Source organism: Lonchura striata, chromosome 3 (assembly GCF_046129695.1).
Source record: "Lonchura striata isolate bLonStr1 chromosome 3, bLonStr1.mat, whole genome shotgun sequence".
In the NCBI taxonomy this organism is placed as follows: Eukaryota; Metazoa; Chordata; class Aves; order Passeriformes; family Estrildidae; genus Lonchura; species Lonchura striata.
This window is the reverse complement of record NC_134605.1, coordinates 30,191,875-30,336,053: the sequence shown is the minus strand read 5'-3', so window position 1 is coordinate 30,336,053 and position 144,179 is coordinate 30,191,875. Positions and strand designations below refer to the sequence as shown.

The window sequence follows — 144,179 nt, the reverse complement described above, 5'->3', positions numbered from 1 at the left end:
AACAACTAGTATCTTGGGACATAATCCCTGGTTAATGCCAATACTACTTCCTCTGATCAATGGTTGAGCAAACTGTCTCATGACAAAGGCACCCGAATCTAGAGCTGCTGGCAAGCAGAGAAATTACTATCTGCAATTGCACCATGTGAATGGGGATTTTTCCATTTCAAACCCTTACCCTCATGTTGTATTTATAGCAGGGCAAGGCTCCCATGTATTCTGCCTGGTGTGGAATGTGCTTTCTGATAGTGTGGCAGGTGAGTGACCACCTCACATCACTGCTGCTGAAGGTTGTGGGTGAAATGTGTTCAGCAAACTCCAGCAATATGATAAGCCATTGGTCTTCACATCTGCTCACCACCAAGAGGAGGAGGGAGGTGCAGCACTCAAGGAATTGGAAAAGGACTCAGAGGATTCACTTTCCCTGGAAGGAACCTTCTCCTCCTGCTTGCAGTCATATCCCTTTTCCCCAAGGATGCTGCCACAGCCAGTGGTTGCAAAATATGACCTCCAGAACCTCTTTGTGATGGTATTGTTACCTGGATTCTGCCACGGTGGGGTTGGAGTGACTGTGTGCCCTGGCATGACCAGAAGTCCTTTAGATTAATTTTGCTTTCCTGCCAAAAGTAGCACAAAACTGCCCCAAAGATGAAAGATCAGCTCTCTGTCCCTTCGCAGCTGCCTCCAAATGAAGATGAAGACCTGTCTGTCCCCCAGCTCAGGCAACTCACTGAGAGAGATCAGTCATTTCGTGGGAGATCAGGTGTCAACCCATGCAGACCCAAGCTGAGTTACAGGGTGTTTGACAGCCCAGGACACCACAAGCTACCTCCAGGACATGAGAGACAGAGACCTGCTCTCCTTTGCAGCACAGTTGCCCCTTCATAAGCTACAAGCACCAGGGTGTGGGGCTGTAGGCAAGGCAGGGTGAGAACAGGCTGGAGAAGACACCAATAGGCTGAGGGTGAGGACCAGCATGCCTGGAAAACTGATGCCCTGTGCTCCCAGGCATGTCTGCTGAAATGTGGCATGGACAGACCAGTCCAGCTAAGGAGCAAAATGGCACTGTAGGTGCACAGACGTGTAACACCCTTCACTAGTATATGGCAACTCACATCTGCCTGCAGGGCAGAGGGGCAGGGGCAGCCAGGGCACCTTCTGAGCAGGAGGTGGGCAGCAGCATGATGGAGTGTCACAGAGCAGTGGGCATGCAAGGGCAGTACATGGGGATTAGTGAGAGAGTGGGGCATTTTCCAGAATTCATATTCAGTGTGCTTAGCTTAATCCACTGTTTTGCTCCATTCCCTTTCGAACACCATATCCCACCAGATATGATGAATTTTCAAAGCCCTTTTTGGGGGGAGTTCTCTGTTTGTTTTGTGGGGTTTTTTTTCCAAAATACTGCAGAGCCAATGTAACACAGCCCAGCCTTGCATACGTGCTGCACCATTCTGGAAGATGGAAAACAAAAGCTAAAAGGGGATGGTTAACCTTTTCTAATTGTCACAGCACAGGACTAGTTGCCGGGAGGAACTTGAGTGCTAATCCTACTTTACTCACCATGTGACCTTTGGGTAAGTTATCTAATTAACTTGTCCTTCGGTCTGCCAAGCCTGCAAAGAGCAGGTGCTCCAGTGAAACACAGCATTGCTGAGCCAACAAGTGGCCTTAGGAAATAACCAATGAATAAAACCTGCACTTTTTTAAAGGCAGTATTAATACAGAGAATTAAAACATCCTGCCGTAAGTTTAAGCTTGCCCTTTAATCTTTTAGTGGGGTACAGGATCGAGCCCAGACTATTTGGTTGAACAGGTCATTCTGGATGGCATTTGGTATTTGTGCAGGAGTGACATAGAGTGATCTGATCAAATTATAACTGAGTCAGTTCTGTTCTGCTGGAATTAATTTCCTTCTAGTTGAGGTACATGGATCCTGATTTTCCCTGACCACCCTGTGCTGCGCTGCTGCTGTTAGAAGTGATTTCCAAATATCACTCTGGCTGCCCTATAGGAGGATTTGGGATTATCCCTCTTTTGCCTTGCATTTGAAGGGCGTTTTCAGGTTGAATTTAAAACACTCAATGCAAAAAGATATAGTTATCCCTTGATTACAAGCTTTTTCCCATTCAGATTCTCCCTCCTTCCTACATGTCTTTTTTATTGAATCACTTTAGCCATAGCTGAATCGCCTTTTTTTTTGAAAGTATTCAATATTAGGTACATAAACACAGTTGGATTCTTCATGCTAATGTGGAATGAAAAGATACTAACAACCATCCCCAGAGATCATCCTCTCTCTGGTGAAAGATCTTTAATACTGCATTGGAAAAAGCACTTTATAGAACTATTCATTCCCTCTTTAGCATTTGATGTCAAAGAAAATGTCATTGCACCTCTGCTATGGATTACAGGCACATCATATATTATTATCTGGCACTCAGGAGGCAAGCCTGCCTCCTGGGGTAGGTATGGCTTGTTTTCCAGGTTTGATCTCTCATTTAAAGAGGAAGTTATCAGGGAGATTTTTTCGCAAAGAGCCAACTTCTCTTTCAAGAAGTTTGGTCTTCACAGTGTTTTGCTACGATGGTCCAATAGAGGGTTTATTTAAAACTTCCCATTTTATAATATGTTGTGGACTGGACAGATGAAATGAAACCTTGGTTTGTATTAATGGATTCTACAACCAGGTTTACAGATCAGGTTTTGATCCCTTTTTATTCAAAAGTGCCTGTAGCCATGAATGGTCTAATTGAAACTGGAGGCACTTGCTGAAGACTAAGGAACAATTCAATGGGATTAAGGCAATGTTGCATCTGGGCTGTTGTGATTAAATTTTGCAAATATTAACTGAAAAAATCTTGGCTCAAGTCCTAGCCAATGTGTACTTGAGCAATGCTCCAGAAAAGAGTGAAGCTGAGCCTTGCCTGAGGTGTAGCAGTGTTGCCGTTTTAACACGTCCTTTCATTGTCTTCACTTGACAGAATCGGAGGATTTTGGCTCAAAAAGGGCAAGCTCCTTGAGGGACATTAAGGTTAGAGTTTGAAAAGAGCAATTTCCAGGGGAAAAGTTTGCAACATGACAATGAAACCAGACAGAAACCCTGCTGCCTTGAAAAATAACTCTGGGAGTGAGAGTCTTTCCCACAAGCCCTACAAGCTCCTTGGGGCACGTCCACAGCATGCAATGAAACGTGCTGCAAGGATCCCAGTGTTGACCACTGAGCTAAAGGCAGGACCAGGAGCAGAACAACTGTCAGTGTCTTGTCTGCTCACAGGGCAATATGCCATGGATTCAGGAGAGGGATGGCCTTCCTTCAGGTGTTGTGCTGTACTCAGTTTACAAATGAATCTGGGGTTTGCTCTAGAATTTTGGCAAAGGCAGTATAGGCCCCACTAACATATTCCCTTCACCAAGAGAGTAAGCTTTGGGACATGAAAAGGAAGAATTTCCTATTCTGGGACAACAGGACAATATCACTTGTGCCTGAATACATTGCTAACAGACTGTTTTGTTCTTCGCATGCTCTTCAGAGGAACTCATAAATCTCTCCAGAAACTGAAGCAAAAACAAATTTAATTGTGTACTTACTACAAAGAGTATGAGGCAGTGAGTCCATTATGGCATTTCTAGTGGTGGGGTTTTTTGTGTTGGGTTTTTTTTTCCTTTCCTTTCTACCACTGCTCATTAGGTTCCAGGATGAATCTGAGATGCTGATATCCATCTATGGATCTGCTGTTTCTCTGTGAGACTGCCAGTCTGACTCAGAGCCAGGATTTGCATAGCTGCTACTAGAATGACTAGGTCATTCACAGTCAGGATCTCCCAACTTTGAAACTACTCCCTTCTGTCCTTTGGCTTGAAGTAACCTGTTGAACCATTCTACATCCACTTGTGAGCACTAAGCTTCATGAATAATGTTGACCAACTGGAGAGAGTCCAGCAGGCAGGAATAAGAGTGATCAGAGGGCTAGAAAACATGAGCTATGAGGAAAAACTGAGAGTTGGGTTTGTTTAATCTGGGGAATTGAAGACAGGTAGATGTACTAACACCCTTCAAGTATGTGAAAAACTACTGCAAGGAGAAAGGATAAGCTGATCATTGTGTCAGCTGGGAACAGAAGAGGAAATAACAGGCTTAAAGTGAAAAAAGGAAATTTAGGTTAAAAGCAATTTTACATTTGTGAGACTTGTTCACCACTGGGGTGGTTTGCTATCTGCAAGTGCTCTTTTGGGAAGGCTTTAGCAGCAGCTGAGATAACTATCTCATCACCTTCAGCACAGATGATCCTATCTGGAGGCTGTGGAAGGGAAAGATAATTAAAAGTTTCTTCCAGCTTGGTTTTGTGTGATTTCTGCTATGGATGCAAAAAGTCATGAGGATGATTCTTAGTCATCTGGTAGGTGTTCGGTGACCAGGTCGCCATATGGATTTACAGACTGTTGTCTGATGGGAGAAAAGATTCATTTTCCATCCTAAAATTGTCCAGAAGAAAATCCCCAAAACCCCACAGGGGCTTCTCTTCAAGGGAGTTACAGATGCAAACAACCATTAAGGCCTCAACTGATGAAAAAATAAGTAAGTCTCCCTGCTGGACCAGCTGCCCTTGACATTATCCTAAACCATTTCTCCATTGATGACCAGTATGGTGGTCTTGCAGTGAGGAACACCTTGTTGCCAGAGCAAACAGAACCAGACAGATACTCAAACAGCCAAGAGTTGCTGAGTTTTTTTAATGTAACTCAATAAAAGGAATAAAAGCAAAAGCAAAACCTGACACACACAACAAGCAGAACACAACAATCCCTCCTTCTCCGGTTTCACAGGGAAGCAAGTTCCAACACTATAAAGTCAAAGATTAAATAAAAAGAAAAATCCAAGGGCACCCTGCCATGCATACATGAGACCTGGGTAAAACAGCATTGAGCACACCCTCACAGACTTAAACACCATGAGGTGTGCAGGGGCTTAGGATCTGACAAAGAACTTGCCTTTTCAGCAGATTCATTTGGCCTGCATTTTTAGCCCTTCCTTTTCTGTAATTCTGTCCATTTTTGATGAGGGAACATTATACAACCAGCATTTGTGCAGAGTGCTCAATCATGAGCCAGCACAGGAGGAGGGGAGGCTTGAATGGCAGTGGTAGCTTAGGGCTCTCCAGGCTGTGGCTGCCCATGATGCTACTCCTGAAGAGGCTGGAGCTCATCTTTGCTGCTATGAGCCAGGGATTGCTGGGCAGAATTCTTCCATGCAGCTAAACCAGCATGATTATCATTGGCTAGTTTAGAAATAAAAGGCATCTCAGACATACTCATGGAGAGCAACTCTCCCTTGTTTGTGAGTTCAGTTCCTTTCTGTTGCACTTCTGTGTCCTTTTGTCCTCTTTTTTGACTCTTCTGGAATTTAGATTTGAGATGCACACACCAGCCAAGGGCCAGCGAGCTCCTTCGACCTTCCACTTCATCTACAACAAACCCATTTCTAAATTGGAATAATAATAGATGCTGATGAGGTGCAATATTTGACATTCATCTGAGAGGGCAACTGCATGCAATTTCTAATTTCACCAAAAACTAGAAATGGGTGGATATTTTTCTCTTTAATCTCTGCAGTTTTGAAGATCAGCAATTCAGTTGAATTTCCATAGGTTTCAAAAGTGCTTATTTTTCCATGGATTTTCTGGTTGCTCAGAGTCTTAAATTCATCTTTGTCTTCTTGAAAAAATAGGAATTCTTAACTTCCATTTAAAATTTTTCTTTCAAGAAAAAATGTCTTTTTTAATGTTGCCTTTGAAAAATTGATCATGCTAATCAAGGGAAATGGCAATTGAAAAATCTAGAATAAATGCTGGAGATGAAGACTACGGGAAAAATGGAAATGCTTTCAAAAATACTTGCAGAGGAATATCCATGTGTTTCTCTAAGTCTTTTCTAGCTCCTTTTAAATGGTTAGCAAGTTTAATATAAATTACATACAACCTTGGTTCTATCATTGAACATAAAAGGTAACTGTTCTCCAAGGAGAAAGTTTTGATTGCAGATGGAAGGGGGGGGTGGGGGGGTGGGGCGGGGCATTTTGGTTTATATAGTGAACTTCTTGAAAATTAGGAAATAATTTAAAAATTATGTGCATCAGTTCTTTTATCCCCCACCTTTGCACAGCTGAAAACATACAGACCTGGTATAATAACATTTCCAGTGTGGCAACTCTTGGAGAATTTTTTCTACTTCTACCCCTATCCTCAGGCACCTGGAAGGCTTTCTGTGCTTGGAAGAGATGTGCCCAGGGCACTCAGTAGCTCAGTACTTGGGATGTGCCTGTGGCTTCTGCACATATCTGCTGGCATGCACTGAGGGAGGAGAAAGTTGCCCTTCTGACTAGTTTAGTGCTGGTACCAAGTCAGGGCTGGGATAACAATGCCATCAGATGCTTTAGAAATATTTAGCAGGACAGAGAGGTTTGTGTCCTGGACAGTGGGATTGCAACCTCCATGTGCTGTCCAATGAAATAAGTAAAATAATTTTGCTGATCACGCTCAGTATTTAGGTTGTTTGCTATTTTGTATCTGGAGGGGTCTTTGACAGGGTGCCAAAGCATTCCATTATTTTTTATATTTGGAAGTATATTTCTTCCCATGAGACCCAGACACCTTCTTCCTGTGTGCTCATTTACAAATACAACAAATGTGACTACGAGTCACACTGTGTGTGCCCAAGTTGTCTCTGGGAGCATGGATCACCTGGATCCCAGATGGCCAGGAGCCATGCACATGCAGCAGGGCCAGGGCTGGAGCAGGGTACATCTGGTGCAGTTGGGTGCAGGCTCTGTATGAATGCCTGGTTGTTCTTTCCATTGTTGCTTAGGGCAAAGGTTATTGAGTTCAGCTTTACCCCCTGCGCCATGTATGCAGGATGTACTACTAATGCTTTAAAATGCTGCTGAATTAAAGGTTTTTTATGTATAGAGGGTATTAAGCTTTTGTACAGCACTGTGGTTTGTGTATTTACTTTGGGTTCTGAACACCCAGCCCAAGTTACTGGAGCAAGTAATCTCCCAGTGCATGTTGTCACACGTACCACAAACTGCTGCGACCCAGGCAGCTGCCTCATGAATCCGGCTCAGGGTTTTAGCCTCATGGCACTGCTTCAGATGCCAGTCAGAGGGACCTCCTCTTCTCTTATGCAACGGTGTTTGGGTAAGGATCTTTGTCTGGAAAAATCCTGCAGGGGAATCCCAAGCCAGATATTTCCTCGACTGCCACTCGTGCCAGCAGCTCACCTAGTACAGCAGATCTTGCTGAGACTAAACAACAACTTTAAGGTTGTTGAGGAATTCTGCCTGAATGAATGTAGCTAAATCTGCACTCCTCAAGCAGGAAAAACTCTTCACCCAGTACAATTGTGGTGGATTGTAGCACTTAATGCACTGTGAAGTGAGCTGTGGGCCTGGTACAAGAACAAAGCATTCTGGCTGCTCTCATATCCCACTGAGACCAGTCAACGTGGAATACCCCTCTATGAAGCCCTTTATTTTAGGTAAATGGCAGGGCTGCAGTCCTCCAGGACATCAAATTTTCTTGTGCCTCTTACAGAGGTCAAGAGAAATGAGGCCAACACAGGTAGTAATAGCTAAGATACCCAAAATGGAAGGAAACATGATTAAACTGATTAAATGAGTCACGCCTGCATAATCCTGTGTTGCAGAGGTAGGCATAAAATCCCACCCCTACCACTCTGGGCTGCAGACAGCAGTGTCTTTTAAAAGGCTTTTTATTGTAGCTACCAAGATGCTGGTATCTGTGTTATTTCCTGGAGAAAGGGTGTAATTTTTGCTTCACTAAAGCATGACAAAGCAAGAACGGCCAGTGTTTGGCCTGTGCTCAAGTGTCAGGGTGTCTTATAACTGTGATACACAGCGTCTGTATTTTTGTGTAAGTCCTGAAGTGGAGGAATTATGAGGAAACCAGAAGGAATTAGGCCAATAGGCATATCCTTTATTTGTGAATATTTCCACAAGCATGACTTAAGTCATTAAAGTAGCTGCAGCTCCTTTTGGAGTAGCCACAGAAGGACAGGATAAGTGCACTTTTAAAAACTATAAACTGACTTAAAGTGGGTTTGACAGTGCTGCTGTAGGATCTGTGGACAAATTAATGAGGCTACAAGAACTTGGTGTGTCATGACATCCTCAGACTATTCAGGTAGAAGTGGAAACTGACCTCATCTAAAATCAAGTATTTCAAGGGCCACCAAGGTAGATTTGGTGGTTTCACAAACAGGACACCAACTGGGATTGTTTGGTCTCTGGTTTTGAGGTCTGGGTGTGTGACATGGGACAAGCCCCATCACTCTCATGTGCTCACTTTTCCCTTTTTATCTTTTCTCTTCCTTACACTCACCAAATATTCAGGCCATGCACAGGCCATTACTAAGTGTTATTACAAGAGTTCATGTGCCCTCTGATAACTCTAACTATGAAGTTACCAGTTTCGTTTCCAAATATTGTTAAATCTTTATAATACATAGAGCTGTTTGTTTCCACTGACTCTTATTAAGCAATAAAAATAATGGAAACCCTTTGTGTTCTCCTCCTGTGAAGACAAATGGGCAACCAATTCCCACAGTCACCTTTCCATCTGACAGAGGGACAAGCACATCTCCCCAGGGCTGGTCGAGGGATTTAATTTTCCTAAAGCTATGATGATGAACATGAAGGCTCATCATCAGCATGAAGGTGTTCATCATCAGCTTTTATGTCACTTTTCCAAATGTGACATAATCAGAGAAGAGTGCGTTTTTGGGAGAAAGAGGGTTTTAAAGAGGAGGCTACTAGCACAGCTAACAGACCATTTACTAATATTTGCTGGCTATTCCAAGGAAGATGGCCAAGGAAAGCTGGGCTGACATCTTGGATGGCTTCTCTCAGACCAGGCCTTTGCTTCAGAGAGGAAACTGGAGACCCATCAGTTCCATCTCTCTCTGCCTAGCCAGTGCATGTGTGTGCCATGAGCAAAACAAGCCTAGGTGTGATCCCTCAAGTATAAATTGCCATCCTAGAACACCTCTGAGGATTCCAACCAGCTACCTCAGGTATGTCTACCCATGGTGTGCTTGCTTTTCCCAGCTGCAGCCTGCATAGCTGGAGAGTTAACACAGATGGGGAATCCAGTTCCATTGCTCCCAAGTGTCCAACGAATGACCCAGCCATCTGCAGGAATCATTACCATCCTCCATGAGAGGGGACAAGGTCAAACCAATTGAATGTTGTCTAAAGAGGATCTTGGGGAGGGAATGTTTTCATTACAACAGTTCATCTTTCTTTTCACAGTTCATCAAAAGCAGGCCTTCTGCATACACATGCAAGACAAGTAGGACTGAGGGGTGATGACAGACACTGTAGGCCCACAGTGATTGGGATGACCCTCCACCCACACAGTTGATCAAAGGCAAGTAAAACAATCAGCCAGCCATCAGCAAAAATGTAATATTATACTCCCCAAACACCTCATTTAATTAAGTCTTCATGATCAAAATCTCCATACCAGATCTTTTAAATTAAACACTCTTAGACCTTACACTAAGATAGCAGAAAAAGACTTCCGGAGGGAAAACATCTGTAAAAAAAAAATATTCCTAAAATAGTGTCTCTTCCCTCTAGCCCTCTGGAAGGTACACTTTTGTCTGGTTTGCCCTGGCAGCACTCAGAAAGGTGGGGGTGCCTCATGCCCAGCATTTGATCCTGCTGATACTGCTGCAGACAAAGAGCAGGAAACAACAAAGCTGCCTTTTATGATGTCATTTTTTTGTTGTGGTGATGACCAGGGCGTGATAAACCCTATATCTGTGAACCTGCTGCTGGCCTTACAAGTCTGAGCCAAAGCTAACTGGAAAATGTCAGGCCTGGGCAGGTGCAGTGCCCAGGGGAGGTGCAGTGCAAAAGGGGAGGAGAGATGGAAAGGTACAGGTATACACCAGGAATACATCGATGTGGAGGATGCCTGCACTGTTCAGCCTGGTCCCCAGAGAGTAAACATTTCTGAGCCAATCTCTAGTCAAAAACAAGATGGGATGAGAACGGCAGATGTCCTGGAGGTAGAGTTGGAATTTATAGTAAGGAATATGTAAAATGTTGGAGCAGATACAAGGGAGGAGCACAAAATTGATCAAGGTGTTCAAGCAACTGTCCTGGATAGCTGAGAGAGTTGTGGTTATTCAACCTGCAGAGAACAGAAGGCTCCAGGAAGACTTTAATGTTGCCTTTCACTATTTAGAGGAAAATTATAAGACTTTTTGATAGTAAGAACGGTGACAGTTTTAAAATGAAAGATGGTAAATTCACAGAATCATCAAGCTTGTAAGAGACCTTCAAGATCACGTAGTCCAACCATCAATCCAGCACCACCATTATCACCTATAAACCATATCTCCAGACACCTCTTGAACACCTCCTCTACACCACCTCCCTGAGCAACTCATTCCAATGCCTAATTGCTCTTTCAGTGAAAAAATGTTTTCTAATTTCTAATCTGAACCACCCCAGCACAAGTTAAAGCCATTTCTCCTTGTGCTTCCACCTGAGATATGGCAGAAGAGAACAACCCCCACCTCACTGCAACCTCTCAGGAAATTGTAGAGAGTGAAAAGGTCTGCCCGAGCCTTCTCTTTTCTTTATGATGAGGATGATGACACTGAAACCAATTTCCCAGAGAAGTTGTGGAAGCCACATCACTGGAAGTGCTCATGGTCAAGCTGAACAGGGCTTCGAGCAAGCTGATCTAGTGCAAAGTGTCCTTGCCCATGGTAAAGGGATTAGATGATCTTTAAGGTCTTTTCCAATCCAAACCATTTTATGATTCTTTGATCTGCAGATGTCTCAGTTCCCTCAAACACCCAGCTTTGTATGAAATACACCCTGCTTAGGAACCTTCTTTCTCCACTTAGCAGAGGAATCTGCAAAACTAGCTCAAACTAGATGGATAAATGAGCAGAGATGTGCCTCATCCTTTAGCTTTGCAGTAATTATTGTAAAGACATCGGACATTGTAATGATGACAAATGGGCATTCTTTTAATTCCTACATGAAAAAGGTTGGGTGTTTTTTTTTTCCTCTTCGTTTTCATCATTGGATTAAGCAATTGTACCACACCTGAAAGGAATGACTCAGCCCTGCATCATGTATTCCCACCTCATCACATGTGCTTCTTGGTTATCAAGTCATTTAGCAGTCAGGTCAGGGATTTAGATGAGGAAACTCTTCCCTTTTTTTGCTGATTTCTGCTGGGTGGAGTATTTATCTGGCTCAGCCTGATGTGCTCCATTTCCCAGATGCATGAGCCCTACAGCTGGCACAATGGAAGGGATGGGAAATGATGGACAGGGCAAAACAATTCTACACATTTTGGCAAAATCCAGATTTGGATGGGTTCAGGGTGGTCATGAAACCACACCTAACTCTCACATGGTCTTGTAACCCAGGGGTGAGAGATTCTCCATCTTGTTACTGGTTTCCAGAGTCATCTGAGCCCTGCTATTCTTTTCCACTTCTTTATAGAAAGACAAGACAACGAAGCCTGGTAAACATGAGTTCATCAAGCACCTGAAATTAAACCTGTCAAGGTGTTGTGTGGCATTAGGCAGCCAACTTCTGCACTTGCAGTAAACACAGTTGCATTTGCCAGCACTAAACAGGGAAGAAGCATGGAAAGCAGCAAGTGTGGTTACCCTGGAAATTGTGAGACAAAGGAGAACCAGGATTCCTGGAGTAACAGCTGGTGTAAAGAAGACTTTTTGGACAGACTAAGGATGCTGTCCCTTGGAGAGGAGAGGAGAGGAGAGGAGAGGAGAGGAGAGGAGAGGAGAGGAGAGGAGAGGAGAGGAGAGGAGAGGAGAGGAGAGGAGAGGAGAGGAGAGGAGAGGAGAGGAGAGGAGAGGAGAGGAGAGGAGAGGAGAGGAGAGGAGAGGAGAGGAGAGGAGAGGAGAGGAGAGGAGAGGAGAGGAGAGGAGAGGAGAGGAGAGGAGAGGAGAGGAGAGGAGAGGAGAGGAGAGGAGGGGAGGGGAGGGGAGGGGAGGGGAGGGGAGGGGAGGGGAGGGGAGGGGAGGGGAGGGGAGGGGAGGGGAGGGGAGGGGAGGGGAGGGGAGGGGAGGGGAGGGGAGGGGAGGGGAGGGGAGGGGAGGGGAGGGGAGGGGAGGGGAGGGGAGGGGAGGGGAGGGGAGGGGAGGGGAGGGGAGGGGAGGGGAGGGGAGGGGAGGGGAGGGGAGGGGAGGGGAGGGGAGGGGAGAGGAGAGGAGAGGAGAGGAGAGGAGAGGAGAGGAGAGGAGAGGAGAGGAGAGGAGAGGAGAGGAGAGGAGAGGAGAGGAGAGGAGAGGAGAGGAGAGGAGAGGAGAGGAGAGGAGAGGAGAGGAGAGGAGAGGAGAGGAGAGGAGAGGAGAGGAGAGGAGAGGAGAGGAGAGGAGAGGAGAGGAGAGGAGAGGAGAGGAGAGGAGAGGAGAGGAGAGGAGAGGAGAGGAGAGGAGAGGAGAGGAGAGGAGAGGAGAGGAGAGGAGAGGAGAGGAGAGGAGAGGAGAGGAGAGGAGAAAATTAGCTATTCATGAGGCCTGAATAGCCTGTGTTTATCTTTTATTTTGTTAAAACACATGAATTGGTTAAATTTTCCAGGGTTGAGTTCCAAATACTTCACAGTATTTTTGGTAAAGGTAATAGTAGTCTAAAGGCCTGAGTAGCTAAAATTAAACCACCTTTATCTGCTCTACACCGCTATCCACTTTTTTATACCTCTATCTACTTCAATAAACCACCAGGTGACTTAACTGCTTTGACAGGTTTATACAATTAGGTTACTCCTAAAACTGGTTCCTTTAGACACTGTGAAGCACTATTTTTCTCTGTTTGTTTGTTTGCTTTCCATCTTTCCCTAATTGCTATACTACACAGATATGTTTCCTCGGGCAGTATGCATGGCAACATAGACCCTTGCAACCAGATCAGCTGTACCTGGAGCTTTTGTCATGTGTGTATTACCATGGCAGAGCCACAGAAGGCAGAATTGTTTATAGCTGGAATGGGACTCATGGGGCAGAGTAAAACCTGAGGTTGAAACTACTGGTGATCCATTGACTAAATTCTTGATGGTGTCAGTGGAAGAGCTTTCTTTCATGACAATTTGGCAAGGAGCCATTGCCATGTGGTTGAAGCTGGATTAGGTGACTACCCTAGCTGTGTTTCCTGCCTCCACACTGACAACCTAATGTCAGCCCAGAGCAAAGGGATGTGGGCAGGAAGAACTGAAATTAAAAGAAATGAGCCCTCTCAACCTTATCATTAAGTCTTCCTCTGGGGCTTGGGTTTCAAGAAGACTCTCTGAGAGTATTTTGAGTAAGATCAGAGAAACTCTGGACTGCACAAGCAAAAGTAACACAATGAAAGCCTAAAGGCAGGCAGCAGCATGGAGAACACAAATTATTCTTCAGCAGCCTCTGTAGTGGTGAAGCCTTTCCAGTGAATAACTCACTGCTAAGGGAATGTGATGTTCTATAGTTCTATAGGACCAGGTAACAGTGAACTGGGGTCTCTCCCTTGTCAAGCAGCCACAGAGCTAAAGGGTATCCAAGTTAGCTTTTCTGTTTTACCTCTTGTTAGAGCAGTTCAAGTTTTGCTAATATAGCAAGGGCCTACTTTTCTGGCTCACTGGTTAGAACATGCTGGGATGGGAAGGGGAGTCACCTGACATATAAGCTCTGATCCAGGGAGGAGCTCATTAATTTTACAAAACTGAGCCCTATCAGCAGAAGTCCTAGAGAGCCACTCACCACTGGGGTGCATGTTTGGGGGTGCGAGCCCATATCTGGAAGGTGGCCAAGATGTCAGCTTAAGATGGCACTCACTCATCACCATACTGTACTTCCAGTTGACTTAAAGATTTCCAGTGACCGGACTAAATTTTAGAAGTGTTTCAGCAAGAAAACAAAGAAGCAAAACAAGATATTTGTTTCTATCCAAACCAAAACATTTGGGGATGGTTTTTCCTTCTTTTCATTTGGCTTGTGAACAAGTAACTTCTGCATTATTAATAGAAATTAACTAAGCCTTCTGTGGTAATAAGTCATTCCCCTCTCCCCTTTGGTTTCAGGGATTCAGGGATTCAGGTCACCAAAGACTCTGACCTCATAGTTCACAGAAACCAAAAGGTCATGTTCTCCAGAACAACTGCCGAGTACTCTGCCTCAGGACTGACTTTGTTTTATCCAAGGAGTTTGTTTGGGCTGTCTCCCACTTTCTGAAAAGTCCTATTCATAGATGCTAGGTATCTGCAACCACTTTTTGGCACAAAAAAAAAGATGGATGAGTCACGATTCTGGTAAAGGGGGTGATGTCTCCTCTCCACGGACAGGGATAAATGAGGACACTGGCAACAAGGAGTTTGTCCAGATACTTGCCTTCTCCTGAATGTTGAGGCGCAGCCTCCAACTAGTTCATATATTTCTATTTGTTCACTCTTCTGTCATCCATCTTGTCTCATGACAGATGAGAATGAAAAGACCTAAACTCTGCCAAGTCCTCAACAAAGGCATTAATATAATTCACCTTCCAGAGCTCTGCTCCAACTGCTCCACACTTTTTCTTTTGTTAGATACTTGTATAAATAATAATATCTACAGTTAGTCTAGCTAAGATTGCAGCAGAAAAAGAAGTTAACCCTCCTGCTTCAGGGCACAAACCAATTCAAATTCTGACAGGTTTGCCAGGCCTGAGGGTAGGAGTTCATACAACCTTCTCCACACTTCCTTCATGTACAGCTGATTCCACCTCTCCCCTGTTCATCCTGCGTTTTTTGTCAGTCATCTCTTGCTACAACTTGAAGTGAAAATTGTTGGTTTCCCTTCCCCATCACTGCTGTTCCTTTCTCCTTGTCCTTAGCCATCCCCACTTTCCTTGGTGCCTTTTCCTACTCCCTTTCTCCCTCTCTCCAAGCACAGAGTTCAGAGACCAGGCAAGGCATAGGCATGGAGATGGGCCTGATGGAGTTGAGTCCACACACACCTGAAGAGGCATTTCCACCTGGATGTACATGCTGCCTGCAGGAAGGAGGTGGGGGTCTCCTTACGCACCTTGGACTTATCTTCCTGCATCCCAAGAGGGACAAGAATGGCACTGGGGTTCTCCCCAGATCCCTGCTCCCACCAATAAGAGCTCTTTGGCTGCTTGCGCCTGCCTGCAGTTCCATGCTGAGGTGTGGCCCATGGCACTGATATGTTGGAGAATGGTTGCAGTAGAGGGGCCATGGATCAATGGAACAATTAAAAAGGAGCTGCAGGCAGAGGGAAGACAAGTACAATCAGTATGATTGATAAGCAAGCTTAATTTATTCAAAAATCCTGTCAGTGTATATAGGGTTTGCTACAAGCCAAGTCAGCAACAGCTCTCATTGGTCAATTTACAAAGGTCTTTGTTCTGTTTAGCCTACGTGCATTTACAGCTATAGCCAGGTTTCTTAAGCCAAATTTCTCATCCCTAGTCACGTCGTCATGGTACATCCCATCTTCTCTGGGCACATCTTGTCATACAGACTATTCTCGTACAAGCATATCTCCAAGGATATGCTCATCCTTATTATCTCATTCCGACCTTGTACTGTTTCCCAGGCCTAGACAGACCTTGTACAGTTTCCCAGGCCTAGACACAGAGCCTATTTCCTAAGCTCTGTTCCCAGGCCAGACACAGCCTGATTCTGATTCTGGGATCTTAGACAGAGGTATCAATTAATAACTGTTCCATTGATCCATGACCCCTCTCCTGCAACCATTCTCCAACACTGATACCTCATTTCCTCATTATCAGCTGCCTCCTTCCTGCCTACTGAGGCTGGATTATGAAAGGTGGCCCAATTTGCTTCAAAACATGGAGTTACAGAGAGATGAAGATCTCTGAAGCATGCTCACCTGTTTTTCATTGATGCATGGCAAGATGAGCAGAGGAAATATTCCTTAAACCTTCCTTCATATCAATCACACAACCCCGCCTCCTGTGCCTATAGGGTGCTGGATAAATATGAGAGCTACTGCCTAGTGTACTGGCCAGAAAAGTCTCATTTTTTACACATTCTCCCTGAACTGCTGCCTTTTATTTATATTTGGGCTGCAATTCTCCTGGAGCTGGGACCATCCTTCTACTCTGTTTTTATAGCATCAAACAAAAGGATCTTACTGGGTTGGGTTAGTAGGGTCCACAGTCATTGCTCAAGTTCAAGTTCAATTGCATGGCTTCACTGGCTGGTTAAATTAGATTATATGAGTAAAGTAGGGCTGGAAGAAGAGTAAGAGAACAGCCCATCACCTAGTCCTCCAAGCTGGGACACTTTTCCTGTCCCTTCTCCCTGTTGCTATAGAAAGCATAATGTTACCTGCCGTGAGAGTTTTGCTAGAGGAAGTTTACACGGCCAGATTATGCTGGTACATGTGCCATGCAGCAGGACTAAGGGCAGATGTCTTCTTAGGACTTGTTCCCATTTTGAGTGTACGAGACACAATGACAAATACTGAGCAAAGGAAATAGACTTATCCAATGCATTTCAATGTAGACAACAGACTTCAAGCCAGAGAGTTTGGTGCCTCTGACCACATAGTCTCCTAACCTACTCTCATCTTGCCCTCTCCTATTTTTGCTTCCCTCATATCTTGCCCTTATCATAAGCAGGAAAATATATTAAAGCAGGAGATGGACTCCTTCCAAATCTTGTCCTTGTTTGTTTAGATTCTGTGTTTTTACTTCTCCTCTCTCCCATTGAGATCATTTACACAGAAAATAGCTAGAGAAATGTAGTAGGTCCTAATGGAAGCCTAGTACTAACCGTGGTTCACCATGCACATAGTTGTAGGCCTAGGAGAGTGTGATCACATAGTCTTGAAGTGAGGAGTTTATAATGGTCTGATCCAAACCCCTGTAATATAAATGGCATCCTTTTCATTGGCTTCAAGGGTCTTGGGTACTGCTGTAAATAGGCCAGCAAGATACTGTACATGGATATGACAAGTATTTATAGGCGTTATGATAGATAAGATGTGTACTCACTGTCTAAATCTAGCCACTGTGTCATCTGAGGAAAGACAAATCAGAACTGATGCTTAGCAGGAGAGATATCAGTGACAATGAGGGATCATTGACTGATGTGTCACCTGCTTCCCCAAAACAGAAACACCTGAGATCCTTCACCATCTACAGCAAGTGCCCTTTGTGACTGATAGTTTTTTTTCTAAAGGAGAATTTTGTCAAATATAGCTAGGTAATAGCCTTCAGATTTATGACATTTTTCTGCAGGAAATGCTCCTAGAGCATCTTGTGGTGATCCAAGCCCTCTGAGAGATTTGTAGTCTTACATCTTCCTTTGACTGGGTCTCTCTAACTGTGGCCAATGACCCCACAGTCATTGAAAACTCATGCTTGGTGATGGCGCAAGTTAATGTGGATGACCTTGGTACACAGGATTATGTGTACAATACAGACTTGATTGCTATCATCAATACACAAGGTTACCAGCCCTGACAACATCAGAGTTGAGTTACCTGTGTGAAACAACTTATTCATATTCATACCTGTAAGCAAGCTCCTCACTGGCGTTCATAAACATACTTCTCCCTCTGAGCAGAACACAGTGTGCTGATGTTATCATGCAAATCAGGTATCTTCGGATAAAGATGTCCTAGCTTCTGATGTTGGTGGAGTGACTCACTTCTCATTATAGAGGGATCACCAGCAGATATTTTACAAATCTTCATGTCAAAGTTCAGGTGTGAGGAGGTTTTCCATACTCTTACTCTTATGGTGGTGCCTAATCAAGAACAGCCCTATAGGTTTTGGCACTGCATGAGTACACAAAGAGAAATAGACAATTGCTGATTCCAAGAGTTTACAGATTAAAAAAAAAAAAAAAAAAAAAAAAAAAAAAAAAAGGCTTGAATTGATTGAAATGCTAAGGGTTTTAGCACAAAAACCTCAGAATTTATACAGACAGTACTCATGAGTGAAGAGACCTTCAGTAAAGTCATAAATGGATCATTAATCTCTGTCATGAGGAAGGAGAGAATAGGAGCAAAAAAGAGGAGAGGTTCTACAATTCTTAATAGCAGATATTGTTTTTACTTCCTCAAAAATGCCACTGGTAGACATTCACTTTGGATATGATCAGAACAGATTTTAAAGGCCTCTTTCCACACACAAAAAATTCTAGAGCCTTATTTAGCAAGATCCTATGCAGTAGCAAGAAGAGAAGTCAATCTGGCTTGTTTGAGGCTTAGCACTGATCCCAGGATATAGGAATGACATGGACATTACACTAGGCTTTGAGGAAATGCACATGCAATTCCTCAGCCTCTGGCACAAAAACAAGAAATATTCATGGAGTGTAGAAGAGTATCTCCTTTCTTTGAATTGCCAGATGGAATCTGTGAGGCTTGCACAGTGCTTGAATGGATCTTCCATCATACCTACATGGCTGGCAGACCGACAGTGCTGATTGTGCATGATCCCAGATAGCAAGTTCTAGGCACTAATATCCAGGGGTTTGCGTCACTGTGGTTCCTCTGTCATGCTGAGTTCTGCAATCCCATTTCTGCAAAGCATCTCTTTCATTTCAGGAATCTGCTCACATCCATTAGTGTTCATGGAAATACTGGGGGCCATACTTATTGTTAATCTCCAGTAAGACTCATATGCAAGTCCTCTGCTGAACAGAAACTTCTGTCCCTGGACAACAAAGAGAGCCATGCTGAAGACTGTAGGAAGGAGGCATGTAGAGAAGTCAGCTGTCTCACACTGGCAGCAGCACTTGCACACATGAATTTGGGGTTCTTTTATCGTAAAGAATTCAGTAAATCACTGCTGTCTGCATGCACACTGTTACAGAGTGGTAGGATAGATCTGTTTGTTAATTTTATTCTTGATCCATTGAGGCTTTCTAGTCATTCTGTGATTGCATTTTTCTGTTAACTTATTTATATAAACTTCCTCTAATGCAAGAATAAGTATCTTTTGTGCTGTAACCCTAAGATCCTCTGAAAGGAATTCTGCATGGACTACAAATGATCTCAGATATTGTGACCCTGTAGCAACCACTCAACTACAGTTGTCTGAAGAGCTCCCAAATTTTGAGAACACCACATGAATTGCAACCACAACTGTTTCTGCAAGTTTGGTTTGGAAAAGTCTATACTAAATCTTTTACTTAAAAGGTTTTTAAGTTTTGTTGTTTTGTTGTTGTTTGTTTGGTTTGGTTTTTTTCTTAGAAACCTGAAGAAAAAATTACTTTGGTTGCAAAGAAAAGTTTTCCAGTGTTGGGCCACAATTTTCAGGACACAGTCCCTAAAAGATGTAATTGCATTTGTGTTTCAACAACTGAAAAAAAAAAATTACTTGACATAATCCCTCAAAGTCTAACATGGATTTCTTCTGGAAATGTTAGTTCTGTCCACAAAAATGTGCCACTTTTGGTATCTTCTATTGTTGATGTCATTAAAATAAAATCCTGGACTAAATTTAGTCACTTTTTTTTTTAATGATCCTTCCTCTGTCTGCATTTTCTCTTTTCTAAATGTATGCATCTAGTTAAGTTCTGAATTCCGTTGCAGTGACAGACCACGTTGCAGAAGTGTGCTCTTCCCCACAAGCAGGGCAGGGAATCTCTTCTTATCCTGTCACTCTGTGCAGAAGAAGATACTGTATCTCTCATTTCTTCCAGCTATTCACATTCCAAAATCTTCTGTAATGACCACTGATTGAAAATGTTCATTACAGAGGAGAGTGTTTTCCTGGTGAGTTCCCATATGTCTTCTTCACAGTAAGACCAAGAGCATTATTCTATTTGGGTAGCTTATTACAAAAATATCATATCTCTCCAGTGCCTCTGTTTTAGGTACTGACTTAATGCCAAGCTGGTAAAACGGCAGCATATGATGTATACCTCCCAGACACATAATATTGGTGACATGGATTTGTGGGTTTTTGTACTTTTTTTATTGGTTAATTTTCTTTTGGCCAATTAGAAACTGTCCACTAAACTGAGCATATTTGAAATGCTAAGTCAATATGGATATTCCATCAGTGTCATTCCCTAGAAAGTTATAAGAATTTCAGGTTGTGGTGGCCTGAGGTCTGGGCACTTCCAAATCATAAAAGCATAAACAGGTCAGGCAAGTTCTGAGCTTCTGGAGCTGTTTCACAGTCTGTGTCTCACACCTTCCTTGATTGTAGATAAATTCTTCTGTCTTATCTGCTTTCTAGAAACTTTCCCTGACATGAAGAGCCACTGATTTATGGTGCATTAGCCCATGCAGCATATGTTTCTCTAACTCCAAAGAAAGCCTGGCTCTGCAATGCTTGGAAATGGTTTTTTAAAGCCCAAGGCAGTGTTACACACATCAGAATGTGCTCTCTGCGGGTGAAATTCAGCTCTCTGTTGTGACATACCACAATGCTGAGGTAGTTGCTAAGTTCTGGTCAAATGCCAGAATGGATTTCATCCTGTAGCCTTTATTGATAAATTAGAGAGCAGACCAGAAGTCATCTACCTTGGCATTGATTTGGTATTGGGACTAAATCTACATCAGCTATGACTGCTCCAAATTACTCTGTCAATTACCAGGCTCTGAATGCTCTGCCAGGGGATTAATCACCACCAACAAAGAATTAACTACATGTCAAAGTTATAAAAGGAGGGCTTTTAAGAAGCCATCTCTTTATCCGTCTTTGTGAAAACAAAGCAATCCGCAATGAGAGATGTACAAATAATCAGAATACCCAAGGGGGAGGAGCAGAGGTGCAGAACAAGCTTCCAGCAAGACAACCTGCTAAAAAGGTTACTTTAAAAGCTTTTTGATGATGGAGCTTATTGTATTTATGAAAGATGTGACAGGACACACTTGCCTGTAATAGCAAGGGATTGGAATTGTCAACTTGGTACAGCCCTTCTGGACCTTTTCTTATCATGTGCTGTCTTAGGCATTGCAATTAAACTCAGTACAACAGCTGTAAGCAGGGAGAACTGCAGAAGTACAGTCAAGTGAAACTTTTATCAATGAAATAATAAAAGCAGCCAGTGTAGTGTGAAGAAAGCAGGTAGCAGGATAGGGAATGGCTGCACAATAAGAGAGGGGAAGCCAGCAGGCCAGTTTCTGGACACAGACCAGTATCTTGTGATGCATTGTGTTGCGAAGTCAAACATTTCATTAAGCTTATGAGTTGTACCTCAGGAAAAGGAAAATATCATTTTGAGTTCAAATGTCTGTCATCACAGCTAGGTTTGCAATGCCTTTCTAAGAGCTGAAATAATAGCTGGAAAGCCTCATCTGTGTACAAAATCAAGTAAAAGATAAAAAGACAGATTTGTGTCCACTAGAAGATAGTGAAATTTATCAACCCAACAAAACCACTTTATTTCTTCAGAAATCCTCTAAAATCACCCTCTCTAACTCCCTCTCTAACTCTGTGTTATTTCCAGACTGCTCACTACTTCCTCTCATCTTTATAATACACGAATGACCCTCCTATCTGTCAGACTTGGCTTTGCTGAAGTTTATATTCTGCTAAATAAATATTACGTTGTGCAACTCTTAGCAGTAAGAAAATATCAGCCCATCTGGGTTTTTTCCCACTCTTCAGGAAAGACTGCACATCCAATTCCTAAAGGATGGGGGCAGGCAGTAAATCCCATCCATGCTGAAAGTCATGTTCTGTTATTTCCTCTTTTTATTCTTGATTATAGCTGTTCACACACTTGCCTTTTGCTATTTTCCCACATTGAGCATTGCCCAGACCTTAGAAACATCACAGCCAGGGTTGAAAACACTATTCTGGAGTCTGACTGATGGCAAATTCGTGGGGATGGATCCTGATAACTGATGACTATCTTGTCATTACACTGAGGACAACATGAGCTACCTTTCCTTCAGTCTTTTTCCACCATCCCCTCCTGTGGTCCCAGTGCAAATGAAGTTGACAGATGGGCTGGGCTCTGGCTGCCTCCTGATCTGTGAGCATCACCTGCTGCTGTGTCCATGTCACTCAAACAGGAAGCAATGGCCTCTCACCCTAGTAACACCTCGTCTCTGTAGCATAGGCATCCAAATGCAAGTGTGCCTAGAATAGCATGAAATTATCTCCTGCGGCACTCACCATTGGCAGATCTTTTACATCAGTTAGGAGGAAGAGCTGAGGGCAGGATGGGCACAGGTAGATGGACAGTTCCAGCTAGGACCCAGGCTAGGGGCAAGCCCACCCACCTCCCACCAGTGGCAGGGGTAATGCAGAGCAGAACTTTAAAATGTCGCTTTTAATAGTCACTTGGATATCTTGCTGATTCCAGTGTGTTTGGTCTTTGGCAGACCACAGGCATCTAATAGTTCTTGAGACCTTCTATGGCAACAGAAAGAGCCAAGTAATTCCCTTCTCCCTGGTAAAATAACAGCCAGCATTTGGGTAATGCAAACATTGTTTCCTTCATGTGCCTAGAAGCATGAGAGTAAGTGAGGCCAGATAAACTACAAGTGACCTGGCCAGTGGGAATGAAATGCCAAGGAAAAGAGACAAACCCAGAGTAGACAACAAGGTCTGAAGAGACGATGCTGTCTTTCATTTAATGAGGTGCATCTCTGGCTTGTATGATCAACAGCCATGGACAAAGCAGAGGAATTCTCCTGCACAGGGCTCAGAGAACAAAGTCTCCTCCTCAAGAACCTAAGATGAAAGGCAGATCTTGCATGTAGAGGTGTCCATCAAGCTGACTTGATTTCTGACCAGTCTGGAGAGACGACTTTTTGTTCTCTCTGATTTGTCCTCTGTGTTAACATTTGCTTTAGATTCTTGTCAAAACAAGACCAGTCTCTTGAAATGTATCACACACTCTGTCCTGTTTAGTTCTGTAATGTTTTGTTTGGCTGCTGGCAACTTGTTCATCAGAAGAAATAATACGTCCATGGTCCATGCCCTAAGAAATCTCCTCCTGTTACAGCAAAAATATAACAAAGCCCACCCTGTTCATCAGGTTTTAGTAGAAATAAAATAGTCAACCACATTAGCCTTCTGACAAAATATTGTCAGAAACACACTTGGGTGAAGTTGTGCAGAAAGTTCCTGGGATCAGCTTATTGGGAAACAAGTGAAGGAAAAGATTGCTGTATTATGAAAAATTGTCCACATGGTCCAATGCCAGAACTACAGCTAAAAGTAGTGGATGCTTGAAGGACAAGTGCAAAACCCTTCCTAATTCACCTAAATTCCATGCCAGTAGGGATATCTTACTCTGCCCCTTTCATGGCTGATTATGTCATGCCCTGAAGCTGGGCACTGACAGTGCTTGTGATTTTGTCCTGGCCAGCCTGGGCTTTGAAGACATGTGTGTGGCTGGTGTGCTGCAAGTGCAGATGCCCATTATTCATGTTTTATTAAGACATGGTCCATTCCCTTTACCTAACAGCAAAGGTAAATTTAATCCCATGTCTATCACATGTTAATCCAAACTGTTTGTCTCAATATAATCCTGCAGCATAGAACCCTCTGAAAGTACTACATGCATTGCCAGAAAAAGTATTTCCTTTTGTACTTTCAAGTCTATCTTCTTAAAATAAAGGAAGAGTCGTGGTCTTGTTTTATTGGAAAGTGAAGTAGCAGTGCTGGTTGGAGTCACCTGCATTGCTACTTACTCCTGCTTCCCCTCCTCACACTCCCACCTGAGTATAATTCCCTGGCAATATTTTCTCCTTATATCAAAGCTCTTTTTCCCTTCTCATCTTCTGTATTTTTGTAACTCTCTGAGTAGACATATTCCATTGCCACCACTCAGTTCCCTCTTAGGTGCAAGGTGATTTGTGACACACACATACCCAAGCCTTTCATACCGGCAGTCATCCAAAGTCCCTGTGCTGACTTAGCTGCTGCCTTGTTTCCCATCACGAACTGCCTGTTTGTCCTTCCATCACCTGCTGCAGCTGATTCTAACTTCACTTGGGAGCTCTCTGAGGACAGAGCCTACCCTTTAACAAGTATGTGTTCCACACTCAGCCCATGGAGCACATCATGAATCCCACACCACAGGCTGAGTGGATTCCCTTGCCCATATAACACAGGCAAAGGCAGCTTTTCAATAGGCAGCATGTGCTCTTCACATAAGTAAGACCATTGGAAATACAATAGGATCAGGAAGAAGCTTGCTGAATGAAGTTGTGTTTCAGTTAATATCAATGAGGCTGGCACCAATGCAAATAACATTTTCTCATTAGCTTCTAAGCACTTCCAACTGTGTCTCATTCTATTTTTCTGATCAGTGTTTTACAGCCAACAATCGCTCTGTTTCGAAAGAGGGTTTGAAATTGTTCCTTCACAGATATATGGAACTAATTCTGCAAGTGTGTGATCATGAATAGACCTGAACAATTACCACTTTTGCAGAGAATAATACATACTCTGTAAATGTGGTTTTAGTTGTCCTGAAACTGTTCACACATTATTAATACCGCTTTTCATGAATGATGCTAGCTGGGAAAGAAAAGAGAAAAGAAAGGAATTAACTTCACAAACAGGAAAGAGAGGGAGCTCTTCAAATTGTATCTCTATGTTTAGTCTTAAGAGTTGTAGAATAGTCAAGTTAAACTCCCACACAGCAAGGGAAGATGCAACCCTGCCTCTCAGCTGCCTGGAGCGTGACTGTGGGTAGCAGGACACAGACTGTCATGTCCAGACCCTCCTAGGGTGCGAGTAGCTCTCAGCCTCCAGTCTCCTGTTGGCTTTTCCTGACATAAAGCTCACAGTTCCTCCCAAAAGGAGGGGAATCTATGCATCTCATCTTGTGGAACAGTACTCCAGTCCAGCAGGATGAATAAGGCAGTCTTCTGCCCCAATCAGTATTTAAACAAGAATGTCTTCAACAGGAAAAGTGGAGAGTTAAAAAAGATAAGACAGCCCAGAACCCTTTGGAGACTGCTACTCTTGTGCAAGGAGGTGTCAGAGCCCCACTCTCAGGGCTGCTGCTTTACTCCAGTCAGGGACTTCAGCCTGAACTAGCCTTGCACTAGAGATGGGGAATTTCTTATGGCTCCCTCTATAACAGATAAAAGGCTGAAATGGCAATAATTTTTCCTTCCTTATGAGCTTGCATAACCCACCCCCTCTTTGCCTTTTGTTTGCATGTGTCCATAGCAAAGTGTTTCATTTTGGATTACATGGAACATTTTGTGTCAACTGAAGACAATAAGACTGATCCCCTTCCTCTGCCTATGAGTTAAACCCCCAAAAATTTACATTTGTTTTTTTCTCTAGATCTAAATTATTTTCCAATCAAGCTGCCAAGCTCAAAATCACTTCATCATGCAGCTCCAGAGATGAAATAAATGCATTGTCTCCCATACCCACCTGATTTCCAATGAGAAACAGGACAAGAGAACCCAACATTACAGCCTGGCCTAGTAGGAAAGGTTGTTGTTGATGTCCACATAATAGGCATGAAGAAGAATTTCAGCTATGTTGGAGCAAACAATGTATTGCATTTTGGAGCAAGATTTTGCTGCAGAATCCAAGGACCCTGACTGAATTCATAGTCAATACAGCTGGGAAGATGGAGATGATTTGGAACTAGATTGAAAAATGAGGATTTACAAAAGGAGCAGCATCTCCTTCGCTTTGATCCACTCAGCTGCAATAGAAGATCCCAATGCCACCTCCACTTCTTCTTTCACAGCAAAGTAAGACCCCAAAGAGTCACTTCTAAGTGTAATTCACCAAGCTCGCTCCCCAGTTCTTTTGAGCAGTCATGCAACAGACATTGCATCCCTCTATGAAGCTGCTGGACTATGCTATTGCGAGGTTTTTATTATACCTTATGACTAGTAGATGCAATCTTTGCCCTGAAAAGTAAAAATGGCTTTTGGTTGCAAAGTTATACTTTACAGAGGAGAAGGACTATACAATCAACAGACTGAAGTGGCTTAAGAGATAAGTAAAACTCCAAACCAAAGGGCAGGTACAGTTACTTTCTGTGTGCTAATCAACACCCCCAATGTGGGACATCAAAACAGAGCAAACCAAGCACAGAATTCAACACGTCCCTGTACTCAAGGCTGTGTGACAGGGACAGCATAGAAATGTCCTGATTATGTTTCACAAGCTGGCAAATCTTAGACCAACCCTCGGAGAAAGACTTGCCCTGAAGGCAGGAAGACACGGTGGGACATGCTGTTTTGTGTGACTTCAAAGAGAATCTGTGATAGCCCTGCTTTCTTGTGGCACACTCTCATGTCAAATCTCCAGTGACGATGATAAAAGTGTTTAGAGTGGCACGCTCTTGTTTTGATAGACTTTCCATGGGTGAACCAAAAGCTGATGGCAGAAGGTACTGGAAAGTAAGGATGAGTGTGAATACACTTCCTTGACAGTATTGGTCAAGCTCTGACCCTGCCACTGAATAGGAGATCTTGGAAATAAGCTTGTTCCATTGACATGGCTCAGAGGGATTATCTCCTCCTTGACCTTACAACCCTATGGCTGATGAGCTTACCAGGTGCTTTTATCTAGCCCCAGCTGACACTGCCAAGGGGTTTTGTCAGCTGAGCAGAATACCATCGGATGGATTCTCCATGCCCATTCTGTTTTATAAACGACTTGGACAATGAGGCTTTCACACCAAGCAATGGGGCTTTCAGACTGAGAGTCATGGCAGGAGGACTGAATGAACCCACACTCATGGTCCAATCTGGTGTCCAACAGGAGCATGGATCTCAGCAGCTGAAAGGAGAGCTGAACCTCTGAACAAATGCTTATAGTATGCATTTGTGCCTACTATAACTCCATATGAGGGGTCTAAACACAAGCAAATAAACCAGCCATTCAGGTTGAAATGCAGTGCTCATGAACAGAAATGTGGCTGCAGTCAATCTACCTCTCACCCAGCCATCACCAGTGCTTCCAAAGCAAAGGCTGGACGGTCAGAGCTGCTGAAAAATTACCACTGGCCGCTGAAGGTTTGGAGTGCACAGCACTGAAAGTGCATTTTCCTGCATCCATGCAGTCAGCAGAAGCTATGCCTAGGCCAAAGAAGAGGTTGACATGAAGACATGCTATCTAGTTTCTTGGACTCCTGTGTAGTTTAGGCAAACCATTGTCTTAACCTCACATACATGAATAGTAACAGTAAATAACAATGATATAACCCTTGCCAAACCACAGGCAATCTGCTGCTTTATAATTAATCACAGCAGCAGATACATTCTCTCTCCCATGTAACATTCACAGTGGAGCAAAGAAATATATTCCCTGGCTGGAGTGGGTTTAGACCATAATTCAAGATACATATAGAGCCTGTCTGGCAGTGACACATGCCTCTATGTATTGCATATGTATTGCCAGTGTTTCCCTTTGAATGCCACAGGCACAATTCAATCCTAATGAGCTAGTTCAGTATTTTAAGTAACACTTCAGCCATAGAGACACCTCCTAAATTGAAGTGAATCCTGATGAAAGTGGAGTTTTAACACAGAGGGGGTTGCAGGATTATTGCTTTCATTACAGAAAGTTTAGTGCTGGCAGTCCATTGTGCTGAACAGGGAGCCCTGGAGCCTTAAGTCCTCTTCATCTCCCAGAGTGCTACAACACGAGCATTTGCTTCCACTACAGCGACCTGTCAAGTTGCCTCAGCCTTGGCTCAGCAGGGTCACTTCCAGGAACAAGGAGATAATTCAGCCATTGTGACCCTGTCCAGCTCTCCCCTTCTTTGATAAGCCTCCTAACAAAGGTACCAATTAGTGACAAGTGTGATGGGGAATTTTGCAAGGCAGGCACCTGGGAGCTGAGCTGAGACAAAGTGCTGGTGGCCATCAGCAGTGCATTGAGAGATGCTTACCCTTGGCACTCAAAGGCACAGGATTTAGGGATAACCTCACTACTGCAGGAGATGTAGGGTGTGCTCAAACTGTAGGAATTTTTCCTCCAGGCTGGTATTGAGCTCCTTCTCTCTTGCTGTGTCTAAGACAGTTTTTTTCAGATAAAAATCAGGCTCATAGCACTTTTCTGTCACAAAGGGCCCCATAGAATATTTATGGCCTCTTTCAGGAAAGAATAAGATGGTAGCTCTTACATCCTCACCACATGTCCCTCCCATCTTTCTAAATGTCCTCTGTACTGTTTTATTTGGATAATGCGGCATTCAGAACATGCTTTTCCATTATTATATGCTGCTGTCCAGCTGTTCAGTGTCAGGATTTGCTTCAGGCTTCTTTTCTCTCCAGTTGTGTGTCTTTCTTTGCACATTTGATTCACTGATGTGCAGCATATGCTCCAGGGCAGTTCTCTTTCATGGGCAAGCACCGGACTAATAGATGATCTCAGGAATGATCAGATCAATTCATTAACCTTCTGAATAAAGTTCTCTATTGATACAGCCCCTCTTATCAGGGAAGCCTTGGGTATTATTTATTCCACAAAATGGAAACAGTGCTCTCCCCCTCTCCCACCCTGCCAAGGTTATGGCCTTACGTCAGCCTGTGCTGTGGTGACCTTGAGGGTACTAACCCTTTGGAAGCGCTGGGCTTTTTCCCTGTCGGTGCGTGCATGGGCACGGCTCCCACACTGCGTGGTGATCTGCACGTCTCACTGCACTTTGCATACACAGGGCTCTTAACATATATTTGCATGAGGGTTATTGGCCTTCTCTTGCTGTAGCACCAGCAAGATGTTTGGCACCAGAGCAGCCTCATTGCAATGATTATCAGTATGTGGGTTTGCAAGCCAAAAGCTGAAAAGGCTTGGATTTGTCAATAAGGGAGAGCTGGAAATAGGATGACCAAAGAGGTTATGGAGCTTCTGGCCATCGTGGTAGTAGTTTAAGAAACAAGCAAGCATGGCCCTGAATGACCTTCTCGCACTGACCCTGCTGTCAGCAGGTGGGTTGGACTAGGCATCTCCAGAGGTGCCTGCCACACTGTAGATGTGGGATTCAGTGACCTTGCTGAGTGTGTTTTCAAGTGAGAAAAATTAGAGGGAGCAGGACAAAGGGAATTTAGGGAATTAGAAAGGAAAAAGCAGCCTTAATGCAGAAGTGAATCCTCACTGTTTCCCCATGAAAACACATCCCTGGGAAAGAGGAGACTACAGCATGAAGCCAAAAAGCCCAGCATGATGTTCTTGTGAGGCCTGGAGACATGAGCATTTGCAAGCTAGCCCTGTCTACCTCTCCTCTTAAATCCATCAGTTTAATAGCTCACAAAAGGCTACCGATTTCTTGTTGTTCTTATTGCAATTACTTAGATTAGCACGGAATCATCTTTTTCAGCTGCAATATGTGAGAGACACACAAGGTTTTGTTCTGTGCCTATTTGTTCTTCTATTTATTCAATCCACAGAACCCATTAGCTAGATCATCATTCACTGTGATCTTTCTTCTTACCCCTACTCTAATAATCTCCTAATGTAATTTTTAACATTTTGGTTACAGTTACCGATTGTCAGGCTCCTGGGAAGCTCTTGGCACTTCTCAACTAGAAAAAGTAAGTACGTCCCAGCTTCCTCTGTATCCTTTTGAATAAACTAAACAGTTTGTATCACAACAGCAAAACACTCTCTTCCTTGCAAGTTTGCCTCCCCACACTGTGGTTGTTGAGGGAAGGGGGATGGAAGGCTGTTCTCATTGCTCCTCTTTTGGGGTAAAAATTATGAGGATTTTTTCCCTTGCCATAATTTCAGCATGAAAAAGAAAGGCATTTTTATGGTGCAAAAGGTAACATTTCTGCTAACATTAGCCAGCTTCTACCTTCTGCATTTTCATGGACATTTCCTCAAGAAATTAAATTTCCCATTTGCTTTGCTATGGAAAGCTACTGGTAGCAGCTGTCAAAGAAATTGCAAGTACCCACAAATATTGTCATTTTCAAAGGCAAATATTTGCAGAGCATGAAGTCAAATCGTGGAGTTAAGCCATCCCTTTGGAAGAGTTCCTCTTGGCTAAGGCACTTCTGCTAGTGCCACTACTCACACCTTTTCTGTATATGTCATACCTATTTTTCCCTCCTTCACATTATTGTTACTGTAGTCACTGCAGCTCCAGAACAAGTGCAGGGCCCTACCTGTCCATTCTACTAGTATGGATAAACTCACTTTTTTTCAACTCTTATTCTTCTGTTCACTCCCTCTTGGATTTTCACCTAGAGTATGTTTGGGGACATGTTTTATTTCCTCTTTGAGTGTTTGTTTTTTTTTTTTTTTTTTAAATAACAAGTTATAATCCACTCACCCTCAAACCAGAAGTGGTATTTGCCTTCAGCTTTCAGTATTCATCAGTTGAAATTTGAGCTACAGCAGCCTTCTCCCCTGTACACAGCCCCATCACACACACATGTTTAAATAAAACAAGGGATGCAAGCACCTGATTTAAACACCTACAAATGGAAAAGTTGTGGAATGTTGACAGTATGCCTTTTCAAGCTGAATGCCCAAACAGCAGGTGTAGGGTTTGCCAGCGTACTTCAGGTCAGCACGCTGCCGTACCAGAATCTGTCTAAATCCCTGGTACCTCAGCCCACATGAACACAAATCAGTAGTCCCATGTAAACTCAGTCTCTAAGGCAAGTCAGCAAAATTAGCAGGAATTTTCTCAGTTGCTTTAAGAGCTCTACAGTCTACACAGTGATGGATTCCAGCAGCTGATGGATAGAGACTCACCAAAGGTCTATCATAAGTCCCCACAAGTGTCTCTAACTTGAAATTTATGCTCATGGCATGAGAAAACAAAGATCTGTCATGTATTGAGGCTTGTATGAATGCAGGAGGAAGAGGGATTTGGGAAGGTGTGAGGAGAGCCTTCTGTGTCAGAGCCCTGTAGGACAGCTGTATAGTGTCCCCTCTGAGAAGCTGCAAAACTCCTTCATGATTTTCTCTGCTTGCTCCTGGGCAACCATCAGCTCCCTGCCATGACAGCAGAATACAGGCTGTGTGCCTTGGGTCTGAAGGGTGATTTTTTAAAATCCAGCCACTCTAGTCGCACATTTTTACTGTGGTACTGTATAAGTACACAGTCTCTGGGCGGGAATGTGTCCAGGAACAAACAGGTGGAAGCCCTCAGTGTTTCTAAGAAGATAAGCAGCAGTTATCATTACATGAGGGACACTCCCCTTGGTGTTGTCACAGTAAGGATAACATATGAGTGTAAACACCATAGGCTAAACATCTCTTCATGGAATCAAAGGGCTGTGCATTATCTGGTGAAGAACAGCTGAGAAATTCATCTGGGTTGGCAAAGAATGGCATTTAAATTATGAGCTTCAGCCTTAATCATCCCTTTTGGATGGGCATCTGGAGTCTTTAAAGATGGTACTGGAATCCAAAACCATAAGAAAGATAAAACTGTGCCTGAGGAGAGAGCAATTTCTGGCTGCTGCAGTGCTTGTGAACTCCAATCCACAACACAGGTGGGGAGCACCAAACTGGTGGAGTACCTGGAGGTGATGGAGTCAATGGCGTCAAAGGATTTAATTACTATACACAGATGAAGGTGCTTTTTGTAGGAGATGGATTGCCAGAAGTGGGGTTGGAAAAAGATCAACTTCTTACAACCTGAAGTGTATTTGAAATACAGTGTCACCAGCTGGCCTGAAATAACCATATCCCATGGCAGTCTCCATGGGAGGAGCATCAAGGGGCTACAAGGGAGTAGTGCGAGGATGGTCTCTGTTTATTACATAACACTGATGGGAGGCCACACCATTGGGACAGTCCTGTTGAGGTCTGAGCTGAAGCTGGGACCAGTGGTGACTGCCAAGCTGCCCAGTTTACAGACACCAAAGGAGATGTCACCACCTTTAACCCTTTCACCAGTATCATGAGGAGCAATCCCATCTTTGTAGAAACTATAGCAACTCTGGACACTCTGAGAAAAACTGTTCCACTTCTTCATTAGAAATACATTTACCTTTCCTCCTGCTAGTGTGGCAAAGAGACACCTTTGTCCTAGGACTTATGGGTAAAACCTAGTAAACAACAACATTTTAATAAGAGTAAGAGAAAACACTTTTGGCAATGCAGGGGCATTTGCTGTAGCAGGATTTACTATTAGCTTAGTAAGATTAAAAGGGATCAGACATGTTATGTGAAGAAAAAAAAAAAACCTTTAAAGTTATTTAATGCTTTAGCCCTCCTGCCTCAGGTATAAGCCTGCTGGAGTCTTCAAAGATGTCTTTCCATTATTCCTGTCACTCATCCTACAAACTGCAGTGTCATCCCCATGTGGGCAGGGAGGAACAGCACTAGTGATGCATCTGGAACAGCAGCTGCCAGCCAACATCTGAGGAGACTATGGGCTCCCTCCTGGCTAGTCACTCCTGTGATTCCCAAGAGCACCAGAGTTTCAGAGGATCCCAAATAAGCCCGTGCAGGGAGACATCGTTCCTCCTCCCCTCCACAAGCTGGCTGCAGGCACGTCCGCCCTGCTGCGATACGCACATTTCAGATTATCTGACCTTCTGCAGTCTGGTTGTTTTGGCTGTGCAGCCTTGGTTTATATTTGGTCTGGGCTGGCTTTTGTTTTGCAGATCAGGTGGGAGGGTTTAACATTGTGTTTCTGGGGATTTGGGGATTTCTTCTTGCTCCTTCTCCCTCTCTCTTATTTCTCAATGATTTCTCCGGCTGGGTCAGGTTGATCTGTGTGGGATCCTGGCAGTGCACCAGAGTGTAGCATAAGCAGTGCTTGTAACATTGATTGCATTGTATACTCAGTCACTGGGCTGCTTGGGAGCCAGGAAACCTTTTACAAAACAGCAGATTTTTCCCCACTGAGCACACTTACAGCAAGTGAAATGAATAAAAGCCAAGCACAGGCAAACCTCCAGGTATCTCTTGGGCAGAAAATGTACCAGGATAAATCTTGTCACATTGCAGCCTTCTCACACTTGTGGGAGATCAATGCCAATTCTATTAGGCAATACTGCTTCTTTCTAGGGGTTATTTTGCTTTAGCTGAATTTTGTAGACATGAATCTATCCTCAGTCATAGACAGAGGTCAAAGTCATCTTTGCAAAGTCTGCTCGGTCCTGATTTTCCCTCCACTTTCTAACAACTCTGTCTTGTTAGTTTATGGCCTCTTCTAGACCTCTAGGTCACTGCTTCTACCAGCAGTGCCCAGTGATCCAGCAGATCAGTGGAGGCAACTGGACAACCCCATAAAGATTGCTTGGTTCCTCTTGAATACATCCCAGGGTTAACCCCAGGAGCAGGCTTCATAGGGCAGCCTCTGAGCTGAGAAATTCTTCTCCTTGTGATGCTTCTGTGAATTGCTGTGTGTCATTGCCTGCTCCCTTTCTTCACTGGGAAGGCTAGAGTGAGCACTCTGCACTTGCAGATCCTCTGGGAGATTCTCCAAAGCATCCATGAGGTATCCAAGGCAGCAATACAGTGTCTGCAAAGACATGAAGACCAAGGTCAGAGGAAAAGTGGGCCTGTACCTAGCAGAATAAAATTACCCAGGTTAACCTGGTGCTGGTGCCCAAGGAGAAACAGAGTAACGGGGGGGTAGCATGTCAAGGCTGCCTTTCCCAAAGGTTAGACAAATGCAGGACGGACCTTGGCAGGCACTGCACACACCCAAAAGTCAGTTTCTAATTTGAGACATTTTCTAATGCCCACTGTACTCTGGGGAATGCAGGCTGGCAGAAGGCATGAGCTGAATGTGGAGTCCTCCTGCCACACAGCTCCATACCTCTGTCCCAAGCACAGAAAAGGGACATTGTGATGGCCGGGAGCACCATGCCAGGGAGAAAGCAGCATGGCCAGAGCACAGCAGGCAGCCTGCGGCCAATGCCATGAACCCTTTGGGACACCTATGGATGTGGTCAGAAGGAAATAGCACAGACAGGAGCTCTTCACACACCTCTGTGACACATTGCATCTCAGCTTCCACGCTGCATTTCAGCCTTTCTCCTGACCTCCTTAAAGTGAAAGAAGATGGTGTGCAGGGAATGGGGTCCCAGCAGCCCCTGGGGGCAGGTGATCTGACATCAGGCTGGATGCAGCTTTGCTGTCAGGCAGGCAGCAGCCTCGTGTGGGTTTTGCACTGCCTTGGGCTTAGAGCTCTTCCGGTTTTGAAGCAAATGCTCCAAGCTGGGCTGTGCTTCCCTGTTGCTCTGACACCCGAAACCCAGTGTTAGATTTATGAAGCTCGCAAGGCAGCCTTGTGAGATGTTTGCCAGGACATGAGGATAATAATTTAATCAGGTGAATTCAGACGGGGTCCTGCAGCAGCTCGGGTTGCGTTATATAACAGGACCTATAGGAGACTTTGCTGGGTGATAGGCTGGATGCTGCACAGCCTGCTCGAGGATGGCCATTAAAGAGAAAGTCTGCCTCCGTTTTGTACCCTGTCCAATGTCATGAAGTTTCACAAGGAGAGAAATTCATCTTCCTTTCCATAAAACTGCAGCAGGGCTTTAGAATATTAAAATGGTTTTGTTTTACAACAGAATTTATTGTGTTGTGGCTGCCCACTTCCAAAACAACAGCCAAAAGTGGTGCAATTCAGTCTAAGAGACTGCACATATCTGGCTTTTGAGCGGGTTTTGCAATCCAGCCAGCTGTCCCTACTGAGGCACTTCACCCCACAAACCTGCAAAGTCTATTAGCACAGGCTATCAGGGGCCTGGGGCAGATGGCTGGGTGACAACTGCTGCTTTCCTCAGGTACATGAGGTCTCCTGGGCCGGTATGACATGCTCACTTGCCTGTCCTTCTTTGGTGGGTTTGATTTGTATCAGCACCACACTCACCATTTTCACACCCTGCCCCTGCATGGCACTGACTGTGTGACTGAGGGCACTGCGGCAGTGTGTGACAACACAACACAGAGGACATGAGAGTAGGAAATATTCAAAAACTGCAGCAGATATTGTGCCTGCAGATGCAACACAAAGATTTGCTTTGCAACAGACAGAGCATCAGATGGGGAGGGACCAGCACATCGGAATCTCAGCTTTTTAGACCATTAGGACCCCACTCATCCTTCCCTTCCTTCTAGGTGTCTCACTAATTCCCCACTGGTCATACTGAACTGCAGACACAGCAGCCCTTGGAGATGAGTCAATCTCTAGGTGGGAATCCAAGGCTTACACTTAGGTTCATGCTGTTATTTTAGTTTGTGGTGTTTGCTTCTTATTACGGTAAGCTCCTAGGAATGTCAGCACCAAAATAGCACAGAATCACAAGGTTACCTGATGAAGAATGAAGTAAACAAGAGTGATATTCTTTCTCTCTGCTTCTCTTTTGTTATTTTTAATTTCCTCTTTTTTTTTCTTTCCTGAAAAGAGGTATCTTGAGTACTGACATTGAACACCAGGGTGGAGATTTCAGGTTTGGAGATTGCGCGTGTCCAGACACAGGAGGTATTTTGGACAGGCTTTGCTTAACCTCCTCTGAGAAGATGTGCAGCCAAGGTGCCATAGGTCTGCAGCAGCTGTGGAGATGCCATTCATGCTGGCCCATCCTTGCTAGATGCAAAGGTGGGGCTCTGCCAGTTCTGGAGAGCACCAGTGCCCTGACTGTCATCAGTCTACCTACCTCTGATAACTGGAGCTGACACTGCAGGATGATCCAGCAAAGTAAAAGGGCCCTTTGGAAGAAGCTGCCTATTAGGGATGTTGGACTGGCAGCACTTTCCCCATTTCCCAGGGCTTATCCCAGAGGAATTTTGAGCACAGGTAGTTCTGTGTTCAGGAACTTCACCTGCAGCAAACAGCCCCTGGCCCTCTATCAGAGGCACAAACAAGCACATACAGCCTCCTTCCAGAACCACACTGAGGTCTCCTGTGCACAGTGCACAGTCCAGAAGGGAGTCAGAACTGTGATTCTCTATTTAAACTCAATGAGAAATCAAACTAGGCAAAAGACAAAATCAGCGTCTGGCAGACAGAGAGGAGTCAGGAGTGACTTCCCTGTTTCTAAGAAGGCAGTGCAGATGGTGAGAATATTTCAGCCGTGCAGTGGCAGCAGGGGTAACCTGGCACTTGGGCAGCTGGGGCCCAGTTCCCTCCTCTCCTGGGCTCTTTCTCTGACCTTGAGCATTGGGCTTGTACAGAGCTTGCATTGGTGCCCACACTGCAAACAGCTTCTACCAGCACAAAGACAAGTGCACTGGGGAGAGGAGGGGTGTTTGGTGACCTGAGGACCCCATTAGTATGTGGAGGTACCAGTCCCCTCCTTAGAGGCATAGCAGGAGATTGGGATACAGTCACCACCTCTGCTGCTACTTCTCTGTGTGACTTGGAAAGGACATCACTAGGTCCAAGTTTCTGAGAGGGCACTTGGGGAGGGAGGGTCACACAGAAACCTGGGCTCTCCATCTGCAAATTACCAGGTCAGGCTGCCAGCCTAGGGATTGTTATGCTCCTATTCTGCCTAGAGCAAGAGACAAACAGCAGGGGTCCAATTAGAACAGAAACCCCCCATGGCTGAAGGGGACTGATGAGGCAAACAACACTTTCCAGCATTAGCTGCTCTTTTCATTTTTCATCTCCCCTTCCATTTCTAGAAAAGAAATCTACTATACACAAAACTGGTTAAAAACAAACCAAAAAACCAAACAACAAAACAAAACAACAACCATAAACCAACTAAACATCCTTCTTACAAAACCCAAATAACCTGCATATAGCAAAAGTTAAAATGTCAGCTTCAGCTGCTGTACCTGGCTAGGGTGCAGTGGTCCTGTGGGATCACCTATATACCAGATAGTCAAGATAAGCCAGCAACTGTGCCCTTTATCCCTGTCTGGTATACTAACAGAATGATAAAAAAGCCACTGTGATTTCACTGGCCACACTGCACATGTGGCTCAGGGCTCCATGATGGAATATTATGACAAAACTGAGGAGACTCCAGGCAAGACGACATGTCATGGCAACTCTTTCTGTATCAGCAAGGAGGGGCAACCATGTGGGGCACCACTGTGGGAAGATGTGCAACAGAAATTGCCTATCTGTTGCGAGGGCAGGGATTCAGGTTGGAATGTGGAAAAAGGTGGAGTAAAATAAGGTCCAGAAATGCAGCTTTGGCCTTTTGTCTTCCTAACCTTCAGCAGAGAAACTTGTGGGGAGCACAGGCACTATTTCTTCAGACATATTAACACCATGCATCACACTACAAACTCCGTTAGAGTTGCAAATAAATCTGCAGCTAGATTGGGCAGGAAGAGGAACAGTGGTGCCTGATTTGGGGCTGCCTGGCCCTGGCTTCTTGACCCCTTGACCCTGACCCCTTGCCATACTCAGAGCTGAACATTCTTTGGAAAGAAGATGTCTGCTTCAAAACAGTGGGAATTGCTGTATTTGGCCAGAGGCAGCCAAAAGGTGGAGGCAGGCAACAGCTGGGTGGAGCACAAAGGAGCTGTGAAACAGTCAAAGTTAGCAAAAGGAGCAGCAGCCTCAGTAGATACCACCTGCATAGGAAAATTCCAGGAATAAGAAGGTTGAAGTTTTTCAACTAAATGTTGCAGGGGCTTCCCAGGAGAGACAGGTGACATACCTCTGTGATGCTCACAGGTCCAAAGCAGCCAAGTCATAACCCAGCAAACCCAGGTTTTGTGCCTGCAATTAGGTGGCAGGATGGAGATGATTCACGAGATACTGCAGGACACAATGACCTGGCTGAGAGTGCTGCAGGGAGATGCAGATACCAGGAAAAGCTGGGCAAAAGATTTCAATTTGAAGGGACTTTGAAGGGAGGAAGGTGTAGTTTCAGCTGGAGTGGCTGGGAACATCACAGCTAAGAAAGGGAGGAAAGATAAAGCTTGCTTTGGGTCTACTTAAGAAACATGTTCTGTCAGGCCAGCTGAGTCCTGGACTGCTATAGCAATGTGGTCATTGACATCTGGTTGAACTTGAGAAGGGGAATATTCACAGATGATGGGAAAGGGCTCCATCACTTCAGCATGGATAAATCTGATGATAAAGTGGTGGAGGAGGCAGTGGGTGAAAATGCAAGTTGTCAGTTTACAGTTATAATTATTTACTAGTTTTTGTGGGGTCCTTTGAAAGATAGAGCATGGTGCTAAGAATGCCGAGGTCATGGGTTTGATCTCTGTATGGACCCTCTCACGTACGAGTTGAACTTGATGGTTCTTATGGGTGCCTTCCAACTTTGGCAATTAATATGATGATTTTACCCCCTGCATAAAGAAACAGTGCTGACATAAGGAAGAAGAGATACCTCCAAACTGAGGACTGTGTAGAAATCCCATAAAAATGTTATGGGTGAACCTGAATTACTTCAGAGAGAAGCAGAAAACCAGAGCAGATGGATAAGTATGGAGAGGTCATGTGCACAGCAAAGATGAAGAGAAAATCAGTCATGATGGTGGGAATGGTGCAGATTTGCCTGTTAGAGTTTGTTTTACACAAAGCCTATCACTCTTTCTAGGGATTCCATTGCAGCACCGGGATGAAAGCAGAACAGAGATCACACACCCATTTTAACCACTTCCTCTCCCTATTGGCAGAAGAGCTGAGCTCACAAGATCCCACAAAGGTCGCCCTGCAACAGGATACCCCTTCAAGTGACATGGAGAGATCTTTCTCCTCTTCTTTAGCAGGCCATTCTCCTTTAATGGTGTTTTCCTCCTTTGGTGGCAGGCAGGGGAAGGATTTCACAGGGGGCACAGAAGGAGTGAGTGGGAAGTAGTACACATGACCATGGAGGGCTTTCATGGTCCTCTGCCACAAAAAGTTCTGAATGTCACTTCCAATTTTCCTCTATGAGGAAGAAACACTCCACCAAATCCTTATCAATGGCTCTCCTCAGCAAGTCCATAGCCTTCAGGATGCCTGGGAACATGGGCTGCTGTCTGCCTGGGGCTTCCTGTCCAGGAGGCAGCTTCTGTGGCTTCCGACGTTATCTAGTAGCATCTGTTTCCACACTCTCCTTCACAGATGGTGCTGCTGCAGGAGCCCCAGGGTTCAAACTTACACCCAGCTGCTGGAAGTGCTTATGCATGGCCATGGCAGCCCCAGCCAGGCAAAGTAGAGTGTAGCCTCCTTTATTACAGTATATAAAAGCAAGGGATGTGTTTATGAAGGTCAGAAAGGGATGGCTCAGGACTTCAGATATTCTTCAAAAGGACAAGAGCCAGCTGCTGCAGGAAGCAACCTCCATCTTGGTCCTCAGTTGCATGTCAAATGTAATAGCAACCATTAAACAACAGTTGATAATGCTAACAGCACTAATAGCCTTGAGACATTGTAAATGTCACTTAGTTAAGTATTTGCAGTAAAATATGCTAAGGAAGCTTTTTTTTCTCCCAGAAGACGATATTTGGTCCATGCTGAATTTTTTTCTTTCCTGTTTCAGGGTCTAGTTCCTCCCTGTTTGGCAAGTCATCACATTACTTCCAGGTGGGCAGAAGAAAGACACTTGAAAGAGATTCATTTTTAGGTCTAAGGGGGTTCTTATCACTGTCAAACACGTGAAACTCCACATAGTTTCCATTTTTATCCAAGTCTTGGAGAACCTTAGCACAGCTTCAATTTTTTGCCTGGAATCAGGGTTTAAAGGTCGAAGACAACATCTGCAATAGTCTTGAGAGTGAGCCTGTGCAACACTGGATTTCACATTAAAATTTTCCTCATTTGCTTCATATACAAATCAGCTTTATATACCTCATAAGAGCACTCAGAAAGTGCTTCAAGTTCCAGAGAACAAAGTGGAGGTATTATTAGCAGAGAGCAAAGAGCAGAGCTCTTGCTCTCTCTGTAAGCAGGCATCATGCTGAGCAAGAGGTTTTAAATAGTTTCCTCTGAGGCAACTTAGGCTCCTTCTGTTACACAGTTTTACTCAAGTGTTCAACAAATTATCTCATGAAGGAAGCAAATATCACAAGAACAATGTCCCCCATATGTCTCTCAGGGTTTGAAAACCACAGCATGGAAAGGGCAGCCTCAGCTCCCTAAACAAGTTAAACAGAAAGGAAAGGCACAGAGAGGGAAATCCTCTCTGACTTTGTTATGGAAATGTGATACAGTTTGACATTTTAATTGCGATTCTCCCCTTATTATCTGGCACACGTTCATAGTGCCCAAGATGTTGTTTAGTGAATCCAGCTGCCTCCTCCGCTCCGTTTGAAGTCCGGTGACTCCGCATGATAGGGGAGTGTGAGAGTCAATGTGATTTGTGTATGAGGAAACATAAATATGTCACAGGAGTTTAGTCTTATAGGTCTGCAGAGTTTATACTCACAAAATCTGTTGTACCCTTGTTTACACACCCAGATCCAAAGGTCTGACACACCCTCGCTCTAGCTCAATGCTTTCATCATTTCTGCCTCCTTTCTAATGAGGCCATTGCAAACCACGTGGATGATATTTGACCACAGTTTAATATATCCAGGAAAATGTGCTCTCAAATGTTAAGAAGAGCTTTAATCAAAGTGATTCATTGTCATTAGCTGAGATGACATGCAAGGTTCATCTGCCACATGTGCAAACTCCTAGGTGTGGGCCTCCTCATGTGCCAAAAGCTTGTGCCCGCCAAATAAAAAAAGTGGAAGACTTGCAATTATATGAATTTTAGCATACCCCTGAGCATAGACACCTGAGTACAGAGAGGCAGCTGTGTTTAAGTGATTAACAGTGTTCATGTTCTTCATGCAGCTTACTTCTGCCAGTCAGAATTGTTGAGATAAACTCATCTGTTTGGTACTGGTTTTCACCTGAACTTCACTACTGCTGCCAGCCACAGGAGAAGGCTTAGCATAAAATCCCATTATTCTGAGTAACAGAAGAATGGAAAGATTTACCAATGGGCAAATTTAAATACAAGCCATAGGAAGCCCAGGGGCCTAACTTAAGGGAAGACTTTCAAGAACACCATATTGGAAGCAGATGTCCTAGTCTCTAGGAGTCTTCTTGAAACTCCAGGTTGTAAAATCTTTGTTTTTGAAAATGAGAGATAGTAATAGCCTCCCTTTGGATAGAAGGTTATTTGTGAGAAGCAGCTATACGACTCAGCCTATTTCAACCTAGGACTACGACTGTGTGTGCCTGAAAGGAGTAAGAACTCTGCACTCCTTTGAGCAAGAGAAAACTGATAATTTATATTGCTGGAATAAATATCCTAGTAAAGGCTACCACAAAAAGGCTTGGTGATCTTCCTAACCCAAGTCCAGTCCTTTCTCCTGCACTGTGAGAACTGGGAAGAGTTGTTGGCAGGACACACTTGAAAAATCTGGCTAGAGATGAGACCTGTGTCAGTGGAGCTTTGTGTAAAGGTGTTGCCCGGGGAACACCCAGTTCTGTGCCATCTCACTCTTAATTGAGGCTTGAGCTGTTAAATTTCTCTTGCTTCTAACCTTTACTTCTATAGTCCTGATGAGTGATGTTGTGTGATAAGAACCTATAAGTGAGTCACAGTTTGAGGAACAGGATTCAAAGTAACATTCTGTTCTGGATGCTCAGACAAGCTTTAATGAGTAGTAAGACAATCACCACATGGAATATGTCAGCTGATTGCAGGACCAAATTACTGGAGCTTTTCCTTCTTGGAAACACAAAAGATAGTTCCAACTTTTAAAGAGCAGTTCTAGAAAAGGCACACAAAGGGGATTTAGATGCACAGGTCATAATTTTCAAGGGATCTGAATACATGGTTTTAGGTAGTGGCATTTCCTGCTCAATTTCACAAGAAAGTAGGGTTCTTCTCAAGAAGGAACAGAGAAGTATGGCTTAGGCCTAGCACCTAATGATACTATGATGATGTGATTGGCATGGGAATTGAGTAGAAGTTCAGCTTGCTCTTCTCATTACTTCTTTAACATTCATTCATCAATTAACTGCAAAGTGACTTGACCCTCACATACATGACTATAGGCTACTATAGTTAGACAAGAAATGTAATTAACACTGCAGAAATTACATCCTTGCTGCCAGCAGCCACCATGTTCTAGTCTTCACCACACTTCACATAGCAACCAGCTGAGCTGGGGAGATGGCTGTGGCAAGAGATGGAAAACAAGCAGGTATGGGTACAGTTGCCCTTAGAGAGCATTTCAGAGGGGTTCACAATATTTTACCCCACCTGTGGCATCTTAGTAATTTAATTGTCCATCTCAAACATTATTTCTTATTTATGTCCAGCGTCTTGTCAAAGGGAGCCCTTCAGTGCCCAATGCCAGGTTGAAGCCAGGGGTTTAGTGATAAAGGAACATGGAAATGCAGCCAATACTTATTTTTGTCTCTAAAGCATGCACCTGATACTGTAGCATGAGCTTTGTCAGGCGTTACTTTTCTTCACGCCAAAGACTAAAATCATGTGACATTGTGGGGCCATTCAGGAACATTTTGCTGAGTGGGAGTTCCTTAGGAGGACTTCCCTACCCCCTGCTTTCACCCTTTTGTTTGAGGAAAGCTGGTCCCTGACCTGCCCAGAGCATGAGCTCAGTTAACATTTGAGCCAGTTAGAGGCCAAGCAACCTACGAACTTCCCATTTCCCTGCAGTTACTGCTGGGAAATTGTACTTGTCCCAGGAGCAGGATCAGGGAACTTGACATAAAGCTGTGAATTTGCAGATGACCTGGATGAAAAGAGCCCCCATGTTTTAGATGGCCTCATATCTATTTCCACCAGCAGAAATATTGCCACCCTAGCTACTGAATCAGTAAGCTTGGAATTAAAAAGGGAGCAGTATCTACCTGATAAAGATGATTTGCTCTTTTGCTTTAATTGTGGTGCTCAGAAGTGTAACTGACTGTAAAAGCTCCATGAGCTCCCAAATATCAGCTGAGCCACAGTATCTGGCTATGCCCAGGCTCCTCGCCCACAGCAAAGGAGGACTTAAATGCATTTTGTGGCAGCAGTGAAACCTGCACCCCCCACCTCATATTTGTGAAATGCTCACACACAGAATCCACTCCTCTGGCCAGCTGACACACAGCAATCTCCAATGACAGACCATATGTCTGGGCCTTCAGAAGTGATTTAGCCTGAGTGACTGATTTGTTCAGGGCAGAGAAAAACATCCTTTTGTGGTCCTAAAGAGAGCTAGCAAAGATATTACCCAGCCCAGCTGCCAGTCACTAGTGTTGGCTGATGGGAGCTCTCCCTCATCTGTTTTAGTGTGAAGTTTTTAGTGCAAACCGGTTTTAGCAGTAGGTTAAGCTAAACCAGATGACTCTGTCCTTCCTCAGCTGAGGAACACCACCCTAGCAGAGCTGTGGGATGTCGTACAACTCCAGCAGAAGCATCATGGCAAGTAAGTGTTGAGTGCAAACATCCTAAAACTTTTCCTGGTCACTTGCAAAGTCAGTGTGCATCCTTGTTCTCAGTGGCAGAGATCGTTTCATTCACTCATTGCATTGCCTGGGTCATTTACTTAAACCACGGGATCCTTCCTGGTTATTCCATATGGGAGGCAGACATACTCTGCATGCAATTGGAGCTGCCTTACAAAGCTTTGCTGGGGGCACTGCAGGAGAAGTGAGTTTCTGCAGCCAGCTACTGACATTGAATAGCCCTGGTCCTTTCAGGAATCCACTAGTAAGACCCTTTAGCCATCCATTCCCATTTATCCCTGCCTAACATTGCTAGTTTTCACTTTCTCTGCCCCCACTCCTCCTACCCCATCTCTCTTTATGTGATCACCTAACCTCTCCAAAATTAGTGGTGCTATGTTTAGCCTGTTCTGGCACTCCAAGCACTCCTGTGGATGCTGAGATGGTCTCACAGGGACTCTACAAATTTCCACTGCTATTGGAGAGAGGACTGTTTTCAAAACTGCTGACACCGGATCCCAGTGAGTGAACTAAACCAGGAGGCCAGAGCCTGTGAAATGTTCTTAATATAACCAGGGCAAATGGCTCCCATCTTGTGTTACTGAAGCCCCACAGTCATGTGCCCCAGCATCCCCATGTCCCTGTCAAGCAGGAGGGCAAAAGTGTGAGGTCATTTCCAACAACTCTGTTTCTGTGATATCATCACAGGAAAGCCAAGCATCTACTCATTTTAGGCATGGGAAGTCAGAGGAAAGGGCAGGTGCAGGACTTAAGCTTTCCTTTCTGCTTCCATGTGATCCAAGCATAGTTTTGAAGGGTAGAGTGGGGTCATTTTCCTCACCTTTCCTCCTTCTTGGAGGACACTTTAGCCGTACCACTGGCAGCTCTTTATGAGTGCTGAGCTGAGGCAGCTTTGCTCCAGCCCTACCAGAGTAAGCAAGAGCCATCTACAGGTGATGGGAGATAAGGCGGCACAGCTCTACCTTCCCTTGCCAGCAGGAGGGCAAGACGCTCACCCGGATGCCAACCCCAGCTTCCCAGTGTTATAGCCCATCTTCAGGGTCCCTGCCATCCCTCTCACAGGGCACCTGTGCCTTCTGTGGGCAGCCACAACCTCTTCCAGCTCACAGCTGCTAACTTCAAGACTGGGAACCACCGTCTGAGCTTGCTGAGAAGGCTGTTGGTCCCTGGGGTGGTGAGTCCTGTCCAGAAGGCCACAAGGAATGTGTCACTTCCAAGCCACCACAGGTGTGAGAGCCCCATGGAGACAACTCTGAAGCAGCCCTCACATGCCTCCAGCATGGCAGCAGGAGGCCAGACCTGTGTGAGGCCACGAGACTGGATTCACAGAGCAAGAAAGGGACCTTCAGCCCTTAATAATCAGCCTTGAGATCTAGCTAGACTTCAGCCATGTTCCAGAGAGTTTTGCTGGCTGTTGCATGGTGCTTGCCTGTGGTAACCTGCAAGACCACCGTGCCAACATACAAGAGGAGGCAGAGCCCAGCCGGCTGCTGGAGAAAACAGTAGTCATGCACAGGATACTAAGGAGGGTCAATCTTGCATTGAAAAGAGAGAGCTCCAGAGCAGCGATTGTAAAACATTTAGAAAAAAAATGGGAATGTCTCCTATTCAGAAAGGTTGGTGTAAATTGCTGTAGGAGGCAGAAGAAAGTCTAGACAGGAAGACCATTTTCACTCAATAGTCCTTGAGAGAGTTCATGTAAATCTATAAACTTTTGTACATTTGCTTTTTTTAACGTCCACTGTTACCATAACAGTTCCTTCTTTCATCCCCTTTCTACATGGACCAGTGCTCACAAGAGACAGTAGGAGAGCTCTAGGCATGCTCTGTGCCTAAAATTCTACTGATCCCATGGAAGCCATGTGGTGTTTCTCTACCACAGATACTTGCCTAGCTCATTTTTTTTGCTTTCTTTTTACCCTCTTGACTCCAATATCTCATCATTCTCTTTGTTTCCATTCAGGATCTTCCCCCATTACCCCCACCATCCCTCTGTCCTCTTCCATTTGTTTCCTACATATTACTCTCATTGAACCCAGCTCTGGCTTCTGAGTGCTGTAACTCCGAAGGGCTCTGTCTGACTGACACATGACAAATTTTAAAGAGTGTGGACTTAGCCCCATTGAGGTGAAAGAGCAGTAGTCAGCATGTATGAGCTGTGTAGCATAATAGAAAATACAGCTTTTAATTAAAACTGGTATTTCAGGACCTCTGCTGGTGGCAGCCCTGCTGAAATACAACATTGCTGAAGCCCATTGCTGATGGATTGTAGTGTGACGTGACCCCATCCCCAGGAGCTGCCACTCCCACCATCAGTGCCAGCTCTTGGAGTGATGGGAAGTACTCTGTGTGGTGACTAAATACGCAGCTTGGGCTCTGAGGACTCCCATGACACGATGGCAACAGCTTTGTGGCCTGGAGTAATGACCTGTGTGGCAAAGTGCAGGTCACTGCTTTGCATATTGTTTCCAAGAATTCAAATTACATGAAATTGAAATGTTGTGGGATTGTGCCCCTGTTGTTACATATATAAGTGGGACTAGATCCCAGGAGACCAGGAGCAAACTCTTCCAACATCAATCCCGTTTATTTGGCACAGGATAGCACCTGCTCTTACACCTTGTTCTCCAATGTCTCATTTCATTTATTCCTTTTGGTTTTGGCACCTGCTGCAGATGACTCTCCAAAGTACTCTCTTTAAGGACAACCCCATGCCTCTCCCAGCAGGATGAAGCACCTCAGCTCTCTGTTCACTCCTCAGCTCCTTGAAGGTGTCACCACGACTGCAGGGAGGCAGAACTGGGGATTAGAGTCAGTGCTCCAGGCACAGACAAGGCTTGATTTGCTACTTGTGAAGCTACTGCCTCCCTGTGATACCTGGGGTTAGTCACTTGGACCTTGATCTGCAAAGACAAGCATGACTTCCTCGGTCTTGGTGTCTGTAAACCTAATTAACAGCACTGCCTTATTTCACAAGGTACTGCAGTGGAAGCGGATGTGCCCTACGGACAACTCACAGGACCAGGATGGCATCTCAGAGAGAGAAAGCGGCAGCAGACTGACCTCATAATGAATAATTCTCTTAAAATGGAAGCAGTGCTTCCCACGTGTCCCTGAATACCTTACCCCCCTGGCACAAGTGGAAAGGGCACTGGGAACCTCAGCTTGCCCAATTTGGTTCCTGTGCACACAGTGCACTTGTACAACGAAACCAAAGAGCTCTCAGAAAGCTGCAGCAGCTTGATGCAGCACTTCTCATTTCCCTCTGTGCCCTTTCAGCCAGTCCATGATCTGTGCCCAAGGCAGGTCTCAGAGCTGAGTATCTCAACTCAAAATCACGATGATACTTTCTCCTGTATTTTCAAGCAAAAAAATACCTGCTCCATGGGTAGGCTGTGAGATGTTTCCCATCAAAGGTGAAGTGAATCAGTACTGTGTCCTTCAGAATGCATCTGCCAGAGGCTAGTCACTGAATAGCACTTTGGAGAAAATTAGAAGGAGAACAGAAACTAGGTTTTTAGCATAGAAGAAAATATGGGGCACACCTGGTACCCAGAGCCATAGCTCATTTGATAAATAGAGGTTGGTTGTTTGGGGGTTTTAAAGTTTATAATATTAGGATGGATCATGGGGAATAGCTCCATAATTTGGATCCAACAATACTTCTACCTATCAGCAGAGGAAACAAATAGCAAAGAGCTGCCAGCAATGCTCCTTCACCAGCACTGCCCTCAGTGAGGCCCTGGGGCTCCTTGGTGCCAGATCCCAATGTGAGAGCATGGTCCTCCAGGTGAGGAGTCAGCAGTGATTGAGGTAGTCATTCTCTCTCCATTGAGTGCCTCAGAGGTCTGGCAAGAAAAAGGAAGGACCACCAACAAGAACCCAAGTTCATGCTGGCTGCTGACTCAACATGGGAATGAAGTTTATGGGTAGGAGCTACAGGTCTGGTTTGGATTTTTCAGGGGAATGTTTTCTACAGTTCTGGAAGTGGGGGCCTTAATGACTGGTGCAGTCATGTAATGGAAGGAAGACCAGGGCTCTGCCAGTTAGCCCCAGACTTCCTGAGTGGAGACCCTTGAAAACTCCAGGTTGTGCAAGGGCTGCAGAGCACAAGGTACTGATCATCTTCCCACTCTTGCCCTTGCTGAGGCCCATTTGAGGAGAACCATCCCCAGAGGAGGAAGAGGAACTGCTCCTGATGTTGTCCCTCAGCACCTGTCCTTCAGGACATGTGCAGGGGCACTTTGGCTGTCAGCAGAACTCAGCAAGAAAGTAATGAAAAACCCACACCAAGGGACTCCTGTCCTTTTTATCCACAGGTTTAGGTCTTTCACACACCAGCAAGCATGGAGTTAACACTGCAGTTCAGATGAAATCCAAAGATTTGCAAGTGTGGGAATTCCCAAAGAAAGCAACAAAACTACCTTCACTCTGCCCTCCCAGCAGTGCTTTTACACAGCCTGGAGCTGAGTCTACCTCGACCAGCTGCAACAAAGACTTTAATCTTATCAGTGACCATAAAAACTCAAATTCCTCTTAGCAGAATTGCTGATGGGGACGGCAGTGCTAAGCCTGGTTTCATTGCAGGCTTGTGCAGTCAACAGCAGGGAAAAATGCTATATCACAAATTCCTGAATCACAAATTCCTATGTCATCCCCCACTCCGCAGAATCCAAAATGGCTTTTCCCTCCATCACTCTAGGGGTAGGATTTTCACATTACTGAAGTTCAACAGGTACAATGCTTCCTCCAGGCTCATCTAAAAGTGCTGCAGACGTGCTCAGTCCTGACAGCAGGTGGGACTGACAGCTCCTCAGCATGGCTTCACCAAAAAGGCAAGGCAGGACTGTGTCTTCAGGCCTGTGGGCAGAAGTTCCTGGCAAAGATACGCTTCTCCCTGCAAGGTGCAGTATGTTCAGCAAGGATGGTGTATGTCCATGGAAATGACTTGGCATTTTGATGGTGAGAAAGCAAAGCTTCAAGTGCTCCCACCTGGGTTCTCTTCCATGTATGAAGGCAGGTGCTAAAGCTGGAGAGCAACAGTTAATTTGGTCCGGTCTCAGACATGGAGCTGAGACCTGAGTTACACCTCAGTGGCTAATTTTGGTGTTACTGACAAACAAAAAGGTGCTGACAAGGTTGCATCCCATGGTGTGTAACTTGGAGATGTGAGCTCCATCCCACAGATACTTGGACCTTGGGCAGGAGGTGGTGAGGAAGACCTCCCATGTGCACAGGCCTTTCCTGGGCTACACTCAGCTGTCTCTCCCTTGCACACCAGCCACTGCCATCATCTCTCCTCCTGTTTCAGGTTCATCCCACTTTCTCCCTATTTATCCCCTCTTGAGGTATTTATCCATTACTTGCTATGACCCCACCAGCCTCCCCACACCTTCAGAAGAATTAACCATTTATGTGTTTCCCTTGCCTCTCCTTTATGGTGCATGTGTTCTCTCAGCCCATTCACCCATATGCATTTCCCTCCCCATGTACGCTTCTCATGTAGGGCTGTGAGACAATCTGAGCACTGCTCCAGCTTGGACTGGTCTCTAATGGAGATGCCTCACCCATGGAAGGAGGTTCCCCCTTTGCTTTACAGCTGATGGCTCATCTTGCCCACTGGGAAGACCCCCAGTATACCCAAGGACAAAGCACCCTTATGCCAAAGACCTGGAATGACCGTGACATGCAGACACACTTGAACACCCCCTGAGAATAGGTCTGTAAGTACTGTCCATGGCTTTCCAAGGTCTCACTCCTGATGCTGATAGGAAGTCACTCTGCTTACACAGGAGAGGCTGGTGGAAATACTTGGCATGCACTTCAGCTGTTGATAAGGCTGGACTATCTGCCAATACACACTGTGCCTCTCCCTCCATCTGACTTGGAGTGGTCTGCAGTTCTCATCTCCATCATATGTCAACAGCTGTGCCTTCTGGCTCCTTCCCCTTGCCTCACCCTTTGTACATCTTGGATTATAGTTGCTCAGCACAGGGGTTGGCCAAGACCCCAATGTCCAGGTCCTGTGATATCTGACTGCTTTGGGAATCGAACCATGGAGGATATCACAGAGGCACACAGTAGTGCTTGCAACTGCATTCAGACATGTGGCTTCACTTGCAGAAGTGTGCATCTAACCCTGGTGTTGGGCAGAGGGAGATAATGGGTCTCCTTCCTTCCACTGTCTAAGGCTGGGAGGTGACAAAGAGCCATCCTAATCAGGGGCTACAGAGATGATGCTTCCAGGGAGAACAAGTTTTATTTATGAGCCAGATTAGGAGGCATTAATTGCTTTCTCTCCTGGTTTCTGCTCAGAAAGGTACAGTAATCACAGGAACATTTTTGACATTGTTGACATAGCTACCCAGCCCTCCTGCTGAGAAACAGGGACTCTTGAATACTTCAAAAGGGCTTAAAGGCTCGGGTTGTGCCACCACAGTAGTAGTGCCGATCTAGGACTGGGGTGGGGGGAATTTGCATTAGAAGGATTAAATTCCAGGGCTATTGTGGAATTTTAAACTGATGTTTTCTGGCTGACCACAGGCCCAGAGCTTGTGTGTGGTATGTTTGAGCCTCAAAAGTGCTCTTGATCCTCTGATCTTTTATTTCATAACATTTCTCCCCACTCTCTCCCTTCAAATGTATTTTGCTTTTCTTTTGGCTGCTGAGCAGACACACACTAGCAAAAGGAACACATTGGGTTGACAGAACTGAAAGCAGTCTGAAGCTCAGGAAAGCTTTCTTTGCAAGTATTTGAAATGGTGAGTGTCTGGTTTACTCTTGTAGTCCTGGGCCCTGTGGTAACAACGAAGTTAAGACAAGATCCATTCTGATCATTCTGATCCAAGTGCCCTGTGAAGCTTTGACACAGTCCTTCACAAACACTAAAGAGTGTTCTTACATCTGATTATCTTATGAGATATGTGTCTCGCTTGTGGTTCATACAAAACTCTCCTGACTTTCATAGCATGATGCAAAATGAGAGGTTTCTTGCAGATTCATCAACATAATGGTGTCTCTGCTGAGACAACCCATTACCAAAACATCAGTCCATTATATTTCTGGCATTTCTCAAGTACCTCACTCTGCAGAAAGAGATTGATCCTGTGAGGATGCTCAGCCTCTGACACCACTGAGACCATCATATTTTTGTGCCAACCTGCCCTCCAGCTGTCATTAAACAGGCTCAGGCTGCGCACAGATGTCCTGCTGTGGTAGCAAACTGCTTTTTATTAGGTACTGCAGGTGTTTCTGGGTTAATTCTGAGAATAGTCACCCCCCCTGCACAGCATTGTGTAATAAAACATGGTTCTGGCAGGGAAAGATATCTGGGGCTGGGGTTTTGGATTGGTTTGTTGTTTGGTTGGTTGGTTTTCCTTTATGCTCTGCACAGAGATGAACACCAGCCTTCCAGTATTAGCCTTTGCACATGCAGCATCCCAAAGTTGAGCAAGTCTTGTCTTGGCTTGTCTTTGAGACAGACATTAGCTGGAAAGGGCCAGTCTTGGCCCTTAGACTGCAACACTGTGGTTTGATGTCCGAGCAGGGCCTCAAAGGGAGGCACATTCCCCCGCCTGAAGACCGGGAGCACTGGGGGAGTCCCCTTGCTGCTCCCCCACGTCACCACATCACAGACAGCAAGCATCCCTCCAGAGGATCATCATGACAGCCCCATGAAAACAGAGATCTACAGCCTGCTCTCAGCTCTTGCTTAAATCTGGTTGCCTTCCCAGAGCACAGCCCTGTGCTTTACAGGGCACACACACCCTCTGTAAGCAGAACCAGCCACTTTCCACTGCCATGTGGCCCTTTGTGGCTGAAGGCCCCTGTCAGTGTCAGCTAAAATCGCTGGGGACCTAATGTGCAAATATATATTTGCTCCTGTCCTTTCGAGAATCATTCTTTCTGATGTTTCTAGTAGTTATAATTCAGCAAGGACTTGGCAACTCATCAAAGTTAGCATTTTCCCTTAGTCTGATGCAGGAAAGTAACAAAAGAGCAACTACTAAAGATCTTGGACCAGTTACACAGAGACATCAAGAGGATTCAAATTTTTCCCTGCAGCCATGACTCAGCTTTACAGCCCGTCCCCTACAGGGTAGTCTCCCCAAAGTGATGGTTGTACCAGAGCTAGCTATCCCTCTACCACATTTTCTCACATATCCCAGGATGAATCCTCCATGGGAAGCTGAGCATGCTGCCAAAGAAGCAGATACAGGCTTCAAGAGCAGGGGTGTTCTCATCTGTATTTGACAGATGCCTGCTAATTATTTATAATGCACAAGAGGTGTACTTGGTGCTAGACCAACAGCAAGCAAGACCAGCCCTTTTCCCCAATGAGTTTTTCATGCAAATTATGCAGATAACAAGAGGCAAGGCAGGATTAGACATGGAGGAGGAAACCAACCATGTCACAGAGGAGGATGGTGATGAAAGGAGAGAAAAAAGGTGTAAGACATTTAGTGGGATTGAAAGGGGATGGTTTGAAGAAGAGAAGATAAATGGTTTTCTACTCATGAGAAACAAAGAGGCAGCAGAAATTTGTCAGAAATCTCAGAGAGTATTGAGAAGACATACCATCTTCAGCTTAAAACAAGCACAGCTCCTGCCCTGGCCACCATATCTTACTTCTCCAATAAGGCTGTTGGAACCTGGGAATGAATAGTCCTAGAAATGCAGCAGAAGGTGCTGCCACGAGTTGGTCTTTTGCAATATGCACCGGTGTGCAATATTCCGGATGTGTAGCACAAAAGGATAAGCAGGAGCTGGGGAGATACAGGCAGGACAAGAGCTATGCTGAGCTGCCTGTACAGGCCTCTGGGGTTCTGGATACTTGGGAATGATTTGTTTCATGACAGATCCTCATGTCATCCTTCTGTTTAGGAAGGGGTGGGCAGGAAAGCACCAATGATCCTACAAGAGGGGCATGAAATCACCACTACTTCCTCACAGGAGACACAGCCCATAATTTATCCTGCTTCACTCTGGCAGCTGCAAACTGACAGGAGAAAAGCTGCTGACAAAAAGGAGTCCTTTAAATAACAGACAACCCAATGGTTTTTTGATTCACAATGCCCTGATTCAATATCCTGCTGGAACAGTGATAAGTCTCTATTTTATGGTCTACTTAGTAAGACACCTTCTTGGAATCCTGCACTGACTACATCAGACCATGTAATTCCTCTCCTCCTTGCCAGGATGCACTTACAGGTTGCCTGCTTTAATAGTTGAGGTGGCCCTTTTATTTCAATCACTTCTTTTCATTGGCTTCTGTAACCTACTGAAACAATTTCAAGCTGTTGTTTTTTCCCCTGGGCTAAAATTTCTCATGCTTATGCTCAGCCCTGAGTGATGAAAGTTTGACGATAATCTGCTGTTACTGGTGTCTTGACTCAACAATGTGGTGATTTTGGACTGGAACAACTGGAACTCACTGATACACTGATTGAAGAGGCATGGAAATTGTGCCTCCTCACTAACTCCATACACTCTAATTTCCAGATCCTGGGATGTCTCTTCACCACTGTTTCAGCACCCAGGCAGAGTCCAGACTCCAAAACACCCTCCTTGCTTCAGCCCATGTGACCTGCTGATCCAGCAGGTGTGGCTTACCCACGCAGGTCACTTCACATAAGAGACATTAGCAAAGTGGTTGATATTATTAAAGAGAAACTTAATCAAACAGAGGCCACAGATTTAGCAAGACAAGTTGTTGCACTTTTTTTTTTTTTCCCCACACTGCTTTTCATTAATTTCTTATTCCTTTGGCACAAACCTTGCTGATGTGTGGCCCCTGATTTTGCAGAGTGCCCATCCTTTTCCCTGTGTGCCTCCCCTGATTTATAATGCAGAGTACACAGAGTTTTGCTCTATAATCCCTTAGGACAAATGGGTTTATTCACAGGATTAAGTGCTGCCCACTATGGTTTCCAGGCTAGCTTGACTGCAGCACAAGACCTCAGGCCCTTGATTTCACCTGACTTCCTCTCAATGTGGGGGAATCAGTTGCCACTGTGTAGGTTCTTATGGCTCTCTTGCACTCCCTTGTTCTCTCTTTTTTTAGGGTCCCTTCACCTTTTCTGCTCCCCTACATATACTAGTGCCAGGAGACCCCTTCAACACCACCTTCCCCTCCCTGCAACTGAGCCCTTGGCAACACGATCTCAGCTGAGTACTTCATCTCTGTACCCCACTGGTAGCTCAAGATCAGTCAAGGGTGACATCTGAGCCCACATTCTTTTTTACAGGGCCCCTGTGTGCTCGGCAACTGTTGGAAAGAGCCCTGCTGGAGAGTTCCATGAAAGGTAACACCGGGCAGTGGCAGAGGACTTTTCATTTTGTTTCACCCCATGAAGAGCCCAGCTGAGCAGATACTTCAACCCAAACGTCTGTGAAAGGAGGGTGGAAGAAATTAAAAGCCTTGAACCCCTTTAAAGTCACGAAGCAGTCTGATAGTGAAGGCCTCTGGAATTGGCCAAAAGGTAAGGGGGCATGGCAGGGAAAATTATCCAGAGCCAGGCTAAACTCAAAAGAAGGCCAGAGTTCATCTGTGCTCCCCTTACTCTCTCTCGGCACTCTCCACCAACTGGAGCACCCACTGTAGAGCCCACTGGGAAGCAAGGTGGTTTTGCAAAGGGCAGACTATTAACTTTGAATCAAAAGGACATTCAGACAGTCAGCAGGTCTGGTGGGAGGGAGAGCTGGGGGGAGCATCACTCCCCATCCTACCCAGCTCTTGGAGCCCAGCTGAATCAGCTGGGGCAGGGGGGAATAAAACGTCTCTGGTGTCAGCCACTGAGGCTTACCTTCCCTTTATAGCAGCCCTGAGTGAGTGAGAGAGACACCGCAGGGAGAGCTGAGCTACAGGGGTGAGGGAGGGCCAAATGCTGGCCTGAAAAGTCAATAGTAATTTAACACCCCACAGACTTTTTTGGTTGGCAACAGGATAGATATTTAAATCATAACCTTCTCTCTCCTATACCCCTCCTCCCCACCAAAAATAAATAAATAAACCCAGCAGACCCTGTTTTGGCCTGCCAAGAACTTGGAGCATTTGCTGTGCACTCCCTGAGCCTCACGTTGGGCACCGTCAGCTGAGTCTTTCCTTGAATCAGGGATGCTTACTCCCATCCAGCTTTTGGAGGGGTGCTGAGGACCAGGTGTCAGCAGGGCTGGCCCCAGCAGCTGGCTGGGACCCAGGCCTGTGTCCCTGGGTTGCTGTGCAACCAAGAGGCACAAGGCTCAGCACGGCAGTGCATACGTGCTGTTTCATCCATGCTGCAGCCAGCTCATACCAGCCTCTCTGACCCCTGGCACTGCACTCATGGGCCCCAGCTGGGCTCATTGCCTGTCAGGGGGAGCAGCAGGTGAGGCCAGGAGTCTGTGAAGAAAGTGGGGAATATGGGGAGGGAGAGGAAAAAAAGGTATTTTTGGGTTTCAAGTAGTGTCCTTAGAGAGCCACCAAGATCTGAGACTAAATTCTTTTCCACTTGAAATGGATGCCTGAAAACAGGTCCTACAAACTCCCTGCTCTCTGGAGGTTACAGACTCATTGCCTGTCACCCCTCAAGCCTGCAATCTTCTTTTTATTAATTTGTTCAGACCCTGAAAGAAATGGAGCTCATTGCAGAGCAAACTCCTGCTCAGTGAGAATTGCCCCAAAACCCATGTTTCATCCTCCCACCCCACAGCGTAAGACAAAAACTCAGCTCCAGCATCTCCCTTACCCCCTTTCCCTTGAAGGAGTGTCTTTTCCTTGCACATAGTACTGTAAACCAGCTCTTTCCCTAAGGGAGCTCTCTGTCATTCTTTACAGCTCTGGTTTCTGTTTGCACCCTCTGTCCATGGGTCCTAATCCACAAGGCAATGAATTCAGTGTAAAAACATCCATCAGCTGCAAGGCCTGTTGAATATGCCTGATATTAATTAGGATCTAATTTGTCTAGTCTTATTATTCACATATGAGTTCTGTGACTGAGACTCCCAGCACTAAATGGGAAATTTTCTCCCTCTCTGCACCTGGGTTTCAGTGGTTTTGATCAAACTAATAGCCTGGCTTGAACTTCCATGGCTGCAGCCCCCACCTGCCACCACTCGGCTGGATGTAGCAAGGAAAAGCACTGACCTTGGGAAGGGGGAAGCAAGAAGAGAAGCTAGCTTGGAAGAACACATACAAGTAATGAATGTACAGTGGAATGTTCAGTTATCCCCAAAGTCTTTCTAATAGGATGACCTTCAGGTGAGCAGCAGGGAAAGGACCTTTTGTTAACATGTGTGGAGAGGCCTGTGTGCTTTCACAGGGTTGGCAGCCTGCTTTCCATTGGACTGTGCATGCCAGTTGTCTGAAAAGCTGAGAAGTTAAAAAAGGGGGCTGCAAATAAAGAGCTATGTGATGCCCAATATAACTATGATGTCAGCTCCCTCCAGTCTCTTTTGCACATTGACACAGCTCAGGGCAGAACTGAGAGTCCAAGCACCTATAAATTAAGGCTGTAGTCCAAAAAATGTCTGAAGAGTGCCCTGCTGCCAAATGCAGGTGCTGACTGTGAATATTAGGGATAAAGCTGCTGATTTAAAATTTCTGAGAGTTGGATTCTGTCCTATTCCCTCCCTTATAGTGCTGCAGCAGGGGAGCTGCTTAGTGCAGCCCAGCCTTTCAAATGTTGGTGCCTGGAAAATATGTTCTAAAATATGTGTTGAGCAGCCCTTTTCAAATGCTCAGTTCATCTGGATGGATAATGTCAGATGTCCTCACAGCTATTGAAAACACATTCCAGCTGCCTAACTCTGGTATTTGGAGCCAAATTTGAGGTGAGTAGGATGGAAAAGTTTGGTTTCACTTGTTAACAAGTCCTTCAGTTCATACCCAGTGGAGAAAAGGGACTAGCAAAATTTAGGATGGCTAGAGTAGAAAACAATAGAGACAGAAAATTGGTTTGTTAACAGATTTCCACCCCTTTCTTTTGTAAGCACATGAATAAATATATCTCTGATGCCACTGTTTGTTTTTACTCTTCCTGAAAATGGTCCTCCTATTATTTTTACCTCATCCCCTGACACTCATTGTAATCCCTCTAGTACATTCTTTTCGTGAAGAAATCTAGTCTGAACAGAAGAAAGGTCATGCTCTTGGCCACACCTCTGTTAAAGCCTAGACAACAGTGGTCTATGGCATGAGGTTATAGGTTGTGCCACTGACTGAATGGTAACAGGAATGGCTATGGGACTGTGCTTCCTTTGTCCTTTGTCTTACTTTCAGGAAGGGTGCACAATAAGTTCTAAGGAGTGGGGTTTTTTCTTAGTAACTATTTAAAATTGAACAACTTTTTCTTTCTGTACCAGTTTTGTACAGGTCTTAGTTAATATTCACCTCCTTTCAGGACGAAGGGGATATTCAGGAATGCTGAGCTTCATAGACCACTGAGCTTTGCCATATGACATAATCAGACCCCAGGCACTGCTGAGTGGACAAACCTGGATTACGGAAGCAGTGGATCTGAGAGGAGGTAGATTTTGAGTGTGCAGGACTGTACTCAGAGGAGTTCCACTCGCAGCTCTTCCCATCAGAGGGAGCCTCTTGTTCCCTGTGTCTTTGAGAGCTAGCTTTATCAACTAAAATCAGGATCTTTGCCTGTAGATTCCAAAATAGTCCCATCCTTGTCTCACTCCTTCCCTCTTTTTAACTAATACCTCCTCAGGGCTAGGGGGATGGCAGAGATCCCAAGGCAGTGGTGGTAGCAGGGAAATCCCAGATATCTGGTGACAACCTGCTGTAGGGGAGGAATTTAAATGCCAGTCTTCCCATGGGAACTCAGGAGACATGGGAAGGATCAGACTACTTCTTTCAAGTCCCTCTGACATTCAAGAAAATGTTGCCCAAAGACCCAGTGGGCTGAGTCTTACAAGATGCATCTTCTTGATGTTCTCCAGGCACAATTGCTCAATAGAAACACATTTGGCCTAAGCAGGAATAAATGAGCTTGTGTGTCTCAGGCTTTTAACCCTCTCAGTCCTGGCTGGCCAATGTACCAACATACACTGGTACTTGAACTATGTCTTTACAGAGTTCCACTGGTAGGGAGGAGATGTTCTCATGGCAGAGAACCCTTGTGGGGGGCCACAGCAACATTGTGAGCTTGGTATTTTATGAGTTAGTCTCATGTGAACTCAGTACCAGAGGGGAAAATGACACAAAATCAATTGCACAGATCAATACCTGTTCTGATGTATTTCCTGGTGACAGGTCAGATGGCCGATTAAAGGTAAACATAGTCCGAACAAAGTCTGGGCAGAGCAAAATATTCCAGATGGGAACCAGAAGTTCAGCGCTCATCAGAGCCATCTCCACACACACATTACAGGCACCAACCAAACACTAATAAATGATTAACAGGGCTGCTGTGCATTAGCCTCACCTTTTGGTCCCCTCCCACTACTTCTGGATAATTTCACAGAAAAGGCAGATGATAGGGAATTGTGTATTTTGAGAAATTAATTATATATTTAGCTCTCTGTGAATGTCATACAATCCCGAGAATCCTGTTTCCTCCTTCCTAAATGCCTCAGACTTCAGACCAGACCTTTTAGATGGAGGTTGTTCAAAGACAGTCCCCTTTGGAGTCCATCCAAACTCCATCCAACTCTTTCCTGAAGTCTTACAGAGCAATGCAGCAACCCTCTTCTTCCTATTGTGAATTAATCTTTATCTTCAGAATCCTCAGTTCTTCATATGATGGTAAAGAGAGACAAGACCCAGGGATGGAAGTTTCTGTTTATGATGAAGAGCTGAGAGAAGAAAATCAATTGGGCTTATTGCCTCCTTCAGACCATCCTCCCACATTTCCATTTTCCCTTCACTTCCTCTATCCTTTAGCTGTGGATAGTCTGGACATCCATCTGACACTTCTGCCTCTTGGCCCATTTTCCATGCCTGTAACACTACAGCACTGTAATATCAGAAATATTCTTTCTTTCTTGGGTGCTGCCCACTCTTTTGCTTTCCATAGTACAGTAACACCGTCAGACTTATAACAGGCTGAAGGGAAGGAAGCCTTCATTTATTTTGTCAGGCTCCAGCCCCAGTTTTCAATAGTCTGAAACTGGTGGGAGGGACTCTATTATCCAGCTATGATCAGATATAGCCCAAGTGGGCGGAAGAATCTGGAGCTGAAATTCGTCTTGTTCTTTCTATTCCAAATGCGGTCTTCATAGCCTTTCCCTTGAGTAAGAGAATACCACTGGTCAGGTCTCCAGGAGCAAGAGAGGATGGCACCAGAGGGGACTGTGTCCTGACATCTCTGCAGAGCACAGCAGCTCTGCACCAGACAGCTTCATTCTTGTTTTCTGACCTTCAGTTCCCCCTCTCATTATACAACACCAGGATTAGACAGTGCCTGCTGGTTGGCACGCTCTGATGGGCATTAATACCTGCTGGCACAGAAGCAGGCACATGCCAATAGTCCTGTGTGCTAATGAAAAGGCACCATTTCCACTTACATTTCAGCACACATGAGGTTTCCTGAGAGCCAGCATTGATCTTTGTGTTCAGGGGAATATGTGCTGCCATCAGTCCTGCCTTGCAGCTCCAGGAGACCTGCAGCTTAGGGTAATGACAGAGAGCAAAGTGAGGGCAAACTGAATCCCTACAGAATTTTTTTGGGGCCAGAGCTTGTCAGCACCTTGTCACACAAAAGAACTCTTAGTTCTAAGGCCCAACAGCAAGACAACACACCAAGAACACTGCACGTGACCTTACTGTCATCTTATCAGATTAGCAGGAACTCACTGTCTCATAGTGCTATGAGGCATATGAGATAAGTAAGGTATTCTTCTAAGTAGGTAGTATTTATAAGGGTGTCCAATTGTTGTGTTGGAATAGTAAGTATTTAAAGCATGTTAGACTTCCAAAAGAAAAATGTCCCTTGTTGCTTCTGATAAACTGATTTCAAGGCCATGGGGCTGAGAAGGAATTTGCCCTCAAGCTTGCTTAGTCCAGAACCAACCACTGCAGAGTATCTTGAATTATATCTCTGGAGGAACTGATAACAATCACATTTCAACTCAGAATGGACAATGGAGCTATGGAGCCATTAGGCTGATTCAGATGTCTGCTATGACCAGAATGGACAGCGTCTGTCCACCTGATCCATAATTGTTTATGTTTTTGATCTAGAGGTGATGTATGGGAATATAAAACCTTTGAAAAAGTGGGGTACTAAGTTTAGAAATGGGCATTATAGGTACTAGCATGGAGGGGTTCATATCTAGCAGCTGACAGATCTGATGTTGTATGGCAAACCAATTTAAAACAGCCTGGCACTGCTGCAGTTCATATGTCAGACAGCAGGTCATCTGAAGCCTCTGTGGACAGGACCATATACATATACATGCTTGGTGACAGCCACCTACCCCCAGCAAGCTGAGGATATGAAGATTTGCTACTCAGCTCTTGGGTTGTGGGAATTTTCATTTAGTTCCACGCATGCAACTCTGCAATTCAGGCTCTGAAAACAATAGTTTGGTCACTCCAGGACCAGGGAGCATGAAAGGGGTGTGACTCAAGCGGCTCTGTTCCCAGAAGTCAGGCCAATTCTCTAATGGGAGCTCAACCAGCATCTCTGCTGAGTGTCCAGGAAAGCAGTTTTGGCAGCCTCTCTGGAGATAGTTCCAGTTCAGGAGAAACTGCTGCTAGATTTGGGACAGACAGCGTGCAGTTCACGCCTGTGTGCAGCCAACAGCACAATCAGACATCATTGCCAGACATGCTTCTACAGCACGCTTGATGTTGACTTTTTATTCATTATATTGCATTGTTCTTGCATGTCAGCCCCTTCCACTCCCCTCTGCCTCACCAGTCTTTCATTGCCAAACCATGCCACATCTCCTCTCTGCCCAAAACTTTCTTTGTTTTTCTGCTCCTTCCCCCACAAAAGGATTTCTCTTTCTCCTGTTTCAGACTCAAATGTCCCCTAGAAAACACTCTAATCTGAGTGTTTCCTATTAGAAGCATAGTAAATACAGGAAATTTTTTGCTTAAGCAAAAAGCCCTACTAACCTGCATGAGAAAAGTATCTCTCCTATAAATTCTTTGGGCTAGGCACTGTTTCATCCTATCTCTCAGAGAAATCCTCCAGCACAAAGCCTTCTGTGCAGCTCAGTTGCAGTTAACAAACAGGAATGATAAACTGAGCTTGCAAGGGATGAAACAATAAAACTGACCTTACTGGAATAAGTTTATTCACATTTGCAATTATCTGGTGACAGACTGAATAAATATAATAATTCAGTTTCCAGAGCTCCAGTTACTATTTCATAAATGGTGTTCAACTGTGACGTGGCCTGGTTTCAAACAGGGATGAGTAGTTTAGCTCCAATTGATTTGCTCTTTAAGTAAAAATTAGAGGAAGTACAATGCCAGGATTGCAGTCCCCATGTGGAGCATGATATCCCTGAGAAAGAGAGACTATAGCTTTGTACCTTGAGCTGATAGCTGGGTTCTGAAACTAACTCAGCAGGTGATCTTCAGAAAATCACCATTCTTTGGTTTTCAGTTTCCTGAAGAAAAAGGGAAGCATCAAAATGCAGTACCACAGGAACCACTAGAGTGTATTTCCCTTCCTTGAAGCTAGTATAGAGTCTTGTATAATTACATTTACAGTCAACTTCATGCACTATTTCTTTCAGTGGATCACTTCCTTCCTAAAAGCCTTGTCCACAAATATTTTTAAGTGCAAAAAGAAGGGCACCATAAGCATCTAGCAGTCCTCTGACAGAACAAAGCTTTCCCTGCACAGTATTTTCTAGTCCAGATAGGTCAGTAAGTATAAAATGTATCAACAGATACCTAGGTATGATAGATGTTATGTTTGAAATAAATCAGAAATGAGCCTTCATAATTCTGTTCCTAAAACATGAGTCAACACCAAGACAAACATGGAGGTTTTAACCATTTCCATTGAGATTCTAAAAGATAGTGATGCAACACCTCTGCAGAGCAGCATGAATCAAGAGCTGGGGATACTGAGGTCAGCTGAAACACATACTGGTGGAACCAGGCTTGGAAAAGCTCTGGACCAGCTGGGAGATCAACTGCATCTCAGGACAGAGTACAGACAACAAAGCTGTGAGAGGCACGGGATTGGAAGAATGGTGGAGATGTTCTACATCTGGACAGCATGGCAGCAGCAGCAGAGCTGCATGTGAGGCAACATGGACTGACAGGGTAAGGGATGTTGTCAGGAGGAGTGGTGGCCACAAAGGCTGCATGCACTGGCCTGCAGCCAGGCAGTGCTGCAATCAGTCTCTCACTGCTGTCAGCAGCTGGTGAGGCCACAAACTGAAAGATGATGCTGCACAGACAAGATTATGAAACCCACCATAGCTGCATGAGTAGGAACAACCTTAAGTTGTTCTGAAAATGAGATATTAACGTGAGGCTTCACACGCCCAGGCTCCATGTAATAGAACCACTGCCTCACAGCAGTCCTCAGCACACACAAGACTGGCCTGCTGAAGGCAATGCAAGGGCACAGTGGAGTATTTCTGCAGGGCTTGGAGCTATTTGCAGTGCAGTAATAGCTCTGGTGACAGCAGCTCTCCATCCATCCGTGAGGCACTGCTTTGCTTAGGGCTAGCTGCTGGAAACCCAAGATACAGCACAGGGGGACAGGTCTGGTGTTCAGTCCCCTTAAAGGAAAAGGGCATGCTCTGCCTCAAGGGTGGCCAGTCTTGTTTGAAGGAGATACAAATGTTAAAATTGTTCCCTATAACCATGCCTGGAGATGGTTACGGTAAATACCATCATGAGTGCACCACACCACTTCTTGCATAGCTGGCTGTTTTTTTTCTTTTTTAAATCACTCCTAGTGTTGATAAAAATCCAGAGGCAGTGACATAATCCAAAAGTTATCCAGAGAGATTCAAAATATCCCATGGCTAACAAAGTTAAATAAAAGCTCTGATGAACCAAGGATGCCTCAACAGCACAGAGCTGCAATTGCCTGGGTTAAAGAATCTCACAGGACAACCTGCCTTTGACTGCCTTGACACAGTTCCAGCAAGAGGGATGGATGATAGCCCTGCAGGGGACAGCCCCAGCATGTAGACAACCACTACTCACCCATGGCCACAGGCACTGCTATGCCACAGTCCCCATGGGCCCTGGAGTCCCCTCAGCTAACAGAACTTAAAGAGAGGACTCTGCTGAGCACCAGGACACATGGCTGCAGGACAGGCATCATGAGTGACCACTGAGAAGTCCTGGAGGCCAGCCTCAGAAACCCTCAGGACTGCATTCATCTCTCAAGATGCCATCTATCTGCCCCCTGCCTAGCCAGCTGCCTCAAAACCAGCTTCTGCAGTTTCAGTTGCCACAGAAGACTGTTCACATCATTCTGCATGCAGACACTGGCCTGAGCTTATATGAAGGGGAGGACAGGTAGGAAGATCCTACCAGACAGCATGAAAGCCAAAAATTAAAAATACACCCATGTTGGCAAGTAGCAAGAGCCCAAGGTTTGTATTCTCTAGTTCACCACACTCAGCTCTTGCATTGCTTACACGTGGGGTCTCAAAGTGGCAGAGGGTGCCAGCTCCCAAGAAGAGGACCCATCTTCCTTTCCATAGACTTTTTTGGGCATCTGGCTTGAAATGTCAATGTAAGATACCCTTAACATGCCTGAACTTTTTTTTCAACCAGTATTGAAAGCCCAGTCCCTAGGTGAATGGGCACTGAAAATCCCAAGTAAATATTGGAAATCCTGATCCAAATAAATAACTTATGATATCAAATGCCTGCAATGAAGGGGGAGAACCCTGATGGCTACTATTAACCTCTGTTCATTGCAACTGCATTGGAAATGAGATCTGGGAAACTCCATTTCCAAGCAGGGCAGGATCTCCCCTACTTGCATGTCCACATGAAGCATTGGCAGTCATGTCCAGCCTTGCAGCAACTCCCCAACTTTGTCCTGGTGTCCTGCATGGAGATGACTTTCACTTATGGCAAACATCTCTCACAGACTGTCAAACCCAAACACGATTGCCTTGCTGCCTTGTTGCTGGAGGTCAAGGGAGGTAAAGACTTCACATGAATACAGTGGAAACAGAATACAAACACATAAAAATCCCCAGCAAGAAAGGACAAGCCAACCTTAACAAACAAGTACATTATCCATAAATAAAAAGAAGGCAATCACAACATGCGTTAAGCTTGTGGGAGCCAAAAATCATCTCTCATCTGTGGGTGACCAATGGCTTGCGGGTTTTCTAGCACAAACTTGCCTGGTGTTTGTCACCTGTGAGGGGTAAGCTGCTCCTGAAGGCTGCTTTGTGCTGGTGTGTGTGCATGCGTGCATGTAACTCACGGAATTTCAGCAAAGTCGCATAAGAGGATTGTAGTCCTGGTTCAGCTAAAGACTTAAGATTCTGCATAATGTGTTAAGAGGAGCTTAATGCAATCCTACTACTCTGCCAGAGAAACCCTGAACAGCAGCCTGTCTGTTCTCACCTTTCCCCAGCTGCTAGACAGCTGTGGAAGAGCTGGCTGGCCCTATGACTGCTTAAAGGAGCAGGTGCATGGGCAGAGCTTGGGATTCTACATCTGTCTTCTCAGGAGAGCAGATTTTTGTGCTCACTACAATAGAAAGACACTGTGCAGGACAACTGATGCAAAATTCATAAGGTGTGGAGAATTTGCATTTTTGCATCATCTGGAGGCCTCTGGTCAATGTCTTATAAGAAAGCAGGCTTCACAGCTCTGAAAGAGGAGTAGAGAGCCAGAAAAGAGCAGTTGCATGTCTCAGTGGCAGGAAGTATTCTGAAAGTGAGGAATGGCCAAAATTACATCAACAAGGAGGATATGTGCTATTGGGGAATAAGTTATCATGGCTAAGGCAACACAGGCAAGTGTGCACTTGAGATGAGACCAGCTGTCCAAGGATTAGAGCAGGGACATCAAAGGGTAGGGAAAAAGAACAGAAAGGCAAAATACTAAAAAATCAGACATGAATGTCAGGCAATAGTGAGGTCAAAAGCTTGGGTGAGGGTGTTTCTCAGCTGCTGAGAAAGTTTGGGTTTTAACAGCCAAGCCAGAATCACACACATCCTTATTCTGAACTTCTCCATGTCATTGTGCCCCACGTGCAAAGCAAATAGATTGTAAAATCCTTTCTCCTAGATTCTCAGATTATGATGGTGCAGTTTTACCAGCAGTCTTGCTACATGCTTAGGCACAAGCCCCTCTGGAGTCTCCAGTCACCACCTCATATAAATAAAGAAATAATAGTGCAGATTATGAAATAATGAATGTTATGAAATAATTATGCAGATTTCCCAAAGTTATCATACTGACCAGGATAGTAGCACAATAAAGACTGGGGATAAAAATAAAGGAAGAAAATTTATTGAAACCTGATGCACACACATAGCAAAAAAAAAAAAAAAAAAGTTTCAGGTGAATGTGAATCAGGCAGGGAAAGGAAGTGGACTGGAATGAGTTATTCCTTATTCTGGAAGACAGCAGAATCCTAGAACAGCATTCAATGTTCCCCATGCTGAAGAGTTTCTGAGTATAGAACTGGAAAATTAAAATGGCTGTAACAGCAGATCAGTGATACAAAGTGATTCCTGCTGTTTATAAATGGTCAGCAACCAGGTGATGTGTGTAATACCTTCTGTCCTAGAAGAGTATTGCAGGGAGTAGTCCATATAGACTAGTTTTACATGTTTATGAGGTTGCATTCTGGAAAACCATGACTTTGAGAAGCTCTGAAGGGTTACAGATAATTCACCGGAAGCTGGATCTTGGCAGAGCAAGGAAGCCTATTCCTCCTGGTAGATAATTAAGGAGATATGGAGTAGTAGAAAGAACTTTTCCCACTTGCATGGCATTGACAAAACATTTACCCACATTCAAAAGAGAACCAGAATGACTTGGAAAGGTTCAGAAATGAGCTGCAGAAATTATATACAATCTCTGAGATACTATAGAGGATACGAAATTCTTCAGAATACCATATAATTTATCTGAAGAATCTTAGGGACACTGTGATATTTTAATGTTCTTCTAAAGAAAAATGAACCCAAGAGCAGAAAGGCCTATTACCCCACAAAAAAAACCAAAAAAACCTTATGAAGTCCAATCCAGAAAATGGAACTCATAAAATTCAAGCTGAAAGTAAGATGCAGGGGTGGGTTTTTTTAAAGATTTCAGGAAAGAATAACTGAAATAATTTCCTGAGAAAAACAGTGAATATGTCATCACTTGGACTCTTTACATCCAGTCTGCAATAATTGCTAAAGTACATGGTCTAGTTTACCAGAATGTACTGGGTTTGATAAGTGCTGGGGAAGAACAAAATGACTGGACTGCCAGCTGGCCAGGCATAGCTCTGTGTGTTGGGTTTTGCAAATGGTGTGATGAGATCAGCCACTGTGGTCCTTGTGGCTGTAACAGTCAGATCTTGTAATGCATTTTTCATCTGTAGTTCTGACAGTGGCTTTCATAAGCAGCCAGTGAGGTGGGCTGACCCACTGTGACTGTGACCAGAGAGTCTCCTTCCTCAGTGCCTGATCAAGGCTAAAACCTTCTTGGTATTGCCTAATGACCACTTTTCTTCTGAGGGACAGATAATGAGAAATGGCCTTGGTGGGATTTCTCTACAATGTCCAAGGTACTTAAAGTTTGGCATGTGGGCAATCCTGGAGCCAGAACCAGTGTCTCAATGGAGTTTTCCTTACATCTGCTGGCACTGGTTTTATAATCCATGTTCTCTAGAAACTTATGCACAGGGTAAGATGTCAGCACCAACTTTTTATAGCTGCCAAGAGGATGACTCAGAAATATACTGCTTTTCACTAGAGTCAGCATTAGATGTTGGAAATTCGATGTATAAATGATAACTATTATCAATATCAGGATGTGCCTACAGAGGAGTTAGGTCTTATCAGGAAACTTCAAGGAGACAAGAAGAACTTATGGTATAAGCAACAGTAATGGAGAGTACCATACTTGACTCTAGCTCTCAGCTTTGCCCTTAATGGCCTTTGATTGCATGCATGTCCTCCTCCATGCCTGGACTTCTGCAGCAATAGAAAAATTGTACGTCCTGTCTCCCACCTGTATCTTTACATATTCCCAAATCCAGGGGCTGTCTGTCTCCACCTATGCTTGTGTAATGCCCAGCAAAGAAAAGCATTTTTGAGATTCTCAACCTGTTTTCTAAAACAATGTCTAATAATAACTACCATGTCTACTGAATATGTCACCATTTAGGAAGCAAAGTGTGTGGCCCTAGGTGAGATTTTGATGGAACCAAACAGTTTGTATTATATAGTTCCCCCAGTCTGCCCTGAAGGCTGTGGGCCCATATGGTTTTAAATTACCCCAGCTCTCAGAATATTGCCCACTAAAGACAACTTCTTTCTCCCTTCTTTTACCACTTCTCTTTCCCAGTATACTCTGTTCTTCCCTAATTGTGTTATGTCAGTATAAGTATTTAAGTCTTGCCTGCTACAGAGTGATTTTTTATTTTGTTTTGTGTCCAAGTAGAAGCTTGCTACCCTGCTGTGGAAATAATTGGAAGTTTTTCCATTCTTTTCCATGAGCTCTTGGACTAGGTTCACTCAAATTTTCAGTTTACTTGTCTTATCTTTAGTGCTGAGAGCTGGATTACTATTGCTGGCAGGTATGGAGAACAGACTATGTCCATAACGCAACTTTCTAGGGAATACATATTTTAAAGTGCTTGCTTAGAAGCCAGTGAGAAGGAAAAATAGAAGTGGGATGAGACTGGTAAAGGAGAGTAATAGTGGTGTTCAAAACCCCATTTGTCTAATGCTAATGAAAATAATGGTTCATTAGAACATTCACAGGAGCAAGAAACACCACATCTCACATGCTGGGAAGAGAATGGCATAAACTGCCTCTGGAGAAAAGATTGAGATTCAGTGAAAGATTTTGGGTAGTGAGTCATCATTTGTTAGTGAATTTTTTGTGTATCATAGAGATGTAAATATTTCATCTTAAATAGTAGAACATAATCAAAATATACCAAATACTTAAAAGACCACAAAGGAACCTACTACTTGTCATTTCCCAAAGCTGTGCAGTCCTGCATGATGACATGGAGAAAGAAAATTCTCTTGCCCCTAAAGCAGAGGTGGACTGTAAGTACCACAGCAATGCCCTTGGGATGCTGATGGATAAAGACAATTCAGGAGAGCAAAGGTGAAGTTTCAGGATTGGGAGGGAAGTCCTAGTCAAGCTGAGCATGTTTAGTTGCAGAGGGTGTAATGAGAAATGTTGCTTATTAGGAGAAAGTTCTTCTTTATCTCTGTGCAGAAGCTCTTTGATAGGGGTGGGGAGCAGTTGCACTTCTGGAACAAGGCAGACTGTTGAGAGTTTGTCTCTTGACATGCTTGCTCACAGGGTCTTGTGAAGTCAGGCTCTGGGTACTACCTCTGTATTCCAACACAACCAGCTGATTCTGATTCAGTAGTCGTGGCTTCCAGAAACAGAGGAAGCACCCATCCATCTCCAGACAAGTGCTGAATAGAAAAATGAAAGTAACTGAATAAAAATCCCTGGAAACAGAGATGGTGAGAGCAAAAAAGGGGAAAGTAACTTTGTTACTCATCAGGCTATTATCTTTGGGAAAGAAACCATATAATTTAATATTCCTCTGGACCATTCATCTTCATTCTCCTAACTTGATATCAATAGCTGCCAGGTGGTGCCTGCAGAGGCCATTCAAATCAGATTATGTTATCATAGTTCTCCAGTCACCTCCAAGAACACGATCATGATCATGAGGAGGAAATCTAGTTATTCAGGTACATGTTCCCTTATTAAAAGCCTGAGCAAAGTACATTGAGCCATTATAATGGGATTAGGGTTTGAGTTGTGTTCTCAGGGTTGCCATGACTATGTGATTTTGGTACTGTGTTGTGGGACTTGGAGAAAACAGCTTCACCCTGACCAGGCTATCATCACACGGGAGTGAACACCAGCATGGACTGTGGCCAAGAGCACGAAGCTTGTAAAGATTAATCTAGTTACAAATGTCTGAGGCAGAGACTGAAGTAGAGGTGTGGAAGGATACCAATGCCTACTCAAACTTAGCAAAACAGCAATCAGGGAGAGGAAGAAGAAACAGCTTTGATAAACCTTCTAGAGTGTCTCTCAACACCCATTTCCAGTCTTTTGCTTCAGTATAAACACATGTCACTCCAGAAATCCAGTTTTTTCTCATTAGCGCCACCTGTTCTAATAGCATATGAAAAAAGTTTTTACTGCATCTGTCAGGAGTTCATGGGGTTTGATGTTCTCCTTCACATTCTCAGTGAATAGGAACCCACATAACAATAGGCTCTGAAAGATACTTCCCAGATATACATAGTGAAGGACAAAAGCGAAGGCAGGCAGGAGGAGCAGACTGTGACAAACATCAGCTTCCTCAACTGCTTTTACAAAGAACTGTCTTGCTCCAGAACCAACAACACAGCATTTTTAACACTATTATTTGAATAGAACTACTATAGAGGTGAGATTCTCTGTCTACAATATACTCTTATAATTCAGCAACACACCAGCTTACCCAGGAAATGTTATTAGTGATGACCCGGGGACAAAATAGCCAGATTCTCAAAAAATCTTGTCTCAGTGTAGGGTGCAGGTCTCTCAGTGAGTCTTGAGTATGTTTGAAGATATATGCCTTTTATTTTCAATTTTGGCTTTTAATTTTTTCTGGTCCCACCAGCCTTAAAATGGTCACTCTTCATGTTTTAGTCCTGTGACTGGTGCATGGCTAGCACAGGAGACATTTCCAACAACTGGGAAAGCAACACTTCTTTTCCAGCTACTCCTGTGCCTGGAATAACACTGACATTTTGGGACCACTTAGTAGGTTCCTATTCTTAATCTCCTGACAAGGAGTCAAAACTACCTTGTCAAAACTGACAAGGGTAGTTGTGGCCCCCTCAGAGAATGGCCAAAGATGACACATCTCTACACACACTTTCCCAGGAGGGTTTATGGCACAAGCTTCTGCCCTTTTCTCTTATTACTGCAATCCTAAACTCACATGGCAAGCAGAAGCCCAGATGTGTGCCTTCTGGCCATTCCCAGCTTTTGATGGTATGTATATACATCACTGAATCACACAGAATCACAGAATGACAGGCTATGTTTAGTTGGAATGTACTCATAAGGATCATTGGATCCAGCTCCTGGTCCTGCACAGGACTATCCCCAAGTGGCACTATGTGTCTGAGAGCATTGTCCAAATGCTTCTTGACCTCTGGCAGGCTTGGTGCTGTGACCACTTCCCTGGCACCTGCTCCAGTGCCCACCCACAGGTAAGAAAAGGTTTTAATGTCTGTCAAACCCTCCACATTTATATATGCAACTGCTGGGTAAGGAAATGCTGTCAGTACTGCAGTGCCCTGGCAGAGAACAGAACACACCCTTACCCCTTCACTACATATGCAGGACACTTTCTCCTGACCTATCACTCCACAGCAAAAATAAGTGTGATGTACTGTGGCAGAGGACTGTTCCCCTTCTGCATCAGAACTTGAATGAAGACAAATTCCTAATGTGCCTCTGCAAAGTGCTTCTGGATCTGGGATTAACTCCTGGAAAACAGTTACACACTTAAAACTTTCAGCTGTCATAAAGCCTTTTTTACACACTGCCTCCCTGGATTGCTCTCCAAACCTGTCATGTGCTCAGGGATAAATCCCTTGATGAAAAGATTTACTTTTTTTTTCTTCTTCACATTATTTTACTATATTTTATAATTATTTTAGTCAGCATTTTTTTCTTTGGAAATACAGATTTTTAGGTTTTGGAGTGGTGAGAACTCTCATGCATTCATAAAATGCAATTTCTGTTATGGGTTAAATGGGTACAAATATGGAGTGCAGATCTGCTTAGGACAGGACAAGATACCCCTCTCCTGGGGACCCAAAGACTCAGGCAACAAAAAAAAGGCAAGGAGTTGCCTCATCCAGGGTCTTGGCATCAGTCCAGGCTCTTCCCAGCTTTTCCCAAGGGATCCATTCCCTAGAGGTGTGCAGTGGAAAGAGCAGGGCAGTGTAGTCCTATGGAGGTGGCTGGAGGGTGACATTCATCCCCGGTGGGGAAAGCTGGACCCATTAGGTCTGAAGAGACATGCAGGCTCCTGGCACAGGGCGCCAGCCACAGCAAGCTTCTTTGTATGAAATCCTGGCCCTGCTCACAGACTACCATGTGTCCAAGAAAATCCTCTTTTTTCTCATCCTCTCTCTCCCCACAAAGAAATTCTTCCACAGAATTTCTTAGAATCCCAGAATGTTGGCCATTTAGCTGAAGTTTCTGGCCGCGGCACAATTATAATTGGTCTCTCATGAACAGGCTCAGCACTGAGGCCAAAAAACTGCAAGGGTTATTAATGACTAAGTTCCCTTCTACTTCCTAACTACCACACAGGCAGGAAAACTAGAGGGGAGCACTTGGGGCTGAGCCACTGCTCTCCTCTCATACGCACTGGCCTGGTGCTCCAGCGCCTTCTTGCAGACACAAAACCGTCCACAGTGCAGACACCAGATAGCACTGAGAGCTGTGAAAAGCAGGTCAGGCAATCAGAAGCCCCTCTGGTGCTCAGAGAACATTTTGGGGGCCTTCTCCCTGCAGCTGAAATGTGCATCAGGGTGCAACCTTTACAAAGGAACCTGGTTTGCCACAGGCAAGGTTGGAAGGATAAAGAGACACAGCTGGAATGGCAGACTGAGAAAACAGTCAAACAGAGATCCTTCTCTCTCCACCCCTCAAATAAAAAGACTGTCTCAGGAGAAGTTCAAACTGAGTAAGAATCATATTCTTACAATTATTACATTCCCATTTTACAACAATCACATGGCACAGTGCCAGCTGGCACTGGGAAGCCATTGCTGCTTCTCCTTCCTTGCTTGACAAACACCGTGATAAGAATACAGTCCTTGTTAGGTCGAGAACTGAAGAATGGGTAAGAAGAGGCCAAAAACACCTCCTTGAACAATCACTGACAAGTAAATAGAGCTGCACTTGGGAAATACATATTTTAAACACATCTTCCCTGAGGTTTTTGGGGAGGGGAGCTTGGTGCATGGGTTGGGAAGGTATGTTCACACTCGGGCATATTTCTATGGTGTCAAGCAGGCTAGTGGCAGCTAAGAGAAGAGTCCATGATGCCTTCATTTCACAGGGGAAGATAAAAGTCTATGGAGCTGAGAATTTAGGGACTCATGCCAACATAGCAGCTTGAGTAAATTTGGACTGGCACTCCATGCTGGCCACAGCTGTGTTCAGCCTTTGATAAGGGTTTGTCTCACAGGAGCTTGTAGCAATCTATGGTCATTCCAGCAAGCCATTCTCTTATCAAAGGTCATGTCAAAAATGTGGAGGGGAGCAGGCCCAATAAATGCAGATGACATAGGGCATTGTTTATTCATGTTAATGTTTCTAAAATCATACTTCCTAGTGACAAAATAACTGTATGGAAGCACTGGGAAAAAACTGTTGTTTCATCAGCAAAATTGTGCATGTCAGCTGCTGTGGTTGAGTAATTTTACACTGAGTTTTGTACAGGGGAGCTAGCACTAAAGGTTTGGAAGTAGTGGATTTCAGAAAGACTTGTGCCTAATCCTGAACATGAACCACTTGCACCTATAAAACAATCTAAATGAATTGTCACCACAGCACAGATATTAGGTTTGTCCAAATGTGCATCCTCTTCCCTGCCAGTCTGCTAGGCCAAGATGTTAAACTCTGGTAGCTGAAACACTGATTTCACCCAAGCAACATTTGCACCAACCTACCTGAGCAAGGCAGGACAAGATTTGGCCTGTGCAGTCTCTGCCTGGTTTGATAAATAAGACAATAGCTGTGTTCGTGTCTTACCCTAACTTTCCAGGACTGGCCAAGAGACTCTGTAAGGGGATGTCCCCAAAGGGACATTTATGTATCAATATTTAGCATCTCCTCCTTAGAAATAATTGCCCAACTATTGTCTCTCCTTGCAGTGAAGGTCCTACATTTGGTCCTGTTTCGGTTGCACTGTTTCTATGACTTTTAGCAAATCTCTTCATTTCTGCTACATGTGAGAAAAGCTCATCTTCACTATCTTAAATAGGCTGGGGCTCAGATGAAGCTTCACAAGTCTCCTTTGAAAAAGTCCACCAATTGCTGTCTTTTGAGCAGCACTCCCTGAGATGGCAGCAAACCAAATCAGTGTGCTGAATGGCCCTTGTGATCCACATGCAATAAAAAAGGCAGAGACCAAGAAGGTGTCCATACATCATTTCTAGTCTGCAAAGTTCAGCAGGCTGGTACAGCCTCCTGTATAGCTCTGCCTCTCCTTCTGTCCTTCCTTCCACATGCGACTGATTTAGGGGAGTTAAAAGGCTCTATGAAACAAGCATATTAAAGAAAAAGAGACCTCTGATAAATGTCCAAAGAGATCTGTCAGCAAAACCCTTTTAGTGGCCTGTTCTCCCTCAATCTTCTTCCCAGAACAAGTTTGCTTATAAAAGAGGGCTGCAAGCAGACTACAGATAGCAGGCCTAAGATCACAGCATGGCTGCTCCACAAAGCATAGAAGTGAGAGCAAAAGGGGAAGGGAGAGTAACAGCTTATACTCTTCAACAACCTGTCCTCTTATGCTTTAGTAAAACTGGCACTGTAATTTTGCAAGGTAATAAGGAAGACAGAGTGATCTGCCACCACCCACACTGCACCCCTCCTATGGTAAGATTTAGACAGAGCTGTCAGTGACCAAACACAGCTGATGAGAGAGATGTAGCTCTCTGCCTGGATCTGTTTTGGCTCCTCCTCTCTTCCCAACTTGCATTTCCCATATGTAATTTTGAATTATTAAAAATCAAATTTCCTTGGTGATGGATTTGCATTAATCTTGGGATATGTTTGCATTTGTATTACTCTTAGTTTCTTCTCTTCCTGAGAGATAAGATGTTTTTTCACATGAATGGGGAATCATTTCTTCCGGCATGACATTTAACCCAGGTCCAGCTGAATTAAACACATTCTTTTTATTAGGATGCATGTAATGGCTAGGTCACAGGTAGAAGATGGCATGGGAGTTGTGGGAGGTTGTCCAAAGCTGGCACATTCTGAAGCCCTTTCTCCAAGCAGCATAATACTCTGCAATGTGCATCACTCAGGTGGATTACACAGGGAAAGAGAGTGGCTGGACAAAAGGCCAGCCTTCAGACATGCAATTATGGCACTCTTCTTCGGGAGCAGGAATGGCTGGTATGCTGGTTATTGTAGGCAATGTCCCAGCTTCCCTACCTCCAGTCAAGAGTGCTACATGCCTCAGAGGATTGGCCCTGGTGACCATGGGAGAGAAATACAGGCTTTCTAAATGACTGGGGCTTTATGGGTACAGCATAGATTTGAAGGGTGTGGATAGAAGTGTTGATCATGAAGAACCTTGCTTATTCAGCCCCGAGTTTATCACCTCTGTTGAGCCCATACCAAAACAGCCACTTCCTGTTCTACCTATGCCTGTATCTCTTTTCCTGGTACCTAATAAATACTCATCAATATCAGCACTTACTGCTTTGTCACATGTACTGCCTACTAACCCCAGACCAGAAAATATTTGACCCTGAGTGATGTTTTCTTTCTCCCCAACCATACTTTGTAGTATCAGACTTCAATCTATGTCCAACTCAAACTTCATCTAAAGAATGTGTTGTTGCTAATGTATAACCAGGGAGTGTGAAGCTGCGTGTGAGAACAGCACACACCACCAGAGTGAGAACAACAGCAAGCACATTGTGCTGCTGCAGAGCATTGTTTGATGTACTTTTTGCAGGACTGTGTTTGGAGACCTCAAGTTGAAGCTAGCTCTAAATGCAACTGCCTGTCTGTTCCAGGGCCAAAGCATTTCATGGAAGAACTGAAGACTCATCCCTTCTAGGTGCTTGGTTTTAATCTGCACTGCTCAAAGATGACTAAAATCTGACTAATACCTAATCTGTCTCTTGCCCCATGCCACACTGTCTGGAGTCTGTCTGGGAGGAGATTTAACAAGCTCCCCAGGTCTGTGGACCTGGCATCAAACCTTACCTCCACAAAGCTTGATTTGCTAAGCCTGCTGTTGGCCACATCCCATTCATCCCATATGCAGAACTTCTACTTTGTGATGAGCTGATAGACATTGGGGCAAGGGAGAAGCAGCTTCCAGGATGACTTCAATGGTGTGTTATGCACAAAAAAAGGCACTTCCTGCATTTAAGGATTGCAAAGGTATATATGTAATCATTTATTGGGAAGCATTCCTGCAGTCCCACAAAGAGCATGCATGTGAATACACTGCATTCCCTAGTGCCAGCTAACATCACCAAGGCTTGACTAACTGGCATCTGCTCACAGTGGGCAAAGGTGGTTCAATTAAAATTCCCTTGGATCAGCAGAGACACTCTAGTTTGGCAGCTGGCGTGGTAGTTGCAGGGCCAGTGGGGGTGAGTTGCAGCAGCACTGCTGCAAGCAGCACAGAGGATCCCCCAGGCAGGAGAGGCTTCCTGAGACAGGCCACAGCTCCCTCCTAGAGCCACAGCAACCACCTCAGATGCACTACGTGCTTCCACTCACCACAGACCATTTCCTAATACCCTCAGATAAACCCAGCATGCTGCCCAAATCCAAAATACATGCCCCAAGCCAGCATGTGCGAGACCATGCAGAAGCAGGAAGATTTTGCACGGTGTATCCAGAAGAACCAGATGGGACAGTTTTCACTCAGAGCAGTGAGTGAAATTATGTCAGGCCAAGATGGCTGATGGTGAGCTCAGCCCTCATGCAAGGGGAATGCAGCCAGGAGCACTGAGCAAGGGCCTCAGAGGAAATGAGAGCTAATTTTGTGGCTCAAGTGGTCCTAGGAGGCATCTCAGGAAACAGTCATACTGGGAGCAGTCTCTGTGTCCATCGACTACTGGTGAAGAGACATCTTGCTATATGAACATGACCACAGTGCGCTGCAGTAGTCCTGCTGCCTCTACCAGATTTACTCTGGTTACAGACTGCGCAGGGACTCTCTGCAGAGACTGGCCCTGGAATGGGACCCAAACTTTGACAATCTACACAGGACTGGAGATCAACCAACCCCCCACCTTGCCATACTGCCAATTTTGGAGTTCTTGTACAGGTCAAGCCAAGAAGGGTCATACCCTGAGGTGTAAAAGGGCTCAGGGAGCAGCCCTGCTGATGACTGTGGTGTCTACACAGGAGACAGGATTGATTGGAAGAACTTGTATGTGCCATGAAACCACCTGTGGCACAGCAGAGCAATAACACTGCTATTCTCGAGGCCTGGTTCTGTTCCCAGCTTTGCCATGGTCTTCACAGGGTGATGATGGGCAACTCATATCCCTCTATCTGTGCCTCCACCTCAGAAAATGTTGCTGCCTTGAGTTAGAAGGAGGATAATGAGGACAGATCTTCGGGCCCCAAGGCTGAAGGCTCCCAGCAGATTCACCATCTTTGCCTGAAACACCACCAGAGTGTGGTGTCAAAGATGACATCATGGCATGTGAACAGGCATTTACCCTCAGAAAGAGAAAATAGCAGAAGCATGTGTAATGATTTGCCTTTCATGCCAACATACTTTTCTCATGTAAAGAGAGGCTCTGGCGGCCCTACGGAGGCTGAGAGATGCCTGTGCTCCCCTGCAAAGGTGGAACTATCAGGCAAGGATGCCAGGGTACCCGCCTGGGTAAATTTGTGCATGCACTTCATTTGTAATAGACTTTAGTATCTGATAACAGAGCCTTGCTGGAGTCTGGCATGAAGACAGAAGGAATCAAAGGTCATGCCATGAATTCCAGTTATGCTGATAGGCATCTATAGTTAGAGGAAGGAGCTCAAGAACAGGAACTGTAAACTGGTGGTGAGGGCTGAAAAACAGAAGCTGGATCAGGGATGACAGGTATGGGTCATTTTGGATCCCAGCTGGACATTTGGTTGCACATGTTTGCCAGGGACATGGGACGGTGCTTTCCCCAATGGAGTGAACATGAACTCTGCCATTACAAGTTTAACAAACAGACTAAACACACAGCAATAAATGCATTAAGTAGCTCACGCATGTCCCTCCAGAGGCCTCTCCCTGATGGAAGAGCTGATTCATGACACGGATGGGCTGATCAGCAGATAGGTAGGAGATGGAAGTATGCAGTATGTACCTTGTACCAAGGGAACCGTCTGCACACGGAAACAGCTGAGAATGGATATGACAAATTGTCTGCTTTTGCCTCATGAGTCTGACGCTACCTCTCACCTTGTGCCTTACTCCTAGCAGATGCCTGGGTGGCACAGTGCTCTGTGATGTACACTGGGAGCTGAGAGTTCACACAAGGAGAAAGACACTGCTGCTGTGCACAGAGATGGTTCAACAATCCCTGCACAGCACAGCTCTGTGCTGGGCTCTGTAGGCAGGAAGAGGAGTTTTAAGCCCCTGTGGTACCCAGAAAAAAAGGATGGGATGGGGCAGAACAGAAATGAAGGATGGGGAAGCAGAAGAAAAGCTCCTAGGAAGTGACTGATACTTCTAGTTGTATTGCAATAAATTGTCTTATTTCTTTCTTTTTATTCTTCAACAAAATTATTCCACTGTTTTCACAGTTTCACAACATTATCCTCCAGCCTCAGAAAATAGGGGCTCACTCTGCCTTTACTTTGAAATCATGATTTCTGCTTGGATTCACCTGCTTCATGGCTGTTGCTTTTTGCCTCATCACAGCTACTGACAAAGGTTTTGATGACAGACTAAAGTCACTTTTGAGATAGGAAAGATCTGGTAAACAAGCAGGAGGTGCATCATAGGCAGGGACAATACAAACTGTTAGCACGTGTTATCATCAGAGCATCTTTTTTCTTTGCTCCTCTGCTGTTAGTTGAACACATCAGGCAGCAACAGAAGCTACCCTTGAGGAATTGCACAGGGGGCTGATTTTTAGCAACTGAGTAGTCACAGATCCAGACCACTGAAAGCTGGTCCCAGATTCCTAGAAAACTGATGGGAAAAATCTGATGGAATTCAAGGAGTCTTGGCTTCAACTTCACAGAGAACAGCCTGAAATTGAAACATTGATTGCATAAAACCCCACCCATTTAGAAATTACAAGGAAACTGGACTAAAACTGATAAATTTGAGCTTCAGTGAAGAGATTAAATCACACATTTAAATTAGTAAGCAGGAGAGCTTATTTTTAAATTACTGTTTCCAGCAGACAGTACATATTTATTTACAGCTTTACATGTTTTTATTAAGTTTTGATTATTACCATTTTCTATACTGGGAAATAGTAAACTATGTATTTTTCATTTGTTATAGGATGACTGTTTATCTTTAGAATAGATTCATATCAGGTTGAAATTGGAATGAATTTGAATCCATTAAAATATCTAAAAACATTTATATTAAACTCTTTGTTTATTATTTATATAAATTACTTTAATTGCAAAATATAAAATAAAAATTAATATTAAACAAAAGAAGTTGTATCAGTTGCTAGTGGGTCAAACAGGTTGTTCCAGGATACCATACACACCAACATTATATACCCCAACACCATAGATCTGCTGGATCTTTTTTGCCCATCTTCATTTTCCTCATAAGTCAGAGGAGGAAAAACAAGTTTGCCTGTTTTTATTCAAACTTCATTAAGTTTCTTAAGTTTGAATAAGCAACTCACTGATTTTAAGCTGTTGAGTAAACTGAAATGGAATAAATAGTCATCTTCTACTCATGGAAGAGCAATTGGTCTTAAAAGTGGATTTATCACTTATCAATCTTTGGTTCCAGGTGCTTAGGCAGTGTTTTGGTTCAGATTTCGGAAATGTTTTGGCAGGAAGCCTGTGTTAACTCGGTATTTAAACAAATAATCAAGACAAAGAGATACTTTTTATCAAATATACTAAGCATCCAAATACAGATGGCCATTGTTCCACATTTAAATAGCTAAATTTTAAGTGAGAGAAAATATATTGAACTTATGATTCTTAAAATTATTAAAAGTCTTCCATTGTTATCATAAGTCATCTGCAACAGATGTTAAGAATAAGATGGAACTTGCATTTCCTACACAGTGACCAGTCTACCTTAAGCTGCCACTAGGAGACTGTGGGTGGCTTCAGCACCACAGATCACTGCCCCAGAAACAAAGTTTCCATCTGGGAACTACAAGTGTCCTCCATACAGGGCTAGACAGAGCTGTCAGAGCAGTCATGTCCACTTGTTTTTTTAATCCTCTTCCACTCAGCCTGTTTTTCTTGTTACAATCACAAAGGAAATCTTTCTACACTGCTTATAAGACTGGAAGAAGACCCTAGACAACATGAACAGAGCATAAAATTCATGCTGATATGCCTGCTTGGATTAGAAAGGCACCTGAAATACCACCTTAAAGATCCTGCACCCCTGGCCTCTCTGTCCACCCCAGTAAAGTACTTTAATCATGTGGGAAAGGGGCAGCCACTCCATGCGGGACACTGTGAAAAAGGCTGATACATGTTCTCCTCAAAGGTTGTAATACTCTTCTGGTTTATTGACAGTTTGCATTAATTAATTTGCTACTGTCTTCTTTCAGAATTGTCTCAGTCAAGCAGTATCTGTTTGTGATTTATACTTGGCACTTCCCTGATAAAAGCTTTTCCACTCTAACTCAGCTTGAGCAAGACTTGCCTCGTCTTCTTCATGCCAACTTCACTAAAGTGTCTCATCTTCCTGCTTCTGCCTCTCTTTGTACTAAATGCCACGGGAGACACAAATGGACAATATCTGAGCCAGTAGCCTGTCTGCTATTCTTCCATCAGCAGCACTCAGTCTGTCATCTTGCCTGGTGGCAACAAACACATCACTGTTAAGAGGAATTGTTTCAGGGTCAAATGCTCCTAACCTCCAGCTTCACTGCCTTCCGTGAGATGAATCTGCGTTATGCCAGCTGAGGATCTGTTCCTTCAGGAGAACAAGGCCCATCAGAAAGGCTGCACAGGGAGGAAAAACAGGGTTTCTTAAAAGGTTAGCTAACACTGCTTTAACTAAAGCCCGCCACAGCCCAGTTTCTGGAGGCTTATAGCACGTAAATCTTGGATTAACTCAATATTCAGTAGAGCTTTGCAATCCACTCGTAACATTTTCCAGTTCAGTGTGAAGAATTGGGCCTCTCATGAGCCTCTTTTTAGCATTTCTCCAAAGCTCTGGATATCCTTCTCCAGTGAGGGATTTGGAGGGGATGCATTATGAGCAGGATACTAATCTGCTCCCCATGGTGGCGTGTGAAGAACAGAATTTCAGATGGCATCATATGGTATTTGATCTCTATTTCATCCCTAGGGTAACCTGTTGGAGAACAGTGTGCACCCCTTTCAGCCCAGACTCCAGTATTTGACTGCTAGAGGTGTCAAGTTTTCACAGGTGATTTTAGGTGGGAAAATGTATCTAGCTCCTAAATTGAGTAGAGAAGGCAGTTTGCTGTCATTGCTGGAACACTGCTGTCGGTCATTACAGTTCAGAAATTTTATATACATATCAGGAGCCATGACAGAGAGAAAATCTGAAGCTCAGTCTGTTAAAGAATCATGGTGCTCACATTTTTAGTTTTCAGGTTCACTCTCTTTTTTTCTTTTTCCAGATGCCTGAGAGGTCTTCTGTTTTGAATTCAGTGCAGGCTTCTGGCTACAAGAAACAATTAACTATGCCTCCAATCAGGATGGAAACAGAAAGGTACGAGAGAAGATTAAGATCAATTCCCAAACATAAAAGGAAATATAAAGCAAAAAACTGAATAGTGGAACGACATGCTTCATCTCTATCATTGATAAAATATTTTGCAATCCTGGAAAACTTAATAGCTTCTTTGGTATAATCTTTATGACCTTAAAGGGGTGATAAGGAAGGTAAAATACTGTTTCTGAAAGGTTATGCATTTTCCTAGTCAACCCAGTTTTTCCTTCTCACCTCCAAGGCTAACATTCAAAAGGAAGTTTGACACATGTGAATTGTGTCGGAACTTGGAAGCTGTTTATTTAGCTCCACCCAAGATATTACCTATGGAACCTTGCAGAGCAGGGCAAGAAAGGGAGCCCTGTGAAGTGGCAACAGCATTAGAAAAGTGAGGGGTCCATAGCTCAAACTGCTAAAGTTGATTAAAATAAAATAGGTCAGCGGAGTTGCCCAGAGGGTTACATAAGGCAGAAAGTAGCACTCCACAGGAGAGAAGAAAGGAGCTTGTTAAAAGGCAAAGCCACTCCAGTTTGTTTATGGTCAGAGATAACTGTCTTGTGGTGTGTCTGTTCTCTAGAGCTGACAAAGTAAATCACACCCTTTATCTCCACAGCAGATGAGAATTTGGACTAGGACGTTCTTTTGTGAGCTGTGGATTAAAGCAAATGGGGCTGTTATTTATTATTAGGGCTAGGATTATTATTTTGTTCCTGCCATCTCTGCATTTCAGTCTTTATGTAAGGAATTTCACCACGATGATTCCTTTCAGGGAATGTTAGGAATTGTAATAGCAGTAAGGATAAAAGCTTGATCCACCTGAAAAGAAATGTGGCTTGGCAGTTGCATACAGGCAAGGGAAATGATCAAATGTCCTTTGAGATTATGACACTCTCACTCTGGGTTAGAGGTCAGCAAGAAGTTGGATATGACATCTGGGAACATGGAAGTGCCTGTGGCCTGTTGACACATCTGTCCCAGTACCAATCTCCTCCTGTTCTGCCTGCTCCTCCTGTGCTGGAAATCCAGCTTCCTATCTTAAATACTGTCCTCTGTGTCCCAGTTCCCTGGTCCCTGCTGTAGACAAGCATCTCTTGCAAAGATGTTAGGCACCCTGCAGCTTTCACATCTCAGTAAGGGCATTTTCCATTTCAGGAACCCAAATCTCAAGTACTTATCCTTCAAAAGTGGAAGCCTGCTGTCCCTTTTCATGCCTCCTCTTTGCTCCTGTGGTACATTGAGCCTTCCTTTCTGCAACTTCAGCTCAGTAATGGGGCAGTCACTTGTACAGAGAGCTCTTCCCAAAATCAGGCAGCACCCAGGTCCCAGTGAAGCTCATACAATCAGAGAACACCTGAGATACCATGGAAAACACAAGTACTATTTTTCATGTTTTCAGGTCTGTAAGAACAAAGGAGAGCTCTGCTAGTTTTCAGACCGTCTGATCCAACGACACCTACTGAGTGGGCCATGACCCAGGAAGTTTCTCAGTGGCTTCAGGAACAGGTTCCTGGGAGGAAACATGAAACACATGCCTTTGAGCCATTTGCTGGGAGCTGGTCAGAGAAACAAAGGAGCTTTATCTTCCATGGGAAAATGCTGAATCATCAAAATCCACATTTTTCATAGGGCACATCAGTTTTCATGACATTTTCAGAAAGAAGTTTCTCTAATGCAGGATAGAAAGCAAAGGTTATTTTTATTTTTGTTTAGGGCAGAGAGCTGAAAGAGACAGACAGGGATAAAAGCTACAATCATATTCAGTCTGCTGGACAAACAATGTGAGAGTCAGTTCAAGTTTCGCTCTGCACAGTCCAGAAGCAGGGCTGGATCTGCTCTGAGCAAACACCTGCATGATAGAGACTAGCTGGAGGGGACAAGGGTGTAAATGTCCCTCCTTGCATAATTTTTGCAAGATACATTCGATAAGGCCTGGGTCTGTCCCATGTCAGAAGAACAATTCTGACACCCTGCAAACATCTGTACCTGAGGATTTTGCCCTTCCAGCCAGATGGATGGTTTACATTCTCCTACACCTCATCTGCATCCTTCCAACTCACCGAGCAGCAGCAGCATCTGCGCCAAGTGTCAGGGTCACATCCCTACAGGACAAAAGGGGATAAGACGTGAGCCTTCTCCTTCACTCAGAGCACTGCTTCCTTTTTTTCCTGTGCAGAAACTTTTCTCCTTATCAGCCAACCTCTGCCACAGCAGCGTGGAATATGTTTTTGCCTGTGAGAGCACTAGCTTCTTTCATGCTACGCCTATTTACCTGTACAGAGGATCTGAGCCCCTGGAACACAGCAAGGATGCTCCCACCACAGCACTCAGCCCTTTCTGGAACAAGCTCCCAAGAGCACTACCCGCTTCTGATCTGTCAGGGACACATCAGCCTCCTCCTGCAACATCCACCTGGACAGGAATGCTGCTCTTTAGGGTCACTTTCTTCCCTCACCAGGTCTGGGCCTGTCTTGTAGGATCTTGCTGCTGGGTTAAATGCATTTTCTTTTGGCAAACAGATGCCTTTGTTTGGTTGGCTCTGCTCTTTTTAAGGGATCACCCACAGTCCATGCAGCTCTCACCATGACCTCTCTTCCTTTTTGGGGCCCCTGAAAGTGTGGCATTTTCTAATTAATTTACACCAAAGCTCAATTCAAAAGGAATCTTATGTGTATCTTTCTAAGTCGACCAGGCTTTGGCAAAGCAGAAATCATTGTCAAGTGTGGTAGCTCTGTTCTCCTAACATATAGGCATTTCCATGACTAGTACAGGTATTCATTCCTCCTCACTGGTGTGGCTGGGAGACTTAATTCCTGGGAGGGAAGAGCACAGCGTGACTTGTATGATCCACGGTGTTACAGGCCTTTGAAACTGCATTTTCTAGTCCTTCAGCTTCTCGCTGGCTCCAAGAGGCCAAAATTTAAAGCAGGTCTGTGCTCTAGTGAGTAACTGATGTAATTACGCTCACTTGTTACAAGGAGAAGCTTTCACAAGAGGGGGAGGCGGTGGCCCCACGCCAGGAGGTGTGTCCCCGATGACAAGCCGCAGAGCCAATCACAGCCCTGAAAGATCATCACATTCATACCAAAAAGAAAAGAAACCGCCCCAGGGTATTTATATTGAGGAAGGAAAAAAAAAAAAAAAAAAAAAAAAAAAAAAAAAAAAAAGCTGTCAAGAAAGAGAAAAAGAGGCTGAGAACCTGCAACTTTGTTAACTAACTGTGCAGCTGAATTGAAAAAGGCCAGGCTGGTCCCCCTACAAATCTTGCTTCCTATCCCCTCCCCTCTCTTAAGCATCTCTAGAAATCTGTCTGTAAACTGGAGTGAAAAGTTCAGATGCTTGGAGTGGTTCTCCTCTCCCCTGGCAGGCAACCTCGTTAGGCGCGGAGCAGAGCCGGGCCTCGGGAGGGCGAGCCCTGGCAGGCAGGTGGGCAGCGATCCCTTGATCCCCAGCAGGGCAGGGGGTAGGGCCGGCCAGGAGCCCCCGGGATTAATAATTACCTTCTCAGCACGCTGGCACGGGCTCCCAGCTGCCCGTACCTCCGTTAAATAGGTAGGGAAAGAGAAAGCGGGTTTAGCTTTAACTAAGGGGTAAACGGTCAGCACTTACAAATGCTGAACCACCAAAAACCGGCCAGCCACAGGTTATTTATTCCGCTTGCACAAGACGACTGTGAGGTTCAAAGGATGAGAGGGCCCGTGGCAGCCTACAAACCCCATTTTCTGCCCCTGGGCTGTTGGATGAACCAGGGTAAAAAGGCTTCCCCCCTCCTCAGTGGCGTTTCTTCCTGCCCGCCCTCTCTGCTGCCTTTCAATGTTCTGACCGCCTGTTCCCGGGTACAGACTGTCTCTGACCGCCTTGTGCGAAGCCTCGCACAATGGGGCTGTAATATAAGCTCAGCGCGAACGAGCTGCCATTAATAATAATAATAAAAACGCCCATCACACCCTACGGCAGCAGCGGATAGGGCCGAACAGCAACCGCAGCCCCGCTCCCCCGTGGGAAACCGGTGTCCCCCGGGAGCCCCCTCAGCGCCGCCGCCCCGACTGCCGGGGCAGGCGCTGTGCCGTGCCGGGCGGGGAACACAAAGGCTTTTCCCCGCCCGGGGCGCTCCGCAGCGGGCCGGGCCGGGCCGGGGCGAGGCGCGGGGCTGCCCCGCCACCTGCCGGCTGCGGGGGCTCCGTGCGGCCTGGAGCCGGCATGGGCACCGCGCCCTCCGCGGCCCGGCTCAGAGCTGGGGGCCCCGGCGCTCAGTGTGACCCTGCCCGCCTCTGTCCAGCCTGCGGGGCCGCACAGCTGCCGAGGGCAGAGGCGCTGGGGCAAGCGGTGGCCTGGACATGGCCCGCCCCAGGCTGCAGGGGCAGCGTGGGGAGAAGGCTGAATGTTACTCTGCGATGGTTGGTGCAGCCGCGCTGTCAGCCCTGGCTCTTTGTTCCCTCTCCTCCCCACCTCCCACACAATCGTCTGACTGTTTCAGGCACGCACAGCTCTGGCTACTCAGCCCCTCCCCTTGCAAAAAACAGGAGACCGAGGAAACTCCTCTCCCATCCGCATGGTGTGAGAAATGGGGAGGAGACCTTTCCCATGCCGTACTGGGTTGTCAGTGGTAATTCTCTGTGGGGCTGGAGTACCTCTCTGGCTCCGAACCAGCAGCGGGCCCGCACTGCCAGCTGACCAGTCTCTGGTGGCCACACAGTGTGGTCATCTTGGCCTGGCAGCAGGGCTTCTGCTGAAACACCAAAAGACTTAGGGGTAGGGAGAGGGGAGAGCAGAAGGGGCACACCCACGTGTGGGCTTTCAGTCAAGCAGGAGGCCTCAGGCGCTAATTGCAATGCCTTCTCTTTTGACAGGGGTAATGACCTCAGTGGAAATATGCGGGCTCAGTCTAAAGGTGCTCAGCTTGTAGCAGCTCAGTAGAGAGCCCACATTGTGAGGCAGCCATGCTAGATGTCAGGCTTGCTGTCACAGCCACTTTGCCAAAGGTGGTTCTCTGACCACCAATTCCCTGCCCTGCACTGCAGTCCCTTCCCTCCCTTCCCATGAGATTTTCAGGCTGCCCCCCTTTAGCATCGCTCCCCCCTTCTCCTCACACTAAGACTGTAGCTCACTCCCCTTCTCAGTAAAGACCACCCATTGCCATGGTAACATTGCCTCTTACAAAGTTGCAAGCAGACACAAAGATATGTTTCTCCCCTGCCTTATAGCCCCCCCCCCCTCCCCCCCAATCCCTTCATCCTACTTAATAGGCCAGGACTTTGCTTATAGGGAGCTGATGGAGGGCTCTTGCATTTCATTTTCATTGAGGAGGGAGAAGGTATTCCAACCCTTTTTCTCCACAAGTGCTGAAGCCTCTGATCCCTGTAGGGAAAGAGCTGTCATTCATGGACCTCCTGAAAGCCCTTGAAGGCAATGGTGCCCCAGGTGGATACTCGTCGTGCAGATAGTGATCCTGCACTAGGAAACAGTATCTGCCAGTTAGAGGGGACAAGGCCCATGGAAGACAAAAGAGGTAAACGAAGACCTGTATTTCATCCACTCTGAGCAGAAAAAAATCTCTGCTGTGGTTATGTTCTGTTGCTGCCTCCCTGAGCAGCTCTGGTTCTCTTCCCAAAATGATTTCTTCAGGATATAAAGCTATTTGGGCTTTCTCCAGGACTGCTGGCACCCCATGAATAATGGTGTGGTACTACTTACATGGCAGTACCAGCAATTAATACTACTCTGGATGCACCCATAGTTCACTGCAGCCATAGCTATGACTGCATTGTGGACAACAGCTTATATTGATCAATCCCTTGTTCACTTTTCCTTCGCTTCTTACTTATATACATCTCTCTCTTCTCTCCCAGTGGATCTGCCCCAGGCTTTTGCAACACTGAACAAAATCCTTCTTTCATCCTCCTTTTTCTTCTTTCACTTCTTTTCACATCTTTTCTCTCTTTCACTTTGACCAAGATGTTTCTTCTTCTTGAAACCAGTGAAGGATCTCCCATACCTCCTGACCTGTTTGTCAGTCTGGTCCCTCCCATTTTATCATTTTTGTTGTATAGTTGCCATACCGGACTGTCACATATTCTCTTACCTCCCTTTGAGTACTCCATAAGTCATCACCTCTTCCACAGTCTCCCCTCCCCTGAGTTCACCTTACCACCATCACCACTGTAGTGTCAGGCTTTTGCACCACAGCTGTGCAGGAGATCTTGGTGTGAACATCAAGAGCTTCCCATCAAATGCTGTTGCTTGCAAAGGTGCTGCTTAACCTGCTGACTGTACCAAAGCAAGGGTGTGTTTACAGCACCTGAGAACTGGCTTTGAATATTCCTACTTAATGCAAAGGTGTTATAATAAAATAACATTTTTTTAAAGGTAGAAGAAGGATTGGTATCAATAGTGTTTATGCTCTGGCAACCCTGAGAGAGAAAATGACATGGAAAGGAATTATCTCTCCTAATACATTTTGCAGCAAATGGAAGAATCTGAGGGGCGAAAAAAGAACTGTTGCCATTAAAGTGAAGAAAAGTAAAGAAAATATAATTCCTACTATACAATCTGGACTCATCCCAGCATATTTCATAAAAATAAAAATAAACATGTAGGTAATTCCAGGCTTTAATTATTTTTGACAAACTCCACTGTCAAAGTCCCTCTGATTGACTGCAAATTTTGCACCCTTCTGAGCATTTCCTCCTAATTCTCATGAATTAGGAGGAAAACTACACTAAATGAGGCTGTAGCAACAATGGACTTTCCCAGAGGCTGAAAAAAGTTCACAGAGAGGAAAATCTGCCAAGCCAGAAGTGCAAAGTTACCCATGATCCCACTGCTCTCATCCCTACATGTTCCTTCCTCAGTGAGGAAAACTGTAAACTCAGCAGCACCCATGACAATCAGCAGGGTTAAATCCAAACATGAATTTTGTTTTCAAGTCAGAGCTTGGCCTAAATCCTTCTACAGTCCACCCATGTTCCAGCCATTGTTCTAGTCCAAACATTTACCAGTACTCTGCTCTAGTCTTCTGCTTATTCTCACGGTCCTTTTCTCTAACTTTTCTTTCCATTCTAATTTTTCCTTGAGATTTCGCCAGCATTCCAACACACTATGTCAGGAGCATCCACTCCATGCTAATTTTACAATCACGATCTTTTCATTACTGTCTGGTCTCCTTCACTCTGACACGGAGGCTGGATCTCTAGCCTTCCTGCAAAACTCAAGCATTGCCATGCCAGCTGACCTTTACTAGGGAGTGCTCCTCCCATGGAATTTTATTGGAATACTGTGCCTGGGATACAGAGTTCTAGTAAGCTCCTTCTGCCCTCCCCACAGTCAACAAACACACACCTCTACAAAAAGTAAGAGAGACTTTAGTTAACTTGAGTATTTCTCTGGATGTTCATCTCTCTTCATTAACTACAAAGTAAAGCCAAGGGTTTATGAGCTCCTTATTTTGTGTAAAGTGAGCTGAATTCAAGATTTTTCAGACGCTATTGTTATTTTTCCATCACAGTTTTTCTTCTTCATAACAGATAGGCCACAATCCTGTGAGAAAAGCTTCCCAAGAAAGAGGATGCTTTTTCTTCCCATAAGATGCTGTTGCTTGGCTCCCTAGCCTAGCTAGAGCTCAGATAGCTACTGCTCTCTCAGGGCACTGAGCCCACCAGTGTCCAGCTACAGTGCTACTGATTCTACAGTGCTACTGATTTTTAGGCAGGATACAGGACTTGTATTTAATTTTGATGGGCTCCTCCACTCACCGGCTAGAAATTCCTTCGTGTATCCATATTACCCTAGAGTCCCTAGGATGTGTCTTGCAAGTACAGAGGATAAACTTAAATCATTCAGTCTGAGCCTGGATATCATGGGCCCCTTTCTCAGTTAGGATAAACCAGCACAGTTCCAGAGCCTCCAGAAAGGCTGTGCTGCCTTACACCAGTCAAGAAGTGAGCCCCCTTGATGCAATGCCAGCCCTTAGCTACGTAACACAGATCATCTGGGCTGCTTGGAAGGCTCACAATCCCTCTTGGACTGCCTCCTTCACTTCTGACTCCTTGTGAAACTGTTATGGCTGGAGGAAAGTCGCCACTATGAAAAGGCACATATTACCACACAATATTCTTTCTAGCTTTGACAAACTTGTCCCCTCCTATGTTGCTCAAACAAGCTCCCAGATGTGACAAGACACTTGGCCCCCTCTTTCAGCTTTTTCAGAGTTACCCAGGGAATCTTCAGAACCCCTGGGTAAACAGCATCATAAAATATTCGGTCATTGCTGGGCAAAAAAGGCTGCAGGAGAGAAACCATTCAGTTTGTGTATGGTGGCACCCCCCAAAAAGCATGAATTGGCTGCACATCCCGCACAGGAATATCTGTTCAGAAGAGTAGTGTTTAAAAGACAGTGATTTCTGATCCTTTTCTTTACCACTTCCCTCCCATCCTGTATCACTGGCTCCCCAGAGCTGCCTTTCCTCTCGACCTTGCCTTCCCTTATGCACAGACCAGGAAAAGGTACTGGACTGTCCAAGAGTTAATTCTCAGAGTAATTCAGTCCTCCAAGACAGATCAGATCATACTTATTTCCTGAAAATAATTTTTACTGGTTTGTAACATAGTCATTTGGCTTGTTCTGATCTCAGTGGCAGGTGCATTTCTGAGCAGCATGAAAAGATTTCAAGGTTGGATACTCTGATAACTGCTTCTTCTGGGCTCCTCTTCACATTGGGAAAGGCCAAAAATGCCTTTCTGTTCCCAGCCATTATCTCTTCAAATACCTAATTAGAAATTATCTAGAAAGTGGAGACTTTTCTGAAGGTGTACAGCAGAAGAACAAAAAGCAACAGAACAAGTTGTAGCAAGAAAAAATATAATTAGATATTAGGAAACATTTTTTGCACAATGAGAGTGGTCAAACACTAGAACATGCTGTCCAGAGATTGTGTAATGTCCAGCCCTGGAGATCTTCAACTGGACAAAGACCTGAGCAACTAGATCTATCTCTGAAGGTGGACCTAACATAAAGATTTGCCATGCTTTGAGCAAAGGCTTGGACCAGATGACCTCTAGAATTGCCTTGTAACCTAAATTATTATATGAGTCATGACTGTGCAATTGCAGGAGCAAGCTGTTTCCCTTTGTCACAGTCCCCTATGCAGTACCCTGCACCAATCTCAAAATCTTCTCTGCCAGTTCATGATGTCTCAGCCTTGAATCACTAGGAGACTCTTATTAAAGAAGCTCAGGTGACTTCCAGTAAAATAGAAACTTAAGAGATTGCTCTGACAGTTCTCACTGCACACCCTCAAACCATCTGAGCAAGCCAGAGCAGGGAATGATGGAGTCTGGATTGACAGCACATCCTGCACAGTGGATTGACAGCACATCTGCACAGAAAAGCTGTGTGGGTCATGCTGATCATTCACACATCTCTTCAAAGGGACCACTGACCTGCATCCTTTCCTGGTGAATTCCTGTGACACTGTAGTGTTTTAGACAGATCTAGAGGCTCCTCTTCACAGGAAAGAAATGTTTAACACATGGGACACCAGCTCTCAGAGCCACCTCACTCTCAGGGTTATTTTGGAGGCACACTCCCTCATAGTCAAAAAAGAGAGGTAAAAAACAAAGGCTAAGAACTCCTCCATAAGTGGCCATGTAGAAATCTCTCCCAGGTTGCTCTTTACTTTTGCTTAAATCTACTCCCCTTTCTTACCCCTCCTACTCTTCAAAAAGGAGCCAGATCATCCCAGAGAGTTATGATGTTCTCCATCCCAAGGTGCCTCGGTTTTGGAAACCCTTAGTACCACATTTTGCTTAGGCTGCCATGCTGCAGTAAAAAAAATACTGCTGCCTTCTCCTCAGTGTCTCCAGAGCATTTGTCTTCAGGAGCAGCTGTAGAAGAGTCAGGAAAAGTGGGGAATGCTAGAAGCTTAAAATGTTCCTTGGGTATGGGACGCAGCTACCATCTGGGGTTTGGACATGGATGCAGATGAACACACATATGTGCATTTATGTGTACACCCCATTTCCCAGCCAGCAGTATGTAGTATGTTTCCCCAATGCAACAAACATCCTTCTGGGAACTGTGGATGCTGCTGAGCAAGCAGTACAGCCCCAGATAGATTACTGATGGCAACTCGTAGAGGGCCATGAGCACCTAGCTGGCTTTCTCCACAGAAATTGCCTTTTAGCCACTGACTTCAGAACCTGATCCTCAGGGATATTTATAAAATACCTTCAAAGAAGAAGCTGGGAGCTAGACTCCACAGTACTTCTGGATGGCAAAGCTTATCAACTCTGTAAATGCACTATTTTATTACAGAGTATTTCTTTTTTTCTCACTATTTCTCATCCCTCACCTTTTTACAGGTGCTAACCACCTTTTTTTCAAACTGCCCAGTTGATTACCAAACCCAAATTAAATTCAAAATATTTGTTCTCAGCCAGTCCTTTCCAGGAGTTTGAAATTGAAAAGGAGGCTTTTGTGCCTGTAAGTTTTCCCAGTTTTTTTTCAAAACATCTCACGGTATCAAAATAATTGGTTCTCCCTACAAGCCTATCTGTTTCATGGCTGGTAGAACATGGTGGTTGCACCAGAGCTATTGCTAGCACCATGGAGAGGCTGTGCTTGCCAGAGGAGACAGTGTGACACAGCTGCCAAGGAAAGCAGATGAGTGAAGAAAACCTTAGTTTACTGATCACGCCCAAAACTGTAAGTCAGGCAGAAATGCAGATCCACAGTGAGGAGAGAGCAGGCAACTAGGGCAAAGGAACTGCCAGCATATCATACAACCTGGGGAAATGCATCCTGTGATGGGAATTGCTTCAGGAACAGGGGCCCTTAGCCATTTTCATCCAGCCCTCCCTCAGCTAAACAGATTATGATGGAAACAGAAGATGACACAAATGTCAAGAAATAACTAAATGATCCCTGACTGGGATAAATGAGCTGACTATATTGTTGGTGCAGTGGGATGCAATCTGTTTAGATCTGACAGAGATCAGAGCAGGGATGCCACTTACTATTCAGGGCCTCTCTGCATGCTGTAGAATACCAGCAGATACTAATGGGAAGTTTAATGGATAACATGAGGTAGGCACACACACACACATATATAGTAAAGCAGGACAGAAATCAGAGCTGGTGTCTGCTGTAAGCATGAACAGCTCAAAGAATAAATCAATACATTCCTGCCTAGTCACACAACGCTAATGGCAACATCCCAGTACATGGTAGTCGTGGAGGATTTTAATTACCATTCCTACATGTCTGCTGGGAAATGCACAATGCTAAACACTATCCAGCAGGAACTTTCTCAAGGAGCTTGAATACCATTCTCTGATTCAAGGCACTAGAAAGACATTCTAGGCTGATAGCTAAGTAAGCCAGTAATGGGATAGGGAGCCTTTCACCTCAAGGTCACGTTCTAGTGACCCATGGTTATTATCATCTGATTGCTGTTGCTGTGTGAAATGAGGTGAGGAGCTTCAACCAGTTCCTCATGGCCAAGTGCCTCTATCACACAAAACCTGACACAGGTTGGTACTAATTGGCCCTGCTGGTCATCAGCCTCTCCAGGAAGGCTAGGGACCCTGGCTCCCTCCTCTCTGCTGGGGGCATCCCTGTCAAAGACATTAAACCAGTGCCCCCAAGGCTGAAGCTCCCGTGGTTGGGTAGGCTGGAGCATTTTGAGGGCCCTTTCCTTTTGGCTAAGCTCCTTGGGAGGCTGGCAATTCCTTCTCTGCAAAGGGAGCGTTTAGGAAGGGCTTTCTCCTTTAAGACAAGGAGAAGCCCTTCTCTTTCAGCAGCTCTCCCAGCTGACACACAATGGCTTGCCACCTCCTCGGCTGCACAGAAATGATAATCAGAGGTTCAGCTAACAGGAGAGAAAGGGAGTTGCTCCCTGCCCTCCCAACCCCCGCCACCACCGCGATTCGTGTCACACGAGATGAGGTGGCAGATGGGTCGTTAGGGCCGCTTTGGCTTTTTAACTCCTTCCTACCCCACACAGCCCACCCCCAGACGGATGTGTAGAGGCACACGCAAGGAAGCCCCGGTCCACGGGCTAGTTTTGCCATGGCGAGAAGAACAAACTGTTGGCACAGAGGGAGGGCCACTCTGTATCATATCAATATGATATATCATATCAGTGTTAGATATATGATATCATATCAGTGTTAGATCAGTTGCTTGTTTAAAAGATGGTATCTGTGCTGAGGCACTTGGTTCCATCCCATTCCAGTCAGCAGTTCTTCAAGGCTACCACATCCAGACAGGGGAGAATATATCTGAGAGGGATGTGGGGCATCAGCACATCACAGAGGGATGGAAAAAATGAGTGCCTGCATGTCCAGTGGCTCCATGTGCTTTACCTCATGGCTATTATTCACACAGATTGGCAGGGACAAGCTCTCCCCCTCCACCTCAGCATGGACTGCCAGCGTTTCCTTAGCCAAGTAAACTTCACTGACCCAACCTCCATGGGGCAGTGCTACTCCTGGTGCAGGGCCAAACTGTGAAACTCCTCAGGGTCTTTTGCCACTTCATTTCTTCCAGAACACTCTGAACTCCAGCAACTCGAGGAATGGCTACATGAGGAACCACCTACCTTCTATGTACCTATTTTTGGTGGCTTCATTTTTTCCAGCAATGGTATGTGCTGTCAAAAAGAGAGAGCCTGGCAATCCAAGCTGAACTCTGCTACTGATTACATTGCTTCAGTTTGATCCCATTATCCCTGACTTACAGTGGCCTGGAGTTATGCCACTGTTTATTACCAGACATTATTAACATTAGAAACAATAGTTCCTGGCAGAGAGGTTAAAGGGGAGTTGGGGCATCTTCAATGAATTCTGTGGCATTTCCAGCATTTTTTGGGAATGTGGTATTGTTGCTCTTTTTTTATTGTTGTGTCACAGTTATTTTGTGTGTGCTGCTTGTACTCAATCTGGCTCATTTTAAAAGGCCACACCATGCAAAGGGATGCTGCTCAGAAGGCCATGTGTGCTCTGTTAACACAGCCAGTGCTTTGCTTCAGAAGATGTGTTTGGTATAGCAGTGTGAGCCATGGTTTTGCAATACTGGTACCATCGAGAACTGCTGCCTTGCAGCCTAGTCCTGTCCCCACCGCTCTACCCTACTTGCTTCTGCCCTACAGTCCCTGATATGTCCTTCCTCCAACTCTTCCAAATCCCTTTTCTCTCCATTGCTATCTTAATCACAAATTCCTATCTTCACTAAATTAACGCATCACATTAACCCTTGTCTCTTATAGCATCATCCACAAGAAATATCTGTCTGATGCTGGACAAAAAATACTCATGTCAAGTGGCTGCTTAGAAATAGAAACTCAGCAGCATAAGGTAGGAGTTAGCAATCTTTGAAGGGCCTCATTCAGCACTGCAGTTCCCATACTAAGTTACCATAAGTGTGCAGTTTTATCAGCGGCATCTCAGCCTCTGTGGAAAGCAGCAGGTGCCCTGCTCCTGTTAAATGTTGAAATGAGGAGAAGCCAGGAGTCCTGATCTCTCATGGATACAGAGTGTAGCAGACAAAGTTTGCTGCTTAATGTTTGACTGCCTGGTGGCAGGTTGCCTCTGCTGCCTCCCATCAGGAAAGGGCTTTCTTACTCACCCACCTCTCACTTTTTTCCTCCACACCTGATGCTGACAGGAGATGCCATTTATTGGAAAGCTACTCCAGTTTGGGCAGGAGGGACTGGCAAAATTTTGCTGTTATTTAGGACTCATAGATAGTATCTGCATATACCAGATGTGTAACTTGCTTTCTTCCTTCTTGCTCAGCTTCCCAGAGGTCAAAACAGAATTCAGGAAAGCAGAGGCTGTTCTTCATCCTTAAAAAGTTCCTGGATCTATGCCAGTACAATCCTGACACAGTGAGCAATCCTACTGCATTAACAGACATCAGTTTTCCAGAACCTCACCCAACCATCCATTTAACAAACCAGTAGTATTCCTTTCCTCATAAAATCTTACACTGCCAGTGTTTCCAATCCAGAAAAGATATGTGGGCTCAAAGATCCCACCAGAGCCACCTGATCTCTGCAGGAATCTCCATGGACCTCAGGAGCCACTGGACTGTGCTTTGAATGAGCCAGAGTCCTGTGCTTAAGGGAAATATAATGCTCTGTCTGCTCTTTCCCTCTTTCATTTGGGAGAGAATTCATCTTGCTTGGTGAAATCAGACAGTAACTCCAACTGTATGTAGCGTTTTCAATCCATTTTCTGCTCATGCAGCTTCTGCATGACAACTGCAAGTCCCAAACAGACCATGCCATGACTCAAAGCAGAGCAGGAGTCAGGCCTGGCTGCTTCAAGCTTCCAGCTCTGCACTGGGGGGTCAGAAGCAGGCCCAGGGGGTTGCCAGAGGAGCCGGATCTGCTGGCACAGCCCGTGGCAGTGCCAGGTTCACAGAAGAGAGAAAGGTACAGAGGCTTTCCCCTGGGGGGACGTCTGGCTGGTGGTGACATGTGAGTACCTTGAGCCAAGCAGGAGTGCAGGAAAGCCTTCCTATTATCCTCTGGTGACAAAAAGAGCCTGTGAAACAGATGTGCAAAGCCATGCTTTTCAGGATGCAGATTGCTCTGTAGATTTGAGCTGATCAGTGAACCTCCTGCCCTCCTCTCCATCCAGCTGTACATGTGTTTCAAATAACAATTACATTTGTATTTTACAAAATACACTGCTCATAAGAGGAGGGGAAGTCATGGTGCTCCCTGCCTCCACTCCTCTGGGCCCCCAGTAAGTTTGTTTGCCTGTGATTTCTTCCAAATGACAGAGCCAGTCTGTTAGCTGTTAAGTTAAACAGAGCTTGTCCTGTAATAACCCCATCCAGGCTGCTAATTGGTACCAGTACCTACTCCCTGCCTCCTCCTTGCTACTGGCAGGGCTTGGTCTGCTGCTCCCCTGCCAGGTCAACAAGAGAAGGGGTGTCACTTGCTGGCCTTTGCTCTGGGGCAGGGCCTCTTGCCAGGGCACAGGTAGCACTGGTATGGGAAGAGGAGCAAGGACAGGAAGGGCTTTTCCAGAGAAAGCAATGACCACATACCCATAAATGTGCTTTGTTCTCTGCCACTGAAATTGAAGACAGCAGTTGCTCTGACTGATCTGGCCACAAAGTCATCCTAATCCTCTCCTTATGACTTTGAGTGCATTGCTGTTCAAACAATAATGACATCCCAGCATCACCACAGCAACATATGGTTTCACAGCAGGGAAGGCAAGCAAGGTACTGGTCCAGCTAGACACAGCTATGCAGTGCTGATCCCATGAGGTGCCCAGCTTCCCTGGAGATGCAGCTATTGTTACTACCAGAATGCTCAGGATAATCTCATAAAAGTCAGCCATCATATAGCACCATGCACTAGGGACAATTCAAGTTCAGCAACAGGTGAAAATAAAGATCCTGGGAAGGAATGTAATTGCAGCACTGCCCAGTCCCTTAGAGAACACAGGTGACTGGACAGAAGTCAAGGTTGTTGTTTGATGCTCATAGTACTTGGGTTCAAATCCTTTGGATGAGTTTTGGGAGTATACTATTTCTCTTCCATAGGAAACTGTATTTTACTGCACAAGATACTTCTAGCCATCATGTTTCAATCTCCTGCACAAGGTAGGCAAGATAGAATTATTTTTTCAGTAATTTGCCTCACAGAGAACATACTTGCTCAATTGCTCAGGGATCAGCAACACCCTCTACATGTGAGGAGCCATCCCCACTAACACACACTGAATTTCAAATATTTGCTGTCAAGTCACACAAAAAGAGATAGCCAGATGTTTTAATTGATTTAATCAACAAACAAATGCAAGAATGCAACTTCATAGTGAGTGCTGTTGAGGAAAAGAATGAGAAGGCTAAAACTGACAAGCTGCTCATTGTGAAATATTTGTGCCCCTCCCATTGTTATTAATCACTTGTTGTACATTTCCAAAGCAGTTAACTCAGTAATCCTCACAGGGCCCATGGGATGTAAGACAGTCGTTGCCCATTGAGTAAAAAACCCTGGTTGTCAATGGTACTAAATATTTTGGCTGCAGGAAAAGAGGATACTCTGAACTCTTGGAAAGTTGGGCTTTGCTAGGGCAGCGCAAGTTCTTAAAAGTTCTCATTTGGCTTGTATCCAGAGTCAAAATGGTCTACCTGCTGCCCAGAGAGGCCTGCCTGCAGTATGTGCAGTGTTTCCAGGCACTGAAGGAGTAATTTGAGCCTGCATCCTTCCCTGAAGACCTTTGGTAAGATTGTGAGGAGTGGTCGCAAGCCCCTGACAGAGCATCTGTCAAGCCTGATGCTCTTCCCAGTAACTCCTGGGAATGACAGGAGCAAAGGATCTTTATCCTGAATATTGCCACATCTTTATGTTGACTCCCCACAGAAGCAATTGGAAGATCATCCTCAGGCACTGCAGCCCTGCACAGAGGGGACCCTGCCCAGCCCTTGGCCCTGCAGAGCAGAAAGGAATTCAGCATGGCCTTTCCCACCAGAATTATTCAGAGATCAGGCTCCAAGATCTCATCCTGAACAGATTCTTGGGAAGAAAAAGAAATTTCTCTGTTCACTGACCAAGTGCCAAGAAATGTGTTTATGCAGCCCCTTCTTTGAGAACAGTGTTTGATGCTGCTCACAAAGCCTACCTCATCCCCATTAGGCAGTGCTCCAAGCTTTTCCAAGCTTCCCCAGCTCACAGCTCCTTGGACCTGGAGCTATCCATGGTTTGTGCAACATACCTGGTTCTATTGTTCTTACTCACTGCAAACATCTGACTTCATGCACAATTCCTGTTTTGGCACTGTAGCGTCCAAATTATCCCATCATATCACAAAATTGTTCAGCTCAGAACAAGTGGTCCCAGCATTGACCCACCTTAGAAACTACTAACACCACAAACGTGAATAAGGGAGATTGATTGTTGCCATTTCTGAAATGACATCTTAATTTAAGGAATTTTAGGAATTTCTGCTGTGGAGAGAAAGATCCGAAATGAGAGATGCTCTGGAGAGATACTCTTGGGCTCCAGGTAGTGGAAGAAAAACTCGATGAATTTAGGAGTTGGCATAGACTGGAGTGTGAAACTGTTCCAGAGAGTCCCAAGAGCATCTCCACGCAGAAGTGGTCAATAGCCTCTGTGGCTGGACCAGAGAGAAAGCAAAAATCTGTGCTGGCTGTGAAGTCCAAAGCTTTTGTATCTCAGGAGCAGAAACTATACAAGCCAGAGACACTTTCTGTGTCTTTGAGCTAGTGGAGTAGTTTTAGAGACCTTGATATCAAAGCGCAGTGAGAACTCACAAGTCAAATGGTTCTCATTAGTGGCTCGTTTTCTTGGTGTGAGGGATAAAAGTACAGAAATAGCTAAAGCATCTCCCAGCATTTTGGTGGAGAAGATAATAACTACAGAAGATCATCCTTTCCCCAAGCACTGACTCTAGAGCTTGGCATGACATTTAAGCAGGGCTGTATTGCACCCCCAGTGCTGCTGTTCCAGGCTGAGTGCCTGGCAGCCCATCTCCCAGCCTTCAGGACCTAAACAGGGAGAGACTTGGGCAAGAAGGGCAAGAATACACCAGCTGTGCTTTGAAAAGCCACATGAGCGTGGTGTTTCTGGAGCTTGTAGGCTGTTAGGGTCTTCTGGTTTTCTGTATGTAACAATGTCTGCACCCATTTTCTTGCATTTTAAGAGCTATCAACCTGCCATCAAGTCAGTGGAGCACTAGTGACTGAGATCTCAGATCAGTCCTGTAAACTGATAGCCATTAGCAGGCAGTAGTCTGACATTTTAGTGTTGAAGAACCATCATTAAAGGAGGACTCTGGAGAATGGTCCCAGGGCTGAGGATTGAGTTGATGAATGATTGCTCCTCCCAATGACCAAATGGCTATGTAGCAAATCTTCACTGGTGGTGGAGAAAAAAACCCATATGTTTAGAGCAGCTGCAAAACAACTGGCCATGCTGACCTACTAAATAATAGCAAGAATTCTATTAAATATCTAAGAGACCCTTGGTGCCCTTGCATCTGGCTGTTTGCATGCTTAGGATAGATTCACTGCTTTGGGACACATCTACTTGAAATCTTTACTGTGAGGGTTTGTTCGCTCTTCTGAACACTTGCATTTTTTGCAAGGCAAGGTACAGCCTACAGAAACAAGGTCTAGTCTTTCCAACCACAGAGCACCAGCCCTCTTTGAGTCCAGCTCACAGCTGTGAGCCATGACAGATTGTAAATCTGCGGGCTGGAATGGGAGAACATCTGGGTGGCCACCAGAGAGGGCCGGGCGGAGCTGTCCGGGGCACCGCCTGGCTTTTGATCAGCCCCAGGAACTGGCAACATTCAGCAGGTGCTAATCTGCTCTTTTACCAATTCTCAGTAATCAGCTTCCTGTTGCAGCTGAAGGAGGGAAAAAAATTACTTGATCACAAAACTGGTGTTGAAACATACCTTTAGCTTTTTATTGAACTTCTTTAAATTATAAAAGAGGAAGGTAGGAAGGAAATACAAAGAAATATATGTCAAATATTCATTCTACGGAGTAGAAGTCTGGATTAACTCATAGCACGTTTTCAAACAGAGTATTTGTCTTCAGGTTTTCTGCTTTCTTGAGATTTCACATGATTTGGAGAAGAGATTTTAGTCTCTTGAGATCACACAGGCAACCATCAGGATAGTCAACTGTGGCCTTCTTCTGCTGGAAGCTCATCCAGCCTGTTAGATTGCTTCACATTTGTGTGCAGCCTTCCCATATAAAATGGATAGAATACTTTTCCCTTCATAGAGAACAGGAAGCTGAGAGCCTCAGTTTATGCTGCAAAGCTGTGGTCCAGATCCAATGATCCCAAATGTCTTAGCTGTAAGAGTCTCATTGTGAAATCCTTTGTTTGAGCTGTCTTTTCATTTGCATGGTGCTGTTTCTGCATTTGATGGACCACCCCAGAACACATGTTGTCTCCTCAACCCAAAAGTGGATCTATGATTTAATTGCTGTAAGAGCATGAACTCTATTCACTTGCTGGGAATTACAAAACTTCCTACAGAAATGTTCATCGACTGCAGAGAAAATGTTGTCCAGTTGAAATTTAATTCACTGATGGGAAAAAAAGTCCTCTAAAGACTAACCATTTCTACCACAGCTATCTTAAGGGGAAGAGAGACTAGAGACTTGCTGTGCTCTGTACTTGAAACTGCAGTCAGTCCCTAACTCAAAGGTTTATTGCTCAGGCAGGGTCCACTGGAGGCTCAGCACTCCCTGGCCTGTATGATGTGAATGAAGCCACAAGTCAGGTGGCTTTCCCAACATCATGCTTTGAATCCAGCTGTTTCAAGGGCAAAACTGAAAACTCCTGAGCTCCGTTACAGCTCCTGACCTGTGGGATAGCCCTGCCTCTCTGAATTTAATAAGCCTTTAAATGGGACCAGCTGTGCAGCATAAGCTAAAAGAGTCCAAGGGAAACCTCTCACTCACTGGTAGTCACAACCATGTTCTGTAGGTCCAACCACCAGTGTCACAAGGACGCACAAAAATGTCCTCTACCAACAAAGTATGTGCTCCTGTCCTTGATCCTAAACATACAGACTTACTTTTAATTAGCAACACATGGCCCAGAAAAATTACAAGATGTATCTGAATTTACCTCTATCTTAATTGCATCAGGAAGTTGCCTTCTGGCAGTGATCGACTCTGAAACTCTTGGCACATCTCATGCTAATGGAGTGAGGCTGCAGCTGGCAGCTCCTCCCAGGATCCCCCTGGGCTCTTATTCACCAGCCTCTGAGTAGCACCTGCTGCAGGCGAAGCCTCCTGGGAGTACCAAACTGCTCCTGTGCTCCCGTGTGAGGGAATAGGATGCTCTACTGAGCCGCCTCAGTGTTGGCAAGCAGAGGAGCTACAAGGCTGCAGTGGGATGGAGAAAGGGTAATTGAAAGGGTGGGAGGTTTATTCAAGCATCATCCACAGGGCAAATCCCAAAACTGGATTTGTCATAGAGAAATCCCACTTGGTTATTCCAAATTAGCTTCATTCCAGTGCAGTTCTGTGTGGGTGGAGATGTATGCAAAGTGAATGTGATACATGTACAAACAGAGCACAGCCAGACTGACACCTCTACAACCATATGGTTTCCCTCACACTTGCTACTGGCTCTACTGGGCTAGGGACTGATGTGACCCACTGATAAGCAGGCATAATGTGTCACAGCACAGCCCGTTCTGCCATCCTTAATGCTGGCTGGCAATGCAAAATGGGAAACTGCAGGCCCAGGGGATACAGAACATCCTTTCTTGACCTGCCTTCTTATTCCAGGAGGAAAAATGGGCTCTGGTGAAGCCCTGGCTCACACCAGCCCCACTTCTCTCTCTCTTCAGGCTTGCTGTATTTCTTCTTTCTGCCTAATTTCCCTGTGAGGGAATGTGGCCAGCCTCGCTTCCTCTCCCAAAGCAGATGTGAGGTTTGGGATTGCAGCTCCTGGAGAGCTGGGCTAAGCTGTCCTGTATCAAAGCCTAGCTGTGGTGGCCTTGATGCTGCAGCACACAGTGAGTTCAAAATGGCAGGGAGGTACTTGTGTTGAGCATGTCTCCCTTGTTATACTGGGTGGCCCAAGTCTGTTGACAGCTTTAATTTAGGAAGCTGATGGTGACTCTCTACACACTGTGTATGCCTGTTGGTTTGAGTGAGCTTGAAACACATCCCTTTTACTCCCCATGGCATAGCCTATTCGGGGTCACAAAGTGCCTCTACTACCATGGGAATCATGCATTCCCAAGCTCCCCTCCTCCACTTACCCTTTTCTTTTTGTGTTGCAGCCTAGAGAGCATTGCAGAGAAGTGTCTGTGGTCTGAGAGCCTGACCAGCACTAGGATGACAGCATCCCTGCCTGCAAGAGCTTCAGAGTTAGAGGGTGATGTCCAGTGGCCTTCAATGGAGTCCATACCCCAGGAAGGAGGCAGCAAGAAGGTCTGCAGATCTCCAGATGGCCTTTAGCACATGTGAACAGCCCTACTCCTCTTTCTATAGACCCGTTCCTTGGACACAAATGTGCACTGGGGCAGAAATAGGGTCTGTGTATGGGAGAGGCTGAGCTGGAACAAGCAGTGGGGCTGAGGCAGCCTTCTTGGTGATGGTTTTCTTTATTTAGTTCCTACTGCTGAAGGGCAGCTCAATCCTAACACTTGCCTTTCTTCCCACATTAAATGCCATTGCTCTGACTCTACACAGCCAGGTGCTAACAGATTAACAAAATGAAGGAGCAGGGGGTGTAAAACTGTGATACCAATATACCACAGTTTACACAGCAGATAATCGGTGTGTGCCAAAAAGGCAGTGGTGAATGGCTCCTGGAGGAGATTTCTCCCTAAAGGAGCAGCAATTCACACCACCAGCCTCTGTAATGAGGGGGAAACTATGCATCCTTAGTCCCAGGGGTCCTACCATGAGGTGTAAGCAACCGACTTAGCTCTCCTGGGGCAGCCCTCAAGCCCAGCAACTTGCCTTACCAGGGGGAGTGGACACACCTCATGCTTCCTCAGTTTGTTTTGACACTCTTCTACTGCTAGACTGTATTTAAAGAAAAGAGGTGAGTAAATTCTGCCAAACCAAAGGTTTTGATGTTTGATTTCAGGTTTTGGGAGGAGAGATAAAATGAGTTTTTTTCTCAGCCATAACCACTTTAAGAGTTTGGTTGACACACTTCCCACCTCTACAGTGCATTCAGAGCATGCTGCTTTCTTAAGCCATCCTTTTGTTTTGGGCTGTGTGGTTTCTGTGGTGGGTCTCAGGTTTCCTTGTCAGATTTGGGAACAGTGTGTCTGTCCTCAAAACTGCTGAGCATGTCTCACAGGCCCTCTTCCCTGTTCACCTAAGAGTTGTTTTTTAGGTATTGTTTTCTATTGTTCAGGGGCTCAGAAAATGGAAGTGAAATAGGGAAGAGCTTGATGGAGAATAAATTTCTCTGGAGGAAAGAGAGAACCGCAGGCGCCTGCCCTTCTATTCCTGTTTAACTTTGCTTTCAGGAGGTCAATTAAATTGTGGGCATAAACTTACATTGTGGTTTGCAAACTGATACTCACCAGAAGGTGTTCTGGCGTCACAGAGCATTTTGTGTTTCAGTTTCTTCTTTTCCAGCTCCTTTATGGCTTGGTAATAACTTGCAACACATGTATCACAGCAACCTTATTTGCACAACATTTTTGCAGCATCACAATCAAATAGAGTTAGCAAAATTCCCGTGAAGATGTTACTCATATGGAATGACCAACAACCCATTTTGAACTCGGACTTTCCCATATTTTTTGTGTAGTACAGCTGCAAGATTTCTTCATGAGCTGTGATTGAAAGGTTCACAGTTTTTAATTCTGTGTATCTTGAGAAAGGATGTGGTGGTGGAGGAGGGGGAATAATGGTTCAGGCAGAAAACATTCATTTGGCCTCCTACCCATTCAGTTATCCCCTTTCACATGGGACATAAGCATTCATTGCTGCAAGATATTGTGGAAAACAACCATCTCAGTGGCTCAAACATCATAACAGATGATAAGAAGCCTCTCATGATCAAATGCAGTGGTCTAGCCAAAGCTCCATCTCTGGATGTGTCTGCAGTGCAAGCTGTCAGGTGCCAAAAGAGTGCAGAAGGGAAAAGATCCCTCTGTCAATGCCCAGTTTTTATACTTCAGCTGTCCAAGCTAGGAGAATGAACTAGGTGGACTTTTGATCTCATCCAGTACAGCACTTACTTCAAATTTACATTGGCTGGGTGTCAAGCCTGGTTTCTATCACAGTGTGTTGTGCAATTCTTGCTCTCACTTCCAGTCTTGTCCCCCTCTGCTGCATCCCACAGAGGTTAGTGAGTTTGTATCTCAAGGCAAAGAAAGTATTTTCTGACTGCAGTCATATTTGTACCACCAAGCCTTGCCCAATTTTGCTTCTGAGTTCTTACTCAGAGAACTGCTTGCACTTATTTCAAAGAAAGTGCTTACATGCAGCTGACTTTTAACAGATATCCCAGCGTGAGGCTCCATCAGATCTCTATCCATGTGATGGCTGTCCCCTCATTTTATCATCCATTTTCTCAGTACTGGGCTCTAACAGAACCTCTCTTAGGCTGAATCCAAGAATTGCTATCTGAGGTCCTCAAGAACCCAAGACCTGCTATCTTAGGTCCTCAAGTCAGGAGGAGCTTTTCTTTTCTAGACTGACCTAAGAAAAAGAGTCAACTAACTCAAGAAGAGCTTTCCAGCAAGAATTAATAGGATGTAAAATGTTTTCTAAAATCCTTTATTAAAGGTCTGAAATGAAAGGCAGAGGCTGGTAGATCTATCAAGTGGAATGGTCTGGGGTTGTTGAGATTTCTGTCCACTCATCATCCAGGCTTTTCTACAAATCTGCACTGTTGCATTTGTTGGCAAGTTTTAGCCTTGAGATACCTTGCATTATACAATAGTTCTGAATTTCCCTGATCCCAGATCTTGACATGCATGCACCCAAAACTTATAATACTTATCCTTCATTCCACATTCCTCCCTGGCAAAGCTCCCTCACTGGTCAGCAGCCCTTCTTCACTGCCATGTGCTGATTGCTTTAATGAACTAGAAAGGAAGATGCACAATAATACAAGAAGGGTGTGTAATGAGGTAAGTAAGATGTATCATGAGATAAAAGCGATGCAAATGTCTCCTGGATAAGAAAGGACTTGACAAAGCTTGGGGAGTCACTCAGTGGTTCAGTGAAGAGGGATCCCCTTTACAAGAGAAAGTAACAAAAACAAAAGCAAGTAAAGGTACCCTGGAGCCCTTGTCTGACTTATGGACTTTATGGGGCTCTAGGTGATATGTAGCAATGCTCAGGGAGGAGGCTGGCACTTGCTGTTATGATGGGACCACTGCTGAGGTCCCAATACCTTTGTATCAGCTGCTATGAGCCACAGGTGTGAACACCCACCCCCACACAGTGAGGGCAAGTGGCAAGACCCTGAGCATTCCAGGATGAACATTGTCTCAGGAAGGAAAAAGGGAGTCATCAATAGGAGTGTGCCAGTGGTCTTAAAAGGTACAGTTGGGAACACCTGCCTTTTTCCCTTATAAGCACAAAAGTGATGGAGGAAAAAAGTTAAAGAATGGGGAATTCCAGTGGAATACACATATTTTGACACCAGCCAGTGTCAGCTATATTTTGACTCAGCAGTACTCAGAAGGGGCCTGAGTAGCTAGAAGGCACAGGGCCAGTGCAAATGCCAGTAAGTTATGCAATTTTTCTTCCCATTCTTGTTGCTGACTTGTGAGAGTTGGCCTAGAGAGTTTCCCTCTCAGGGAGTGGGGGAATGTCTGACTTCAGTTATCTGAGTACCATCAGGCCAACTTCTATAATTTTGAAGGCAGTCAGCAAGGCTCAGAAACACTGCAAATAATGACCACTTGTCAGAAGGAGTATGAGTTATCCTGCTCCACGATCTGTCTTTGGCTGCTCATTGACTGAGCTGCTTAGCTGGCAGGTATACCCATGACAAGATGAAGAGCAGAAATAGGCTTACTCCACACTTGAGCCCTCCAAGCCCTGACAACTCTTCTAGGAAACCTGGTGCTGGCCACTGTTGGACATAGGATGGAAAGAGGGATTAATTCCAGGTGCATATTTCCAGTGGTGTCCTCTCTTTTTTTTCTCTGGTACTGCAAGCACAGTTTCAGGTTTTGGCTCCTACACCTGCCATGACCTCCCATGCTTTAATGTCTGCAGCACCTGTAGAGAAACCTGGAGCATCCTGCATTTGATTCCACCAGCTGCAAGTCTGGAGATGACCTAACTGCCATGGTTTCAGTCTGGAATAGCACTTGGACCTTCAGGGTGTAGGAAGAGGGTTAGATAGTGACAGTGATTTGAAAGAAAGCCAAAAGATTGTCTGCTCCAGAGTCACTATGGGCTTTGTGTTGAGCCAGCTTGGTGGAATCAGCAGTTCTCAAGACTGCTCAAGACTGTCATACCTCCCCTGTCTTGGGACTCCCATAATACTGAAAGCTGGCATTTTGATTTATTAGTCAAGTGCTGTTTTCTTGTGGCTTTCTCTTAGCTGCAGGTACAGCCTGTCTAGTCATTAGCAGCTCCAGGCTGACACACAAGAAGAGAGAACACTGCTCACCACTCATCAAATGCTGAGCTTATTTGCATGTTTTCAGGTTTTGTGCAATTTTTAAAAGTGCAAACAGATGTCATGAGATTTTTATCTCATTACCTTCATATGGCTTTTATCCCCATTAAACTTTCAAAGAAATACTACTTGTCACTACATTTTTGGTCCAGCAACTGTAAGAAGCCCTATGTAAAGAACAGCCCAAAGAGAGATAGCTTGTTTACATTAAAAGCCCAAATACTCCAGGACTGAAGTGTTGTACAAACTGGAGTCTTAACAGCTCAGACTGATCCAAGCTACAGAAAACTGTCTTCCTTTTTCATATGCTCTTCTTTCATTTACAGCTCTGAACATCTTTTAAATTCCCTCCTGTCTTTTCTGATGAACTACTTGCCTTCAGTGCATGTTGTGTCAGTCCAAGACATGGTCTCCCCAGAGTAGTCCTTTTGTTGGAAAGTGCTCTGCTGATGTGATGCAGGGACACGGATGGGGGTGGCACCCCTGATAGGCTCCCCATCAGGCATCAGAGCGTCCCTGATGAGTCTGGTGTCCAGGCACCATGTCCAGCCTTTGCTGCCTGCTACACAGCCTGGGAGAGGATTTGAAGTGGACTGGAGGGTATTGTAAGAGTAAGTAAGGGAAGCATAGGGAGTTTCAGCCCTTCAGTGCAGCCATTATAAGCTAAGCTTCCTTAACTCTGCTGCTCCCCATAGATTTAACTTCACTTACTCGAGCTCATGCCTCAGAGCAGCACCTGCACCTTCACAGGGGACCATGCTGGTGCTCCTCTTTCAATAAAAATACCTCCTGCATCTTTGAAGCTGGAATTGAGCAAATCTTCCTTCAAGCTACTTTATATTGCTTCTAGTCCAGGCTATCAGCAGAAACTCATCTGCATTTCTGCATTATTGTGCCAGCAACCAGGAACTGCAGCAGCATCCCAAGGTGAGGTCTGATCTCTTCACTCACATCATCAATTTTTACACCACCATAAAATGGTCCTGTGCCACAACAGACAAGGGGGCAAATCAGGCAGACCTCTCCACTGTTCTGTCCAGGTGACAAGCATTATTGATATGACATCACTCTCTATGGGCTTTGACTGAGCCACACAGCCTCCACAAACAAAGGAGATGAGACAGAATACACTATGAAGTACTCGGCATGTAAGTAGACAAAAGAGTGATGGGATCTGAGAGGAAACAAATAAAAAAGCAGGTTTTTTTTCAAGATCACAGAACAGGTCATCAGCATTAGGTAACACAGTGCTGAACTAAATACCAAAGTGCAGGTGCTTCCTGTAGGACTCCTTATGTAGATAATTTAGTCTATTGAGCAGGTTTTGTTACAGAAATATTTAGGAAGATGTTCACTGCTTTGATTTGGGTTCATAGGACATCAAACGTATTGCAGCTGTGTATAGTTGGAATTGAAATGAGCAACTGACAGTATAGAAGGGGGCAATCTGTCAAACTCATAAAGCCCTTTTTGATTCCTATTTCTAGGAATAAAAGAAACATTTGTGCAACTGCGTGAACTGTTAAACATTCTCGCATTGTTATGCTGTTAACTCCTTTCTGTACCAGATGGAGGAAGAGCCATTAGACCTTTATCCAATCTGATTTTTGATAAGATTCTTTAAGACCCCAGTAAATCTTGTCAGAAAAGGCATTTGGCATTAAAAAAAATTGCTTAGGTGAGAAAGACAGAATGTGGGGTGGTGTTCTGCAGAAAGAGCCTGCCCTCCTGAAGCATCCACTCTGTGCTCTACTATAACTGCCAAAGCAATTCTGATTAAATAATCCCATTGTCCAGTTTCCAAAGAAAATATCAATTAAAAAAAACTTTTTCTTCAGTTTTTTATTCCACTGACATATTGAGCTGGAATATTGATAAGGGATGTATGGATTTTGCTGTGGTTATTTGCAGAGCTGTTTCACATGAGGATCACTGTTTCATCAATACAAATGTAAATGACAGCTGAGCCAGTAGGAAAGGTGAAACAGCTAAGATGGCAGCAATCCATTGTTTCAAGCCTTTTGCTCAGAAAGCCTTTTCTATTTCTTTTCACCAATAACTCATATGTTGTTTTTTCTATTCCTTTTTTTTTCCCTCACAAAGCATAATTTTAAAAGAAAGGATCCCAGAGATAGATTGAAGTTTCTCCTAAGCACCTTTCTGTCTGGGAGGAATATGAGTCCCAAATACTGAATGTTCCAGTCTGGCATGCTGAATGTCACACAAATATCAGCGGTAGTACAAGTGAAATGCTTTGGTGAATCATTGGACAGTGCCTGATTCTGATAACAGTTCAGTCCCATCCTAGTAGCAGCCCTGTTAAAAAAAAAAAAAAAAAAAAAACAACAACAAAAAAAAACCAAACAGCCTGAAAACAGTGTAAAAATATATAATAAATTAATTTAGTGAAGACCCCCTAAGATTAACAAAACACACTCTATAACTTATTTTTAGAAACATTTGTCATCACAACTGGCCTTTTTAGAGGGTTCAGAATTTGCACCCTGGGTAGGCAACTTTAAAAAGAAAAATTCACCAGGCTTTCTGTATCCACACTTTATGCCTAATCCACATAGCTGCCTAGGTTTTTTTCTGGGAGCAGAGGCATGCACCACTTTCATCATCTCATAGCAATGCTCTCCCCACTCTCCAGACATGGAAATTCCTAGGGAGAACAGAGATATCTTAGGGGATCAGAGATATTTTAGTCTGTGGACCTGTCTTCTGCTGAGCAGTACATTGTAACATCATCTTCTCTAAATGAGAAAATATCCACCCATGCAACAACAACGCGAACTACACTCCCTCCACAAAGGGATGCAAATCCCACTTGTTGAAAAATCCAGAAGTGTTTATCACACACTACTCAAGAAAGAGAAGCAAGTGCCAGGTTTAGAGCTACTGCCTAAATGGCCCAACATGAAATGAAAGAAACTGACCTGTGCAGAAATACAGTATTAGCACGGGTGATGATTTTTGGGATTTTAAGGCCAACGAGGCCTATATAGTTCATGACACAGACAACTCACAAAGCAGGAGCACAGTTATAGACATACTTTACAGAACCTTGTGCTGTGTTGGCAGGTAAAATGAATTTAAATAAGGGAGAGGCACATGGTTGGTGTCTGCTTGAGGCTATAAAGCAGTGCTTAAGCTTGCATGTAAGTAAGGAAATACAAGCCTACAGGAGAAAAATGTGAAGCTGACACAGCAAGGTGGCTGCAGTCATGGCTCATGTAGCAGCAGTACAAAGGACATCTGCAAAAGAGTGGATGCTGAAGTGAGGCTCTGGCACATGGATGTTTTCTTGTTCACTGCTTGTTCAATTCATTATTCCATGCTGGCTGGTATCACCTATCCCAAAGATTTCAGGATGCTCCTCTGTTACAGGTTTCCAGAATGGTTTCAGCTGTGGAGTCACTGTCTACCTTCACCAAGCAGCCACAGCCACCAGCCTGCAATTGCCTGCAACATCCGTGTCCCATCCAGCCAGCCAGTCTCTTTGTTAAACAGCTTCCCCTTGGACCCACACAATTATTGTTTTCCCATGTCTGTCATGCCTTCTAGCCAGGGGCCCACTTGCCACAGCTGGATCAGGGGCTACCCTAGCTGGGACCAGGAACAACAGCCACAGCTGGCACAGAATGAGGGGTGGTTCAGACAAAGACAGTGAAAATACTGTGGTTCACACCAGGAAGACAGACCCAGTCCTGTCATACTTGAGCTCTGTCCTATGCTTTAGATGTACACCACCTCTTTTCCCATCTCAGCATTTCTCCAATATCCATTACAGCACAGGTTTCCCCAGCTGGTCTGTGTCCTCTCAAACACCTCAAGCCAGCAGCACCCTGGCCACAGGCAATATTTTTCATTAATTTTGTGTTTGTTTTATTAAAATACTGACAGTAAATACATTAATTAGTAAGATAGAGCAAGTAGGAAACAGGAGGCAGGATGGAAAGGTTTGACCGGCTATAAATAGCAGATAGAATAAACAGACAACTGCGAACCATGGACTACAAGGCTGGATTTCACATGGAGCCAGCACCTGCTGCCGGGAGACTTCCACCAATTTGTTTGTTTGCTTTTAAAACAAAAAATTATTTACAATTATGGACTCCAGGCTGAGAGGTTTGCCACTTTTTGGGAAAACATTTTTACTTAATCATCACTGGCAGGTATTTTTTTACCTCCTGTGCACTACTTGACCCACTCTGCATGCCAGAGGCAAGGTAGGTTTTTTGGCATGGACTTCCCTTACCCCAAAACCTTGGGATCTGCTGGCAGCCTGGGCAGCTGCTTGCAGATTTGCAGGATGGGTCATAGCACATTAGCTGAGCTTACAGTGGGCTTAGGATATTTCACAGAAATAGAGATTTTGGGAACAGAGGCATGGTTATACAGGGGAGCACATGGAGGGCTCTGCCCTAGGGGCACACAACAGGAGGGGATCCCAAAAGGTCTGAGGGAAACATGCACTGATGCTATGGATGAGCCTTAGAAACATTTCTGAATGAGGGAAGGAAAGGATCTAGAGGATTGTCCTAAAATGTTTGCAGAGCCTTCACAGAAAGGTTTCCCAGGGAGTGGGGATGGTGTCTCTGAGCAGACCTGGCACAAGCTGCTGGAAGCACATATGGGGTGCAGAGGCTCAAGCCTTTTGTCTTCCCATGGAGGCAGGCTGTCAGTACGGCTTGTCAGAGGGATCACCCAGGACAGCTCTCAAGAGTGGCTGTCCCAGGTCCCTGCGTGTGGCAGTGGGCATGTTCCTGCAGACACCACACTGACTCCTCCTGGCCATTGACTCCTCCTGGCCTCAGGCCTCCACTCAAAGACCATTGCCTGTGGCTGCTTCCACACAGACTAATCCCACTTTCCCCCATGCAATAAAGGGATGCACATTTTTCTGGGCCATGCAAACATCACAGCCCCTTAAGAAGGTGACTGTACTCAACACCACCCTGGGACAGTCCCTGTGGATGAGATGCTTGGGTGAGTATGGTATTTTTCAGTCAAGCTTCCACCTAAATGAAGAAAAGGCAGGAATTCTTAGCCTGACTAATGCTCTGCCACTGAATTTCAGCCATCACTGCAGTTGAGCTCAGTAACTTGTTTTTATCTCCCAGAAAATCAGCCTGTGTGGACACCAAGCCATTAAGAGATGGTGAGCCCCACACAACCTCCACATATACTCTGTTTAGAGTAGCTAGCAACCCCTGTGCAACATGCCTCATTTCTTATTTACATTTGCCAGGCTGGAAACTGCAACCCCTGTTGCTTGTTATGCCTCTCTCTCCTAGATTAAAGAGCCCTAAAATGTCACCCTTTCAGTGTTATCATCAGTCCTCTGCTATTATTGCCTCTCAGTAAATAAAAAGAACTTCCCAGTCATTATTTTATACCCCACAATGACAGTGCTTTTTCTGATCAATTAGTTTTCACTCCTCTTATCTGCATTCAAGCCTCACCTCCCTTTCAGTGTTTCCATTGCCTGCTCAGGGACCTTTCCTGTGTCTCCTCTGACCTCTGGGAGAGGAGCTGAGCTGACTCAAAAGGGGAGATTGGTGTGAGGACATCTGATCTGCTTACGGACCAGCCAACCTAATGTCGAACACAGCCAATGCCTTTGTGCATGTCTGAGCCCCCACTGCACATCCTGGGGAGATAACAATTGCTGGCTGGCTTGTAAAGTTACATCCCCTTTAGCACCATCAGCTTGCACATGCCACATCAGTTTTTGTGACTGGGTACTGATCTATAAGGACTTTCATCCTCTACCTTGTGAACAATTACCTTTCAATAAGAACTTCTCAGTTGAAATCATCTTATTTTACACACTCTCCCTTTCTATCCTGAAATACATAAAAACATCAGGGCAAAATCTTTTTCTGCATAAACTAACTTGACTGGGGATGCTCTTTATTTTCTCCCCCTCTTTTCCAAATTAGTATTTTTTCATTCTGGCAAGTACCCACCCTATTCCCACCCCACACACAGAAACCAGAAACTAATCTTAAGTGGGTCAAACCAACTTCATTGTCCATCTTGAGAAAAGTTTAAAATGTAAGCTGTCAACAGCACATAGTTAAAAAGCACATTGAAAGCCATGGAAGGCCAGTTTGGAGTACATTACAGTGAAATCTCTTTTAAAGGACAGTAAGGAATTGTGTTTAGCTTTTAAATATAGCTTTTCAACCCCCTGCTATGGTTTTACAAAGTAGGAACAGCATCACTGTTCCCCAAAATATCCTAACCACATCATGTTAGAAATCAAGCTTTACTACTTCACTTTGTTTCCTAGCTACCGACATTTTTTTAGCTTAGTAGTAGAGATGAGCAGTGAAATTTGGCATTCAGACTGCAACTTCATAAAAGCTTTAAAAAACCTCATGCATATATACATATCTATCTATATATACATCTGTAACAATTACTATTGTTACCATAGCTCTTTTCAGAAATGTTTCAGTTACTACTGCCTCCATCCTGGTTATCCACTCATTCCCATCCTGGGGCCCCTGCCAGCCTAGTCCTGGTCAACCCCCAGTTCTGCCTCTGCCTCACACCCCCCTCCATCCCAGCCCCCCAGCTCTGCCCCTACACCCTTTTCCCACCCCAGCCCCATCTGCTGTCAGAGCATTCTCTCTTCTCTCCTCTCACCCTTTCCAGCTCTACCAGTCCCTTTACATTCATCACATTAAAGAAAACATTTCATGGTCATCTCTTTTATCTCCTTCAGTGAACAGTTAATCAGAAAAAATGCTTTCATGTTGCTAAATCAGGGCCAGTGGGCAAAGCCAGGCTGACAAGAGACATTTTCCTCTGCTACTAACCTGGGCTAAATAGTATTAATTACAGAGACTGGTCTTTGATTGCTGGAGTGTGGTGGGGCTGGCAGAGTTCCCTCCTCCCCCTCTGCTCCCTCCCACCACAGACCCATACTGCACCTCCCTACCTGCCTGCCCTTTGCCAGCATCCCCGTCTCATGTCACAGCACAGCTGCGAGTGGGACCCCTAAATCGTCACCTGGGCTGCTCAGACTCTGCTCAGACAGTAACTCTGGGAAAGTCAGGTCCCTGGACTGGAGGACAATCCTGCTGGGCAGTTGGGATGTCCTTGTCCTTGCATCCCCCATGCTTGTCTGCCCAGGGCAATGTCTTTTCCAAGACAGAAACTGCTTCTTTTTATGTGTTTCAAAGAACCTGAGTTCTGGGAGGCAACTCAGTAGACATCACCCCACACAGTGTTTCTCAGCCTGTGGTCTGTGGGCCACAAGTGGTCTGTCAGATGTCAAAGGGACTGCAAAAGGACTGTAGACAATTTCTTGAGACATACATCCATCCTCACACATGTCACAAAGGAGCAAAGACAACAGGCAGTGGAAGCAGAAGGCAAACTGAGGACAATGTGCTAGAACTCAGTCCTCCATGGGGCAGTCCAAAGGTGTTTATTGCTCTTTCAAATAAAGAAATAAAAAATCGGCCAGACTAGCCTCACAGACACAAGAGGCCCATCTCTGCATGTCTCCAAGGACATTATGGAGGAAATAACACTGTGCCCCAATCTATGTTGGTAATACTATCCCCCATGTCTCCCAGGTGGAAGGCAACAACCTTTCATCCCAAACAACCTTCCATCAGCAAACAACTGGTTACCAATTCTGCTGAATTGTCTTCCCACAAATTAGCAAAACAGGCCAAATCCCCAGACAAAATGAATCACAGCTGAAACATTCTGCTTTTTAGAGGCAGAATGCCACTAACTTCTTTCCCCATCCCTCTCTGAGCTGAGCAGGACTTTACAAAAGTGACCACAGGAGGAATTTTCAGGGCAGTCGCTCTCTCTTTCAGAGACCTTCCCTTGGGATGGGTGGCACAGTTTGAGGCCTGAGTCAAGCTGTGGTTTAAGCTGATTAAGGTGACTGTCTCTGGTGACCCATGGTGCCAAGCCCTGACCCCATGCAGCTCATGGGTAGCACAATGGGAGCACAGGACTCCAGAAAAAAGGCACCTCCAGATTCACTAAAAAACTAATCTGGAGAAGCCAGGCAGGACAATATTTTTAAATACTGTTTTATTTGTTTTGAATGTTTGTTTCTGTGTATGAAGACTTGTTTCTCCGGCCAGTGTGAGCTGGAGTGTGAGCCCAACTGCATGACTTTTGAAAGTTGAGGTTCCACATTTTCCTCCTGATACTGAAGACCCTATGTTCTTCCTCCTCCTCCTCCTCCTCCTCCTCCTCCTCCTCCTCCTCCTCCTCCTCCTCCTCTGTGCTGCATCTGATTTCCACAGGCTCACCCTGCCTTCCTAAGTCAATGCTTTGCTCTACCCTTCACAAGCACAGAGGGAAGCAGAAGAGGTAGATCTGGTCCATTTTTCCCCAGTCCACACTCTGATCTTCTATATGTTCTTCTCAAGGACACACAGATCTGGTTTTCCCAGACAGCAATAACGGGTTGGAGTCTCCACCTGGGCAAATCAGCATAAGGCCTTGGAGGTCTGCCAGCATGCTCTAGCCTCTTAGACATGTTTCCTCTGAAAAGCAAAGAATAGGAGATTTTGGAAAACCTAACAACCAAATCAGATAAAACTTGATATACCAGTAGCTTGCATGGATCTAGATGCTCAGGACAAGTTTACTCCAAGTTTTTTGGGAACAGGGCCATTTGGACTACCTGTATCTCTATGGCAAAAGACCTCAGCCTTGTCAATAGTTTCATGCCCACCTTCAAATTACAGTGTAGCACTTAAGATAATTAAATACTCAGTAACCCAACTAGGTAGTTGTCCCCATGCTACTCCTCTCTATGTTCAAATATGTTTTAAGCTGACAGTGTTGTATTTATAGAATACAGGATAGCAGTTACTGTGCAACAACCTGGAAGAGCTGTTGAGGAGGCAGAAATAGGCATTTTGCTGTCTAGGAGGGCAGTACAGAGCCTAGGGGATAAACAGATCCTCAAGCAGCATGAAATAGTAAGGGAAGCTAAGGCCTGAGTGGCCACTGCTGAGTTTAGAACTCAGAGAGAGAGAGCCTGTTGATATGAGTGACAGCTCAGAGTCCTCATTGCAGCATAAATTCAGGCTACAAACAATGCAGAGGCTTTTTATATTAACTTCAGATATTTAGGGTCCTCTTCATTGCCAGAAGGATGAGAAACTTTTTTTTTTTTTTTTAACAGTAAAAATACAGGAGATAAGAACAGCCTGGATCAACTTAAGCCTCCATCTCGCCCAAAGTTTTCTGGCAGGCCAGTTTTTGGTTGCTTCTGAGAGAAAAGCAAGAAGCTTTGTATCAATGGGATAATGTGCTTCCAAAAGAGTTTCTTCCTCAGAAGTTGTCTCTCTTGCTTAGAAGTTGTCTTCTGCCTTGAGGCGGGGTGTTTTCTGTCCAAAGCTACTTGATTTGACTTTGTTCTTTGCTTATTTTCAGCTCTGCAGGCTGTCACTGTGAATAATGGGTCTTTGGTGCTGGAACACAATTCTCAGATGAATATTGTCTTCCATGGTAAATTCCAGGGCTGCTCAATTGCAGAATAAATCTTACCTTCACAGAGGGGGTGGCTGGTGCCTTTGGAGATGGGACAGGGTGCCTGTACAGCACCTCCCTGTCCATGCACAGAAGGTCATAACTCCTTGCTGAAGTTCTGCCTACAAGGGCCAGACCCTCCTCCAGCCTGAGCTATAAGCTGGGCTTGCCTCAAGCTCTCCTGAGCTCCACACTTGGGAATCTGCTGCCACATGGTGGCATACACTCTCTCTTCCTGGCCTTAGGAATCCTTGGCTTCCAAGAGGTAGCACATGTGGAAAGAGCACTTCTGAGCTCTGCATTGCAACGAGCTCACTAAGTTTCCAGGGACCCATTCCGGAGCTGCTAGAAGCTTTTCCAAGAGCATTGTTTCCTGTTCGAAGCAACACAAAAGTATGAGGAATGCTGGCAAAAAATCTAAGAGGATCTCACATGCTTTGGGGTCAGCAGGTAGGATTTGTTAGTGAAAGACCTTTACCTAACCTAAAAACACTACAAGTATTTCTGCAAAGCAGACCAAAGCCTGCATCTGTCTCCTTTATTTTCTGCTCTGCAGATGTGAAAGCAGCACCAGGCAGGAAAAGAAACTATAGGGATCATTCCTGTTCCTGACAAAGACTGAAAAACAGAAAGGTGATTGTCACAGGAGCTAGCAGAGAGCATCACTTGCTCTGTCTGTGTGCAGCACTTGCAGTTTTCAAGGCTGTGTTTCACTCCTTGAGGCCACAGGTTGCTTTGTCCTGGGTCAGGCAAGTGTGTGCTAGAGAGGATGCATTTGCAAGGCAGCTGCTCCAAACAAGGCTGCTTCCTTCCAGAAGGGTGGTGGCACCTGTGGTTGTGGAAAATCCATGGGAAGTGCCCTGGGGCCACTTTTGCACTGGAGTCTGTGAGGCAGCACGCTCAGAGCCTGCTGTTCACACGGTGCTCTATGTACAGTGCTGGAGATGGCAGCTTTGCATGGCAGGCTTGGCTGGCTGGGAGATGCAAGGAGCCATCCAGCCAAAGAGGGAGGGTGGCAAAGCAAGGATCCTGCCCAAAGGGTCACCTCAGTAGAGCCACTTAGTTTGCAAAGAACTCTGGGGAACTGGACCCAAACCAGTAATGCCTGGAGTCTGCAACAGAAAGACTGATGACAGTGTTCCTGCTCACCTCCACATCAAGACAAAGCAGCAGCTCCTGGATACAGGAAAAACAGATGCTGTGAAAATGGTGAGTTGCCATGGACCTTCCTCCCATCCCACCACAGGCCATGCCCAGTGGTAAAAGGTGCACCTATTCTTCCAGCTTCACCTCTGCTGTAGTGCTCTGGCAGTGAAAATAATGCAGGGAGCAACACAGGATAGGCATTGTGACACTGGGAGCAGTAAAGCATGAGAAAATAAGGACGGGGAGGTGTGGCCCCTAGGGAGGGACTGTCCAAGAAGCAGAATGGAGAGGGTAAAAGGAATAAAGGTGCTGTGGGCAACATATTAGGAAACTCAGTGCTGTGGTGGGATCTTTGTGTTGGCAGGACACTGGTGCCCAGAGGCACTGAGTACTCAGGCCAGCAGAGCAGGGACTGGAAGGACCATATACCCTGAAAGCCTAGTAGATACCTTCATAACACATCACAGAGCTGCCCCACCTTCTGCTTCTGCTGTTCCTCAGCTAGCTGAGCCGTAGGAGAGGAAGGGATGGCCAAGGAAGGGGATTTTGCAAATGTTGGGACAAAATAGGCAACAAAGTTTTTAGAAGCTCAGCCACTCTCATTCCATATGGTTTGATGTGGTATGGCAGTACATGCAGATAAGAGGGAGGCTTTAAGATTACCAGTATCCAGCTGTGGAGCGTGCAGGCACCCAAGAAGAGTCCTGGGACCAAACCATGACCAATACGGCAGCAGTCAGGCCACTTATTGTCGGCTATGCCTCTCTTCCTCTCCTCATGGAGATGGGCTAGCCCTCTACCCCAGATCCTCTGTCCTCATTGCTGCTCTCTGCTCCTGCCTGCTGCATTTTGTTTTGTGGAAAAGGATTCACTATATGGAGCAGAGGCCATGTGTGCCCTGGGAGACCTCAGACGCCAGGGTAACCCTGGGTGATTAACAGTGGTGGAAGGTGCTGCAGAAGTGCTCGGGTTGATTCCCCACAGAGGCACTGTGTGAACAGGCAAACACATCAAAAGGTGTCTCCCTTTCATCCCACTGCTCTAAGCAGACGGGGCGAAGCATCCCTTCCAAGGACAATATGGGGGAGAACTCTAATAACCCTACAGAGTGGAGCCGTGCCAGCGCTCCCAGCGGCTGCTCTGGCGGCAGCTAAAGGGGCGCCTTCTCCGCTTCCACCCTAATTGCCCTTAATTGGCTCCTGCCTGCTGGCAGCAGAACAACGAGGGCTCTCCAAGGATCACTGCACAAGAGTGACAATGTTTGGAGAAGGATTGTTGGCCCCTGCCTTGCCCCACCTCCATCACACTCTTCCCCACCCACCAGAGAAATACAAAACCCTTCCAAGTAGATTTTTCTGTCAATACATACCTTTTTCCTTCTAGGCCCTGCTATGGCGGGGGCCTTGCCAGGGAGCTGGGGCAGGGGGCAGGGCAGGATCTTTGTCCTGAACCCAGAGGAGGGGATGTGTGGTGGCCTTGGGTGAAGGGGGATATAAGCATTGTCCCTTCATACAGCACTGCAGCCACAATGTCCGACAGCACACGCAAGTGCAGTGAGCCCTGCTGCTCTGCTGTGTGCCAGGGTGTCCTGGGCAGGTGACCAGGGCTTTGAGGTACCCCATTGCAGAACCAGAACACCAGGGGATTCAGCCCACAAAATCCCAATTTCCCTAGAGAAAGGTGCTACTGTCCCAGGGCAGCCAGGTGGGAATGGGGCTGCATCCCAGTGTGATCTCCTGACTATGGCCTGCACTGTTATCTTGGAGATGTGGGGATGTGGTAGGGAGGGCTCCTCTCTGTCCCTACTCCCCATTCCAGTCTTAGGTGAGGGCACACAAAGTAGAAGGTCCCTGAAACACCCCTTCCCTAGGAAGGGTTCTCCAGGACACATGGCCCTTGGCTCATCTGACTGCAGTTCCCTGTGGCAGCCCACCCTGCACTTTCCCCTCTCTGCCTGACACTCACACAAGCCATCACCTCATGTTAACAGAAGGATGGGAAGCCACAACACAAAAAGCACCTTTTAGCTCTGACCAGGCACGTCTCCATCCAAGTGCCTCCCTGCTCCTGCTTCCAGCCAGGACAAACCCTTGCTGAAGCAGCAAAATGGAGCAAAGCATCTTCCCAATCCCTCATGGTTGCCCTCAGCCCAGACAGGGCCAGTATCTGCTGGCAGCAGTCATCACATGAGCAACATGTTCCACAGCAACACGAACTACACTCCCTCCACAAAGGGATGCAAATCCCACCTGTTGAAAAATCCAGAAGTGTTTGTCACACACTACTCAAGAAAGAGAAGCAAGTGCCAGGTTTAGAGCTACTGCCTAAATGGCCCAACATGAAATGAAAGAAACTGACCTGTGCAGAAATACAGTATTAGCATGGGTGATGATTTTTGGGATTTTAAGGCCAACGAGGCCTATATAGTTCATGACACAGACAACTCACAAAGCAGGAGCGCAGTTATAGACATACTTTACAGAACCTTGTGCTGTGTTGGCAGGTAAAATGAATTTAAATAAGGGAGAGGCACATGGTTGGTGTGCAGGGGCATGGAAGTGCAAACAGGACACAAATTCAATTCTGATGCAGGGAGCTGCAACGTCTTTCCCACTGAGGTTATTTTTAAACTGTTTATCAAAGACTCACTGCTCTTGGCAGCAGAGTGGGCTATTTTTGGATGCCTGCTTCACCTCTGCATAGAGATATGCGGGCAAAGGCTTGCCCTTCTTTTGCCTGGCACCCTCAGACCTCCCGTGGTCTCTGAGGTTTGCCCTGCTATGGTCACTGCTGTTTGCTTCCTCACACATTGAGGGACTTTTTAAGCAGGAGGTCTGAGCTGAGGAACAGCCTCATTATGAGTCTTTGTTAACAAAGCCCCTCATCTTTAGTGGTGACACCGCTGCTTGGGTATGGGCAAACACACACTTGTGCCTACTGTTCTCCTTCAGGATTGGGGAATTTGTCCTGACTTAAGCCTGGCACCCTGAAGCTTTGTAGTCAAGTTTTTTTTTTCTCTGCTCTTGGCTTTCCACTTGTTGCTGCCACGTCTCTTTGCCCATCTAGAAGAGCAAGGCCATGTTTCCCTACTCCCTGGGATTGCTGGGACAATTAATTGGGACAGGATGACTGAAAACTCAGCACTGTCCTCACAGGGCCTCTCCTCTATGGATGGGTGAAGGACATGACAAGTTTCACTAAGGTGCAATATTGGCAAAGGTGGTCTGGTGAGGCAGGGCTCAAAGCAAGTGCAGGGAGGCAACAGGGATGCAGGGAAGCGCAGTAGCTGGGTGTTGGACCCAGTGAAAGCACAGACTGGAATGGGAATGCAAAGCAAGCCATCAGGCTCTAAGGTTAATAATAGGCTGTCTGAGTCTTGACTGTGTAAAAGAAAATCAGTCCTTAAAAGAAGCTCACTGGCAGAGTGCTTGGCCCTAACAGAATTATCCACAGGAGCCCAAACAAATGACTGGCCTCATTACCGACCCGCAGCCTCAGGCATAGCTTGAGACATGCTGGGCTCTCATAAAGAAATCAGCACTGTCCACACTGCCCCTGCAGCACCAGAGAAAAGGACTTGGAGAAGTTTCCCAAGAACATCAACAAATTCAGTGATTTCCTTTTGTTAGCAAAGCCCAAACCTTCTGCTGAAGGAAGATTTTTCTTCATTCAAATATGATTTTGGAGAGCCAAAGGTACGTGCAGGCCAGGAGATTCTCCTCCAGGAATGAGAACAGAAGAAAACCAGTGCTGGTTTGTACTCATTTGTGAGATCTGTACTCAAAGAGAAATTATGTGTCTTTTCTTACAGGAAGTGACTGTATAAAAAGGTGAAAAACACTTATTTGGGCTGGTTAGAAAGCTTCAAGCTACATAAGCACACATAATTGCACTCTCCAGCCCTGAGAGATAATGGACAGACTTCTCTGAAATGAGAGACTGGCTCAAGCTTAGGAGAAAATGAGGGGGAGCCCATTGTGATCTGTGACATCCACCACCCAGTCAGTCCTTGTGGCCTCACTGTTCACCATCTCCATGGGCAAGATAGTCAAGAGGGGACTGGAATTGCTGCCAGACCAACAGCAAAGAGCTCAGAGAAACATCCTCAGGTAAAGAATCAAGGGACAAATGCCAAGGGAGAAACATGGGTAAGAGAAGGGAGATGCACCTCCACACTGCAGACACAGAACTATATCCAACAGCACCCACAAGTGCTGGAGTGTGTGTAAGACTGCTACGGCAGCACAAGGCAGTGTGTCTGGCAAAACAGGCACTGATTTCTAAGCAAGTCAGGAATAAATTGGGCAAGGTCACTAAGCAGCTCCTTCAGACACACACCAGGGGAGGTGACAGCAGCATGTGGCTGGCTGTGGGGGCCAGCACAGTAATGTGGCCAGGGCAAGCTGCACAGGGAGCACAAGCTCATGGAGGGAATCACGCCGGTGCACTGAGGCTGCTGGCACAACATGTATTGCTGGCATGAGGTCTCACTGAGGCAAGTTGCCCCCTGACATCTGTGGGTATGTTGTATGTCAGCAGACATTCCCATGGTAAGTGAAGGTGATCTCATGGGGTACAGTCAGAAAGACACATTCACCATGAAAGGGTGCAAAGAAAAAAATCATACCCTTGACCTTTTCTCCCAGTAACAGGGGGAGATTCACTGTGAGCAGTAGGGTGATTGAGAAGTCTAGGGCAGGGACAATGAGAACCTGAGCCTGCCTGGATGAGAGAGAAGTTCACTGTTCCCAGCCAAAGAACACAAGAGGACAGAGTTTCTGTAAAAGAAATAAATAGAAGGCAAAAATGAAAGAAAAAAAATAACAGTATCTTGTGCCATTGCTTGTGGCAGCAGCTCTCTGGCACAGAGAGCAGCACATAACTTTCCCAGGCCTTTCTGGGAAAGGCTGTGAGAAGATCAGAGAAAAGAATGATAAATAATTCTTATCTTAACCTGCTGCACCTGTTGTTGTGAACATGTGGAATGTGTTATGGAGATTTGTTTAGCAAAGGATGATTTCTTAATTAACCAATGGTGATGGTGTTTTAATTAAAGGACCAATGAGGTCCAGGTGTATAGTAACTGCCCATAAAAGCAATGGGGTTTATCATATCATATCATATCATATCATATCATATCATATCATATCATATCATATCATATCATACAATACAATACTCAGCCTTCTGTGAATCATGGAGTCAATGCTAATTATTACCATTTGGGGATGCCTGACAGCCACAGTTGCTGTAAGCAGGATTCATAGGTTAATGAAAGCAAAACTGAAAGATTCCCCTCAAACCTTGAGTCAGAGCCCACTTGGTTGTCTTCTGCCCTGGGTCACCTAAAAAAGAGAAGTGGAGAAAAATGCATCAGAGGGCCAATGTACAGTATGGCCAAGAGTCTGCCATAGTACCTTTGTCTTTCTGAGGTCACAATACAGGGGTAGATTTCCCTGATATCAATGCAAAGAACTCAGGCTGGAAAAGCTGGGGGAAAAAAACATGGTGCAAGGTGGAGAAAAGACAGAGATTTGAAAGAACAGTGGGGAGAGGGACATCATCCTGGATATCACAGGGGACACTAAGAAACAGGAATGCAAGCATCTCCTGTAAACTACTAATGTCCAGAAGGGTCCTGGTGTGGCCCTTTTAATCCTCCATCCATCATTTGAGTTGACAACATACAGACCCAGCATACAGGCCCCTCATCTGACCATGTTTCTGTCACAGAGCTTCTCATCACCAGCCACCATTGTGTTTTATACAGTGTCCTGATGGGTCAGCCACCTGTCCCAAAATCCAGGCCAGGCCACCCAGCCCTATGTGCCACAGCAAGACCTTAATGTGACACAGGGAACGAGGGGAAGCAATTACTTAGTCCATGTTGGCAGAGGCCCAGGGGTCCCAGCCCCACCTGGCAGCAGAACACTTCTGCTTTGGGCAGTGGGAGCTGGGACAAAGACACAATCGTAGGCACAGCAGCTGCTTGGAGCACGCTGCCCCCCCATGGGTGACATGCTCCCTGCCTGGCACAGAGACCGCTCCTCCTTTGTGGTGTGAAACAAAGAGCAGAATGAGGGAAGGAAGTGACTTCTCTGGAAGCGATTGTGGTGGTGGGATGAGCACCCAGCTCTCTCCAAACAGAGCGAGCAGTGATGCCCGACCCTTCTCTCATACCCTATTGCCTCCTATTCACTGCTGGCATCGCCTATTTCTATGCCCTCTGCCTCTCCTTATGCAACAGGACGAGTGGGAGAAAAAGAAGCAAAAAGAAAGCCAGAGCGAGGGAGGGAGGACGCCGACGGGGCACTGGCTGGCAGGCAGACAAGGAGCCCGGGACACACGGGCTCTGCCAGGGCCTTCTGTGCTGCGGGCATGTACGTGCGGTCAGCAACGTGCGAGCGGGGCCGTGCCCATCGCCGGCCGGGCTGGAGTCACCCTGCCCCAGCCGGGCCGCGGGGGCTCCCCGCACAGCCCCATCACCGCAGCACAGCCGCTGGGTGACAGCCCGCGTGTCCCCGGCCAGCCCCAAGGACAGCGCGTGCCACCGCGCACATCCCTGCCCGCTGCCACCCAGGTGCTCGCAGGTTCCCAAGCGGGCAGGTGTGTGGTTCTACCTCACCGGCCGGCTTGCCAGTTTTGACTTAAGAGGGAGAAATGTTGACCTCCCTGTCCCAAGGCCGCACACCTCCTCCCGCTGGCCCATGTGCGATGCCGTGCCGGGGATCACGCTGCTGCTGCTGCTGCTGCTCCCTTCTGCTTTTCAGAGCGGTTTCCAGCCTGGAACAGCTCCCACAGAGCACCAAAGCTCTTTCCCTCCACTCAACCCCCTGCATCCTGGCCACCTCCTGCACCCCTCTTTGGGAGTGTCCTGAAAGGAAGTCTCACTTGTACTCACCACTCAAAAATGCCTCCCCAAATCACCAACATTCGTATTCCACACTCACACACAATTTCCTGTAGAAGGGAAGGGAAGGGAAGGGAAGGGAAGGGAAGGGAAGGGAAGGGAAGGGAAGGGAAGGGAAGGGAAGGGAAGGGAAGGGAAGGGAAGGGAAGGGAAGGGAAGGGAAGGGAAGGGAAGGGGACTGACACAGAGGAGCCTCTCAGAAGACATGGTTTCTTTGCATGCACCTCTGTGCATTATGTTACAGGCCAACTGGGAGTTAAGTCTTAGTCTCCTTCTTTTCCTCATCTTCTGAAAATGGATGAGGTTTCCAGATATTTTGGAGACTGTTGGTGTGCCACACCCCTGAGTCAGAAGCTGTCAGTAACAGTTCCACACACGTGGGTGACACTGCTGGGATCAGAAAGTCCCTGGAATATCACAAACCGGACAATAGGCACGTAGTGACTTGATTAGTCAGGCCCACCCTTGGCACAACTAGGAATATACCAAGGCCACAACCAAGGTGTCCCTGTGACCTGGAGAGCACGTAGCGCTTCTGCTCTCCAGGGAAGTGACAACAGTGTAGATATGCAGGGATAGAGCCCACAGCAGCTCCTATGCGACTCTGCTGCCAGGGCCTGTCAGCTGTGTTTCTCTGCCATTTGCATCTCCATCTGCACACTTTTGGGATATCCAACCCAAACAACTGCTCCTCAGAGGGGACAGGTTTCATCAGCTGAGATCCTCTTGGAAAGATATTAATCCTGCAGCAGACAAACCCAAGAGGAAGCAGTAGCATATGGACTTGGGGGTAGCTGGTGCCTTTTCAGGGTACTGAGATGCTCCTGGGCAGCAAGTTACCTCCCTTGCTGGGTGTCACTTGCAGACCAGGCCAGTGGGTATTGTCACAGAGCCCTGGCTCTTTGCCAGGGAAAACAGAAAAGACTGTGGGCAGGGAGAGGCAAATGTCATGAGTAGGCCAGAACACCGGCTTCTGAGCTCACATCAATCACATTTGTAAATATGTTATTCATTTCTCAGTTACTCACCATAGAAGGCTACTATGCAGCCTCTGGCTATCAGAGAGCAAAAGCATTTAAGAGCATTAAGTCTATAAGCAGGCCTGACACATGAAAAACTGCTGTGTGAAGGCAGCACTTTTCAACTTTGTGTCCTCACTGTGGCTTTCTAGCCCAGCCCCGAGGACCTGGTTCTGCCATTGCCCTGAAGCATGCCTGACTGCCACCTAACACATCATATACACAGCAGATTTAGAATTTGTACTTCTAGTCATGGCAAAGTAGAGGTGCCAAATAATAACCCAGGTTTCTTGAAGCACATGAGTAATTATGTGTCTGTAAAACTGGAAAAAGCTAGACTGGCGATTGGCTGCCATCACATTCCCTCCAATGGAGGCAAATGAGGCAGATCTAGTCACATTCTTCATTCACTGCATCCTGCAAACTGCCTTTACAGTGCTCAGTGAGGAAGAGCAAGTCTTTGATCCAGGTAGCCCAAGCAGAGCAGCTAAGATGGATAGACACGCAAACAAGGTCCAAGGTCCTGGGTCCAAACCAGGTTTGGAGAGCGCCACAAATGTGGGCTGTTCAGTTCTGTTCTTCTAGTGGAAAGGTGTCTTAGCCTGTTGGCCAAGGCACAGTGAGGTCCAACATAAACGTGTTGGACTTCATTCCAGACTACTGGGCACAGTGCTGGGGTGACGTGGCAACCTCCCTGCCACCAGGGAAGCAAGCAGGTCACTGTGGAAGAGGAAAAAGAGGGGTCAAGAAGTAGCAGGTGGGAAACTGGGATGAGTAGAAAGCAGGTATGAAAAGTGTAGGAAGTGGTGTGGTCAGATAAGGGAAGGGGCAGAAAGAAGAAGACAAGTTAAGGGATAAATTGAAAGGACCAGAAGGGAAGAGGTTGTTAAAGGGAATTACAGATGCTGTTTTAACTGAGAATTATCTGGACCAGAGACTCCCTCCACGGTTGCCCAACCTCTAGGCCTGGATCCCAAATGAGCAGCAAATTAACAGATGAGAGAATTTAAAACAGATCTTAGGAGGGAGATGAATGAGTGGGAATTATCAGCATTCAGAAAACTGGTGGAGACATCCAGACCCAGAGAGGCAAATATAGAAAGAAGATGGAAATGCAAACACAGCCAGGTGTATGCACTGAAATCCCTAACACGTGGGGGATAAGCAAAGGACATAATGAAGCTGAGCTGGCTCACAGGGAAACAGCCTGACCCCACCATGTGCCACCAGTGCTGCTTCAGAGCAGCTTAGCCCTGGAGCACTCCGTTAGGGAAATGTCACTCTGGAAATAGTCTAGTTGGTGGTGAGATCATTCATTCTTCTCAGCTGGAAACCTGACCCTGTTGCCAAACTTATTTTCCAGGCTAGAAGCTGATGCTCATGGAAAACTTTGGCCCTGAGGCCCAAATAGAGATCCTGAGCTTGTCAGTGCCAGTGCTCAGCAGCCCAGCAGTCTGCACAGCCATCTCAGAAGTGTCTCTGGCCACACTGGAGCTGGGTCAGTGGCTCAGCTGGGGAAGATGAGCACAGCCAGCATGATGTGGTGGCAAGTCACACTCCACACACTGTCACCGGCTCCCAGGAAGCCACGTGCTGGCTAAATTTGGGTTGGCATGGAGTACTCAATGCATGATCTTCAAAGAGCTTTTACAGAGGCAAAAGCCTGTTAGTAAGTGGCAAGGGTGTAAGAGGGCTCAAATACCTGGTTTGATATTAGGTACCCCAGCTGCTATTAAAGGGAGTTCATTTCTCCTGGATCTCTGGCAGCAGGAGGAGACATGTTTAGAAGGCTGTTATGGCTCCAAGCATCACATGAATGAGTGTGGATATGTCAAACTCTTTCAGTTGTGGCTTTTGTCACAAAGTCATGACTGCCAAACTACCATCCTACATCACAGGTTTTGGGCAACTCACACTGTGCCACGCCAGGGAAGTGAGCCATTGCATTGGCAGGGCACTCCCCCAGCCCAGCTCTTGCTACCTACTGGCCGTGCTGCTTCAGCTGCTTTTCCATAAGCAGTTGGCCTCAATCCAAAGAAAACAGCAGCAGTGGTGCCATGTCAGTGCAAATGTCTGTGGGAAAGCCAGGCCTACCGTGGGCAAGCAGTCTTCATGGAGCTCAGGGGGAGGCTGGGCATGCTCCAGGCCCTGTGCCTAATATTTGCTGTGACACCCAGATAATATTTATAGGCTGCTGGCAGGTGCTCACCTCGCTTTGGCTGGTGCAATATTTGAGTGTGCAGTGAAGGTGTGAATTATACCCTGTTTCAGGCACTGCGGAACATTGAGGGATAATCAGGAGTACAGGCACCTACCCTGCCTCCAGCTGGGGTTGCAGGCAAACTCCTGCAAAGCCCTCATCACCTTCCCTTGCCTTCCCTGCAAAAAGCACTGGCCTGGGGGGACAGGGCAGCCCCAGGAGCCCCCAGGCACTTTGGTCTCAGGCACACCAGGGAGAACCAAGGGACAACATTCCTAAGGAGGAGCTGAATTTGGAGTCAGACACACATCATTTGGGACACTGGAGTGAACTGAAATGCCAGGTGTCCGGATGGAAGGATAGTGGGCGTCCCTGCTCCGGCCGGCAGTGCCTAAGAACCATTAGCCGAGGCGCCGAAAAAGGCCGCTGCCTGCGGGCAGACGTGATTGCAGGCACAGCCTCGCTCCTGGGCTTGTGGGAAGCTGGCGGAAACCCTCCCGGTTTCCCCTGGTCCCGGCTCAGCTGCGCTGGGAGATTTGCATTGGCAGCAGGGTGGCGGGGAAGCTCTCCCGCCCCTCGCCCGCACGCTGCCAGCGTCCTGCCAGTGCCGGCAGCCTTTCGCCTCTGTGAACTTTTTGTCTCTTGTGTGAAAGGGGAGTGTTTATCAAAGGAATCGTTTAAACAATTTAAATGCATCTTAATTAGAAGTGGACCAATGGCACAAGGAGCCATACAAGGAGCAATACCTTTAGCTTAGAAGCACACCTTTCCCCGTGCACTCCTCTCTCACCTATAGACATCCCTCCCTTCCATCACAGGTCCCTGGGAAGCTCAGCTGGCTAAGTACCTCGATCCGCTCTGGCAGCCTGCAGTGTCCCCACAGCCCCACGCTACCCCCAGCCCAGCTGCATGTTACGATATGCACGGCTGGGTCAGTGCCCCCTCCATCCCCTCTCCCAGCCTCCCACTGCTCTCCCAGCCCCAGGACCCTGCCCCCTTCCTGCCACCCCTCACTCCTGACCCTGGTGTCACCTATAGCTGCAACAGCTATTCAACCTATATGCATTACTAAAAGAAGAATCCTCTGTAGAGCAGCAGAAAAGTCCTGGCTGTACAACGTGCGCAGGAGTGAAAAGGGAAGGCTGTTAACACCACTTGGAAAGAGGCCTGCATTTGACAACAAACACAGCCAAGTTTCAAGTTCCTCGCTAATTAGTCTATTAGCTGTATGAGCAGAGAATGCTGCTCAGCACCCAGCGCCGCTCCGCTCCCGCGCTTCGCCCGGTCACCTCAGCAACCATGTGCCCCATCTCCATGGTCCGGTGCTACGTAGGCATCACACCAGCAACTGACCACTCGCCTGCGTCTGCACAGAAGAGCCAGCCCTGTGAAGAAGGTGTTGGGGAGAACCCATCCTCCTGTCAAGCAGCACACCTCCCAGTCATGCTCTTGTGCCTGCAGAGCCATCAGTCCAGGGAAGACGCCGCTCCCTGGGGCATACTCAAGCAGGGATGAAGGAAAACCATAGTTATTCGCCCTGGCACATGAACCCATACACCTCTGCACCCTCAGCCTTTCACCACCTTTCCCAGCCAGCCAGCCCAGCAGAGAGAGGTTCCCAGTGCATCAGCAGCAGCTGGGGAGCATCCATCTATCCGTCCATTTGTCCAGGGAAAGGGTTAAACAGCCGGTGCCTCACCCTTGAGGCCAGCCTGGGTTTCCAGCATGGAAGGGAGAGGCTTACAGCTGGGGATCATTACTGGGCAGCCATAAGGAGGGTGGAGACCTTCCTCCCACACTGATCAGAGGAGCTTTGCAACTGTATGCCCTGGAGCTAAGAGATGAGGTCCAGGGCTTGTTTACCACTTTCTGCAAAACAGGGGAGTTTTGTCCACACCAAGGAGAATATCAGCAAATACCACCAAAAAGTGACGTGTTATGTGCTCTCCAGAGCAAGGGGACCACTTGATGACCAGTCAGTCTGCTTCGGTTGACTTCTCCAAATCAGAAGGCCCTGATTTGTCTGGCCTGCCTTGGAGTATTAATTCATCTAATATTCTCCAGAGCAGGAGGCAAGAGGGGATATTGTGTTCCCTCACCTTTTACTCCTGCAGAGCCCACTGACAAGTCATGGGAACAGAGACACCTCTGCTGTCTGAAAATATGGAGCAGCAAAACATCTGATTCTGTCCTGCCCTGTGCAGAACTTGCAGGAATCAAGGGAAAAGGACAGGCAGCCTTTCTGACTTGAATATAGTGCAAAACCTCCACACACTGAGTGCTCTCTGCTCAGGCTGTCCAAAAGACTTGGAGAAATTTAGCAAAATCCTAAGGGATGAACTAATAGTAGAAGAACTAAGCAGCAGCCATTTTGTTATGGGCATGGCATGTTGCCTGGACATCCACAGCTGAATGGAAACCCACATGCCAAGGGATGCTGGAAACATGGTCTTTTTCTTGGAACAACGGGGAGCTCCATATGAAAAATGGATGACTCAGTCTCCTTAGCACCACAGTCAGACAGGGAGGGGAAGAAGTTGTGGTACTACTCCAAGCTCAGCCCCTTGGAACAAATTTGCCAGATACAAAAATGAGATGTTATGAGATGTTTGGCTAGTGTGGCTGTTTCCCTGCTTCATGCCCTCAAGCAGCAAAGCTGTACTGGCTGGTAGAAATCAACAGTGTAGACACAATCTACTTGGTTTCCAATGAAAGCCAGGAATGTCTGGAGGGCCAGTCGTACCTTCTGAGGGTTGAATGGATGTGTATCTCTTCATCCAGCAGAACTGAACCAACTGCTGGGGAAGTTTCATCTTGGTTAAACAGGACATCCAGAGAAGGTACTTTCCAAGATCTAATTTGTACTATGCACTGTGACACCCTTCTCCTCCCTTCCAAGCATAGGGGATTTTGTAATCTCTGCAGGATGGCCTTATCAAATACTCTTGAGCTGAAATATAACATCTCGGAGGAAGCTATTCCCCTTGATTTCATCCTGAACATTACACAAATGTGATTCAGCCAAGGAGTTTGGAGGAATTATTTATTATTGTGTCCTGAGATCACTGACGTTGCTTTTCTGTGAAATCGCTGAGAAGCAGAAAACAGATCATTGGCCTCAGGTCCTTAAAAATAATATAAACCTATGGGGAATGTCTCTGCTGCAGACCTCATCTGCTTTTGGCAGATGTTTATACTACAGTGGCCTCTCTCATCTCAGAACTGTAATCCAGACAACAGTCAGCTCGATCATTGCAAATGTGCCTCCATTACACTAAAGTGTGTGGTGGGTTGGCTATTCTGTGACAGCCAGTTTTAGGGTCTAGTTTTTCCATGCAGAGTCCACCAGCCTCTGTGAACATGCTCACCCTCTAGCAGAGGCACCCACTGCTTGAGCCAGCTTTTACAGAGCATTTGAGTTTGAAGGAGTGGTTCTTGCACTTCAGCACCAGGCTGAATCAGCTCAGAGAGAAGAGGATTCCCCATTCAGAAAATGGCAATCAGTCTGCATGAAAAGGAAGGTAGCTCATGTCTGCTCTGGACAGTCTTTTTTGCAGAAGTCTGGCATGGTTCTGAAGGACTCCTGTGGGTTCACCTTCACATTGAATCCCTGGAATCTCCTGTGGAAGACACAGCAACTTAATTGTGCTCCCCTCCAAAGGGCTGCTGTCAGGTCTAGTGGAGACTGAGCCCCTCTTCTCCTGCTGTCATGAAAACTCATTCAAAGATTGTTGTTTACTCCACATTTGCAGCTTACCTTCCATTAGTGGTTTAACTTCAGTCACCAGAAGGGTATGCTTCCTCCACCCCCTCTCTAGATCTTCACTTTTTATCTACCCAGCACCAATTGAAGGGCCTGCTCAAGAAGCCTTCCAACCTGATTCTTGTACACAGGAATGATGTAATAAGCCTTTTTGGTTGATTGCAAATTTAGGAGCCTCCACAATGCAACTAAACCACTCCATTTTCCATGAAGAAGTGATAGCAGCCTGCTGTCTTCTGTCAGCTCAAGGGGAGGTCTGTCTGAACAGCAGGTTAAGCTTCATTTAGGCTTCCTGGTGTTGTGCCATGTATCCTGCAAGGCTATCCACTTTTTGAAACATGGAATATAGTGTGGTATCTAAAAAAACATTGCAATGTGGGGAGAATCACTGTTATGACCTTGTCACCCTGCAAAGACCATGTGTGTCTTACCACATGGTAATGGTGCAGGATCTAAAACAGGGCACCTGAGACATCATCTAGCTGTATATCTTGCCAAGGACAGATACCACTATCCAGGCAGGCCTGACAAGTACTTGTAGCATCTTGGTTTTGGAAATTTCTCAAGAAGGAGATTGTGTCATTGGCATTGGAGCATCTGGTTGGAGGCCTGTCATGAGTGGTGTCCCCAAGGTTCACTACTGGGCCCAGTATTGTTTCACAAGTTCATCAGTGACTTGGATGAAGGAGCAGATACCTCCTCAGCAAGTTCCCTGATGACGCAAAGCTGGGAGGAGCAGTGCCCCAGAGAGCTGTGCAGCCCTTCAGAAGGACCTTGACAGGCTGGTGAGATGGACAGAGGGGAACTGTCTGAAATTCAACAAGGGCAAATGCAGGGTCCTGCACCTCGGGAAGAATAACCCTAGGCACCAGAACAGGCTGGGGGCCAACATGCTGAGGAGCAGCTCTGAAGAAGGAGCTGGTGATCCTAGTGGACAACCAGCTGTCCATGAGCCACCAGTGTGTCCTTGTGGCCAAGAAGGTCAATGGAATCCTGGGTGCATTAGGAAGGGCACTGCCAGCAACTCAAGGGAGGTGATCCTGCCCCTCTGCCCAGCCCTGGTGTGGTGCACTTGAAGTACTGTGTCCAGTTCTGGACTTCTCAGGACACAAGAGACATGGAGCTCCTGGAGTGGAGGGTAAAAAAAATGATTAAGGGATTGGAGCATCTTTCTTACCAGGAAAGGCAGGGGAAGCTGGGCCTGCTCAGTCTCAAGAAAAGACAACTGAGAGAGGACCTCATCAGTGTCTGTAAGTATCTGAAGGGCAGTGCCAAGAGGGTATTTCCAGGCTCTTCTTGGTGGTGTTATGCAATAAGACAAGATGCAATGGGGAAAAACTGATGCACAGGAAATTCCACCTGAATATGAGAAAGAGCTTCTTTACTGTGTGGGTGACCCAACACTGAAACAGATTGCCACAACAGAGAGGTTGTGGAGTCTTCCTCACTGAAGATATTGAGGAACTGTCTGGACACAACCCTGCAGGATGACCCTGCTTAAGCAAAGATGTTGGGCCAGGTGATCCACTGTGGTCCCTTCCAACCTGACCCATTCTGTGATTCTGTGATTGTGTGGTCTCAACAAAGAACTCTGTCTTAAGAGAACAGGAGCCCTTAAGGAACTGAAAAGTTTTTCTGGAGGTCTATCTTGAAGATAGAGAACAACTTGTTTTGTTTCTTTTTTAGACATTTTTTATGAATCTGAAGGTTGTCATGTTTTCCCTTTCCTCCTCTCAAAAGCAGACTAAACAAATTAAGTTCTTTGAAACTTCGCTCATAGTTCATGGTTACTAAGCTGCTGATCATCTTCCATGGACTCTGATAGGTGTAAGCTTTTCTTGAACTATATTGCCTAAACTGAATATATGCAGAAAGTATGAGGGTTTCCTAATACTTCAAAAAGTGAAATGATTGCAGCATGCCTGGTGCTTGTGGCACTTTTGTTTATATAGCCTAGCAGCAACCTTTGTTTTTCTTCACATCTGTGTGTCATCAAGTCACTCACAGTAACGACACCCATTACCTCAAATGATATCCACGTCCTTTTCTGAAGGCCTTGTTGCCCCTTTGTATATGCATGCAGCAAATTATCCTGCAGTGTGTGGCTTGCATTTGCCCTTATTGCAGAATTGCATCCTGTTTATATCCTTTTCACCAGTGTCACACCCTGCCTGAACTCCCATCCTGAGCTCCAAAGTGCCTGCAAATCAATGTCAGCAAAAGACTCAACATGAGCCAACACTGTGTGCTCACAGCTCAGAAGGCCAATGGAATCCTGGGCTCCATCCAAAGCAGCGTGGTCAGCAGGGCAAGGGAGAGGATTCTGCCCTGCTGTTCTTCTCTGTTGAGAACCCACCTGCAGTGCTGCATCCAGCTCTGGAGTCTCCAGCACAAGGAAGGACTTGCACCTGTTGAAGCAAGTCCAGATGTGGGTCATAAAGTTGGTAAGAGCACCAGAGCACCTTCCCAACAAAGACAGGTGGAGGAACTTGGGGCTGTTCAGCTTGGTGAAGAAAGACTGCATGGAGATATTATAGGAGCCTTCCAGTATCTGAAGGGGGCCTACAGGAAAGCTGAACAAGGATTCTTCATAAGGAACTGTAGAGATAGGACAATAAGTAATGGCTACAATCTGAAAGAGAGGAAATTTAGGTTAGATATTAGGAAGAAATTCTTTACTGTGAGCATGGAGAGACACTGGAACAGGTTTCCCAGGGAGGCTGTGGATTCCCCACTCCTGACAGTGTTCAAAGCAAGGTTGGGCAAGGCCTTGAGCAACCCTGGTCTAGTGGGAGGCGTCCCTGCCCATAGCAGAGGGTGTTGGGACTAGATGATCTTTAAGCCATTTCAACCCCTTAACATTCTGTAATTCTGTGGAATGTAATATACATCTTTGAAAACAACAACCAGGTGGATCGTGCAAGTAGCTCTCAACATTAGAGCCAGGACACATCTTGCTCATCTCCTCCAACCCTCTTGTAGAAGGAAATTAGGTTGTTGCCAAACCCATGTTGACTCTTACTTCTCACGTTGCTCTCTTGGTCAGCCTTACAAATGGAGTATCTGTTCCAGAGCCCTTGCTGTTGCTGAAGGCAGCCTGAAACTTCTGAAGTCCTGTGACTCCATTTCCTTTACTGCTTTTATTCCCAAGTCATCTGGAACCTCAACTCTTCTTCTTAAGGTAATTACTACCACATTTAAAACCATTTCAGCCAGTATTTCTGCAGGGCCATGTAATCTGAAAGGAACGGAGACACATCTGAGGTCACTGACAAAAGGATGAGGGAACGAGTGACTCTGCCCCATCTGTGGGGCACGTGGCTCCAATTTCTCTGCCTGGTTAAGGTAGCCTGCAGGTGCAAGTCCAGCACCTCCTGTGCCACAAGGAGTGTACATGAGCCTGCAGACAGCATCCTGCAGCATCTGGCCTGTTTACGTAGCAGGGAGCTTTTGTTAACATCAGGAGGTTAGCCAATGAAGGGAAATTTTACAATTACACCACACAGCTCTGTTGACTCAAAAGGAAGAGCTAACTTCAAAGCTCCACATAGCCAGGCTCACGTAACCCAGCCAGCTGCACAATGGGACATTTCAGTGAAGGCTGGGAGTCTGCTGGATGGATGCAAAACATTCACACAGGGCAGATAGCAGCTCTCGCTAGGCAGCTGGCAAACGGGCAGCTCCCAGGAGCCAGAGAGAGCCATGGGAAAGGGGCAGGCAGAGCAGGGAACAAAGGCTGCCGAGTGGCTGCGGTGCGATGCTGATCAGCATCCTCTCCATCAAGATGGAGCTGGCAGCTGCCTCTGGGCACCCTGGATGAGTGGGCCACTGAGTTCCCAGGCCCCTTGAGGGATGCAACAGCAGTTTCACAAAGTGCAGTTCTGCGCATCAGTGAAGGGGCTGCCCCAGCGTTGCCCCCCTGTCCCAGCCACGCTGTTTTTCATTTCTTTTCCTAGACAGGATAGGCCAAAGTCTTTGGGGAACCTTTCTGCCTTGTCCCCTTACCTTTAGCCATGAATGAACTTATTCTTTGCCCTGTTCTTGGTCCAGCAGTTTTCCCAGCTGAGCCATGAGCGAGGCAGGCAGAGGGAAACACTACACCCAGCTCTCACTCACTTCTCCCCTGCCCGCCACAGAGCCAGGCAGCCCTGCACACAATCAATTACAGGGGACAGAAATGCCCCGTGCCCAATATCCGCTGGGCCTGAGTGATGACAGCCCACTAATCATTTCCAGAATTTGTGAATGGAATTAACGGTTGGGTTTGCCTTCGGTGAGTGTGGGAAGGGCAGCTGGGGGAAGGGACCGGCCCACCTTCAGGTAGGGAAGAGACAAAGCTGCGCAGAAATTGCTGTGCTGCTGCAGTGATCCAATCTGAGAGGTGTTTTATGAGTTTCTAGGACAGAGATAGATGTCCTGTGGGACATCTCATGATAGTGAGTGGTTATAGCTTTGCTGGACACCAATCTCCCTTCCCACCCATCACACAGACCTTCCACTTCCAACAATTTCATGGTCCCTCCCCTATTTCTCAAGGTCTTGGAAGGAGTAGGTCCTGCCTCCACTCTGCCAGCCCTGCCAGGCAATCAGTTCTGCCTGCTGGCCTGCTTTCCCAACAAGCATCTGCATGCTCCTTCACTTCTCACCTGCTTGTGTCCGGGAGAAGCTTCCCACACATCTTCTCCAGATCTCTTTTTCCACTGTGGTGCTGGGGAGTGTAGACTGAGATCAGCCACTCACTTTATCCCAGCTGTGAACCTGCCTCACTGAATTTCCTGATGTCCCCAAATCCCTCAAGGCTAGTGCAAGGGTTGTTGCTTGGTTGCCTGCTCTGGGAGAAGTACGTCCTTGGAAGGAGCCATCTTTTATAGTTTGGTGTCTCAGCAGGATCCAGCAGCACCCCAGGGGCTCTGCTTGCAGAAGGAGTACCTGGTCAAAAATCAGCTCCTGCACTCCAGACACAAGGTATAGCTCCAGTGGTACACAAGGTATGGCCCGCAGGATACCTAAGGCAAAGAAAGACTTCTATTATTCCTGATGTCACCATGAGATCATCACTCCAGAAGAGAAGCAAGGAGGTACTTGCTGACCTGGCTTGTTGCTTTGAAGCCCCTCATCCAAAAGCAGCCTCAAGAGGGTTTCTAGGATGTTGTCCTAAGAACAGACCTTTTGAAGGTTTGTTTGAAGGTATAGCTTTGGTCTACAATGTATGAAAAAACCCCTCTGGTCTTTCCATATATCCCCACTTTGGGCCTCAGCAAAGAAGCTCCTCTGAAGGGAGGCTAGTGGCAAAGTCCTGGGGAGACAAGCTGGAAAGAGCTATGAAAATGGAAGCCAGCAAGAGGGTGGGATGCCTGGAGGGTTGCAAAGAAACTTTCAAGTAATTGTTTCAGAGGAATAAGAGATTGGGCTGTGGAATGGAAATTAAGGAGCTGGTTTGCAGTGCATGTGCAGGACAGGCAGGAAGCCTTTGGACACTCCTGGAGCAGGGTGGCCAGCTCCCACAAGAGCAACATCATATGTAACACCCTCATGTACATCTACACACAGAGCTTTAGCAGTATACATATTTTGGGATGAGCCTCACTGCCTGAATTCCAGATAAGGATTTTACAGAGATTACTTGCTCCCAATTTCAAACCACTGCAGATTTCCAGACATCAGGTGGCTGCTTTTTCCCAGCTGCTGCAGGCAGGGAAAAATGCATCCTTTACCAGAGATCATCAGAACAGGAAACCTTCCCTGCGTAGCCTGCTACACACTGAGTTTGACAACATTCTCCAGACCCTGCCTGCCTCAGCTGGGTGAGCAGGATGTTTGCAAAGAGCCTGGGATGAAATTACAGTCTGGGAGGTCTCTTATTCCTCCTCACAGCCTCAGAGTCGAGCTCAGTGCCCTGATCAGATCCACTTTATGAGTGCTGCTGTTCGATGTGAAATCGCCATCCTGAGTTCAGGGCTTGAGATAGATACAATTAACAGGTTTCATGTAGTAACCAAGAAAAAGGGGGATGTCTGCTGGATGCCAGGCCAAGTTGTGCCCAGGATCATGCCAACACACACATTTGGGAGACCAAACATGTACCAGGAGTGTGAATAAATTACCCAGGCTCATTTATCACCACCTCTCATTTATCCCTGCCTCTCAGGGAGGCTCACTTCCTGTCTCAGTGCCAGGCTGCACATACAGGAGCAGAGCTCTGGCTAAGGCTTGCCTAGGAATCCCAGGCAGCATGCTCCCATCCCCACAGCCTGGCTGCTCCCTCTTGAGCCTGGCAGGCAGGGAAGAGCTGTGAGACAAGCCAGGCAGGAGGGTGGCAGAAGCCCACTTGTGCTTCTCACCTGCTCCTGTGGGCCTTGCTCCTAACTGGTGCCAGCTCCTTGCAGGTGACCATCTGGGATGCAAGTCATTGGCTAATGGGGCCAAGCAGAACTGGGGGATGCTGCGGGGCTGGGGCAGTGCTGCAGAGCTTCCAGAAAAGGGATGCTGTTTGTGGAGGGCCTGGGTGACAGTGGGGTCTTGGCAGCTGATGTAGGGGAGAGAGGAGCCAGATCAGCCCTTTTCAGCTGAAGAGTAAAGCAAGGGGAGAGCCCAAAGACGAAGATGTGGCACTGTGCGTCAGGCATTGGGAAAGGCCTGCAGTTGCATCCTGAGACACAAGGATGCATGGAAACAGGGTTGTGTTTGCTCTGCTCGGACTGCCAGGGCCACACTGAGGGAAGGTTTCTCCTTCCAAAGCCTTTAGTCCCACTTCAGTACATCCCTGAGCTCACAGCAGAACAGGCTGCCTGAACGAATAGGACTATACTTCTCCAAAAATAGAGTTGGTGAGGGCTGAGAGAACCCAGTGCTACCGCACTGCAGGGCTCCTCCTCCAGGCAGCTCTATCTCCTGGGCCCTCCCTTTGCTCCTGATGGGCTGCATCTCCTGTCACCCCACAGTCTCCTCCTCCACCACTGGCTACCAAGAGCTGAGTCTATTGGCGTTGTTTGCATCAGCCAATCTAAGGCTGATCCGGCCAGGGATGGTACTGAAGAGCTGGCAACAAAGAAAACTCTGTACCACTACCCAAAGATTACCCATATGCTTCAGGAGCAGAATCCCTTTGGCTTAGTAATTCTTTTACAAAGGAAGGAAGATGTAGACAAGTGTCTTGTGAGCTTCTTCAGCAGATGTGTTCACCCTCCTATCACCCCACCAAAACAAGGAGCATGTAATATGTCCCCAAAGTCTAAAGAGCCCCACAGCTTTCTGAAAGCCCTCATGCTCTACATGCCCAACAAACTTCTGCAAGCACTGGCCACACTGGGACTGGAGCTTGCAGAGGAGGGCTCGGATCTTAAGGAGAACTTGGAGAATGTGAAAATCTGGGGAGACAAAAGATCAGTCTTGGATGTAAAACAATCCAAGGAAGAGAGAAAGTTTGTAACCAGCTCAGGGATGGAAGGCTGTGGGAGGACAGAAGGTATGCTCTGAGGGATGTCATGGTGCAAGGTCTGCACAGGCACAGCAATTGCTGTATGCAGTGAGCTCTTGGAGCAGCAGCAGGAAAGGAATTCAAACACAACTCAGGTGGTCTCTTACTTAGAGGAAGGGAATGGTGCAGAGGACAAACACCAGCCAGGTAAGTGGAGAAAAGGACCACCATCTCTTCTCCTGAAACACTGCTCTGGCCCTCATGTACCTGGGGCTTCTGCCAAGAGGAACCAGCAACATCTCCCAGGGGAAGGGATTTGCTCCATATGCCCAGCTCAGATTAATAGAAATGGGGGAGCTCCTTGACACACTGGCTAATAAAATACAGCAGTAGCCCAAGTACTAAACTTGAAAACATGTTGTAAAACACCATGCCCACCACACATCCCTCGCCCTCCAGTGACATCTCTCTGTACTCAGCACAGCCACAGCAGGCAGCCCTGATGGTGTGTGCTACGAGGCCCAGAGACAAGCACAGGGACTGCAGCAAGCTGGTGAGCTGCACACTGCAAAAATTCCCTGTAGGAATTTACTGCAAATTTCTTTACTCCTTTGGCATCTCCCCCAAACACACAGCAGGGTACTGATGGGAAGGATGGCTCTTGGGCTCATAGAATGTTTGTCCCAGAGAGCATATGTGCTGTCCTTGCAAATGGCATAGCATGCTGCAAAGGACCCTCTATCACTCCTGAAGGAAGAACCCAATCTAGCATTAAATCCAGCTGGCTTGAGTGTCAAAAGCAACAAAGCTCTGGTCCCACAGACTTCAATATGAGTCATTTACACCCAGCATGGAGCCTGGACCATGTCCTTGTGGTGACTAACTATTGCCATTGCTAGCTCTGAGGTGTCTGTGTATGTTCTATACCTGCCCAGCTGCTGCCTTTTCCTAGAGAGAAGTCATCCCTTGGGCTCTGCCACCAGTACTGTCCTGCACAGTTTCTGTCCTGTGCTGCCTTCCCCTGCCTTGACTGGCAGGCAACATGGCTGGTGCTGTGGTTTCCTCAGTTCTCCCTTCCCTGGTGCTGCAGCCAGTCATAGAACCATAGGACCATAGTCTGTGGCAACAATGATGACAGCAGAAATCCTCATAATGCAGTACATACAAGTACTGATGAGGGTACTCAGTTCCAGGCCTACAACACCTCTCCTTTCTAGCTCCCCAGCACTTTCTTTTCACTGCCAGGACAGACTGTGACAAGGTTTGGTTATTTAAAGAGACTCACTCCCAATCAGTACAAGGCTTCTTTGGCCATCCCAGTCCCACTGGCTGATGGGCATCTCACACAATCAAAACACAGCGTATTTGTGGCCAGAACCAAGTCCTGAGCAGGAAGAGCAAAGGGCTCTTCTCCAGGGTCTCTCCAGTGGTTTCACCTCCTTGGTGAAACTACTAGGAAATAATAACCCATTGAAAAAGCAAAAGAGTAAGTACTCCTGTGTTCCCTCTGTGAACAAACCAACCCCAAAGACCCCACCCAGACTAGAGTGCAAGACACCAGGTGACTCCCACAGGTCCACCCACTGGGAGAGAAGCGGCACAAGAGATCTGAGCCATGCCATGGTTCCCAAAAACCTTCTTCCCTGCCTGCTTCTCAATACCCCTACCACTACCCCAGCTCCCTTTCTCGCTATCTCTGCCATGTCAGCCCACAGCTGTGCTCAGTGCAGGATTCAGTCACTTCCTGACATTCAGCACTGTGCAGGGTGACCAGGAGCAGATGTATATGAGCAATCAGAGAGTGGGAGATCTAATACCGCAACCAACATCATATGGCCAGCATGTCAGGCAAGGAAAGAAAAAAAAAAAAAAAAAAAAAAAAAAAAAAAAAAAAAAAAAAAACACTAAACCACAGACGGCTCAATACTTTCCATGTGGTGCCGCTAAGGAGGAAATCGCCTCCATTTGCTACGTGCAGAGCCGGGTGTCCGCACAGCGGCCGGGAAGAGAAGGGAGCCTGTTTCCCAGGTGGGGAGGAGGGGCTGCCGGGGGAGCTGCAGCGGGAGGAAGGTGCCTCCCACGCCCGCGCGGGACGGGGATGGCGGGGCCGTGCCGGCCGTGGCCGTGCTGCGGGGCACCTCCGCAGGGGCACCGGGCCGGGCTGCGGGCCCCGCTGCCCTCCGCGGGGCGCGGCCGCGCCGCTCCAGCGCTGCTCCCCTCGGGAAGCTGCCCGGGGTCCCGCGCCCGCTCAGCCCCAGCGCCAGGGGCTGCGGGACACCGGCTCCTTATCCAGCATCCCGTCCTGCTGCTGGAGCTGGGGCGCCAGCTCTGACCCGCCTCCTCCCCCGTGTGCATTTTGCCACCGCTCTAAACAGAGGCCAGGGGAGATGAGGACAATTTTCCCAACCCCGCTGCGTCCCGTGTGGTGGGTTGGACGAAGGCTACAATGTCTCCCCCGCTCCCTTCTCGTGACTGCCGCTCTGGCCTCTGCACCCACCAGGGTGCTGCCAGCCTGCCACGGCAGCTACCTCTGGCTGTGCCCTGTCCCCTCCCTGGGCCTCCTGCCCAGCGCAGCCGCCTCTGGGAGCTGCTGCCCCCATCCTTCATCCCAGCTGGCAGCCATTTCTGCTGGGGCAGGAGAGGGGGAAGGATGCTCCTGCCCGAAGTCCCTATCTGAGACACACACAGATTGCTGCTTGCAAGATGATGGCGGAGGATGCAGCACCTGAGGACAACTGAAGTCCCCCTGGAATTTCGAGGGCTTATTCTGTGAGGTGCTGAGCACCTTGGAGGATGGGGGGGGGGGGGGTCCCTTCTCTCCAGCCACTCATATCTCATTTCCACCATCACTACTAACACCACATCTACCCCTTCTTCAGACACAGACTTGTTTCTGGGCTGGTGCCACAAGGTCCATGCTCCTCACCCTATCCCACAGCACAGTTTAGACACGATAAAGAAGCCACCCATCCTTAGCCACCCCCAGCACCAGGGTAGTGCACACTCCTTGTGCCAGCCTCACTGGGGCAGGAAGAGCCTTGGGCTGAGGGGTGGCACCATATTACCTCATGCACTTGGATCAGGAGGCAAAGTCCCTGGTCAGAGGTCTGTGAAATCACACCTGGGCTTTGCCAGCCTCGGCAAGTCCATGGTGTGCAAGATGAGCAAGGTCGGGTTGAGGGCAGGAGCTAAGCCTGGGGACCAGGGCACAAGAAGCCCTCCCCCTCTGCCCTAGGCACCTCAGTGAAAAGCAAAGAGGTGTTTGCTGTGGCCTCACTGCTCTCATGTCCAAGCCGCTGTCTGCCACACCCCACAGAGCACATGGGCTTGACATCAGGAGACTCGTGTCCAAAGCATTTCTCCAGCTGTGGAAAGGGACCACCAGAAAGGCTGGGAAAATACCTTCTACTGCCTGCAGCAAACACCTCAGCTGTGAACTGTAAAGTCAGCCTGGTTTTGCTCCAGGCTGCCTAAACACCAGCCCAGACCTCCTGAGTGCCTTCCTCGTCATATCTGCAGGATCACAGCTGCTGAGGAAGTTACAACCCTCCTATCCCCTCTCTGGGAAGCCACTACTCTGTCCCAGTTTGACCCATGTCACAGGGGCCTTGCCTAATCTCATTTGCACAGGGGGGGAACCCATGTAATCCACAGATCTGCATTCATGCCAGGTAAAGCACAATCAAGCTTTAGGCCATTGTCATTTCCTGGGAAAATACAGGATTAACAGGGCCAAGTAATGGGAAATCCAAATGGCCCATTTGAGAAACTGTCTGCTATAAAACAAGGTCTGGAGGGGAAGACAGTATTTTGATGGCTGTGGAGTCTTTCAAATTCATCAACCATAAAACATAGGGAAGCAAGACAGTGTGTAGCACAACCCATACCATTTTGGCTGATCCATCACTTGTCCCACAGTCCTGCTCATCCTCAGAAGACCCCATGTGATCAGCGCCAACACCCATCGCAGATTTTTGTGGGGTGCACTGGAATACAGATCATTTGGCACCTCCTGACCCACAAGACCTTCTGGCAATTACGGTGTCCATAGGACACCACGGGAATCAGGATCCTAGGCAGAACACCCCAAGACCCTCCCCAACCTTTTGCAAAGAGCAGAACTTACCTCCAAACACCTCCTGACATGTGGGACTCTCCCTATTAGGATATCTCATGGTTCCCCTGCAAATTGTCACAGCTGGAGACTTCCTGGGCACCTTCTGCAATGAAGAAGGCTGTCAGGTGGTGAGGCTGTGTGTCCTAGCTCTGCAGCTGCCAGCCAGCACCCGCTGCAGGGGCCGTCCAGTTCTGTATTCACCACTGTGCTTTATCAATTGTTCGTGGGCAAGAGCTGGTGGTGCCTTACTGAGGAAGGTCCAGTCCATCTGCCTGCAGGATGGGTGACCCCCTGACCACACGCAGAGCTTGAAAGCAGCCCCAGCTGGGTGCAAAGCCATGAGACAGTGGCTTGGTTTTTCCTGGAAATCAACATGGTGTCCATTGGAGCTAGCAGTCCCCCAGCAAAGCACAGGGACTTCCAACAGGGACCCCAGTTCATCTTCCAGAAAGGTGTACAGAGGCGACATCTTCTGCTTGCTGGTGCTGAAGGCATAGCGGGGATGATGCCACACCCACTATGCCACACCCATGGGCAGAACACCCACTTCTACTAGGCATCTCCCTGTGTTGGTTCATTAATTTATTTTTCATTTTCTTTCCCCCCCCCCCCCCCCTTCTTCCTTCTCCTTCTTTCCCCCTAATCCATGAACAGGACTCTCAGGGCTAGAAGAGGAGAAAACCAGCACAGCTGCAGACTGGATCAGCGGCGTGCTGGCAGGCAGGCACACACAGCTGGGAGAGGGGAGCATGCTCTCACACACACAAAGCAGCACCAAATGGAGCGTGTGGAAGAAGGCCAGGGGAGGCCAGTGACTCACATCCTTGGCCTCCATTAGCTTTGAGCCGAGGAACACCAGTAGGTGACCAAGGCTGGCAGGAGATACCACAATGCTGGAGCCGTGCTGAGCATCCACAAGCCACCCAAGCAAAGGATAGACAAACTCTGCTCCTCAAAGGCTGTTCATCATATAAGGGTGGCAGCCATATGAAAAGCACCACATTATCTTCTGTGGATCCAAGTCTAAATATTTATTTCCTTGTCCAAGCCCTGACATGTCCCTCCTTTCTTCTTTGTTTGTCAAAAGTATCCATATCACCAGTGGCAAGAAAAACTTAAATGGGAGAGAGATGCCACAGATGAAGCAGATGCACAGAAAGTGTGGTTTGCTTCTTGCTGAGCACCCAGGAGATGTGGAGGGCCCTTCCCATGGCAGAGGTGGAGAGTAAGGAGGCTGTTGTGAAAATTGCAGCTGCACCATGAATTCCTGCTCTCCACCTCTTGGGTTATTTTCTCCCCTCCCCAGACACCCCAGTGACACAGCAGGGCCTGGGATGACTGCCAGATTCTCCTTGCTCAGAGGCTATTTAGTCTCCCAGAGAGGAAAAAGAATGTTCATGGGAAACTGCAGAGCAAAAGCAGCACCTCTGAGGACACACAGCACCTTTGCAAAGAGCTTCCCAGCTATGCCTACACCCACTGCAGCACCACCACAGCAGGATCACCTTCTCGCCTTCCTTGTCTTCTGTGACAGCAGTGGCCTGTGCCAGGGCACAGCAGTAGTGCAGGAGAGAGAGAACAGGGACCTGAGCTGGTGCAGCATCTGCATCCAGCTTTCAGTGCACAGTGTTTCAGCAGCTAAACAAGGACTTAAGGTTTCTGCCATTCGCTGCAACACTTCCACTGCTGCAGTGCAGCCCTCTGCCATTTGCTATGGCCCAGATGTACATCCCAGTGCTGGCCTCCTTGCAGTACACGTTCCTCCCAGTCCTTGGCAGCATCACTTCTGTTTGGGATGCTGACTCCCCAGCTTGACAGAACACAGAAACACCACAGACCACCAGAAGAGAAGATGGTAAAGCACCATTTCATCACGCTGCAGAAAAATGGGAGAGGATACTGTACAGCCCTGAGCGGTGGTACAGCCTCATTCAGCCTTGTCTGCCCATAGAGCCCCCATCTTCAACCATTTCCTCTTGCTCATTTGCACTTCCCAGCACACATTGTTGGTCTGTGATGCCTGGCTCCGCTCTTCCCTCCCCTCCTCACCCTGGGGTAAGGATCACACAGCCTCCTGTTGATGCAGAATGTGTTGCAGGATACACCACCACTCAGAGCTGCCATGAAGTGTAAACTTAAGGTAGCTTGAAAGCACTGGCATAAGCTGACCAACTCTACTGTGCCTAAGAAATCATACTATCTCCACTGCAAGTGCCATCTCCAAACCAGGGCATACCACTCACAGCTTAAAGATGGGGCACTGTCATTCTGGCTTGGAGGAGAAAGAAAGTAAAGGCAAAAAAGGATGAAAGTTTAAGTTTTCTTCACCCCAACCAAATATTATCACCATTCCAGCAGATCTATAAAAGCAATGACACAAGGGACAGGCATTACAGGTAAGTCTGCTCCTTCCCAGCGCTGTGGACCTGCAGTGACTCTTCCCCTGCCAATTGCTGTTATTCAGCTGGTTTTTAACTAGGCCATGCAAAAATGTTTGGGTTGAACTTCATCTTGCTGGTTAGCTGCCTAATGCTGAAGTATCTAAGCAAATAGAGTTATAAAATATATCATTTCAGCCAAAATGATTCATCTACTTCCAAGAACATTGTAAGGGGAAATGCTTTGGTTTCTCTTGCTTTTGTTACAGAGAAATCTGATGACCTTTTCTTTGAAGAGCTCTTCAAGCAGCATGTTTTTGGCATGCAGACTTGAAGTTTGGCAAAAGGAGAAGCAGGGAAGGCCTTTGGTTTAGTCCAGATGCACCCTTTGCTGCCGCCAAACTTAGCCAAGTCTTTGAAATGTTCTGTTTCACATGTGCTCCTTTAAGGCAATCTTACAGAGCTTACCAGCTGAATTCCCTGAAACTTTTCCCTTTCAGGATGTGCTCCAGCCAGGGGCTGAGCAG

General features: G+C 46.1%; 1 long non-coding RNA gene across 2 annotated transcripts; it reads right to left on the bottom strand.

The window, feature by feature from the left end:
* Positions 1-31,673: 31,673 nt before the first annotated feature.
* On the bottom strand, positions 31,674-122,852 carry LOC144246047 (uncharacterized). Of its 2 annotated transcripts, none has more exons than XR_013339693.1 (3): positions 122,750-122,852; positions 121,068-121,193; positions 31,674-33,410 (listed from the first exon to the last, which is right to left on the bottom strand). It is a non-coding gene; the product is annotated as an uncharacterized LOC144246047 (long non-coding RNA). The 2 variants fall into 2 exon arrangements; XR_013339692.1 differs by having other exon boundaries at positions 121,152-121,193.
* Between the last annotated feature and the right edge of the window lie 21,327 nt (positions 122,853-144,179).